This window comes from Dermacentor silvarum, chromosome 1, assembly GCF_013339745.2.
Source record: "Dermacentor silvarum isolate Dsil-2018 chromosome 1, BIME_Dsil_1.4, whole genome shotgun sequence".
NCBI classification, from domain to species: domain Eukaryota; kingdom Metazoa; phylum Arthropoda; class Arachnida; order Ixodida; family Ixodidae; genus Dermacentor; species Dermacentor silvarum.
In genome coordinates, this window is record NC_051154.1 from 361,977,216 (window position 1) to 362,121,394 (window position 144,179).

Here is a 144,179-nt window from a genome sequence, read left to right on the forward strand (position 1 = left end):
AAACAACACATGTTTTAACCAGTTGTTCCACGTGGTTATCCATTCGAGGCTACCAGTACAACTCTCTCAAACGGCTTTTCGTACGACTGATCCCCGGGTGTGCTTCGTGTGCGACTTCCATCAAACGACGAGTAAGGGTACCTGGAACTACGATCCTGTCACCACGGTAAAGCAAGTCGTGTACAATGGATAGTTCTGCACGTACATGAAAATATGGCATTAGCTCCGCTTCCAGAGATTTTTTATCCGGCCAAGAGGACAAAACAAAGTCCATGACTTTTGCGATTGTACTGTCAGATGTACTCTCCGCTTGTAATTCTGCAATGGTTAACATCGGAGAAAGAAGGCAAACAAACTCATCTTCGGCAACCTCATTGGTTTCTCCTTGCAAAGGCAGCCGAGAGAGCGCATCAGCCACCACATTATCGCTTCCCTTACGGTACTCTACGGTGTAGTTGTAACAAAGAAGTCGCGCTGACCAACGTGAAATTCGCAATGGCCGATGTCCAACACCTTTGGTTGACAGCAAGGTGACAAGAGCACTGTGGTTGGTTCGCAAGACAAAGGGGTGACCCCAAAGGTACACGTGCCAATGTTCACAGGCCCAAACACATGCTAAGACTTCACGTTCGCCTGCAGAGTACTTCCTCTCTTGTGGGCTCAAGGTACGGGAGGCAAAGGCAACCGTCTGTAGAATTCCCTTGTTATCTTGTTGCAGCACAGCACCCAGTCCATACCCGGAGGCATCGGTCGTGACGATGGCGGGTAGGTTCGGGTCAAACAAATGTAGAACCTTGCAAGTTGTCAGCAGTGATTTCAAACGAACGAAACTCTCTTCGGCAGCTGGCGTCCAAGCAAATGGCTCGTTGCCTCGAAGCAATGCCCGTAAAGGTTCCACAACATCCGAAAAATGGGGAACGAACTTGGAATAAAATCCCGCCAGGGGGACCAAGCAGGGAACGAAGTTCATTGATGTTTGAAGGCGCCGGAGCTTCTTTCATCGCTTGGATAGATGACGCTAGTGGAAAGAGTCCTTTGCCGTTCACAACATGTCCCAGAAACGTCAGTTCCGTGACGTCGAAAACGCACTTCTGGTTGAGTTTCAGGCCCGCTTTAGAAAGTCGTTGCAAAACGATGCAAAGATTTGAAAGATGGTCTTCTCGAGAACGACCATATACGATAATGTCGTCGATGTAGAAAAGTACACCTTTGCACCCTTTCAGTATGAGATGCATCATCTTTTGAAATGCTGATGGGGCTGAAGCCAAGCCGAAACATACTCTCTTAAAACGAAAAAGCCCGTCGTGCGTGATGAAGGTAGTCAGATCACGACTCTCAGGATCGAGCTCTAGTTGATGGTAGGCAGACGCCAAATCCAGTTTCGAGAATCGCTTGGTGCCAGCTAAGCTGTGCAGCAGCTCGTCTGTCTGTGGTAGTGGAAAGCTGTCAACAATTATAGCTTTATTGGGCTCTCGAAGATCAACACACATTCGTATTGAACCATCCTTCTTGTGAACAACCACTATAGGAGAAACCCACTGAGAGGCGTCAACGCGCTCGATTATGTCTTGGGCTTCAAGTTTCTGCAATTCAGCCGACACGTGTTCACGAAGGGTAAACAGCAGCCGTCGTAGCTTGCTGGCAACGGGTGGCACAGAATCACGAACCTTAACTTTGTGTTTGAATCCTTTGGCAAGTCCGAGCTGTTTGTCAAAGAGGTGTTCATACTCTGAACGTAGCTCAGCTGGCAATGTAGGAGTGCTGGAGGCCAATGCAAGACACTGAAGCGATTTACCTTCAATATTCATCTGTAGTGCCGCAATGGCGTCTAAGCCCAGTACAGTGGTGCCTTCAGATACAACATACAGAAGAATACAAGCAGTTCTGTCTTGGAACGCAGCTGAAGCGACAAAACATCCTCGAACTCTTATCTTTGACTTGGAGTAGTCGAAAAGCTGCACTGAGGTAGGTTTCAAAGGGTAAGAGCTTGCAAAAAACTGGTGATAGAGTTCTTCCGTCAGGATAGTGACAGAAGATCCCGTATCAACTAGAAACGAGATAGGGTGACCTTCCACAGCGACGGATGCGTAAATGCCATGCTTGTTTCCATTGACAACACAAACTGTTTTTCCGCTACTCTGGGAGCTAGCGTCGTCGTCGTCATCAACTTGTCGAACTTCAGCTGAATATCCAGACGACCTACACATAAAATCTAAGTGGCCAATCTTCTCGCAGCGACGACATCTGCGCTTGCGGGCCTTACATGCAGGACTGTTTGCAAGATGATCAGTCGCTCCACAACCATAGCAAGCTCGAAGGTTCGTGGTACCTTGTACGGGATGCTCAGATGCTTTGGCTTTGCACTTATTACAAGTTGTGCGTTCATTTGGTTGTTCAGAAGACCGAGAAGAGCTTTGCGCGGTTTTAACGTGATGAACTGAAGCCTCGTCGCAAAATTCCTTAGCATGACTCACGGCTTCTTCGTACTGATTAGCAATTGTTATAGCTCGTGAGAGCGTCAGTGATGAGCCCTCAAAAAGTAACCGCTCACGTAAATGATGATTCGTCGTTTTCGAGACAAACTGATCACGTAGCATCTCATCAGCGAGGCTTCCGAAATTACAGTCTGCAATGAGGATTTGTAAAGCAGAGACGTATTCTTCCGCTGTCTCACCTGCATGCTGAGTACGGCGACTGAACCATTGTCGAGCCACGATGACGTTGACTGAACGCTTGAAATGATCCGAAAGCAGGGCGATTGCAGAGTCATACGCGTCATTCGTCGACCCGGTGTCACCTGTGCTCGAAGGACTAGTAGCGGGAGCAGAGCCAGACTGCAAGTCCGCTGGCTTCAGTGTAGAGAAGATCCGCTGCTCCTCCATACCAAGGCATGTGAGCAGGATAGCTTTTCGGCGTTCGGCTGGAAGCTCTGAAGCTCCAGAAGCCACCATGTACGTCTGAAAGGCCTGCTTCCACTGGTCCCATGGGACAGCCGGATCCAGGCGAAGGCAGGAAAGGCGGTGGCGGTTGCAATCCCGGAATGCTCATTGTGGTGATGCAGCAGAAATCACCAGGACTGTTGCACTTGCATGGGTTGAAATCTCGTCGTCAATATGTTGTATTTAGAACACAGAGGAACGATGCATCTGATGCCTGAACATAATCTTCTTTATTTAGTGTCCCCGCGCCACCATCCTCATCTTCTTTCCTATACAACAACATTTAGTCGACAGTGGACTTGCATCAGGACTAGCATATCCCGTGAGGTATGCTAGCGCTCCTGTCACATAGGTACATCGATCGCACTTGGCATCGATCCAGAGTTAACTTTTCGGGCGCGGCATTGGCGAAAGTGATTGTGTAGAAGTACTCAGAAGTGTCCATTAAACAGGTGTATATCTTTCCTTTGAACCAAGCCATTGGGAGGTAGCATATGTGGGTAAAAAAGGAGCCGCCTTAAATTTGTTCACCTTTAATGTCACTGAAATAATACTTACTCTTACATGTTACATTTTGCAGGATGGTATTCCACAAAATATGGCGCTGTAAAGAATGCAAGCTCAACAAGTCATCCGGCATGCCTGCAGTGCACTGCCCTGCCAAGATTGACCTCAAAATAAAAATGGTCAATAGGAACACAAAAAGGAATGATGCCTTTCTGCATGGAAAGAAGCCACTGCCAGCTGTCATAAAACTGTTTCACCACAGCAGTCACAGCACAGCAGCTGCGGAGGCCCTTCGTCGTCTCGCACCAACGTCCCAAACTAAACAAGCCTTTTTGGAATATTTCAACAACGGCATGTCCCCAGCCGAAGCTATCAGGCTTCATGAAAGCAAGCTGGTGGTTCAAGAGAATGGGTATGCCCTCGTTGCCAACTCGGCAGTTAACCCAGTGCCTTCAGCCATATATTACTGGCACAAGCTCTGGCGTGAAGAAAACTTCGGAAGAGACATTGACCCACTCTTGAAAATAGCAGAGAAGATGCCGCTGTATGCCAAAGAAGGTGAGCCTTACAATTAACATGTTGCACTAATCAGTTAGGGCTCCAAAAAAGATTTGCCCTCATGGTTGTTTAATGCTTTTGTGGGATTTCAAGCACAACAGATTTTGATAAATGTTTTCCACGTCATGTCAGTGCCATGCTTGACACTGGGGTTTGAGCACTGATAGAACAGAAGTGTGGGTGTCATGAAGATACTGGACAGTGTGTTCTCAGTCAGTGGAGATTTTAAATAGTTATATATAATTAACAAAAGGAAAATGAGGCATCCACCCAACCATAGCAAAGTGCTACGCAGGAAACCCATGTCGGTTCCTTAAAAAAAAGCCTGACAGTTGAACAACTGCTCTACAATGTGAGCTAACCAGGCAGCTAGCAGATCGCAGAGTCAAGTCGAATAGATCAACAGCTTGAAGCAATGCCAAGTGCAGAATTCCACAAGGTGATAAAAATTAATGAAGAGAAAATGAGACCTCCTGCAATCGTAGCGAATAGCTACAAAAAAAACCCATATGGGAACCTGGAATAAAAATTTCTATATAATGTTACAAGGAGGAAGCAGCCATATATTTACACTATAAGCTCTAGGTGATATGCAGCACTAGCAAAGACGGTAAGCAGGGAGTGCTAACCAGCAACACAGTTTCGTTGTCTTTTGCAAAGGGTCATCATGTCCACACTAAAGCCTGAAGGTACTGTAACAATATGCTGTTGAAGGATGTGTCAAAATTTTGTATACAACAAATCTAAAAAATCAGTGCATGATACTTGACGAAGGCAAAGTCAACACAGTAGAAAACTGATCATATCTGTTACCTTTAGCTGCCCCCTTCTTGCATGCCATTCTGATCCACGTATCAACCTGGTTGTCAGATTCAAAATTTTAATTATCGATTATGCTTATAATTAAGAAAATACCAGTTTAATAACCAGCAATGTTTGTATGTTAAATGTATGCCAGCCATGGCAGTGTATATGTATGCCTGCTCATGAGGGTTTGAAGTGACCAATGAGTTAAGAGAAAACTGGGCTAGATTGGACTCAACTTCACATGCAGTCTCTCTTGCTCTGCCATATTCGCTTTCAACACACACACTATGAAACTTACCAAATTTTTGCTAATGCTTCGGAACATTGGCATGCACTATATTTTGAACACTATGAAACATGGCAAATGCACTGTGTCACGGCACACAAGTAGCGAATCCTGTAGCTCGTGTTCAAAGTGCAAACTAACTTTCAGTGCCAGCAAGGCTTGCTCATGTTAGCCTTTGTGGGAGTACTTCTCTGACTGGCTCCTTTGTTACTCGTCAATGCTGTACAATTAGCATTCGGTGCTATATGCGGGCTAGTCGCATAGTGCAGCACTAAACGTTTGGACCAAAAACAGCCGATGGGCACAGCACACTACAGTGGCATGCTGCAGACAAGTGATAAAATATGTATGTTCTGCTGATGGGGTAGTGCTACCTCACATTACATGCATCTTGCAAAATGACGCCACGATATCTGCCGTAAATCACAGATGTGGTTATAGTGACACTGCTGCCTTGGGGTAATGCCCCCCTTATCAAAGAAATAGGTACGAAGGTAACTCAAATGCAAACATTCTTTTTGACTGAATAATTTATTGCGCGATCGAGAAACTGTTCAGGAAAACTTGCTCTGTAACGTTCCCCATGCTTAATAACCTTTTTAAAACACTTGCAAAGTGCCTGAATGTCCGCATAAGAAAAATTATCTGCATTGGCTGCACAACCAGTCATGAACTGCTTGGAGTACCTCTTCATCCAATTGTTACTTCTCTCCCCCCAGTGCCTCTCAAGGAGGCACGGGGGGGGGAGAGAAGGTACGTCTTCGAGGTCTGGTGCCCATGGAAGAACTGGCACACTCAATGTACAGGTCAATAATATTTGCAACTGCTGTACAGGCAATATGAGGACAAGGACTGTCATGCTGCAAAATGACACTTGCGGACAGCATTCCATGTCACTTTGTTTTATGCCATGTTAAAATGGTTTTTCAGCAGACCTGAATAAAAGGTACTAGTGACTGTGGTCCCTGTAGACAAAGACAATATTCCAAAGTCTCGCGTTTTTCATCCCAGAAAAGGCAAAGTATAATCTTTTTGGAGATGGTGAACGTGTTCTGCGGAATTACGCAAGGTGGCGGAAGGTTCATGAAAGGAAAAATCGACATCCACCCATATGTAGCATGAAGGTACAAAGGAAACCCACACAGGTTTTTCAGAAACAGCCTCATAGTTGAAGAAAAATTCATCTCGGACCATGACGAATTGTTCTTCAACTATGAGACTTTGTTTGAGAAATCCGTGTGGCGTTTCCTTTGTAGCTTCATTCTACTTAGGAGTAGATGTCGATTTTTCCTTTCTTTCTGCAGATGGTTGTGTATGAAATTTTATTGCATTTGTAAATGACAAATTACGTCATTGCATGCTCACTCCCTTTGTTTGGGATGTGGTAGTGGACCCATGTTTCAACCCCAATAAGGAGCCAAGGAAGGAAATCTCGTTCAAAGTGGCCTACTAGTTTTTCACAGACATCTACAAGTTTGCTTAAGCTATTCTATAAACTATAATGGTACCCATCTTGCTGACACTTTCTAAAACTGGAGCACGTTATAAACAATGTGATTGGCTGATCTATTACTTAAATCCAGAGCTGTGGCTCATTCACAGTCACCCGGCAATCTGTCTTTAGTACCACTTTGACAGCTGCAATAGTCACTGGTGTTAAAAACTTGAGGTCCTTGACCTAGGTGAGGAGTCTCACATGTCCCACCATTGTGAATTCTCTACCTGCTGCTGCTGCTGTAACAAGCACGCATTACACATACTTAGCCTACATTCTCCAATGAATTTCAGTATGCTTTACTCCTTAAGTTGTCAAAAATCTGATAACAAAAAGTTGTTCTCTGTTACATGTCTCAAAGTACCATTCTGAGCCACCTCAAGTGAGGTGGCCATGTTTACAATGAGACAATGACGTTTGTTCACCTGCACTGCTCTGCCAGCTACTGAAAAATTTTTACAACACTAGTAGCAACAATGTTGCAAACTTACAAGGCAGTGGCACATAATTTCTGAACTTGATTACAAATTCATAATTTTCGTTTTACTGGCCCTCATATCTCTGAAGTTTGATGCTGCCTTCAACATCAGTTTCTCACCATGGGACCCAGTTCTCACGGGCACTTTAAATAAAAAGAAGAAACACCAACGCAGTTGTGAACTGTCACGTCAGTTGACTGGCGTTAAGGATTCCTGTTTGTAGAAATGATAAATTGAGCACTTTGGATCCATGAAATTAGAAACTGGGATTAATTTTCTTTTGTTCTTAACTGACAAATGTGTGACATTACTGTCTGGTTCCAGTTCACATGAACTTATGGAGCTTTTGGTTCTAGTTCCTGCTGACACCCCCATTCAAAAATTAATTGCAAACCCGCCTGCTTAAACAGGTCTATACTCTTAGTCACATTTAGTTCTAATGCAAAACACTAACATGTTATGTCCACAGAAGTCACCATCTTGCATTTCTTCACTCAATGCAGGCCCTCGATGCCTCGATGTCAAGCTGGGTCGGTCAGAGGATGGCCAGTTCTGGGTGGTCTTGGTTGTGACCCCAATAATGAAACGCAGACAGGAACTGAGTGCAGCAAGTGAAATTATTTTTATAGATTCAACATCATCCTGTGATGCCTCGCATAGCACTCTCACAGTACTGCTGACTGCCACAAATGCTGGTGCGGCTACCTGTTGCTGTGCTCATCCACAACTCCCAGTCAGCAGAATGCTACCGCACTGCATTCACACTGCTAAAGGAAAACTACCCAACCTGCTTTGGAGGGCTCAGTGTAAGTGTCTGAAAAATATGGAGTCAAAGGTGCGGCTTCCCTTGAGATTTCAAAATGGGGTGTTGTATGCTTCGGTTAAAGAGAGAGAAAGACATTTATTAATAATAAAAAAGACAGTGAATATGATATTTATCTTAATGATAAATATGACTTCTATGATCCTTTATGAAGGAGCCTTTAAGCTTAGTTAAGACAGTGAACCCGTGGTAATGTTCAGTGCTAACAGCAATAGCGTTATTCTGGTAGCATAGCTCCATAGTGGTCACAACACTATGGTTGTACTGCTATGACAGCTTACTGTAATATTCCTTCTACTAATGCTTGGCAAAGCTTAAAAATTTCCACGCGAATAATCAAAACATCTTAATCTATTTGGTTAATCGGATTTCTAGATTTATGTAGGTAAGTAAATTAGATCAAAACCAACGATTCTTATTAAAGTGCGAACACTTTACCAGAAAGAAAGCTGAAAAGCAACCCGTGTTTATTTGAATAGACACCTTTATTATTCCATCGAAACTCTGTGTAAATGCACTTTTGAGCATGCTAAGCTCTCACACACAATTATATAGGCCCAGCTGTGGAGTCAAATAAGCTTGTTAATGTTTTTTGCACGAAGCTGCTCAGATGGCAGATATTGCCAGGTGACACATCATCTGCACAACCGGCATTGTATGTCCAGCAGAAGGAAGCCCTGCGCTCAACACTGCTGCAGTGGGCCTATGTTGTCGTTAATGGCCTCTGGCATCCCTTTCAGGCACTACATACGCAATCGTGTATGCCAAGATAGTTCATCAACAGCAAAAAAAAGTTATATTTAAACTGTGTTGCATGCATCTTGAAACACTTCTGATTGCAATTGTGCTGCAAGTCTGAATGAGATGTACAAAATGTTTTAGTAAAACGAGTGCAAAGGTAGACAGTGGCAAATTTTTCCTTGGTGTGAGTATGTTGTCATATGTAGCGGGTTCACTTCTTTTATTGTTTTTCATAATGCATTGCACCTGTCATAATTTTCAAGAGGCTGGATGTGTGCTTCTTAAGCCTGCTAGACATGATAGAGTCGATGTCCTCATGTCTGATGTTCCTGTAGTGAGTTTTCGCATGGAGTCTGCATTTTATGATTCCGAGGATGTAAAAAAACAGGCAAGAAAAATAATTGTCACCTGAAAAGGATATAACTGTACTTAGATTCATGCTGCTGCTTTGTCATTTTTTGCTTATGCGAGCACTTGTGCTTATGCTACCGCAGGTCACCTTGGCTTGCATATTAGGCATGAGCCCCAGTATTAGCACTGCAGTGCAGTAAGAAGTAACATAAAAAAATGATACAAAAATTGTCATGCTGACACTTGCATCAGTGAACTGTCTGTTCACTTCTCCAAAAAAAAGAGGTGAATTATCTTTACCAAGAGCATGAATGGCTCAACGAGTGGCAATTTTGGTTAAAGTAATTTTTTAATGTTGTTTTACATGATTTTTCGCCTATGTGTCTCAGGGGCCTGTTTGTATGAGATTTGGTCAAGTAACATTGGCTACGTAGCGTGTAGTTATTTTTTAGTATTTATATACTGATTTGGAAGTAAGTTTATGTTAAAGCGCATGTTACACTGCCCTTTGTTTCAAGGGCTTTGGTATGCTGAAGTATAATTTTGCCTGAATTTTGTTTGATAAAACTGTACTTGTGCGTAGTTTGGTGTGGACTGATTAAAAAAATACAGTACAAGACAGACATAATCTGCCACTAGAAACATGAATAAAAATTACAGACAATAGAAAACAATTTCTTGGATATTTTTTATTTAAGGGTTGACATGTATGCCTTCCACAAGTTCTTAGTTGACTGTTCTAAATGCGTTGTTGCTCTATTTGTAGTATCCTCAAGCCTTCATGACGGATAATTCTGCCGCAGAGAAAGCAGCCCTGCAAGCTGTTTGGCCCCAGGGGACACAGCTGCTTTGCTTTTTTCATGTTGCACAAGCAGAGTGGAGGTGGCTCACGGCAGCTTGCAACAACATCGGAAAAGAGCAGAGAAGAAGTCTCATGTCAGCATTCCGGCAGGTGTGTGCCCCAGAAGCAGTTTTGCACTCATACGGTACTAGGAGAAGTTTTGGTAGTATGTGCTTCACCGTTGATAGTGCGCAGAGCTTTACCATTTGTCACCGATCACAGGTGATAAGTTGGCTGCTGGCATAATTGTCAAAGCATTAAAGAGCTGCAACTAATTAAAAGCAGGTGGAAGCTTCACAGAAGTATGTCTTTTACTAATGCTGGCATAAATGTCGAAGCATTAAAGAGATCCAACTAATTAAAAGCAGGTGGAAGCTTCATAAAAGTGTCTTTTACTAATACTAGTCACCGGCACTGGAGAGCTAACAATTTTTTTATGCACTCTGACTAAAAGTGCACTGAGATATTCCAGTTTTCCCTAAGCATTTTGAAACAACATGAAATGGATAATACTATAGCTTCTTGAATGAATTGCTGCATTGATTTCTTTCAGATCATGTATGCTGACAGCACTGAAAAGCTGGAGAGTGCTATCAAAAACTTCCGAGAGAGTTCCCACACATCGTATCTATCACGTGTGGAAGCCTTTTTGGACCGGAAAGAAGAGTGGGTGCTGTTGTTTCGTAGCAAGCTCACAACACGTGGCCACAACACCAATAATTTTGCAGAGGCTTCCATTCGGATTTTGAAAGATATTGTTCTTTCAAGAACAAAAGCATTTAATGCTGTGGCTCTAGTGGAATCAATATCAGAAGTATGGGAGCTCTACTTCAAGAGCAGAATTTTAAAGCACGCGCACAACCATGTCCCCACACACCAGCTGCTCTACGACAGCCGTCTGAAGAAAACACCAGAAGGAGCTCAGGCATCAGTCGTCTCACTTGGGGACAACTGCTTTTTGGTGCCAAGCTTCCAAAAGAACGGCGAAATTTATGATGTGTGCGGAGATATAGGCACGTGTACATGCCGAGCTGGTTGCACAGGTGCCTTCTGCAAGCACCAGGCGCTTGTACACAAACATTTTGGTGGTATTTTTCCGAACTGCCCAGCACTGACAATAACTGACCGCCATGAACTGGGAAGACTGGCCCTCGGAGATTTGTGCCCAGGCATAGAGTTTTTTTCAAACTTCTGTGACACCAACGAAGTGCAAAGTGAGCATGGCCCAGCACTTCAACAAGAAATGTGTCCTGCTAATGCAAACGAGAATGAAGAGAGAGCAGACCCTCCAGCTGTCCTTGGACGAGAAGTGTGTCCAACATCAGGCCTCAAGCAGCAAGACAGTCAGGTGTGCGCCACTTTCCATGCTCAGGGTAATCAAAAGTGGGTATAAAGATATATAGCAGCAAATCGTGTCAAGTAAAAAACATGTCACTGGCTGACTGAAAGTAGTCGAGCATATGACATTCTACTCATGTAGTTTGTAACATTTGGGCAGAGTTGACTGGCATGCCAGTGCCTTATTGTGTGAATCATTGGAAGCCGGTATACATTATAATGATGCAACTATACCAGGCAAACTGTATATAAAGCAGTTTGGACCGATGTGCATGATAGCTGCCGCCTTGTGTGTAAAGGGAAGTTCGAATTTTCCCACATTGTTTAAGCTTCTGCAAGCTAGAACACCCCTGTTCACTAGTGTAGATTTTTTTCATGAACTTCATGCAGTCTCTTTAACAAGTGTTGCCACTAAATTTACTAGCTGCGGCAGTTGTGCTTAAAGGGTGACTGCAACGATTTCTTGAGGTCGGCGAATCTCTATGAAATTCTATGGGCATGTTCTTCTACACACTGTCATTTCTTCAAAATGGCACGCCTGAGAGCTGCGCTGACTTAGCACAAATGAATTTAATTAATCATGTGCAACTGTCTCTTTAGGCTGGGGTTTCTTACCGGCCACATTGTGCTGTGACGTAGCTGTAGGTGCCCTTTGTATCAGCACAATGCATCAGGTGCCTGAACGGAAGCTCCGCAACTGGAGGCATCCTTCATGACCTACGAGCTGCTGCGCAAAGCGTCGTGCAGGCACTGTGCACACCATCTCGGAAACCATGCATACACGTTCGTTTTTCCTGCTCAGTGCTAGATAGCACCACAAATCAAGAATAGACTGTTTTAGGAGCATGCATTTGTACAACTGGCACATGCGCATCCTAAATAGTAAAATGTCCAGATAGTAAATGAACGTGGTCACCCCCTGGTTCCATGATATAAGTGATGTGTAACCACTGTTGCCATCTGGAGACACGGTGCCAGTGCTTTGACATGGTCACTAATCAGTGTGTTATTCGTCACTTTCGTTCCCCACGCTTGCAAGACCAGCACACCTTGCATGCAAGCCTCGTTGACCTCCCTCAATCTACATCACACAGAAAGGCTCTCGACTGCCCAATCTGGCCCTATTTCATCTACTTAAAATTATTTTCAAATTTACAGAGCAATCCAACTTTGGATTGCCTTTGCGGCCTATTGCAAAGGACATCATATGCATGCATGCCTTCAGCACAACAATATAGCACAATTTCTGTAGCACAGTTTTTGTATCACTTATTGGTTCTTTTTGTTCTTGCTTCATATAGCCTACATAGCCATCTTCGTATCTAAACAGGTTATTATGTTAGTTCCCTCAAATATTGCTGCAAGTTCATGGCCACCGACAAGTGCATAAGCACTGCCTCAATCACGCTCACAGAAGCGGAGATAGAATTAGCAGAGATAGGCAGGTGGCGGTGGTCTATGCCGTAATGGCCTATCACGTCATCACATTATGGTCTAGCTACATCCTATATCCCAGGCATATCACCATGTACATACATGTGTTCATAAACAAATACGGACAGGTGTTTGTCTGTGCTTTGTCCTTTCATTTTGCATTTCTTTGATTTAACATGTTCAGCAATGCAAAAAAAAACGAGTATACACCAACTAGCCCCATTTATTGTTTTACTGAATGCGTACAACTCTTTTTATGTTATATACTTTGACAATTTTCGATATGAAGCTTTGTGTGACTCCCTTTGTCTTTAAATTATGGTGTTGATTTTGATCTAAAAATATATCAGGGTTCATGGAAGGGTACTGCAGTTTATACTGGAGGACCCTTCCTTAGGAGATACTCTGTCGTAATTTGCTGAAAACCTAATTTTTCCAACAATATCTTACAAAATGATGATTGTTGCAGGATGTGGACAACAACCTTGAAGCTCTCTTTGAGCAGATGCGGCAGATTCATGCTGAGGAGAAAGGCAACGAAACGTACAGAAGGCACCTGCTCAGTGGCACTAAACGCCTAAAGAGATTGCAAGAGCAGAAGCGTGGTATTGGGGTCATGATGGCTATGGATGCTGCTTTAGGCCTCGAGTTAAGGCGTGGGCGTTGTATTAAAGTGCAGCCCACAGCAACTTCAAGACGACGTCCAGGAGTGACAAGAGGCTCCAAGCGAGTAGCAGCGGGACGACCACCGAGTGGCCCTTCACCTAAGCGAGCAAACAAGCGGCGTCATGTGCTGCAGCAGAGTGTAGATAACATTCCACATGTGAAGTTGCATGGCTATGGACATTGATGCAACTTGTTTCGGTTAATTTCTCATATTCACTCGCTCTTTCTTTTGAGCTCTAAATACGTGTGCAACCGATGTGTTCATCACCTGAGGCAGAGCTTGTGATAATACTTTTCTGCTGGTCACGAAACTTCAGGACAAGTTTGCTATAGGGACAGCAGCTGCTGCTCAGAGTGCCACTGAAAATGAGGAGGCTGCAATGGTGGAGGTTGTCAGCTTGATTTGGCGGTTTAGAATAGTTTAGGCCTGATAGCAATAGGCCGACATAATGTCAGTTTTGGTCTGCTGATCTGCAACAGCTGTGTTGGCAGGAGTGGAGTCATAAGCAGACAAGTCAGACGATTTTGTTGCCACACTGCAGTGACACAACGGCTCCCTGTGACGACGCGGCTGTCGTGGAATTTTTGGCGCTGAATTGCTTGCTATTTTTTGGTACTCATTTTCAAAAACATATTAGCATATTCGCGGCAAGAAACAGTTAGATGGTGCAAAAGTTTTCGCGTTTGAATACAGATTTATGCGAGCGGTGTATTTGTTCACATTGGCACACACTGGCCACAGTTGGCTGTTGTTCACTTCAAACATCACATAAGCTGCATAGCTCTGACACAAAATTGTGATGAAGAATTACAAGACATGCTAATTTGCAAATATGAGCATCATTGCATCAGACTTACAGGACGAGCTGCATGATATGAGCGACCGGCGACGTCAGAGGCCCCCTTTGAAAACAGCGAATGGGAGACAGTGGGTGCTAATGATAGCTAATTTTTGCTTTTTTTATAACTCTTCATCCTGCATGCAGTGTGCCTGATGAAGTATTGTTAAAGGAAACTGTAAATATAAGTGCTCAGTAAGAGCGCTTAGCTTCTTTTGAAAATGTTGGTGCCTGCTGTACACTCGCATGGCTCAATGAAGCACACTGCAGCATTGTGGGGGTTGTTACTTGTTGCCCATTTGGCATAAGAGGCAAACAAATGCATCAGCATAAGAATATTACAACCTCCTCTATAGGTCGTCAAAAATACATGCAGGGCTACCACTATATGGAGTCACATTTCGTTCATGAAAGCGCCGGCGAGTGCGACTGACAGCCTTCGATCGACAACGGTGATGTACTGATGTTGGCTCTGCAGTGTCCCCACTTCCTGCTTGTGTGCACACCTTACAACGCTTCAAATCACTATGGCTAGAACTTAACTACAAAAGCAGGTCTGTCGTTAGTGGGTGCATGAACTTTTCTGCTGCGTTAGGCCTAACATTCGCTGAGGAAGTTTGACACAGCCTCAAAATTGATTTGGAACAACTGGCACTTGTGCATTTCAACTTTAGAAGCTCATTTCACCACACTTTAAACACGAATGAATATATTGTGTCCCAGCTAACGGTAAGCCAAGCTGTTAAAATAAAATAAAAAACATAGCCTGACGACTGAACACCATAGGTCTGAACACAAACACACCAGCAAATACCTGAGCCGCTTGCCAAGTGTCCCCTCATCGTGGCCTCTCTGAATCTTTGGTGCCACCACACAGTCACTGTTGGCAGCGTATGAAGCTCCCCATTGCGTGATGGAGAAGTTTCGTGGCCAGTTCAATGCATTCACTCTCCCCTAAGCTTCGCCAAGACACTGCTGCTAAGGGGTCGTTATTGAGGTTACCATAGGAGTGAGGTGCGCGCTTGCCGACTGGTCAAGTTCAAATTATCCAGCAAAGTCAAATTTTAGAGTAAAAATAACGAAAGCTTGGGCCCATAAGCATGCATAGGCACAAGCCGGAACTTTCGGTTGGAACTGAATTAACTGGAGTTGAATTAATGGTAGTCTACTGTGTATTCTTCCCAACTACTTCACCTGGTGCTAGAGGCCAAAGAATATTGCTGCTGTGCCCTTGTGCGCTGTGGTTTCTGAACCACCCTACAGCCTTTACCAGTTTAAATTCATGCCATTTGGCCTGCATAACACCTCTATGTTTGAATGGATGACGGACTCTCTCCTTTTGCAGCTACAAGTGGTGCATTTGCCTTTAGCTACCTTGATGATATTGCAGTCTTTTCTCCCACATGCTGGTGCCACTTCATGTGCCTTTTTTTCTCATGCTGGCCTTCAAATGAACTCTACCAAGTGCCATTTCGGGTGTCGTCAAATAACTGTGCTTTGCCACCTCGTCAGTGCTAAAGGAATTCCACTTGACCGTGACAAGCTTCATGTTATTCAAGACTTGCTTGTGCCAGGTTTTCTAAGGAGATTCGAAGGTTTCTCAGCCTTTATTATTACTTTCAATGCTTCGTTACGAACTTTGCAGACACAGCTTGTCCCCTCTCGCACCTCCTGACGGACATTGAATTTTCATGGGGCACTGAGCAAGCTGCACCTTTTGCTACCTTTCGACACATCCATCTGCTCAATATGCGGCACTCTCAACCTCGTCCCCAAACCCAAGTGCACAGTGAAGTGTTCTCTGTGTCAAGGAAACCATCCGACGACTTCCGAATGTGTCCTCAAAGACCCTCACCACCACCCCCGTTGCCCCATCGACCCCGACAAGACCAACCTCGAAGGACTTGCTCCTGCTCTCAGTCAACGCATCAATCCAAATATGGACCTACGTCTGATACTACACCAAAAACTAGTCATCATTCTCAATCAAGTTCGAGATCAGCTATGAGACGCAGATCGGAATCTCGAATCAGACCAGCCTGCAAGATTACCACATCAAGGGAACCACAGGTGAGCTGCGCAGAATGCTGCTTCCCGCAACCCCCAAAACGTCCCACACCCCCACCACACCTCCATCAATTAATGGATATGCATACTAGCCCCACCCCGACAGAGCAGGCCCTTGCAAACATTGTACAAGAGCTTTGCACTGAGATAAGGGAATGTGAGTATGCACCTGACACTGAGATTCTGACGAGTACACACCTGACAACCATCAACCATACTTTTACGGACTCTGGCACCGACCATGTCCTTATTGAAATTGCCCCTAGAGACCGCAGTGACACCAGCGTCAACGTACTCAACATCTACACATTTTTGAAAGAGAACTTCGACCGCCTTATTCAACAGACCAAACAGCTAGAAGGCTGTAATGGACTACTCAAACTAGGTGGCTTCCACGCCACGCGTGCAGCATGGGGCTGCACCACAAATACGCCTAAAGATACAACACTATATTGTTACGAGGCATTGCGTATTAGCCTGCCATTAAAGGACCGCTGTGCTACGCGAAGAGGAAGAAGATGGGATATGCCTCGTGAGATGCTGTCAGCCATTCTCTGGTAGTAGCAGCAGCCTATAAATATTTTCTCTCCCGTGTACTTGCGAATCCCCGTGACAATTTGGTGGAGGTGCTGGGTACTAGAAGAAGTGCTGTACAACGGAGCTCCGCAGTGGTCGTCGAGTCGGGGTCATCATTATGACAGACGAGACCACGACCACGCCACCTGCGCCATCTTGGCTCTTGCCGTAAAGTGGACATGGACATGACGGAGTCGGACAAGGTTCGCCACGTACTAAAGGGATTCGCAGACGATGCGTTCAACCAATTACTGTGCCGAAATTGTGCGACCATCGACGCAATTATTGAAGAATGTCGGCGTTTTGAGCAGGCCAAAAGCCGGCGTATTGCAAGGTCATTCGCTCGGCTACCGAACACCGCCCCGACGTCATCATGCGAAGACGGACAGGCCTCTCGTCTGCAGTCATCGGCACCATCGGAAATTACACGAATCGTCCGTCGGGAAATCGAAGCTATTTCTCCTGCTCTCCCCAACAACGGCCACGGCGATTTTCACGTGCTGGCTGTTTCCATGGTCCCGTCCATTGTGCGGGAGGAACTCGGCAACTTGGGTTTCGCCGTCTGCACCGTTGCTCAGTCTCGGACAACTGACTTTCACCCTTGGTCGCCGCCTCGCCCAAGATCACCGCCCCAGAAACAACGGTTTTATCCGCGCTCTCGTAATCCGGCTGAATGGTGGACGGCAGATGATCGGCCGATTTGCTTCCACTGCCGCCGTATCGGTCACGTCGTGCGCCATTGCAACAACCGTTGGGTGTCGCCGTTAACCCGGGATGACACTGCTAGCCGCACTGACAACTACCGCCGTTTTCAGCCCGCTCAGCCATACCAGCCATACAACACTGACAGCTACCGCCGCTTCAAGCCTTTTGAGCTGTACAACGTCGATGCCACCCCTATGCCGCACAGCCGTTCCCCGTCGCCCCGAGGTCACCAGTCCCGTTCACCGCCAGCGCGTCGGTCGTCGTCTCCTTCGCCTCTACGACGACGTCCGACATCGCCGCTCAACCTTCAACAGGGAAACTAAGGGATGCAGCTCTTAGAGGTGACGCTGCATCTTCGACTTCCACATCAAATCCTCTCCTCATATTGCCGATGCAACGAAACTTGATCGACTTTGATGTTGACGGCTTAACTGTTCCCGCACTCGTCAATACTGGGGCACAAATATCAGTGATGAGTAATCACCTTCGTCGTTGCCTTAAGAAATTACTTACCCCCGCCGCTACTGGTATTATTCGTGTCGCTGATGGAAGAAGTCCCGCAGTCATCGGAATGTGCACAGCTCGCATCACCATCGCCGGTCACCATATATCTGTTTTGTTTACAGTTCTCGAGCAATGCCCCAACGAGGTCATTCTCGGACTCGATTTTTTCTCGGCCCATGCTGCTCTCATTGACTGTGCAACTGGCGTCCTTCAACTTGAGCTTCCTCAACTGGCGGCTGTTCCAGATGTACTGGCACACCGCTTATGCTCTGTCGATTATGTTCGGTTGGCACCGCAAGCCGCCACGTGTGTTGCCTTGACGACGGCATCACCAGTTCCAGACGGCGACTACATAGTGTCTCCGCTAGTTGAAGTACTGCTGACCAGAAATATTGCTGTGCCACACACCCTCGTGACTGTTGTCGACAACCACGTCCAGCTCCCACTTCTCAACTTCAGCAACTCGACCCAAGCTCTCCCGTAAGGCATCTCAGTGGCCAACGTGTCTGCGCTTGATGAATGCGACGTCGCGGCACTAGACGCGGACACTTGTTCGTCCTTTCTCGCAAGCGGTCCGGCAAGTCCAATCCCCGTGACAATATAATGTGATACAGCAACATCAGCTCACCATCCGCATGGATTCTCGACACCTTACAAGAGTGGGCAGCAGCATCGAGACATGTCTTGACTTCACACTATCCTACCGACTCCCGCTAGCCGAATGGTGAAACACAAATGAGACACTAGGTGGCGATCACTGCATACTTCATATCACAATCCATACAAGAAACTTCCTGCGTCGAAAAATCCGCACCATCAAGCTAACAGACTGGATTGCCTTCAGACAAGATCATCTGACCACTGGTTTTAGCATCATCGATAACCTTGAGGAATGGCTGAGTGGTATCCAAGTGACAATTAAACACTCCAAAAACATAGTACTCACCACGGACAACCCAACAATTGATCCACACCTCCTGCACCTTTGGGAAGCCCGACACAGCCTCGCCATGAGATGGCGCAGACAGAAATACAACAGATGCTGGAAGTCCACATTGCAGCCCTCACCGCAGCCGCTGAGAAATACGCCGATCAACTCACACGAAAGAACTGTGGTCAGATGTGCAATGCTATACAAGGTACACTTGGCACAGCCAAAACATGGCATATTCGCCGGCACTTTCTTGATGCCACCCAAAACAAGCACACCATGAAGTGAATTCTTTACAACTATCCTGGAACTAACGACCAACTCCTTCAAGATCTTAAAGTACATCAGAGATCTAGGCACACCTGTTGAAATTCCTCCTGAATGTACGGGGTCTCCAAATGAGACACTACATCAGCCAATCATTTCATCTGAACTTGTGCAAGCTCTTAACTTACTCGCAACACGACACCTAGTCGCGACTGAATCACTAATAAAATCCTCCGGAACCTAGACGACTACTCCCTGCAGGTCACACTTAACCTTGTTAACAAACATTGGAAGATGGGTAGCAGGATGGAAGAATGCCGAGATCACGTTAATTGCCCATACCGGGTAAAACGCTCTGTCTCAGCAACCTATGGCACCCCATATCACCGAGATCCTGTCCGGGAAAGCTCTTTGAGCATATTGTCCACGAAAGAGTTGAACATCACATACAGGACCAGCATCTCCTCCCAGACATGATGTTTGGTTTCCGACCCAATCTTCCCACCCAAGATATTCTACTTCAACTGAAGGAAGAAGTCCTCGACCATGTCACACCTGATAGCTCAAAAGCCATTCTTGCCTTAGAGCTCAAGGAAGTTTTTGACCATGTGGCACACCATACCATTCTAGAGAATCTGAGCAACACCAACTGCAAATCACGCACACATGACTATATCGAGGGCCTCCTTGACAACTGTAGAACCACTATCACAACATCATCGACAACTTGCGGACGCCACCTCACTGCACACTGACACGGGCCTGCGCCCATGTCATGAGTGAGTGGAGAGCAACAAAACACTGCGGAGGAGCAGCAGCTCCTAACACCATCGAGTGGCCAACAAGGAAGACGATGTTGGCGGGCGGTGGCACGAGCGGCCGGACGAGTGAGAGAGGATCAACCAATTAGTGGTGGGCACGAAACCACAGGTACGAGGAGAAAGAAGGGGACAGACTGGAACGCTCGGAGATAGGGGTTCGAAGATCGCTGGTGTCAGTGTCGTCGGTGTCCAGACTCGAACCCGAGAGCCTCGACAGAACCAGGACGACCCTGGCTGTCCCTGGAGAGATCCGCCGAGCATAGGGCTCTGCTATTCCTGCTGCTGTTGGCGTTCCTGCTCCTGGTGCTGATCCTGAGCTCCTGCTGCTGATCCTGAGCCACCGTGTGGAGAGCAGAGGTCACCTGGGGCGACCAGAGGCCTTGAGCGATGCTGGTGAGATGCGCCAGGGCAGAACCGCGAGCCAAGAAACCAGTACGTGTGCTGCTCAGCTGTAGCGGTCGCACTTCGATGGCCTTGGACCCCACCGCCCAGGACTGGCTCTACCGTGCGCCCGCGTCTCTCGTGTGCCACTGCCCATCAAGCCACTACCGCCGTCAACACAAGCACCAGTGCATGCTGTCAAACCACTGTCCGAGTAACTAAGACTTTCGATGATTTGAGTATGTCTTTCTTAGTTCTAGATCGAGAGTAGTTTGAACTTCTCACGTGGCGAGTTGTATTATTTTTTTGCACTTTCTGTGTGCTGTTTAGTGTTCTCTTATTTTCTTTTTCTTGCAATGAATATTACGTTGGTTTTGGGGAAAAATGGCTTCGTCTTTCCTGAAATGAGGCTCTGCCTAAGTGTAATGACTCACACCCAAGGAACCTGTCATCATAGCCCGAGCGCAAGCCAACCGAGCACTGCAAATTGAGACCCTGGCTGAGACTTAAATGGAGCCTTTACCACTACCCTATACTCATCTCCTACAGCACTATCGCTTGACTCACTGTACCCTACCACCCCCACACATAAGACTTGCTCCTGAAGAGGCTGTGGCCTGGTGAAGACTTCAGACTAATACTTATCCCCATCTTAGCTCTATACGATGCCACCCATCCCACTTTATACTCATATAGATGTCCTTGCTGTGATGAATGCGCCTCCTTATATCACTCAGTGTAGCCATGCGCACATACCCCACCCAACCTTCCGTCCATTCTCAGCCCAACCCCTGACCAGTGGGAAGCAGTGCTGACCAACTCGGATCCGCACGACCAGCAACTAAGGAGCCTACCTGCAGCAAGCGAAAAAGCTCAACTAGCTTCAATGCTCGTGCCGTTTTTAATAAATGTTTTGTGCTACTACTACTGCCGGAACATAGCTTTTTCGCCACTGAAATGAGTGTGCCTCGCTTTAGTGCGGGCACAAAATTTCTTATTGTGACTTCCCGTTTTAACTTTTTTCAAGTAGCTGAAATGACTTTCTGAAACCTCGTGTCGCAAGCTGTAAACTTCACAGCAGCATCAGCGCTATTGTGGCTTTTACTAGCTTGTCCAACTGATGTTTTTGTGAAGACGTTTGCATGCCTTTGTTGACATCTGTATCTCCTGTGCGTATGCAGTGAAAGCTACTCGGTAGAGTAGTTTTGAAAACTCTCCAAGCTAATATGGCACATGAATAAAAACCAAGTTTTCATATGCTGTTCCCGGTGAAAACCTCTCTTGAGCTGACAGCAAGGTCAAAGCAATGGTAAAACTTTATTTGAGAAAACAGCTGTGTAAACTGCATACACAAGTCACAGTATCATATTAAGCAGTACGAAAGTTATATTTCAACCACAGCTGCAACAGTTATACAAAATAATGAAAATGAACTGCCCACAATTATTCCAACTGCAATAATTTTGTGAACAAATAATGGTTTAGTTAGGTTAGCAACTAGCCCTCATATTTCTGGGCAATGCAATGTAGCCCGCAACATTGTATTGCCTATATAAGTTAACACCTTTTATTTTTAATGTTCAATTAAATTTCTTATAAAAAGCGTTTGCTGTTTCCACACCCCTTACAGCTCAAGTAAAGCACCACTTCGACTATGAGTAATGACACTTCGACCAAACGTGTTTCTTGTTCGGTCAGAACTGGCATAAGCTCTGCAAATAAGTCTAAGTTTAGTCTAACATACACGTACAACATGCGCGAGTTCGACGCACCCTGTAGCCTTCACGTGCGGTTTGCGTTAGCCACAAAAAAGAACTAAAGTCAGTTCATCACAGTAACACTCACGAACTTGCTGCTACGTTTCGTAGTTGGTCTCGGCTCTCCGTTATTCACCAGCTCACACATAGAAACATATGCTTATTTTTGTACTCGCGCTAAACAACCGCTCAGCAGACACACGTTGCCCTTTCTCAATCACGAAATAACTCGAAATTTGACCTGAACGTCGCCCCCGAGGGCTCCGTGGTCGCTGCGCATGCGTGAGCTGAGAGAAGGTGAGAAAGGAGAACAACTCTCCTTTGCCGAATGTGACGTCACAATGTTTGTCTTTCTTTTTTTTTCTTTTTGAAATAGCTACTCTCGAGTGCCAAACTCGGCTTGATTCGTGGTAACGCGTGAAGTTCGTAAGCTAGGAGAAGTGACTGCGGTTGTCGCTTTCTCTCAAATAACGTGTGTAATGAAGATTGCTTCATTAGACGCCGCTGATTCTGAATTCGATTGTCGATTTCATGGCTCGTAGGCCTAACGTGGATTAGCTTGGCTGGTGAAGGTACGTCAAGTTGGTTACTCAAAATTAGGCGCAATAAATCGATTGCTGCTAACAGAATAACATCTTAATTGCAATTAAACGCAAAACTACGAAAGTCAAAATTACTCTTCCTATCATGAAATGGTATAGTTTATTTTAATATTTAGAATAGTTTTTCTTTGACACCGTAGTGGCACTGCAAGCGCATGACGCTATTCGCAAACGCAAAGCCCTATTCTAAAACTCATCACTCTTGCAATCCCCAACGCTAACACCCGCAAAGCTCTTTGGGGCCCCAAACTTTTGGGGCCCCTATTCTAAAACTCTCTAATGACCTCAGGCTGCAGCGACAGTAGCAGTAGACCGCAGTGCTTCAGCATCCCAGGTAGTCATCGTAAAAAGAGTCACGTTTTCGCCCCCGGACGACACACTGCCATATTCCAGTTCACCATACTAATGCAGCATTAAAACTTCTATCATACTTTCTTTCAGGGGCGGATCCAGGTTTTTTCTGAGGGGGGGGGGGGGGGGTCAGCTTCTGTCAATGATGATGATGATAGTAGCCTTTCTTATTTACCGAAATATACCGTTTTTGCTCACAATAAACCCGCGTTTTATACGGCTAGAGTAACACCTGTAGCCCTCTGTGGTGGCTCAGTCAGCTCAGGCGTTGAGCACGCGATCGCGGGATCAAATGCCGGCCGCGGCGGCCGCATTTCGATGGAGGCGAAATGCAAAAACGCCCGTGTTCTTGCGTTGTAGTGCAGGTTAAAGAACCCCAGGTGGTCAAAATTAATCCGGAGCCTTCCACTACAGCGTGCCTCATAATCAGAATTGGTTTTGGCACGTAAAACCCCAGAAAGAGGAAGAAGACGTACCTGTAGCGAAGCCAGGTATCGGTTTCTCCGAGCTTATAGGAAAAGGACGTTACCCAATACAACCATGTGCTTGGTGGATGATGCGCCTGGTAATACAAGGTGTTCAAAACTAAGCTTTATGGTTTTCTTAACGTTAGGCACTGGGAGGCACGCGAAGACCACCTGTGCAAATAAGTTATGTGGCTAAGGGGGCACAAAGTGAGATGATAATTATCGCTGTGAGCAGCCCAATTAACTAAAATTGAACAATTATTTTTGGTTGACTGCAGTAAGTGGGTATGTTTGTATTGAAAACTTAGAGACAGTCGTATTTCTAAACAGTATCAGTCGGAAGAATTATTCTAGCGTGTCCGTGCTCCGAGATATCTGACTCCAAACTTCAATTGTCGTACTGCGCAAAATAATCGAGTCGACGCGAGAGCGGTTTATGCTTTGCGTTGCTGTGGAAGGGAGGCATTTTGGACATTTTTAGGGCATTGACATCTTGATGGGTGAAATGTTGTCATGAGATTTGTGCACGACAACACCAAACTTAAAGCGGCAGTATGAAATATTCGTTAGCATAGCTAAAAAGGTTTCTGCTGTTGATGGTGCAGTTGTTGCTCTTGATTTCAATAAAACTTACAATACATGGAAATCAGCAGTCACTTTATTTGCCTAGCCCAGACAAGGACCATGCCCGGTCGTCTAGTCACCATTACGCACGCGTACTACCCTCCGGCTTCTCCGCTCGCGCCATTATGTCGGCATGGCAGCTGCCGCCATCTTTACAGGCTGCGCGGTCGCGTGTTACGACAGCCGGTTACAGGTTCTTAGTTTTTTTTTTCATTTCGCCAGCCGTGAGGGGAAGGTGGACAGTTATTATCTTTGCCAATGCCTCCGCCCCGTTGTCAGACTAAACGCCGCACGCAACAGCTGCGTCACATCAGGGAGGAGCTTTGCGCCGATCCTCACTCTCTTGCATGCGTAATCATGCGAATGACAATTAAAATTTGGAGTTGGATATCTCGGAGCACAGACACGCTAGGAGAATTCTTCCAAGTGAAACTGTGTAGAAACACGACTGCCTCTAACTTTTGAATACAAACATACACACTGCAGTCAATAAAAAGTTAATTATTCAATTTTGGTTAATTGGACTGCTGACAGCAATAATTATCATCTCACTTTGTGTCCGCCTGGCCACATAACTGATTTGCGCAGGTGGTCTGCATGTGCCTCCCAGTGCATAATTTTAAGAAAGCCATAAAGCTTAATTTTGAACACCCGGTATATCTAGCCTGTATTAATTGTTTCTTAAAATAAAATTTGGGATGATCTTTTGCAGGTTCGTTATAAATGCGTAAGCACGGGTCCGTCTTTGGAGTTCTGTTGGGACACCTTGATTTCCTTAAGGAGATACCTTGTGTTCGGCTGAGACACCTTCGTTTGCTTTGGAGGACTAACTCCCGTATTCTCAAACAGCCCTCGACTCGAAGCTCTTACTCCACTCTACCTTGTTGAGCACAGCGCCGCTTCTCGACTGATAAAGACGCGACAATTCTCAAGAATTCCCGTGAATGATCATGAAGCTCAGTGACCACTTCTGTGGAGGGATGGCGGTGGCATCTTCTCTCTTGAGTCGTGGTGGTGTGTTGACTCGAGGAACGTTCTTGAATACGGGCGTAACGCTCCGCTCCAACGCAGCAACCACTACGCTGGTGGTTTACGATATGCCAATCACCGCGTATGAAGACTCACGACGCCACCTACCAGAATAACGATGTGGCGTAGTAGCCGAGAGCGCGAGCCAGCGTCTTCATGTTTTGTTTCCCACGCTACGTCATCCTTTTACACAAGGCGCGCATCTGCTCCCGTTTCTCTAACCACGCGACGCCATCCTAGGCCCGCGCACTGGCGTTGGCCGCTGACGTCACGCTCCCACACTTCGCAGCCGCGGCTCGAGGCTTCGCCCCGCTCCGCGAGAACGCCCACTTAGATAAACGGATCCGGCGGGCTTGAGCCTCCTATGCATAATGTACGACAATAAAACTGCGAAGTTACAATGAAAAACTTGTAGCGTACGAACGGCACTGTGCTCGTACTGGATATTGTCAACGTGTAACTGTGATCACAATGAGTGCTACAGTTAAAGAAAAGTTGCCTATGCGTAGTTCTTAGTTCAGCTGTTAGTTGTTATTATTTATATATGAACACTTCAGCGAGAGATCTCTTTCATTAATTAAGCGGGTTGGTCGCGGAACCGATGAGAGCCAATGAGGCAACCGTTGACATCCCAAGGGGAAACTAAGTTAATCAGGCGCGAAGGCGCTCGAGCGGACCTTGGCGTGCTTGGCAAAAGGGACGTCCCCTTGTTCATTCGACGCCACCGACGGGACGAGTAAGGCACGGCAGGCGCCAGGAGGTCCAAGGTGTTCATGAGAAAAAATAACTACGGCAACTTCGCGACACCAGACTCCTACGGAATACAACTAAGCTTGTGAGCGAGCTAGCGTCTACATGGTGTGAGGGCGAGGCTGGGGCAAGATACTTGAGGCTGGGCATGAAGGCAGTAACAATAGCTGATACCACTGGTACTCGCGAAAAATACTTTTGAAGAATGCTGGTGGCCATATTTCTTTTTTTTTGCGACAGGGCCATCCGCCTGTCAGCGAGGGGGCGATGCAGAAATCTGAGGGGGGGGGGGGGGTCAGGACATCCGGACATCCCCCCTGGATCCACGCCTGCTTTCTTTCTCTATGCTTCAGTCGAACTAACTTCTTGCTCGGAACTTGCGCGACGACGCTGCCGCGCGGAAGAACACGGGCACACGCACGCAGTCTCGATTTCTGTTGTTTCGGATTTGCGGGCAGTGGTGTCTTGGAATTCAACATTATATTCGTTCCGGGTTTCTTCATTTGCCCCGTTTTTCGCTGTGGCAAGGTCCAACCGTGCAGCATTGTGGATTCTCCGGCTCCTGTGAAAGTATTGCATGGTAAGTTCGAATGAACTTGAATTCTTCGTTGTGTCAGAAAGCTGTTCATCTACGAATCACTGATCCACTGCCCTCCCGTGCGCCTGCCTGTCTATATGGAGCGCTTCCTTGCTGTAGGTTAATATTCTAGACCTCCTGCGAGTGCTTTTGTGACGTTCAGCCGTCGCTATTCTTTCTGGGCACGCAACTGAACGGCGTAGCTTGCTCTATTGCCCCTAGGAATCTAAAAGTTGTCGCCGAATCCGCGGCGGTGGTTGTCACTTCGTCTAGCCGCTCACGGAGCCGATTAGTTGATGTGCCCGTGCGGTGGTGATGTTTAGTGTGTCGTTGCACGAGTTTTTATCAGCATTGACGGCGTGCTCATGTCTCCTGCGTTTACCTCACAACTGCAAATAACGCGCGAAAGCGCCGCCAGAGATGCCACCGCGTCTTGCACTGGCCATTGCACTGGCGCACCGGCGTTAGAATTACGCGCTGCTGCACGTTCGAACGCTGGTAAGAAATTCGCAGGTAAGCTGCGGTTATCACAGCACGATTATCTTTTGTTGGGGCATCGCACATCGTTTCGAACGCTGGCGGCAAACGAGGCGCTGGTAAGGCTGCGCTGCTTCGACAAAAACACCACTCGCAGCGGCGCGTCAGCCGGCACGGATCAGACATAGAGAAAGGAATTGAATTTCTTTCTCTATGGATCAGATATCTTGCTGGAAACGCCACTGCGAAGGCGACCCGGTGAATTCCTTTCGTGCGTGGGTCGAGCACGCCTTGAGCAGCGGCGCGCCCGACGCGTGTTCGCGATTACAACGCCGGCACTCCAGTAGAAAACGCGTATGGCATCTCTGGCCACTCGCTCGCATATTGTTGGGAACGGATCTGAGGTCGGTACTTATGCGTTCTAGAGAGGCTCGAGGAAGTACCAAAGTCAGGTCGTGAGACGGTTTTTTTTTATGACGGATGCAGAGAAATCGTGTATAATGGCCACAATTGACAGTAACTCCCCACTACAGATTAATAAATTAAGATTAAGAGATTATGAAATATAACAGGCTTACATTTCTACGACTATTCCTATGATGTACCAGTGCGCCCAGCTCTTGGTCCTTCCATTTGTAAGAAAGATCTGGTTACGTAACTGCAGTTTTACCCGCCGCGGTGGTTCAGTCAGCAAAGGCGTTACGCTGCTGAGCACGAGATCGCGGGATCGAATCCCGGCCGCGGCCGCCGAATTTCGTTAAAACGTTAAAGAACCCCAGGTGGTCAAAATTAATCCGGAGCCCTCCACTACGGCGTGCCTAATAATCAGAACTGGTTTTGGCACCTAAAACTTCCCCAGAAAGAAAAAAACAAAAAAAAAAACAATTGCATTTGATGCTTTGCATCACATTTTTTTCTTTCTGGAGACTGCAGGGGTGTGTTTGGATGGAAGGTTGAGAAAAATACCCAGAGATGTAGCGCTGCTGTTTACATCGTTCTTACACTTGAACACAGGGAATGATGCAGTGCTGGAGTGGAGTTAAAAAAACAGAAACGGAGACCAGGTCTTGGTGACAAGGATGCTGCTTTTGTCGGTCGCATGCCCCTAGTGGTGTCCTCCTTCAAAGATGATCTCGGCCAACTCATACAAGTGCATGAGGTAAGAGCCGGTGTTAACATGCATGCGTTAACGTGCATGCATTATATGCAAGTCACATGTTTGCAAGGTTTAGTCAGTTCTTGGGGTGTGATGTTGGCAGTGAGTGATTGGTTAGTGGTCATTCTTTGATTTCTACTGCATAAGTGAAAGATAACCTTTGCTTTTTTTACAGTTGTATGTGGCTGTACGTTCAATTTACAGGAAATTCTGCAGCCTGTAGTTACCTTTACAGTAGTTTTCAAATGTAAATTAGCTAAATAACCTAAGCATGTCTGTGCCACACTACCCCATTATATTTTTCATCCTTTTAACATGCTGCAACTAATCCCTCACAGTAGAAGCACAGTGATTCAGGCACATATTTCTACTGATGTCAAAGCAGTGGAACTGTCAGGCTAAATCTTAGACATTATTGGATCCACAAGGTTGAACGTTCAACACCGAAACTGAAAACACAGTCGAAAGATGGTTATGCAAGCAGGAAAGATGGTGTTATTACTCGTTACTTGTGATGTAATTTGCTCAGTTTGGTGTAGGCCTCTAAGGCTCTGCCATGTTTAACTTCTATCTTTGTGACTTCAGATGATTATATACATTTTACTACTGATTCCCTTGTAGTTAACCACAAAGGGCCTCTTCTTAGGCAAACTAAACAAGTCAAGCTTACAATTGTAATTATTTGAGCACACAAGCAGATCAGTTTCCTAAAACATTGCAGGCATAATGAGCATGCTGTTGTGTTTTGAACTGAGCAGGGGGACTGCTATAATATGTTCACTTTGTTCCTAAATTGTTTTGTATTTCCAGCATGCACAGGCAGGCCCAGAGACAAAATAGAGACCTAATAAGCAAGCTTCTTCTCTCGTATGCACTTCTGGGTTATAAAAACAAGACATGCATTTATAGGTTATGAAAATTAGTACAATTTTTGCCTCACTGACCAAGTTGCCTGGTCCAGACACTAACAGACCTAGAGCAAATGTGTTTCATTAGGATATAAACTACATTTCACAAATGCTAAAGTGTTTCATTCACTGACATTTTATATGTGATTACTTCAAGCTGTGGTTGTACTCTTTCTTGTTTCAGGCAACAGAGATGACAAGCGATTTTCTTGACACCCTGCCTGTTTTCCCAGTCGTAGTCGCATTCGGTGAGCTTTCTCAGCCTGTTTTTTACTACCAAAAGCCCAAAATGCACTGTTCATCATGAAGAAAAACAAGGAACTGCTACGGCCATGAGGCATTTTCTGAATGACATGGTGCATGTCACTAAATGCGACTTGACAAAGTCAACGTAATCTATCTAATGCCTATTGCCACAGCTGTGGCTGCGTGATGGCCCCATTACAGGTGTTGACTTATTTGAAAGCTGCTTACCAGCCCGACCGTTGATAACAGACTAAAAATAGACATATTTGCAACAAAGCATATAAAAACGGCACCTAGAAAAAAGTAAAACTTGAGGCTGTGATGAATTTCTTCAACAGAAAGCTAGACCAGCTTATCGTATTAACATCAATCAGTACAAATGACTAGGTATGTTTGTGGCTTGCTTGTCACGCTCTTTGGTCTATGCCATGTTCTTAAAACAAATTGTTTTCATCATGCAGGCTTTATGCAGGTAATAATGTTGAAGCACCTGTAGCTGTACTCGTATATGTTTCAGCTGAATATGTTGAAACAAATCGTGAGCTGGGGGGGGGGTTTCTTTTCTCAAGTGCCATTCCATCAGAGTTTGTGACATGTTTGTGACTAATTATGACAATGTGCAGCCAGTAGTAGAGCGATGTGATGCAGACGTTGCTGCAGCAGTTGTGCGCACTTGGAATGGAGACCCTTGTTAGGATGAGGATCTCCATCATCCGGAGCTGCCGGCATTGTTTGCCACCAGTGACTTACCAAGACCTATTCGACTCATTCGTCAATGCTGCAGCAAGGTGGAGGGCACAGGGGTCTCACACCTAGGTACTCTTGACATAGCTGTGACTTGAGTGATCTCCTTCATGGTTACAAAAAAAGAAGCTGCGTGATGGACTTCGTTCTTATCATATAAACGGTCTGTAACGTAACACTGCATTTCTGAATCTGGTGGTTGTTTAATGCAGCAGTTAACTTTAACGTCATTGCAGTTAAGCACGATTGCTACAAAGTGACCTGAATAATGAAAAGAGCAGCAAGGCTTAGCCAGTCTTTTATTGTATACATATATGCATTGTGAATTTTAGTAGACAAGAACAATTTGCAGTGATTCTAAAAAAATAACGTGTACATTCTTTATCACGTAACGGGATTCAGGACAAACCTGAGAACACTCATATGCCCTCCTTGTTTTAACTTTGCATTGTCAGTGAACAACCCAAGTGAGTGCGCCAGACACGATGAAAACGCATCAATTTCACCTAGCGAAACACATTCCCAAAATTATAACCTAATGCTCCAACAAGCTCAAAAATTTTAATATTTTTGTATGTTTGCTCTAAAGTGCTCTAAAATTCCAAGTTTTTTATTCCAAAGATTCCTCCAAACTAGTTTTTCAGTGGAAACCTTGGTAATCGTTATGCAACCACCTGCGTTATAACATCTGGAAGAGGCAAAAATCTGTAGTCCGAGGGTTGGCCTCGCACAATAGAACCTTTAAAGATAAACTGTGGTTTCTCATTTAGTTTCTGGCCCTAATGTTGTCAGTACATTGCTCAAGACCGAATTGCCATAAAAGTTTATAAAAGGAAACGTGAAATGTCTTCAAACTAATGGAATATTGTTAGATGAATAGGGGGCGTCGAAGAGACGGTTGCAGCTTGGGGACGGTGAGCGAACGAAATCAATGCAGCACAGGTGTATCAGGGGATCACGAACAATGTTGGGTTTAGATGGGAGCTCCAGTTGTATAGCATCGTTCGTGCAGTCGATAAGTGCAGAGCGGGCAGACATGAAGTCCTGGCCAAGGATCACATCACTGGGACACCGCTTTAGAGCAACAAATAAAACAGTAGTCTCATGACTACTGTTACTGACAGGAGCAGGGCACAATCCTACAACAGGCGTACTTTCATATGTGATTCTTGTGGTGCACTGTGTAACAAGCATGAGCGCTTTGCTCAACTGTCTGTGAAGGTTAGCGTTCTTGGCTGGTAGCCGAGCGCCAGTGTTGATGAGGGCAGATAAGGGGGGGAAAATGTTCAGTGTTCCGAGACCTCTTAGCTGAACATTTCTACTCAATTCTTTTTATTTGTATGCCCCCACTTCCAGATTAACTATTTTATCTGCCTGTCATGGATAGAAAGAGATTATACTGAAGTAGCCTGGTTCAGGTCAACTCCTTTCTTATTAATGTCTGGAGAATCGATGAATAATACTGCTGTATCAACATAAAACTGCATGTTTCGCACTGTAAATCTGCTTTTTTTCAGGTCAGTCTATCTTTCAATGCACCTTCCATCTGTTTGTGGATGGGAGCCTATAGTAATACTAAACATCGACTTGAAGCTGGCTGTTGAGTACCTGTTTGCTTTCCACTACTGCTTGAACATCAAATATGCCGCACTTGTTGGGGCGACCCCTAAATTTCTTCACAGGTAAGTACCTCTTGCTTCTTCGAACATTTGGAGAAAATAATGTTCCAGTAACAAAGCAACTCTCTTCAATACACCACACAACCTTAGTCTAGAAAAGCAGATGAAGAGATTGTCATTGATCAGTGAGAAACACTTCCATGAGTGGTATAAACTGATACGTATAAATCAAAGCTGAGCCTTTTGAGCAAAAAACAAAAATGTGCGTCTACTTTGGACTGTACGGTAGTCAATATTAGCAGAATTCAGTGCAAGTAGTGAAAATTGAATTTCAAACACTGCATATTTGTATATATGTATAAAACTGGCTGATGGTGATAGTTAATTTGCTTTGTCTGTTGTTGTGCGGTGTCCACTTATAAAAATATTGATTCAAACTATTCCTGAGCTCTCAGTGGTCGCCGAGCTCGAAGTGGGCATTGATTACCGCACGGCTGCCATTGCTTCACTTCACGAGTCCAGACGACACCAGCACTCTTCAAGTACACCTCGGTTCCAGCGAACTTGAAGCACGCTGGCATCATCTGGGCTCGTGAAGTGAAGCAGTGGCAGCCGTGAGATTGTCACACTTAGAGCTGGGTGACCACTGAGGTCTCAGACATAGTCATGACGACACAAACTGAAGGAAGGCAGCCTCGTGGATCTTATCGGTGAGCTCAGCCAGGCGGTTTAGCAGCGGCAAGGGCGAGGCGAAACAGGTTGGCGAAGGCACTGCAGGAAAAGTTCCTTGAGCAGAGCGCTGTGGCTGTTCACAATGCCTTCGCCCAAGAGCTGCTGCATCCGGTGCAGCTATTGGGAAGGGCGTCTATGGCCAAGTTCTTCACTGGTCAAGAGCTGTTGCAGGCAAGTGCATTCCAAAGGTATGGTATGCGTCAGGATCTTTTCCTTGAGGCGATCATACAGGTTTTCACCCAAAGGCTGGACGAGGACATCAGTGAGGTCATTGGCTACTTTGGGTGATAGTGACGAGATCGCCTTGTAGTACTGTGTCTGCGTAGTGATTCGGTGCAGGTGGAATTGCGCTTCGACCTGTAGAAACCACGCCTGGGGATTCTGCGACCAAAAGGGTGATAGCTGAAATCGCACGTCTGCACTATTGGGGAAGAAAGGGCTTGATGTACAGCGTTATTGCTAGATCTGGTCAGGTCCACGTCTGGGGCACCACTGTGGAGTGCAAAAGGAAAAACGGTCGTCATGTAAGCTGCTCAGGTGATCACTGGAGCTTACGCCCCACTACCAGCTTTATTTCCTTCGTTCTTGCTTTGAAAGCCCCCTGGCATTGTAGCAAATGCAGGCACTACAATTCCATCATTATGGCCGAATATTGTTATATGTGGACTAGCCATTAAAAAGGCTCCCCTCCCAGTGAGAATTATACAGTTCATAGGTCAGCAGGTTGTGTGATGCAGTGCCAACAAACTGTCTTTTAGTCCTGTGTAAATTTTATTGCTTTCTGGCATAATCAATCTGTGCAAAAGGCGTTCTTCAACATTGAATAACAGGCTGTGCGGACAAGCGGTTTCAAACAAATTTACATTTCTTTGCAATACTGCTGGTCCCTACGTTTATCGCTATGCCTCCTTTAAACTACCTTATGTCATTGACATTGATCATTGACTACTTGAAGACTCTGCTACAAATTTCACTAGACCTGTTTCACTTCCAGGAGAATAGATTAGAAATTTTAGAAGGTGCTTTTCAGGATATGCTTACCTTACCAAATTATATTGTGGTGCATCGTCTATAGTTTTTCATTGAAGGCTTCTTGGTCTGCCATAATATGCACTCTTGGAATACTTGGCAGGCATGTATCAGTTAACTGTGTGATGAAACTCTGGTGACCTTTGCGATGTTACATTTGATTTTCCGACAGTATTTTGTTAAGCAACTCGGGGAATGAGTGAGGTTTTCAACATAAAAAACAGAAGTGTAGGTTTCAAGATTAATGCAGTGGTGGAAGTGCTGCTGCAATTGCTCCAAAAGAGAAATTCTGATACATGCTGCTCCAAACTGTCATTTTTGTAACCTGCTCCAAAACACTGCTGGGAAAATGAAGACGAGGAACTTCAACCGTGTGACCAACCGGTTAGCCACAAAGAAGCCGTAAACAAGCTGTATACTATCATTTTCTAAAACATAGTGAAACCACTCGTAGCCTCAGCAGCAGCTGAGCCCGCTGCGGCATTTTTGGTGAAATGTGAAAGTGATTAAGATTACTTTGATCTCATACCAATTATCAACTGGTGCTTTGGCAATGGTTATATGCTATTGTGGTTACTTTTATGATGTGGTGCTCAGTTTTACCGATTTGATCTCATATCTGCCACAAGTACTGGTATTTGAAATGTATTGTTGCGTAAAACGACACAAGGCGGGACTATTACCACTGTATTTACACTGAGATACAGAGTAGCCAAGATGGTGAACAGCCCCTAGCACCAGACAGACCTGTCTTCTTTGTCGTCTGCTCCAGGCAGAATGTCTCTCTCGGATTGTGGTAATTGCATAGGAATATAGCCCATTTTACTGCGCGTTCGATAACCATTCATCTTGTGAATCATTTGTTTCTTGCAATTTGCGTTGAATATTGTATGTGCAATGTTTCAAAATATGTTTCAACTGCTTCGAAAACACTTATGGCTGCTCCAAAAAGTAAAATGTTGCTTCCATCACTGTTGATGTGACAAGAACTAATGTTCATAGCCTTGCGAAGTAAGCCCAATTCATGATAGGCCAGGAGATATGGGAAGTAGTTAGTACATTTACCTTGGCCATCTAGTGACTGCAGAACCATTTGGCAAAAAAGAAATTAGTGGGAGAATAAGTATAGGTTGGGGTGCAGTTGGCCTGCACAGCCAAAGTGATGAAGAGCAGCTTGCTAATTTCTCTAGAAACAAAGGTACCTAATCCATGTATTATGCCACTACTGGCCCATGGTTTGAAAGCTTTGAAGGTAATGAAGAAAGTTGAAACAAAACTGAGGAATGTGCAACGAGTAATGGAATGAAAAAAATCATAGGGCATAGAAGAGAGCTGGTTGGGTTAGAGAACAGTTGGAAGTTGGTGACATTCTTTTGTGCGTCAATCAAAACAAATGCAGGTGGGCAGATCATGCAATGCACCAGACTGACAAACACTGGCCTTTAAGGTCGTAACAGAATGGATACCAAGGCAAGTGAAGCACAATAGGGGCTGCCAGTGACTGAGATGGGATCATGAGATTAAGAAATTCACAGGAGTAATTAGTGTAGGCACTCATAGCACCAAGGGAACGCTGTGGATGGACCTAGTTGGGCAAGGCTTTTGTCTGGCAGATGTAGAACTGGATGATGATGAATCTCTGCCTGCTATCGGCACTGAGTCTTAGTACAATTTTCTCGCATTAGTTCATTTTATGCCCATTGCTCGAGAAAGACACCATGCAAATGTGTAGTATGTATACACTTCACTGCAATAGCAATAACTTTAGCACTAACTTGACAGACACAACAAAGGTGACAGGTCGAACGCTATATGTTCATTCTGCCATAACTCTTGTGCCTGTCATGTTAACACTAAGTATGAACCGAGTAGCCCAAGAACAAGTTCGAGTTGTACTGTTGAACGGACCACTTGTGCTTGTTTCTCACAGACTGACAGCATGATCAAGCGATTCAATTGCGAATTGGGTCATATGCAATCCACGTACGTTGCGTCCGATCACACCAACTGCCGTGTTCTACGTTTCGTGACCTACGCCTACACCACCTACCCACGGGCCACGAAAGCTTTCTCACAGCTGAGGCCACATTTGTAGAGGGGGCTACTTTCGCTATTTTGCGGGCACGACATAGATGGTGGCACCCCTTCACTGTGCTTTTAAATTATGCGCTTGTGAACATTCTGTATTGTATAGTGCAAGAAAAGCCAGAAAAAGGGCAGAAATCAAGGGAAGAGTTGCAAACGAATGTTTTGCAGCTTTGTGCACCTAACACTTATCCATTCATGTTTCAGAATATGGCTGAACCATCTTGTTTAATGACTGGGTTCTCAGCAAAGTGTTTCCTACAAAGATTACTAAAGGGAGCTCTTGCTCTAGTGTCTACGGGAGCTGCAAGTATGAGAATAATTGTTAGTACATGCATTTGCCTAAAGTAAGTAAGGCACTGAAAGATAAGCATGGTAATATCATCAGCAATTTCGATGACATAGTAAAAGCAGAGGAAGAATTCTATACTGACCTGTACAGTGCCCAAAACAGCCAAGCTACTTTCATTCAAAATAGTGATGAACCGGATACAGAGGCTCCTTCTATAACTAGCGCTGAAGTTAGAAGGGCCTTGAAAGACATGACCAGGGGAAAAGCTGCTGGAGAAGATGGAATAACAGTAGATTTAATCAAAGATGGAGGAGATATGCTTGAAAAGCTTGCGGCCCTTTATACGCAATGCCTCACAACTTCATGTGTACCAGAGAGCTGGAAGAACGCCAACATTATTCTAATCCATAAGAAGGGAGACGTTAAAGAACTGAAGAATTATAGACCCATTAGCTTGCTTTCAGTATTGTATAAAATATTCACCAAGATAATTTCCAATAGAATCAGGGCATCACATGACTTCAGCCAACCAAGAGAACAGGCTGGCTTCAGGAAGGGATATTCTATGATGGATCATATCCATGTCATAAATCAGGTAATCGAGAAATCTGCAGAGTACAATCAACCTCTCTACATGGCTTTCATAGATTATGAAAAGGCATTTGATTCAGTAGAGATACCAGCAGTCATAGAGGCATTGCGGAGTCAAGGAGTACAGGAGGCATACGTGAATATCTTAGCAAACATCTACAAGGATTCCACAGCTACCTTGGTTCTCCACTAGAAAAGTAGAAAGTTACCTATCAAGAAAGGGGTCAGGCAAGGAGACACAATCTCTCCAATGCTATTCACTGCATGCTTAGAAGTATTCAAGCTCTTAGACTGGGAAGGCTTAGGAGTAAGGATCAACGGCGAATATCTCAGCAACCTTCGGTTTGCAGATGACATTGTCCTGTTCAGCAACAATGGAGACGAACAACAACAAATGATTGAGGACCTTAATCGAGAAAGTGTAACAATTGGGTTGAAGATGAATATGCAGAAGACAAAGATAATGTTCAATAGCCTGGCACGGCAGCAAGAATTCAGGATCGCCAGTCAGCCTCTAGAGTCTGTAAAGGAGTACGTTTATCTAGGTCAATTACTCACAGGGGACCCTGATCACGAGAAATTTACAGAATAAAATTGGGTTGGAGTGCATACGGCAGGCATTACCAAATCCTGACTGGGAGCTTACCACTGTCGTTGAAAAGAAAAGTGTACAATCATTGCATTCTACCGCTGCTAACATATGGGGCAGAAACTTGGAGGTTAACAAAGAAGCTCGAGAACAAGTTGAGGACCGCACAAAGAGCGATGGAACGAAAAATCTTAGGACTAACGTTAAGAGACAGGAAGAGAGCGGTGTGGATCAGAGAACAAACGGGGATAGCCGATATTCTAGTTGACATTAAGCGGAAGAAATGGAGCTGGGCAGGCCATGTTATGCGTAGGATAGATAACCGGTGGACCATTAGGGTTACAGAATGGATACCAAGAGAAGGGAAGCGCAGTCGAGGTCGGCAGAAAACCAGATGGGATGATGAAGTGAGGAAATTTGCAGGCACAAGTTGGAATACGCTAGCGCAAGACAGGGGTAATTGGAGATCGCAGGGAGAGGCCTTCGTCCTGCAGTGGACATAAAAATATAGGCTGATGATGATGATGATGATGATGAAGTTCATAAGGCTTCAAACGGCTCTGCGACTTTGCGAGCTGATCACTTGCATCAACATATAATGTCATAAATGCAACAATTTGCAAAGGTCTCACAAAAGCCTTGAGACCAAAGTCTCAAGCCGCGAGCACGAACATAAGCCAAATTCATGCACTAAACATAATTTTCGTGGTATACCTGGGCGACTGCAGCATCGGAGCTCCTTCTAGTAGTTTTAGTGGGAAACTATGTGGCCTCATGATTTTAACTCCTGTCTTGTCCTCTCTTTTCGTTGATCTGTCAGTACTGCCATGTGTATGCGAGCACAGAAGACGAACGGATGTCAGCTGTTCGAGCGAACTCTGTGCACGGATGCTGTACACTGGTTCAAGGGCAGCAACAAGCCCTGCCACTACAAAGTGCACAACCTCTACGGGAAGGCCATGAGCCAAGCCACAGTCAAGTAAGTCAAGTTTATTTACAACATGTACAAATTACAGTGTTGAAGGCCACCCTGGCAAGAAAGCTGAAAATATACAGCTTGACGAGGCCAGGGGGCGACTACCAGGCTACAGCAGCATCGCACGTATCCGTACTACAAACAATAAGCTTTCGTAAGTAGTTTCATTAATGCAACACATGGTATATATCCACTTCCTTGGGCATGAATACATTACATCATGTATACTCATTATGAACACATTGAAATTCGAATAAATAACATTAGCGCCAGGGGAATATATACTGTTACACTTTTAAAAATGAACATTAATCAGAGCAATAATTAAAAGGAAGTTAAGTAACAGTAAAGAATGTGCACGTGGAACTTACAAGAAATGAAATGATTATACATGTGATGAGTACATTCTGAACAGGTATGGACACAAACTAATTTACAAATTTCAAACAGTCGGGTGAAATTTATCAAAAACAAAGATATCGCGCAATAGCGTGCTTGATAAAACCGTATCTCCATTTGCGCACTTCTGAAATTGATTTAATTGCACGGGTACATTGTAGGTCAGCGTTTGCCTAAAGTAATTTGTTCGATGGTGCTTTTTCATCCATTTTTCCGATCCTCGTGTTACACGGGTGCTGGGTCGTTCTACGAGGGCTGACACAATTTTTAGGAATTGTATGGTTTTTATCTGCAAATTGTAATTGGTGTAGGAGACGGTAGAATAATGGTTTTGTAGGATGTAAATAGTGAACGTTGTGAATACAACGAATAGCTTTCTTTTCAAGCAGCAACAGCCTGTTAATGTTACGTTGTTTAGCCATAGCCCATACTAAGAAAAGGCGTGCACAATATGCATCAAAATGAGTGTGTGTCTGTCTAGTTTTAGCATAATATAAAACTAATGTTCTATATAATACCGCACAACACCGCTAGGGGGCCAAAACAAAAATGGCAGCACCCATCGGGAAAGTTGAAGCACGTGCAGTGATCCGCTTTCGGTATTTTAAGGGACAAGATGCCTAGACGATTCACGCCGAGCTGGTGGTGGTGTATGGTGACAATGCCCCAGCCTATGACACTGTTGTCAAATGGCGCAGACGATTTCAGTGTGGTCAAACAAGCGTGGACGACGCAGAACGAAGTGGGCGCCCTTCGCTCGATGGGGAAAAACAAATTGCTGTGCAAGTGGAGGCTCTCGTGCTCGCTGACCGGTGGATAACTGTTGAAGAATTTGCAGGACAGATTACCATAACCGCAGGCTCTGTGCACAACATACTTCACTATAACCTGCATATGACAAAAAGTTGCTGCGCGCTGGGTTCCGCGTTTGCTGACGCCAGTGCAAAAAGACTTGCGGAAGGAAGCAGCCGCAAAAATGTTGAAGCTTTGCAAGAGCGACGCTGACGACTTTTTTGAACGCCTGATAACCATGGATGAGTGTTGGGTGCATAATTATGACCTTGAAACTAAACTTCAAAGCAAACAATGGAAGCACGGAAACTCACCCGCGCCAAAAAAGGCCAAGGTTGTGCCGTCATCAGGCAAGGTCATGTTGAATGTCTTCTGGGACTGCCGTGGTGCTCTTCTCACTGATTATGCCAGCAAAGGCCAAACTATTACAGCAAAGTACTATTGCGAGCTTCTCACCAAATTGCTAGGTGCTATTAAGGAGAAGCGTAGAGGAAAGCTCACGAAAGGCATCCATCTGCTTCATGACAATGGACCGGCTCACTCACAAGATGTGACGGCAACACACTCAGCCTCCTTAGGCTCCAAATTTTCCCTCACTCGCCATATTCGCCTGACCTCGCACCGAGTGACTTCTTCCTCTTCCCTCGCATGAAGACCACACTGCGCGAGAAACATTTTCGGGACGACGAAGAAGTCATCGCTCGAGTCGAGCTCTTCCCGAACTCTCAGAATGAAGAGTTCTACAGCACTGGACTGCGGCAGCTCATGTATTGTTGGCAGAAGTGCGTGTCTTTGGGAGGAGATTGTGTAGAGAAGGAAAAAACTTCCAATGAAATTTCGTTTCTTTGTCTCTCATTTTCATGCCAATAATAGGAACTTTATGAACGCCCACGTAATCAATGAAGATTCCAAGAGTTAACTTTCCCGCTTCAATGTTTTTAAGAATTTCTTTTTGTACCCAGAGCGCAGACTCAGTCGACTTGGCTTTTGTGAAACCATGCTGGCATTCAGACATAATTTCGTGCTTCAAAAGAAAACTATGTAGTTGACATGAAATTATCTTTTCAAGGCTCTTGGAAAATATAGGCAAAAAAGATATTGGTCTGTAGTTTCCGATGTTGTTTCTTTCCCCCCCTTTGAATATAACACTTTGGCTCGTTTCATTTTAGCAGGAAAAACGCCCCTGAACCAATCGCAAGGTTGAAGATATGGACCAAGCACGGGCAGATAATGTCGTTCACATATTTTACGGGTGTTATCTGGATATTATTGATATCAGTGGCTTTACTGTTTTTTAATGCAGTGAAGGTTTTATATACCTCGGAAGAATCTGTGGGTTGAAAAAATGCCGTTTCCCAAACATTTCGTTCCAGTCTGTACATGTCTCTGGGAGGTGCATGGCTGATTGTTGCTGACGCATAATATTCGCTAAAGTGTTCTGATAGAGCCGTCCCTGACAGCGATTTGTTATTAATGACAATTTCGTGTATTTCATTGGCCACTGAACTTGTGCCCAGTACGGAATTATTTTCCACATATGATGAGGTGGGCAATTCGATCCTGTTTGGAAAAGGTTCTCATAGTATTCCTTTTTAGCTTTCTGTAGTAAAGCATATAAACGGCTCCGTAGCTTTTTAAAGGTCGCCAAAGTATTGACGTTACGCATTCTCAAAAAGGAATCATGAATTTTATGCTTTTCTGTGATCATACGCTTCAGTTCTGGATTAATCCAAGGCTTTCGTGTGCGTTTTCTCGTCTTAAATGATTTCATTGGAAGGCAGCTGCTGTAATGGCAACTGAAAAGCTTTATGAATGCGTCATACGCGGCTTCTACAGTCGTTTTACCAAAAACAGGCTGCCAGTCAGTATTTTCAATTTTGGATCGAAATATATCTAATGATGACTGCGTTATAGCCTGGTAGACAAACTTTGGGCTGCAAGCAGTTTTCTTTCCTTTTGCAGAACTTACGAAGTCCATGAATATCGGGCAGTGATCACTTATATCGCTGCTGATTGTACCTGCAGTGATGTGCCTATCTATGTTAGTGATTAAAAGGTCCAAAATAGTTGAACTTGTTGTCGATACTTCAGTGGGCGTAGTGATGATATTAATGAAACCGCACGAAGCTATGGTATTTGAAAGACCTTCGGAGGATTTGTTTTCCGGGGAAATGTTAATATTGAAATCACCTCTAATAATGAGGCGGCACCTGATAAATGACGCATATTCCAAAAGTGCATCAATAAAACCTAACGACTGTGCGATATTTGCTGATGGAAGACGATAAATTACAAAAAAATAGCACCATCGCCTTGCAAGCTCAGAGCCTCAAAATCTGATGTGAATACCGTGAATTCGTTTAATGTCGGGGTGCAACTTTCTGTATTGTGAACATATATGGTCTTTCCTCCGCCGCGTTGATCTGTTCTGTTAAGTGAATGTTGTCTGTAGTCATTTAATGTGGGCATGCTATTAAGTGCATTGCACCATGTCTCAGTCATCATAGTTACACTGAATCTAAAGTGAAAACTGTCAATCAAGTTGGGTTTCCTGTTTTGTGAACGCACATTTAAGTGTAGCACCGTAACAGCGTTCTGAGCATATTGGCTGCAGATCTTGATACATTCAGGCTTGACAAATTCCTGGTAAAACATGGTAAAGTACCTTTTCTTCCCATAACCGTACACTTGTTTATGTGGCCATTAACAGTAATTGAATTACTCATTCAACGTACTGCAAATATTGCATCTGTTGCACTACACCCTTGTTTTATAACTTTGTTTTATAGCACTGCCCGTGCGAATTAGCCTCCCTTATAAACTTAGGTGAGAAAGTTTCATCTTGATCCAGCAAACAATACTTGAGGGCACCTTGTGGCATCTGTTTGCTGCACAACTTGCAGCAGTGCCCTTTCTTGAGTCGTTTTGTGCACTGCTGCTGCAATAATGTATTTGGCGTTTTAGGAATCTTCCTTTAAATTGGCGATGTGTACAGAGCTATAAAAATAATAAATGTTATTAAAGTTCAATAAATGTTTCTGCATTACCAGTTGTCGATTAATTAGCCCCGACACTTGCTAGCCTCTTTAGTCTGAACGAGTAGAGAGACTTAGTGGGAAAGACGGTGGTATCGGTTTCGCTTCTCGGACCAGAACAAATTTTTCTTCAGCCCTGGCCTACACGCACATCAGTGCGAGCGTCTATAAATGCGCTGCTGTGTTAATTGAAAGAAACAAAGATTGTGCGACAAATTGCGACGTTGAATGTCAGGCTGCACACTGTCTGTGACGATGTAGCGCCTTGACAGACTGTGATAGCGCTCACACAGTCTATTGTCCACTCGTACCTTTTCTCACTTTTCATTCGTTATTCAACCTCTCTTCTTCTCCTCCAGTACAGGGTAGCCAACTGAAGATATCACCTAGTTAACCTCCCTGTCTTTACTTTTATTTCTCTTTTTCTTCAGCTGCAAAGGTTTTTTCTTTCTTTTTTTTTCCCGAGAAAGCCCCTGCAGTGCTGCTGCTTTTGTATACAAGGTGTCACTTTTTTTTCATGTGGGTTGCCACGTAGCATAACGTCTTAATGGAGTTAAATATAAACATGCAGGCCCGTTTCATAAAGATACTGCAACCTATAAAGTGCGTTGTCTATAATACATTTTTCACAGTCTTCTACTTGATTACTGTTCAATTTCACACCTTTAAGAACATTTTGCGAATTTTCTTTGTCCCAGGACACATCCAAAGTGTAATCCACTGCAGTGGCATCCATTGCAGATGCAGGAGCAAAGCACTTCGGACACTGGATAATGTCTTCGTACGGTTGACCCCGAGCACAAGTGACAGCTGGTGTAAGGGTTGCCCCAGCCCAAAGTCTCAGGTCAAAAGCAGGGCCATAGCTCTGCTGAAGGAATCTAACCTGGGGAAATTGGAAAAACAGGTGTCGAGCAGTAAGTTGAATACACTTTCCATCTTTTTTACGGTCAAGACCCACAAAGAGTCTTGTCCACTCTGAGCTATTGTAACAGAAAGAGGAACATGACAAGAACATATCAGCAAGTTTCTACAGACACATTTGAGGACACCGATGCCAGGTCATCCCTACAAGATTAGCGGCTCCAACATTTTGGTTGAAGAGCTAAAGGCTGGCATTCCAGGAGCCAACACCGCTTTGTCCATTGAAGTGGAAGATCTGTTCTAATCGGTGCCACATGACAAACCTTTTAGTGCTGTTAGGGAGCTCATTGACCTTGCAGGTGCCGTCAATTTCCAGAACTCTTGTGGTGCGGCTTCACATACCTTTGTGGAGCTGCTGAGTTTTTACTTCAATTTGACAATTGTGTCCTTTATTGATAAATTATATGTCCAGAAGAAAGGCACATGCATTGGGTACAGCATCGTGCCAGGGCTTTGTAAATTTTCCTTGCTACTTTTGACCGTGCGTTGAAGCTTAGGCTGACTCGTCCTTCGGTTTTGAGAATCTTTAGATACGTAGATGATTTTTTAATCATACTAAAACTTTCACCGGATGACGACTTTGCAGTAGTGGCTCTTGAGATTTTGGCAGTCTTTTCCAGTTGCTCAAGCCAGCTGAAATTCACTAACAAGCTTCTGCATAATGGGTCAATCCCAAATTTTAGATTCAAAGTTAGGGTTTCCTTCTGCTGACCATGCTTTATGGGCGTTTGTGCCTAAGTTGAAGAAAGCATTGCTGCCTTTCGATTCATCCCATTCAAAGCTTATAAAATGGGGCATAGCTTCATTACGTTTCAGATTGGAGCTTTTAAAATCGTATCACCACAAGCAGCTTTCCAGTATTCAACTTCAAGTGGGGCGTCTGAAAAAGGCAGCCTTTCCGAGCTCTCTTGCTTTCAGTTGCCAAATCACTGCTTGCTAAGCTTTGGAAAAAGGACAAAGAGCGATCAATTTCTAATGAGCAGGCTAGTAGGAAGAATTTTGCAGTACTTCCCTACATAAGGTTTCCCATAATCTTAAGAAGATTTCTGGTAAATATGGGGTTGATGTTGGTCCTTTCAGCACCTTGTAAACTTTCGAAGTTGTGCAGCTTGGTGGTGGCAAGGGGAACCACAGGCATTTAGTGGTGAAGTTGAAGCATACAAATCCGCTTGTGCCTTGCACGACATGTGTCATACATAACATTCCACTTAAGCGTGGCAGATTGGACAAACCGGTAGGTGCATCAGCATTCGCCTGCATGGGGCATGAGCATTCCCTGGGGGCTGCTGGAGGGTCGAACTTGGCCGTTATTTATTGCCGTAGCTGCATGGGCTTCTTTCCTATGTTATCAAACAGTGAGATTATCGACAGAAAAAATGGCCAGCTGGAAAGAGAGATTGGAGAGGCAGTGGCCATGCGACGCTTTAAAGATGGTGATTTCGTTAGTTCATCGTCGGTTGCTGTTACTCGAAGAGAACTTTTCTTTCCATGTGATACACGTGTGTTTGGTGCCTAAGTGATCTATCAGCTGTAGTGGGGAAGAGGGTCGCAAACTATTGAGAGAGGATGACGAGGTCCGGCAGCCTGTAGAGCGCGAGACAGCGACCGACGCTCTTTGGCCAAGGCTGTTGCATAGCCCCTGCTTGTAAATAAACTCTCTTACAGTTTGGTGGAAAGGTGCTGGGTAGTCTCCTAGTCTCCCAACCTGGAACTACGAAGCCGTACCCTGCCTCCAGCGGCAGCGATGGCTGAAGAAACCACCACCCAAGGCCCCTCTCAGACTCGACCCACTGTCTGTCCCGGCATGCTGCCTCAGTCACCCGCCGATATTTGGCGGGACTGACGACCAAGACGTCGAGGACTGGTTGGCAACTTACCAGAGGGTGAGTGCAGTCAACAAATGGGACGATGCGACTAGGCCGACCAATGTCATATTTTACTTGACCGGCATCGCCAGTCTCTGGTTCCGCAATCACGAAGCGGAGATTCATAACTGGGCCTCGTTCAAGACCACTTTTTCAGAAATCTTCGGCCACCCTGCGGTACACAAGCTTATACCTGCCAAACTCTCCAGAATTGTTGTCGAATCTCCCGATTGTACGGACGCGGCCTCAAATCTCCCGAAAAGTAGCCACCACAGCACCGCGTTTTTTTTCTTGTTTTCTTTTTACAACCTGGATTTACTGGATTGGCTCGTCTCAGGCCGGGTCGCGCATTTTTAGCAATCCAGTCGTTATATAACTGTGAGTGTGTTAGGCTTCAATTGGCTTTGTCAAATTGTCGAATGAAGTGCGAATGCCGAACTACGCTTTGTTTTCCTGAGTTTACCGTATTTTCTGGTCTATAACTTGCACCTTTGTATAAGACGCATCCCCCTCAAAACAGCAGTTTTTCCAAAAACAAAACGTATATAAGTTGCACCGATGTATAAGATGTGTCTCTTCGTTCGGTAAGCGATTAAAAAAAATTACAGTGACGTTTCACTCTGTATTTCCACTCCAGGCACATTTCTGCCGTCGTGGTTGCCGCGATGTTCTGTATAAAGTCCAAGGGGGATAACATCACCCCCGTGCGCCGTATGCTGTGTGTGCGAGTGAAAGCGTCAGACAGTGAGCCGAGTCGCGCACAAGAGAAGAAAGTGGGAAGGCAGCGCGGGAGTGAGGGGGGGCGGCTTGTACTCTGGTAGCAACTGCGTAGTTTGCGCAGCGGTGCGCGCCTTATCTTGACAGCGATCTGCATGTGCGACGAATTCGGGGTCGGCAACAGCTAACATTGGATAAGTAGGAATGACATTGTGTTGTACCTAATCCTTGTACCTGTGACCACTACCCTCTGTAACAAAAAAAACCCTAATGGTATAGTGTCCCAGCTGTTATGTAACAAGCTTTAAAAATACACAGGTAATTTTACACAAATAAAACCAAGTGCATGTTATTCAGAGTCCAGTTGAGAAATGGCCAGTAAGTTATTAGCCCTTGGCACCTAATTAGTTATAGCTAACACTTTTAATTTAGTCATCTATCTGTTAGGGTGTTGATCAGGAAGTTGTATGATATATTAGAGTGACATGCTTCTAGCAAGGTCCACAATGTTTTTTTTTTCTCGTGGAGAGAAGCCTGCAAGTATGAAAACTGCCATGCGTCAATGCACTCGTGTGCAAAAGGTTGCTGTGCCATCCAACAGTCTCAGCGGGGAAAGTTAATTGTCCTTTCTGGGGTTTTACGTGCCAAAACCAGTTCCGAGGAGCTGTTGGGGAGCTGTTGGTGCATTGTGTAAAGAATATTTATGTTATTGTCAATGACAGGGCCAGCTTGCTTACCCACTAAGACAGTTTCAGGGCCCTGCAATTCCATGCAGGGCCCTGAAACTGCAATTCCATGCACATGATCTTTTTCAAATTTCATGGGGTGGGGGGGGGTTCATTGCCGGAAAAAAATAAGCACACAATGTGTTCCTCACTGGAAACGGTTTGTTTTGGTGTCACTTATGATGCTCATCTCCCAAATTAACATCTTGACAATTAGAACAAATAAAAAGTTGGCTCATTGCTTTGCTACTTGGATGACGTGCATCATGAATACTAGCACTTTTTCAACCAAACTCCAAAGAACATGCACTTTGTTTTGTTTGTGTAGACTTAACAGTAATTTACTGATGCAGAAGTACTTTTCTCTTTAGTGTCCCTTTAAGACCACGGTGGTCAGGACCAACACAGTTCGTTTGCCTCCCCCCCCTTTTTCTTTAAAGTTTGTGTATGATGCACTCTGGTATAGCTGTTGAAAATGTTGCAATTATTGTTGACAAGCACCATTGTTGCACATACAGGAAAGTAATCAAGCCTTCGCTGTTTATTATTATGCATAATTTTTCCCCGCCTAGCTTGCAATGCCTACATCTGTAAAATTAGCAATAGCTTGAATATTAACAGCACTCTTGCCATTTTATGGCTGATATCTTGCAGGTGTAAACCTGCCTTAGAAGGTTGCATAGTTTGTTAAACATCTATCTTTAAAAACTGTGCATCAAGAGGCTTGCACCTTTTGGCCAGTTTGAATGTTGCCATCCCAAGTTATACCAAATGCAATCTGCATTTTTGCATTGAAAGGGGTTTGTAATAATAAATGATTCATTGTTTATTGCGATTTGCCGGTTCTTGACTGTCTCCGATATGTCATAACATTGACTGTTGGTGGCGGTGGGTGCAACTGAAAACTTGCAAAGAATATAAAAACAATGACAAACTAATTCTTTAGTGGCATTCTACAGTTCCTGAGTTATGTTAACTTGTACCACTGATACTTTGACGTCATCAAAGCTGTGCCAGCTTGTTCAGAATGTCTGTGCAGTTTGCTTTGGGCATTCACAGAGGTCACAAATATCTTATTCGTGACATTTGTCTGTTGAATGTAGCCTGCACAGCTTAACAGGTTGCTTGTCGTTCTAGTGTGTATTATAATCTGTTTTGAATATTTTTACTTTGTTCAAAGGCACTTATGACAAGGCAAAGAGGAGGGCCAAGAAGGCGGAATGCGAGTTGGCTGTGGACACCACGGAGCTGTCGGGTAATTGCTAGTGTTTTTTGTTTTTTTTTATGCTCATGCTTATGTGAAAGGGGAAGGCAAACTTGGAGCAGGGTTACATTTACAGAGCAGTCGCTCTGCCAACTGGGCTGACCAGGAAGCTAGAGGTGACAGCTTCAGGCTAAAGTGGCAAGTCGAAGTGCATGCAACAAAAGTTTTTTTCTGGAAAAGCAGCCGGTTTGAGGGGTTGAGTCTTATAAAAGATGTGACTTATAGACCAGAAAATATGGTACTCCCCATTAGGACACAATAGAATGGTTCCACCTCTCCTTCTATTGCTGGAGGTACCCTTGAAAGTCTTTAAATACCTATGAATTTTTGTCACCGAGACCTGTACAAATCCTGATACTTTGCATTTACCAGAGTGCTCTGAAACAACCAAATATGCCATAAATCTACCGCTTCTGCTGTGAAGTAAATATTTTTGTGTTTCAGCGATGCTGCTGCGGGTACAGCTGAGGCATGAAGTATGGGTCGTGTCTGAGAGGCTGGATGAAACTGAGCCTCTTAACAAGACCCGTGCAGTGTCTCAGCCTGCCTTGTGGACGGTGCCTCCAGTTCTTCCTCGGCTACCTGCCGACAATATTAAAGAATTAGAGGCAGCCGTGCGGGATGAGGCTGTGGCTGCCACCTTGGTTTGTACTGCCCTTTCATTTGTAATTATGAGGCTATGTAACATGTGGAAGTTCTGTGCTGTTTCATGAAACATGGTGTGGGTTCTATGTGAAGGAACTTTGCATCGCACACACTAAAGAGTTCATGGAAATAACTTGTTCCCTGCTGTATAGTTTCTAATGACATATTTGGACTGGACCTTAGTTTCTTTAACATACATCTAAGCGTACACTAGTGTTCTTGCAATGAGACCTCATCGAAATGTGACCCTGACTGCCAGAATCAAATCTTTCACCTCGAGCTCAGCACCGCAACGCCATAGGCACTGAGCTGCCATAGTGGCTTGCTGAATCGGTGATTTCCAACAGCTCTCCGTAGAGATACATTCATGAAGCAGGAGTAAATCGTTAAGTTAATAAAAATCTATTGCTGATATAAAATGCAAACTGTGGCAGCTTTCTATAGAAGGACACAATGTAGAGCACTTGTGAATAAATTCTTTTTGTTAGACGAGTTGGCACATCGTGAATGATAAATAGCAGTGCTAACAAGTGGGACGCATTACAGGAAAAGGGGTGCAATGATGTTCTGTATATACTGTATTTACCTCATTTTAATCTACAGTTTTGTTTTCTAAATATTAGAGTTTGAAAATTGCATTGCAGTCGGATATGTAATGAAAACCACATTTGCAGCTAGTCTAGTGTACCTGTTGTCGAACTGCCTGATTGCACTAACATTTTTTTTCTTGTGCTACAAGCCCATGAAACAAACTACTAAACTATCCAGTTTCATGCAATGGTTCAAAGCATTTTCTAGAGCACTAGCACTTACTTTAGGAATGTAAACCCACATACCCTGTGGCCCCTGTTACTTTTTATTCCACTACTCTGATTTTTCTGTGCTTTGTTTTATCTACCACTATTCTACATTATGTAAGAGAATTTATGCCCTTCATATTGAATAAGTGAAATACCCTATTTACTTTTGTAATGGACACGCTCGCATAATGAACGCACCCCCAACCTTCGTCGTCAAAATTTCAAAATTTTTTTTCTCCCGCGAAATAAACACACCCTGAACTTGCTGCCGTGAAGTAGGAGAGACACAGTACGATGCGGCGTCCGATATGGCATTCAGGGGGTACGATTGTATCAGACGCTGAATTGTACGTGTGTCTCCTACTTTTATAGCGGTAGCATCATATGGACACTCCAGGTGCATTTTTGAAGTCGGCGCCAATGATCGCGGCTTTATCCCGCATTGGAGGGAAGAAAGCGGGTAAGAAACGCGCCGTATTTCGTCGTGTGCATGGCGCCGTTGGGAGGGGAGGGAGGCGGCACAGCAACTGCACATTGCACGGCCGGGCGTGCCCTATCTTGAAAACGATCTGCGTCGGAGGCTGAGTCTAGGTGCGACGGCAGCTTATACTTTTGAGCGTACTCCGTTATCGCCGCTCAGTTTGCGTTGAAGTGATACATGGCATGAAGGTCACTTCGCTCGCTGTTGCTGCAGCGCTTCCTCACACCAGCATTTCGACTGTGAGTGTCCGCGGTCATCGAGTGTGATTGGTTCATGTTTGCCTGTGCGCGCTGACAACATGCTGGTTAAATTACTTTGGAAGTTTATACGGGCGATAGAACTACTATCCTTACTTTGTATAGCTCTCTGCGCATTTGCTATCGCAATCGATGGTTCGCCTTGCGGACGAAATTGCGGCTTTCTTTCAAACAAATCATTCAAAACAAATCATTCAAAATTTTACCCTGCATAATAAACGCACCCCCCCCCAACTTGCGCATATTTTCAAAGGAAAAAAGTGCGTTCATTATGCGAGTAAATACGGTATTGTAAGGGGCTCTTGCGTTGCCCAGGGGGCGCTGCAAAAATGGTGTTAAAAAGCGCCCTCAATCCGAAACTGGGTAGTACCAAGCTCGGTCGTCTGCTTCGGGAAGCACGTTTACAATATGGACCCGCCACTTTCGGTTGTGTTGTACCACGGCTTGCAGCGAATATCGGGCGCCGAAGATTTTTCCATGGTTGGCATGCTGCGTAAAGGCAAGAAATTATGCAACGCCGAATACGTGTACGCCGTTCAAGAAATAAGCGGCGAAGTTTTAGCGCGGTGTCAATCGCAAGTCAAGCGAGTCACGCCCGTGCGAAGTTGAACTTCAGGTAAGGTTTGCACGCTGCTAGATTCAGGCGCACAAACGCGAGGAAATGCTTTCTATAAATGAATTCACAGCAGCGATAAGCAGACATGTGTACGGAACTGCTCGAGCACACGACGGTACGCGCCGCGACGGCAGCGGTCTTTCAGCATGCCGCGGTGTACGAACTGCTCGAGCGCACGATCGTACGCGCCGCGACGGCAGCGGTCTTTCAGCATGCCGCGGTGTACGAACTGCTCGAGCGCACGATCGTACGCGCCGCGACGGCAGCGGTCTTTCAGCATGCCGCGGTGTACGAACTGCTCGAGCGCACGATCGTACGCGCCGCGACGGCAGCGGTCTTTCAGCATGCCGCGGTGTACGAACTGCTCGAGCGCACGATCGTACGCGCCGCGACGGCAGCGGTCTTTCAGCATGCCGCGGTGTACGAACTGCTCGAGCGCACGATCGTACGCGCCGCGACGGCAGCGGTCTTTCAGCATGCCGCGGTGTACGAACTGCTCGAGCGCACGATCGCACGCGCCGCGACGGCAGCGGTCTTTCAGCATGCCGCGGTGTACGAACTGCTCGAGCGCACGATCGTACGCGCCGCGACGGCAGCGGTCTTTCGACATGCCGCTATATATACAAGTAGTTATGCCTGCGCTGTAGTAGCGGCCATCTGTCTAGCAATTGATAAATAACTGATGCAATGCATATAAGCTCGCAGTAACGTACGTACGTGCGAATCGCGCTGCAGCGCGCGCTCGTGCACTGTTCACTTGATGTAGCTTTTAATGACAGCGCTCGAACATCGATGTGCTGTAATCAATACTACCTTGCTGTGCTGCCTCAACGTGCTGGCTTGTGGTCAAGCATGAGCACATTCAACTCTCTAACCTGTGCTGATCGTAGTGGGGTAGTGAATTGTCACCGAATCAGCCCGACCATTTGTGGTCATTTGCACACACCTGGTCACTTTACCACTTCGCACCGGTCGAATTGTTAATTTTCGCTGTGGCCGGGTCTCGAATCGAGAATCACCAGCCATGCCTGCTGCTATTTCGGTCCTCCATTTCGCTTACCCAGCGCGACGAACTGCAGTTATTCAGCGCGCCCGACGCTCCACTTCGTGAGGCCTTGAAGGAAAACGGTAGAATCTGATGTTGGGATTCAGGCCTTATGGGGTGCCCCATTTTCCATGCCGTAATGACAAGGGTTGGGAAAGTTGGTCAAATTGCGAACAGCTCGAACCATTGCATTGAACATTCATGGCAAAAACAGATGCTGGCCATAGAAAGAACATGGCCCCCGTGAAGGGGAAATAGCATTGTTTAATGTTTTTTCACCTTGGTTGCCATCCGTTTTGTTTTTTGACAGGCTTTTTCCCACCCAGTTTAAACCCACAATGAATGTAATGCAGACCAAAATAGTGTTGTTGAAGGGGTTATATGCACAGCATGGGCCTTGCCCATGAAGCCTTGTTCACTGACATAGTCGTTGGCCATATTTATTTATTTATTTATTTATTTTATTTATTTTTACATACTGCAGCTCTGTTAGGGCTATGGCAGGAGTGGGGAATTATACAGTTGTAGAGCGTACACATATTGCAAATATAAGCAGCACGAAGCAAGAACAAACAACACAAAAGATAAATCAATAACAGTCAAGCTTGAGCAAGAAATCGTCCAGAGGAAGGGAGCGAATGGCACCAGGCAGAGAGTTCCAATAATCAATGGTTAAAGGAAAAAAGCTATATTTAAACGCATCTGTTCGTGACCGATAAGGTACAATATTAAGAAGGTGATATCTCCTAGATGAGGAAGGTTCCGCAAATTTTATGTATTTGCTAAGGCAAGAATTGTTCGATGAGTTAATTAGTGAATGCAATAGCTTTAGGGATTCTATGTTGCGACGGGTGCTGAGAGTTGTTAGATTTAATTCTGAAAGTTTAGAAGACGGAGAAAAGTTGCTGTCGTAACGACGGTAGATAAACCGGATAGCTTTTTTCTGGAGCATTTCCAATTTCATGGTGTCTGATTTCTTATGCGGATTCCATGCCTGTTGTAGCTAAATGAAATCAATAATAGTCAGTGAACAAGGCTTCTGTGTAGAAGCCAAAACATCCTTTCGACAAGCAAGTCGAAGCAAGTGTCAAACCTTCCGATGTCTTACGTGGTTGCCTTCTGTGCCATGATGTTATGAGAGGGAGAAAGCTAAACGAAACCTGGCTGTAGAAAAACTAGTATAAATGAGGTATTTAGTGCACTCTGGGGTTTGCTAGTATATTTCTGGGGTTTTAGAGTCCGGAACCTTCACGTAAAGGGACAAACAACTGCTCGGAACATGAATTGAGAAAACCGCTTCTGCAAAAATGACCTATCCTACTGGTTAAAATAAGCCATGTTTTTCTCAATAAATGGGGATTTATATTTTTAATTCTTCCCCAAAAGTTGCGAAAAATGACCCTTGGCGCGCCACATGGCAAAAACATGAAGATGCATAAGTGGCCTGAAGAGGAGGGCAAACTGGAACAACTTGGTATTGATTCATGGTAAATAAGGAACAGCGCACTGAAAACGTAGACGAAGGGAGACTTGACACACCACAAGTGCTGACTTTCAACTGGAAAACTTATTGAATGAACGAGTTTATTAACACTTGAGCTGTGCATGCACTTGCAAGGCAGTGAACAATTCATGACATGCACTCGTGGTTAGATCAGGTGATACTAAACAAGAATGAATTAAAAAAAACATCACACTGCTCGGCTGTCAACGATTTGCGGGGTCTAAAAAGGAAATTTCTCTTTCTTGGAAGACTATTGTAGGCTGACTAATGCAACCTGGTCCTGCTTTCTGTATTTTATAGGCATCGCAAATTTCATGAGTCAATTGGTCTGTGTGGCGAAAAAGATTCTCGGTCTGAGAGAATTCGGCAGTGCACCCGAATTGCCAAAAACGAGGCGCAAACAGTGCATTTTGGTGCTCCCTGAGGCGCACGTTTACACACCGCCCTGATTGTCCCACGTACACTCGGCCACAGGTGAGGGGGTTGCTGTACACGATTGCAGTGGCGCAAGGCACACGCATATTAGTGTGCCTTACAGGGCAGACTTTTTTTGCATTTGCACCTTTCTCTACACATTTTGTAACTGCTGTGCAGATGCTACCCACTTTCTGGCTGAAAAAAAATCTATGCCATGCCACGATCCCCTCCGCCCCCCCCCCCTTTTTTTGTTTCAACCTGTGCGAACGCTAGTGCCCATAGCATGCTTCAATTCTTGCACGAACTTTCCACAAGACAGCATGCTATTGGCGTCTTAAGGAAAGCTTGTGCGAAGAGTAAAGTTTGGAGAGTAAAGATGCGGCACCAAGAAGCAAGCCGTTAGCCATACATGCACTAGCGTTCGCACAGGTTGAAGGGGGGGGGGGGTCGTGGCATGGCATAGATTTGTTTTGTTCTTTTCAGCCAGAAAGAAAATAGGTAGCGTCTGCCCTGTAAGGCACACTAACATGTGTGTTTGCCTTGCGCCACTGCAATCGTGTACAGGATCCCCCTCACCTGTGGCCGAGTGTACGTGGGACAATCGGGGCAGTGTGTAAACGTGGGCCTCAGGGAGCACCAAAATGCACTGTTTGCGCCTTGCATTTCGCAATGCATTGCCATGACTGAGAGTGCACTGCAAAATTCTGTCGGACCGAGATTCTTTTTCGCCTCACAGACCAATTGACGCATGAAATTTGCGAGGCCTATAGAATACAGAAAGCAGGACCAGGTTGCATTAGTCAGCCTGCAATAGTCTTCTTAGAAGAAATTTCCTTTTTAGACCACGCAAATCGTTGACAGCGGAGCAGCGCGATGGTTTTTATTTTTGTTAATTCATTATTGTTTATTATCACCTGATCTAACCACGAGTGCATGTCATAAATTGTTCACTGCCTTCCAGGTGTATGTGCAGTTCAACTGTTCATGAACTCCTTCATTCAATAAACTTACCAGTTGAAAGTCCGCACTTGGGGTGTGTCTACGTCTTCCTACGCTTTCAGGACACTGTTCCTTATTTACCATGAATAAGAGGCCTATCACATGGCTTTCTATTATTGTATGGGTTTTATGGTATTCTTATTAGTATTGAAATGCAGTCCACATTTTTCTGTTATTTTTTTTACCTTACAATATGCTGATAAGCCTTCGTTTGTAGTGAAAGTGGCACTGCCTTTGTTTTTGATGAGTTGGCTTGGTAAGTCTGTCGACAGAATAATGATAACGGGGGCCAGGCAGCCATGATGTAGGTGTGTATTTGGGGGAAAAACGCTGTACAAATGTAAGAAGGTCTGTACGACAATGCAAACTTATTGTACCAGCTTTATATCTTCAAAAGTGGTTGAAAAGGCCAAAATGTAGGCAGTTAACTGCAGTTGCACTCACTCCTGTGAAGCAGAATGATAGGCTGCTTTCACAATTTGCGAAGCTGCAGGTGCAAACATTGCTGAGGGTTAACTTTTGGTTACCACAAAACTACGTCTTTAAAAACTGGTTGTCAGTCGCTTTAACGCAAAATGTGAAGGTCTGAATATATCATGTCGGTATGCCTTTAAGCTGTTTTGTGCCACACGTATGTAGATCTGGCTTTCCTGCACTCTAATGTCACATCCCCTAATTATGCATTGGGAATTTGCATGGGAATTGAGTTGGTGCGCTTACAAGTGATAGTGAAAGCTTGGAGAGGTAGTTACTATGAAACATAGTTACTGTGCTAAGGGTTATGAAACACAAACATGAAATGCACAGAACAGACAAGACCTGATGCACTTCGTGTTTGTGTTTATTCCAGTAACGCTAAGGTGTTGTTGAGCACATTTACAATTAAAGGGCATTGCGTCACAAACCTCTTCCAGCAAAAATGTTTTGCTTTGCACTCAGCTAAAAATTCACTTCACTTGGCAATAAATTATATTCTGCTAGTATTGGGTAGATTTTTCAACTTGAAAACATTGCCGCATACAATGCTCATTTCCACATCTCTGGCAATTTTTGTCTTTTGCAGCGCAAGCACCTCCTGCAAATAGGAGGGAAGTCACTGCGCGAGGTCGCATCGTATGCCATGACGGCTGTAATGGCGCACCCCGTCCAAGTGCTTTACAGCCTTCATAGCAGGAAGGGGAAGAGGGCATTCATCAATTTGAAGTTATGCCGGATAGTCACAAGTAAAGCTTCCTCAGTCATCCATTTGCATTGTTGAAGTATTGTGTGTACAGCCGAACTCCTCTACAGCGAAATGGCTTGCATAACAAGAGGTTGTCCTTGCCAAAATCGTGTCTTTCATATAAATTGTCAACTTCTACAACGAAGAAATTTGGGCGTCCCTGTTGGCTGATTTCATTTTTTACAATGAAAGCCACATACTCAGTCACCACTGCCCTTGCAGAAATTGCGAAAGTGTGCTCTGCACTAGCACCAATGGCAGCTTAGGTGAATTGCTTGACGAGCATGCCGATGAATTGCATCACACCAGGCAGCTTACACGTTTAGCATCAGCGGGTGAGACAGTTGAATATGTCTCGGTTAGTAAAGACATGGTGTGATCATCACTGATGACGTTAACGCTATGTTAGGGTGAAAAAACAAGAATGTCAACGAAGGCAACAGGGATGAAGATCATGTAAATGGATCAAGAATTTTCATGGCGGGGAAGGCCATAGCATTTAATTATCCGCAGCATTACTTTGCGTATCCTGCATTTCGCCGCTGAGCATGCTGTGAACCTCGGATTCAATAAGGTTGGCTGCGGTTGCAAATTCTGTGAGATAAACTGTGTGCTAAAGACTTAGCAACTTATTTCACTAAGTCTCTTGAAGGTTTTCTTTGGTTGAATGTGTTTGCCTGCTCTATTGTGGGTGATCTTTACTGTGCATGCTGTATGTACTAATTGTGGTCTTTGCATGTTTGTGTGCAGATGTCATCTGTGCGAAAGGGGGGGGGGCGACCTGACACAAGCACAGGACTTCATTAAGTGGTTGCCAGGGTCTGTGGACAGTGGTGGTGGCAGGAAGAGGCGTTTCACAGAAACGTTTGCAGCAGAGCAGCCCGATGATCCCTCCCTTCAGGGCAGGAATCATTGCCTGCCCACTGCTGTCCTCTCCCTGCCCCACCCTTGCCCTCAGGTCCCTGGCAAGTCCACCGTCGGCCCCTCCTGTCCGGCTGCTGCTGCCCCTGCTCCTTCCCCTGCTGCAGCCCCTGCCGCCCCTGCCCCTCCTCCTGCTGCTGCCCCTGGAGCTGAGCACCCCTACTGATGCCTGCATCAGTTCAAGAATTGTATTGTAAATAGTAAAATAGTACTGTAAATAGTATACTAAATAAATTATATTTTCGTTTACGCTTTGCGTGTGTCTGCAGGAAGTTTCCTTCCCGCACTTATTTCCATCACATTTTCTTCGCTACTAATTGTATAGGCAGTAAGCTAGCATACAAGCAACAGAATGGCTAAGTACAGGCTATGCTTGAAACACACTGGATGCAAAATGGCTGAGCACCGGATATTCTTGAAACTCATTGGGTACAAAATGGCTAAGCACTGGGTATTGAAACACGTTGGATACAGAATGGCTGAGCACTGGGTATTCTTGAAACACGTTGGATACAGAATGGCTGAGCACTGGGTATTCTTGGAACACATTGGATACAGAATGGCTGAGCACTGGATGTTCTTGAAACATGTTGGATACAGAATGGCTGAGCACTGGACGTTCTTGAAAGGCTGGATACAGGATGGCTGTGTACTGGCTCTATGCTTGAACTACATTGGATTCTACAATGGCAAACTGTACGGCCAATCTTGGCTCAAACAGTGGGTGAACCTTGGATCGGGTTGCACTTTGCCATGATGCCAGGATTGGGCCAAAGTTCGTACCAATTTCTGCGAGCATTGGACCATGCTTGGCCCAGTGCTGTCGTGCTGCCTGGGTAGTGATCTGCCAGCTAGCTCTTGGCCATCGTGAATAACTTTCTCAGGCAAGGCATTGCATCGTCGTCGACATAAAACTTCGTTAGTCGTTTTCCATGCAGCATCTGGATGTCTCATATTATTGTGGGCGAAAATTTCGTGATAGTAGGATGACTTTGCCCGTCTAAGTTCAGCATTTAGTTTATTCCTTATTTTCTTAAAATCGTTGAGCACCTCGAGTACTCGAGTGCGCAGGAACTTGTGGTAAAGATAATTTTTTTTCTTTTATCATGCCAATATGGCAGCGTGTTACCCATGGTTTTCTCGCTTTCTTTGATCGCGTGACCTTGCAGAATGGAAAATGCTTTGTATAGATTTGCACAAATGCCGTGATGAATTCAGAGTACGCGTCGTCCGCGTTGGTTTTATCTAATACGCAAGACCAGTCGTACGGGTAGACGTCCAGCCAAAATGTTTCTAACGCTTCGTTCGATAAATGCTGATAAATGAAACCCTCCTGCGGTGAGCACTTGAAGTCGTCGGTCCCAGATGCGTAAAACATGAAAACCGGAGATTGGTAACTAATGTCGGAAAAAATAGTACCGACATGTGAAATAACTGTTTTTGAATTTGTAATGATGAGATATAATGCAGACATAGTAGACACAGTGATGCGTGTTGGTGTTGTGACATGGTTTACGAAGCCACAAGAAAGGATTGTGTTTGTAAATGTAATGGCCGCGCTATTATATTCTGAGATGTTAATGTTCATGTCACCAGCACATATAAAACGATAGTTGTTTGTACGAATATACTCTAGAAACTGTTCGAAAAAATCTAGAAATTACGATAAATTTCCGTTTGCTGGGCGATAGACTCCACATATTATTTCAAGCTGGCTTCGCAACACTAGTATTTCAAAGTCATTCGTTATTTTGCTGTATTCATGGACGAGTTCGTGATTGCGATGGTTTTGTACATGTATTGCGACACCACGCCGACTGGGACGATTTATGGAATAATTATTGTAGCCGTTAAGTTGAAGCACAGTGCAATCATCAGAATACCACGTTTCAGTCAAGATAATTGAATTAAACCTGAAAGAAAATGCGTTTAGGAATTCAGTGATGGCATCGTTTTTATAAGAGGCGGAACGAGCGTTTAGGTGTAGAACTGACCTGTATGATGGCTCGTGAAACTGAAGGGATTCGGGGAGAGCAACTGTGTGGTACTGTATGCTAGAGGCCTACCGCTATTCGCTGCTGTTAAACTTTGTTAAGTCGTGCTCTCGGTTGATGGGTATTGGAGCAGAAGTGTCTGTCTTCCTGGCGAAAATTCGACCATTTTGTGTCCATACTGACTTCCAGTGATGTTCGTGCCTTGTCCTAACGGCCATTCCAAGCAGTCTTTTTGAGCAGGACAGAGGTGTTGATACATAAAATTGGTGCTTGACTGTTGAATCCGATGTCCGAGTTATTCAAACGTGCTATTCTTGCCATTTTACTGCAAGATCCCGCTAGCAGAGATTTAAACTGCATGACAATGTTAGTTTTGTTAGAGTCACGGGTAGGTACACGATGGAAAATCTCGATATCTGACTCAGAAATTGGTTCAGTGATTGCATCCCCTATCTTTGAGAGGATGTCTATGACGTTCTCGTTTTCCTTTCTTTCAGCACCCTGAATTTCAACGTTTTCGTTCCTGGGTCGCTATTACGTAAAATGATTTCAAACTGTTTTGATTCAAATTTCTGCAATCCGCCTCCACAATTGGTCAAAACATTTTCGGGCCCCTCCCAACTTCGCCTTTCTGTCACGCCATGTCACAAAAACCGCGATAGCTCCCCATCTGATATAACGTGTAAACACTGATTATGCACGTTGAAACCGCACAAAAGAAAAATTGACGCTTTTTCACTATTAGCCCTCTGCTATTGGTCCCTTGTTTTCTGGCTACACTTACTTCGCCAGTCTGTCACACGACCTCACAAAACCGTGAAAACTCACCACGTTAAAGTGAAGTGTACGCGAAAAAAAAGCAATTAATATGCCGAACAAAACTGAACCTTAATGAAACTGAAAGAGAAATGAAATGAACTGAAACTAATGAAATGAAACTGAAACTGAAACTTAATAGCCACAGACTGCCCCGTTCCGAAAAGAATAGAAGATGCTTGCCCTAGATCGCTCACTCCCTCACTACTCGCACCTTCCGGTAAGCATCTATTTATTTGCGCATTATAAACCTTTTTGCGTGGCAGGAACACGTCATCGAGCCCTTTCGGGAGGCATACCACATCGCTCTGCCAACTCTTCCTTGCTGAGGACCTGTTTTAGCGGCATTGTTATCCTGCCGTTGCACGCCGCCGCGATTTTCGACCAGCCACCGCAAGCTAAGAAAAACGAAGCGGAATAATCGGAGAAGTCGACACCAACCTCTTCATGCAGTTATTTTCACTGTGTTGGCTCGGCCCCATCGAAACCCTCTCCACGAGAGCGTGCTCCTCGCCTCCTGTCAGCCATTTAGATAATAAAAACCGCAGAGTGTAGACAATGTTATTGGTTTTGAAAGCGACAAAGGTGGCCTCCTATAAACGAGGAGATTGTTTGATTAGGTTGTTCAGATAACGCTGCGCGTCACTGCCCAATGCTTGCGTCGGTGGTTACGTAAATTTTATGTCAGGAGTTTGGAGTCAAAACTGTTTAAAATAATTTTACGTTAGAGCGCCCCTTGTTCCGCTACGGAAACGCCCGGTCAAAGGCCAGCTATGTGTAAGTGAGAAATTGCGCGCGAGCGCATTTCCCTTGATACAGCGAGCCATTAGGCAATTTTCATTGCTATGCAAAGAGTGCGGTTACGCGGACTGAGCATCGGCGTCGGTGGTTCAGCTGATAGAATACTCGCCTGCCACGCGGGTGGCCCGGTTTCGATTCCCGGCCGACGCAATTTTTCAAAATGTTTGTCCTCTTCTTGGCGTTTGACGAAATGGAGTGTTCCCATTAATAAAGAGAAACGTGAAGAAGCACTTCGGCGCTATTACGTAAAATGATTCCAAAGTGTTTTGATTTCAAGTTCTGCCATCTGCCTCCACGATTGGTCAAAACATTTTCCTGCCCCTCCCAACTTCGCCTGTCTGTCACAGGACGTCTCAAAAAACCGCGATAGCTCCCAATCTGATATAACGTGTACACACTGATTATGCATTATGAAACCGCACAAAAGAAAAATAAACATTCCTTATTTGACGCCTTTTCACCATTAGCCCATTAGCCCTCTGCTATTGGTCCCATGTTTTCTGGCTACGTCCACTTCGCCTGTCTGTCACGCGACCTCACAAAACCGCGAAAACTTACCACGTCAAAGTGACGTCCACGCGACAAAAAATTCATTAATATGCCGAACAAAACAGAATTTTTTCTGAATAGCCCCAGACTGCCCCGTTCCGAACGGAACAGAAGATGGCTGCCCGCCGATCGCTCAGTCCCTCGCTACTCGCACCTGCCAGTGAGCATCTATTTATTTGACCATGATAAACATTTTTGCGTGGCAGTAGCTCTAGCGCTCTAGTAGGCTCTAGCGCCGTACGGCGAAGTTAAAGTTTATCGAGAGCGCTGGCGTGCACAGGGCGTCACAAACAAGTTCTCCACAACGCGTCTGGTGAACCTCAAGTTGAAGCCGGGCGTTACAAGTGATGATATCCCGCCTCAGCTTCGAGTCGCGGAACATCCTGCTTTATTAGTGGTGTCTGGAAGGCCACCACTTTGCTTGCGCTGCCAAGGAAAAGGCCACGTTCGCCGGGAGTGCCAGGTGCCTGTTGCTCGCGTTGCAGGCGTTTTGGCCATGACGAAAGTCAGTGCACGCCTGCATATGCGAACGTCACAGGGCCGTTGAAGAATCCAGATTCCTCTGAGCTTGTTATGGACGAGGCGGAGGCTGATGACGCGGAAGCCGCTGAAAGCGAGAAGGTTAAACCGCAAGTAACGCCCACAGCACCCGCCCCCTTGCAGCTGGCCGTGAATTCCGTACCATGCGAGCAGCCGGCACCGCAAGAAAAGCAGTCTGACCCGGCAAAGGATGGGCTGCGCCTGTCAAAAGAAGCCAAGGAAGACTCAGCTGCAGCGACTAATTCCAACGCTCCGAGCGCAATGGAGACAGGTGTGACTACGTCGTCGAGTAAGCGGGCGCATATCGAGACGGTGAAACTTGACGACCCGAATGGTGGCCTGAATGCCGAGGAGCCGCCTGCGAAAGCGGCACTGGGCCGACGGCCGTCATTCAGGCCGAAGCTGAACATTCCCCCAGACAAACATGTTGCAGACACAACGCCGAAGTAGGCGCCAGGGTCTGCGCTTTTCGGGTGCCAGCACAGCAAGCTGCGAACAACTTTCACGCGCACGGACGGCGTCGGAGAGCGGAGACACCAAGCCTGTGTTGCAGAAGGTGCAAGCGTGTCAGAAAGAATTCTGCAAGGACTGGCCCAACCCGGTGAACTGTCTGCCGTGCGGTCGCGCACAGAGGTGAGCGTCTTGCGACCCATTTGCTCCTCACAAAATATGCACGACAAAACTGGGGAGACACTACGAGTATCATCATCAATACTTCTTTTTGGGCGAGTTGGTACATCTTGAAACTTTGGGTAACAGCGCAAACAGACGACCACAAGAAGGGAGACACGGACACACAGGCGCTGACTAACACGGACACACAGGCACTGACTAACTGGTTTTATTGTGAAGGATTGCACACCTTATATATGCCAGAGTGAAGCAAGGGAAAGGGGAAAACATAAGGGTAACATCGTGCGAACAACACAAGCGCAAAACAGCCAACCAAGCGCAACAAGACGCAAACAATTATTTTTCTTTCTAATCTGAACCCCCGATAGCCGCATCCAGAAGATAAAATTCAGCGTCAAAGAGAGCAAGGGAAGGGGTGCTGAAGAACTTGCTACCGAACTTCCTGATGTGGTAGGCTTCCAAACTGATGCGCGCTGTCTTGTCACTACTCTTTCCTAGAATCGTCGTCTCCTTTAACCGGGCCACACAATCAGTGCACATGCTAACGTGCGCAACTATATGTGCGTATTTGTCATCTCGTTTTTTCAGTTTTAGAGCGTGTTCCCCTAAACGGTCATTGACACAGCGACCAGTTTTGCCGACGTAAAACATCCCACAAGACATGGGAATGCAATACACCACTCCAGTGGAACATTTAACGAACGGCGGTTGGTGGTTCTTCTAGCATCTACGTTTACTGGTGTTGCAGATACCTGGACACAACTTTCCCAGCTTGTTAGGGGCAGAAAAACATATTGGCACGCCGTGCGTACTTGCCACCTTCTTCAGATTGTGGGAGAGTTTATGGATGTAGGGGACCACCTCAGGTCTATGTGCCTTCCGGTGATCCTCCGCCGTTGTACTTCCCGTTCCACGCTTGAATTTTTGAAGGAGGGTTTCAGAAAGAGCAATCAAGACCGAGACGGGAAACCCTGCAGAGCCAAAAGACGGCTTACCTGATTGTTAAAACTGAGCGTCATCTGATGTGGGCACGATTTCTGCAGAGCCGATTCCATACACATCACCGCTATTCCTCTCTTAATTGTCTTGGAATGTGCCGAGTCATAGGGCAGTAGCTCCTTCTTAGCCCGTGGGTAGTATCCCCAGCAAACGTGTCCATCACAGAACGTGATTTTAAGGTCTAAAAACTGTAAAATTGAAGAGTCCGGAAGTTCATGGGTGAAACGCAACCCACGTCCATGTTTGCTAAAAAAAGATAAAACTTCACCTACAGTAGAGGAGTAGGTGGAGGCAGGCTGCTTTTTTAAAAGCACTAAAAAATCGTCAACATACCTAAAAGTTTTTAAAACCGGCCCCCCATTAAACACCTGTTCTAGTGTGTCGTCCACCTTGGCCAGAAAAATGTCACAAAGAATAGGGGCTACGCAAGACCCTATGCAGATGCCATCACGCTGCAAAAAAGGCTGATCGTCAAATACAATAAAAGTAGAATTCAAGTAAAACTGCAATAAAGACAGAAAATTATCAACGGACACGCCGGCGGTGTTCTGGAAGGATACGTCGCCGTTAGCTTCAATGCACTCTTTGACACACGCTAACAGTTGATTTTGCGGGACAGAATAAAACAAGTCCTGCACGTCAACAGAAAAACCAAAACCAACATGATCATTTCCCTCTAGAAACTGTGCTACTGCGGCTGAATTTTTGACCAGAAATGGGTCGTTCACAACAAGCGTCTTGAGTTTCTTTAACAAAAACTGGCTGACACACTTCTGCCACGATCCCTCTTCACTAACAATAGTCCTAAACGGAACTTCGGGCTTATGTGTCTTGGTTGTGAAAAAAACGCTCAAGCTGTTTCCCCTACTGTTGGAAATGTCCCTGGCAAGCCTGCCGAGGTCTAACTGCTTACAAAACTGGACAAACTTGGTTTTAACGCGCACTTCACATTTCTTCATGGGGACAAAGTTCTTATTAACCGCCGCCAACGCTGTTTCATTGTAAAGTCCCTTGGGTAAAACGGCGAACCCCCCCTCTTTATCAGCTTGCGTAAGCGTCAGGTTGTTGCGCTTGAAAAAAGATACTACGTCGTTCAACAAAATACTACGCTGCGAGTCCGTGGTTTTAGGAGCAAACTTTCGCAGGCAGTCAACACCTTCAAGAAGGCAGCGGTCCCGATTATCATCTGTAGCCTTATCGGCCACTTTTCGATTCATAGCAATGAGATCATGCGCGGGAACACCAGGTTGGACACCGAATTTAGGTCCTTTCTGCAGAAGACGCATAATCTTCTCTGGTATGTTGACGTCCCCCATGACACTGACATTGCTTCCATGTGGCGCTAATTTCTTGTCTTCGGTACACCGGAGCAAGTCATTCAAGATGCACTTCCACCTGCACTCCGTGCTCAGAACTTTGGCGTCAAGTCCGACTTTTTCAGGACTGGTTGCGTCTTCTGTGTTTGAAGGACCATCCTGAGTGGCTCGCGCTTAAGAAGCTCGCATCTTTGAAGCGCCTAGCGGCACAGCTCACGGAGTGCAGGTGGAAGTGCATCTTGAATGACTTGCTCCGGTGTACCGAAGACAAGAAATTAGCGCCACATGGAAGCAATGTCAGTGTCATGGGGGACGTCCACATACCAGAGAAGATTATGCGTCTTCTGCAGAAAGGACCTAAATTCGGTGTCCAACCTGGTGTTCCCGCGCATGATCTCATTGCTATGAATCGAAAAGTGGCCGATAAGGCTACAGATGATAATCGGGACCGCTGCCTTCTTGAAGGTGTTGACTGCCTGCGAAAGTTTGCTGCTAAAACCATGGACTCGCAGCATAGTATTTTGTTGAACGACGTAGTATCTTTTTTCAAGCGCAACAACCTGATGCTTACGCAAGCTGATAAAGAGGGGGGGGGGGTTCGCCGTTTTACACAAGGGACTTTACAATGAAAAAGCGTTGGCGGCGGTTAATAAGAACTTTGTCCCCATGAAGAAATGTGAAGTGCGCGTTAAAACCAAGTTTGTCCAGTTTTGTAAGCAGTTAGACCTCGGCAGGCTTGCCAGGGACATTTCCAAGAGTAGGGGAAACAGCTTGAGGGTTTTTTTCACAACCAAGACACATAAGCCCGAAGTTCCGTTTAGGACTATTGTTAGTGAAGAGGGATCGCGGCAGAAGTGTGTCAGCCAGTTTTTGTTAAAGAAACTCAAGATGCTTGTTGTGAACGACCCATTTCTGGTCAAAAATTCAGCCGCAGTAGCACAGTTTCTAGAGGGAAATGATCATGTTGGTTTTGGTTTTTCTGTTGACGTGCAGGACTTGTTTTATTCTGTCCCGCAGAATCAACTGTTAGCGTGTGTCAAAGAGTGCATTGAAGCTAACGGCGACGTATCCTTCCAGAACACCGCCGGCGTGTCCGTTGATAATTTTCTGTCTTTATTGCAGTTTTACTTGAATTCTACTTTTATTGTATTTGACGATCAGCCTTTTTTGCAGCGTGATGGCATCTGCATAGCGTCTTGCGCAGCCCCTATTCTTTGTGACATTTTTCTGGCCATGGTGGACGACACACTAGAACAGGTGTTTAATGGGGGGCCGGTTTTAAAAACTTTTAGGTATGTTGACGATTTTTTAGTGCTTTTAAAAAAGCAGCCTGCCTCCACCTACTCCTCTACTGTAGGTGAAGTTTTATCTTTTTTTAGCAAACATGGACGTGGGTTGCGTTTCACCCATGAACTTCCGGACTCTTATATTTTACAGTTTTTAGACCTTAAAATCACGTTCTTCTTCTTTCTGGGGTTTTACGTGCCAAAACCAGTTCTGATTATGAGGCACGCCGTAGTGGAGGGCTCCCGATTAATTTTGACCACCTGGGGTTCTTTAACGTGCACTACAACGCAAGCACACGGGCGTTTTTGCATTTCGCCTCCATCGAAATGCGGCCGCCGCGGCCGGGATTCGATCCCGCGATCTCGAGCTCAGCAGCGCAACGCCTTAGCTGACTGAGCTACCGCGGCGGGTAATTAAAATCACGTTCTGTGATGGACACGTTTGCTGGGGATACTACCCACGGGCTAAGAAGGAGCTACTGCCCTATGACTCGGCACATTCCAAGACAATTAAGACAGGAATAGCGGTGATGTGTATGGAATCGGCTCTCCAGAAATCGTGCCCACATCAGATGACGCTCAATTTTAACAATCAGGTAAGCCGTCTTTTGGCTGCAGGGTTTCCCGTCTCGGTCTTGACTGCTGTTTCTGAAACCCTCCTTCAAAAATTCAAGCGTGGAACGGGAAGTACAACGGCGGAGGATCACCGGAAGGCACATAGACCTGAGGTGGTCCCCTACATCCATAAACTCTCCCACAATCTGAAGAAGGTGGCAAGTAGGCACGGCGTGCCAATATGTTTTTCTGCCCCTAACAAGCTGGGAAAGTTGTGCCCACGTATCTGCAACACCAGTAAACGTGGATGCCAGAAGAACCACCAACCGCCGTTCGTTAAATGTTCCACTGGAGTGGTGTATTGCATTCCCATGTCTTGTGGGATATTTTACGTCGGCGAAACTGGTCGCTGTGTCAATGACCGTTTAGGGGAACACGCTCTAAAACTGAAAAAACGAGATGACAAATACGCACATATAGTTGCGCACGTTAGCAAGTGCACTGATTGTGTGGCCCGGTTAAAGGAGACGACGATTCTAGGAAAGAGTAGTGACAAGACAGCGCGCATCAGTTTGGAAGCCTACCACATCAGGAAGTTCGGTAGCAAGTGCTTCAGCACCCCTTCCCTTGCTCTCTTTGACGCTGAATTTTATCTTCTGGATGCGGCTATCGGGGGTTCAGATTAGAAAGAAAAATAATTGTTTGCGTCTTGTTGCGCTTGGTTGGCTGTTTTGCGCTTGCGTTGTTGGCACGATGTTAGCCTTGTTATGTTTTCCCCTTTCCCTTGCTTCACTCTGGCATATATAAGGTGTGCTATCCTTCACAATAAAACCAGTTGTTAGTCAGCGCCTGTGTGTCCGTGTCTCCCTTCTTGTGGTCGTCTGTTTGCGCTGTTACCCAAAGTTTCAACACTACGAGTAGCGACACTAAATGTAAGGGGCTTAGCAGCCCGGAGAAGGCAGCACCAACTTAGCCGGCTATTTTTAGAAAATGAGTTGGATCTAGTCGCAGTGCAAGAAACTAAAATCGAAATAGAGGAGCAGACGGACCGCATGGTGGAAACCTTTCGAACGCGCTACGATGTTTGTATTTTTCATGGTGTGGGAACATCCGGTGGATGCGCGAGCTTCATCCGCAATAACCTTCGCATCTCGTATGTGAGCATTGTTGTTTCTGAAGCAGGACGATTGCTAATTATTGACTTTTCTTTTTCTGGCCAGCCTTGGATGGTGATATGTGTTTATGCACCTAATAACGAGAACGAACGAGTAGCCTTTTTCGGAAAAATCGAGAATTACTTGAAGTGTTTGAAACGTATGATTATGCTTGGCGATTTCAATTGTGTTTTGATGGCCGAGGACAGAGCTAAGAATGTGTCTGGCCGCGATAAATGTGCAAATGTACTGCAGGCGTTATACCACAAAAATGATTTGGACGACCTGGGATGGCTTCTTTCGAATGGAAATCGGCCCGTGTTCACGCACTTCCAGCGCGTAAGTAGCGCGCGGCTCGACAGAGTGTATGCCACGGTTGACTTTGTGAACATGTGCACGAATTATGAAGTAAAACATGTCTCTTTTAATGACCACAGCCTTGTAATGGTCACACTCGGTGGCTAGAAAAAGAAAACGCAATTCAGCTGGCACTTGTGGAAGTTCAATGTAAAACTACTCAACGACGAAATGTTTAATGGAAAAATTGAAAGCATGCCCGCACAGCAGCAAAGTCACGCGCGGCTGAATGCGACCATTTTAAGAACGAAGTAAAGCTGATGGCGATCGAGTGGGGAACACTGCTCAGTCATAAAGAAAAAGAAAAAAAAACAAACGGATTGCAATACCAGCTTGCTTTTATGATCAGCGTGGAAACAGCGAATCCCGGGAAATTCTGCAAGGAAATCCGTGAAGTTAAGGGTCAGCTCGAGGCTCTCGATGTTGAAAAGTATCGATCAGCAGTACTAAGGTCGCGAGCTGAAAAGCTTTCAATGGGGGAAACTCCCAATAAGCGCGCATTGTGCGACGAAATGAGATATGCAACACAAAATGAAATCCGAGAGATTAGGTATCAGAACAATATTACCAGTGACATTAAAAATTTGACGAGCATTTGTTGAGCCCTATCAGAACCTAATAGGTGAAAAAAGAAGCGGGAGCTCTCCGCTAGAGCCGGAAACCCTTGATTTAATGCCAAGGTTAGATGAAGATACTCGAACGCTTTTGGAGCAACCCATTAGCGTAGATGAAATCAAACATGCGGTCACCGAACTAACTTTGGGGAAAACGCCTGGCCCAGAAGGCCTCGGTGCCGCGTTCTCCAAAGCTTACGCCGGTGATTTGGCACCCATTTTTCATGCAGTAATCACAGAAGCGTTCGAAACGAAAGAAATGCCGCTTTCTTTCCGCACCACTCGCGTAGTGCTGATTCCGGTATCTGACGACCGTACTAAGCTGCCATCTGTGGGGGCGTATGGCCCGATAACGCTCACAAACATTGACTACAAAGTTTAGACAAAAGTGTTGGCAAAGCGACAGCAGAGTGTCACCAAACTTCTTGTTGGACCACACCAGACATGTGGCATAAAAGGCCGCTCTATCTGTACCAATGTGCATGTAGCCCGTAGTATTCTCGAGTGTTGTGACATTTTTGGCGATCGAGTAGCTGTGTTGCAGCTCGACTTAGCAAAAGCATTTGACCGTAAGTCACATGAAGCTCTTTTTAGCATTCTTGAGCATGCAAACATAGCACTGTGATACTTGATGGTTTAAAAATGCTGTACAGTGACTGTATTATAAACATTGGGGTGAATAAGAAACTAACTGATAGTATTAAGATCAGATCATCACTAAGGCAAGGTTGCCCATTGTCCCCTTTGCTCTTTGCAATTTACTTAGAGCCATTCTGCTTATCTCTAATAAGCAATGAAAGTATTAATGGTTATAAGCTTGAATCGTCGCAAGTTAAAGTGCTTGCTTATGCTGACGATGTGGCAATATTTTGTACAGATAGTTAAAGTGTGCAGGAGGCAATAAGCGAGACTCATAGATTTTGCAGACAAACCGGCTGCGAGATCAACGGGGTCAAGCGTATCGGCTTTTGGCATGGAAGCTGGGATATCGTGCCGAATGTCTTTGCAAATTTACAGTGGACTGTGTCTCCTTCGAAATATCTGGGTGTGCCTCTTGAGAACTGCAATGGCACCGCGCAATACTGGGAGGATGAGACGTCGCGTCTAAAAGAGAAAACCGGAGGATGGCAAGGTCGCTATTTATCGATGTTTGCAAGGGCAACTGTTTGGAATTTTTTTTAATTGCCAATGTGTGGTATGTTCTCCAATTTTTGTCTATGACACGCGTGAACGTACAGAAAATTCACAGAGTGTTTGCTGTTTTTATCTAGGGTTCCACTTGGGAGAGGGTCAGCCGAACACACTTGTTTCTTCCTGTTCGAGATGGTGGCCTTGGATTGTCGCATTTGTTCTTACGACAGATTGTTTATAGTTTTGTCTTCTTGCGTGACCAAAGTGATTTATTTTTGCGTACGATGCTTCAGATTTGCTTGAAAGATGTTTTGCCTACAATTATTGTGTCTAGTGCAACGCCTGTAAACTGTGAGGTTAAAGGCTATATGCGGGAGGTAGCAGCTTCCTTCCGAATACTAAAAGCTCGGTTTTCAATGCAATATCTCAGCACAGTGACAAGAAAGAAAGTTTACAAAAATTTAGTTGTAGTTATGCTGCCAGTGCCTATGTACAGAATGAAATACTATGGAAGCCCAGGGCAAGATCTGTTAAAAAGAGTTAAAAGGATGCCAGTGAGAGCAAATGCAAAATCGTTTTTCTTCAAGTTGCATACATCTACCCTTCCTGTGAAAACATGGTTGGCCGACAAAGGAACATTTGTACCCTGGACGTCAAACTGTGTACTTTTTAAGAAACCGGAGCCCATTGAGCACTCATTTATTGAGTGCTGGGATGCCGTATTTTACTGTGACGTCTTGCAAAGAACGCTTAAAAAGGAACTGCCGATAACACCGCAGGGAATACGCTTCCTGCCGGTAGATAGCGATCAAGAGTTCCCATAATAATGCTCTTAGGCCTCCATAGTCTTTGGAAGACATGGCGGTAACGCATGCTGATGTCAACCTGCGGTCAACACGAGAAAATTTTGGTTAAAGTATTGTTTTCGTACGTGAAATATTTCGTGTACAGGCGGAACCGCCGGATTGGTTGAATGTTCTTGATGAATTGGTGACGTTCAAAGAATTTTAGCTTGCTACGGTCGCCCAAGTAGGCAAGCGTACTTTTATATGTGTATGTGTATCTGTGTGTGTGAATAAAACCAGGTTCATAAATAAAGAAAGCGTCGGTGGTTAAGCGGTAGAATACTCGCCTGCCATGGGGGTGGCCGGGGTTCGATTCGCGGCCGACGCAATTTTTCAAAATTTTTGACCGCTTCTTGGTGTTTGACAAAGTGGAGTGCTCCCATTAATAAAGAGAAACATGAAGAAGCACTTGGGCGCTATTACGTAAAATGATTCCAAACTGTTTTGATTCCAATTTCTGCAATCCGCCTCCACGATTAGTCAAAACATGTTCGGGCCCCTCCCAACTTCGCCTGTCTGTCACGCGACGTCACAATAACCGCGATAGCTGCCAATCTGATATAAGGTGTAAACACCGATTACGCATGATGAAACCGCACTAAAGAAAAATAGTCATTCCTGATTTGACGCCTTTCCACCATTAGCCCTGCGATATTGGGGCCATGTTTTCTGGCTACGCCCACTTCGCCTGTCTGTCACGCGACCACACAAAACCGCGAAAACTCACCACGCCAAAGTGACGTGTACGCGGGAAAAAAAGCAACATTATGCCAAACAAAACTGATTTTTTTTCTGAATAGCCACAGACTGCCCGTTCCGAAAAGAATAGAAGAGGGCTGCCCGCCGATCTATCAGTCCCTCGCTACTCGCACCTGCCGGTGATTAAGACTTAGAGATTGACTCCAACCAAATAAGCAAATTTACTAGCCCGACGTTTCGGAACCAATTCGGCTCCTTCTTCAGGGGGTATTCTTCGGAGGTGGCGGTGTGCCGCTTTTAAAAGGTCCGTCGTAACAAAGGAGAGGAAGGGGGAGAGAGCGTAAGGTGCGGAGACACTTGGCAGGGCACCTGCTCTAGACGACAAAATAGGTGGTGGGGGTGGGGTGGGGGGCTTCGGCGTCGCTGGTCGGCTGGGCTGACCGATGCTGGGCGCCCTTTAGTCGCGGGAATGCGTTGACGAGGGACAGGGGGGGGGGGGGGACGAGTTGTTTTGGTGTTGCTGACCTAGAGCGGGGGGGGGGGGGGGTCCTTTCTTCCCTTCGTCGCGTCTGCAAGGCCATGAACATACAAAAAAGGAAGAATGCCCTTCACGCGGTTTATATTACCCGCCGTGTTCTGAATGCGCCAAGACTCGAGTAGTAGCCTTTTTCGCCAGTTTGTCTCTGTGTGAAGGATTTGGGGTTCTTGGAAAGAAATCTTGTGGTCGGCGTCTTCGGAATGTTCGGCGACGGCGCTGCGTATTCGGTTGAATGTTCTGACGTCGTTTTCATGTTGTCTGATTCTTTCTTTTAGATTTTTGGTTTCCCCGATGTACGACGCCGGACAGTCGGCACAGCTGATTTTATAGACGACGCCTTGAGCTTTTTCTTTTGGTGGACGGTCTTTTGGTTTAGGAATGAGGATATTCAAAGTGTTCATCGGTTTATGCGCGACTTTGAGGCCTTCTTTTTTCAACATTCGGCTGAGAGCTTCGCTGGTATTTTTGACGTATGGGATGGACACTCGTTTCTGTGGTCGAGGGGGAGTCAACGGTTGGAAGTCTCGTAGTTTGTTTTTTCTTTTTTGTTGTCGGGTTGTTTTTCGAATGAATTCCGTTGTATAGCCGTTCCTTTTGAGTTCGTTGAGAACCGTTCTCCTTTCTTTCTTTTGATCTGATTCCAATGTGCAATGAGTTTCCACTCTTTTCAATAAAGAATTTACGACCATGCTTTGTGGTTTGCCGGATGGTTGGATGCGAAGTGTAGGTAGCGGCCTGTGTGGGTTGGTTTTCGGTACACTGAGAATGGACCTTTTTCCAGTAAGCGACCCCTCTAGCGGCCGCCACATGAACTAAACTTGACGGGCAGAATGCTCCCGCCCACGCCCCTTCTCCCCTTTTCGCCATTAGCTCGCGCAGTGGCTGCATTTCCCCAAGCAGGCTCCCGCGGCGTTCTTGCGTTTGATTTTTTTTGTGTCGTTTGTCTGTTTGGATAGCTTCGCATCGTCCCTGCTCTAGCGCGCGTGTAGCAATCGTGTAGTAGTCGTGTAGCCTTCGCGAAGGCAACATGCCGAATGCGACGTGCAGGTCGTTCTTCTCCGTCTATGATGACAAGGATACATGGAATGAAGATTTTAGAGATGCGCCAGCATTTACTCTTGAACATCTTCGCCAGTACTTTGACCCTGCTAGTGAAGACCGCTGTGACGGTCAAACGCGCCGCGGCTGGAACTCTCTGCAAGATAAGCTCGTCCGTCGTTTGGAATGGCTCGACATACACAGTGGTCTACATACGCAGCACGTGTTTGCCCTCAATGAAGAGCGGGCATTACAAGCAGCTCATTATGATGGACAAGCAAACTGCAAGCGTTCAGCACGCGTACTGCGAGTGCACTGCAGGGTAAGTGTTGTTCTCTCGTCATGTAGGGTGTGGCATGGTACGTGGGGACAGTAGGATAGCGGACGCAACACGTTTTGTCACGCTTTATGCCTGCCGGACGCAACACGCTTTCTGCCTGGCAAAAGACATTTTTGTCAAATGCAATATCGCGAGTGCGTCGCTTTCGTTTCGTGCGATGCATACCGTTGGGCTGGCGACATTTTTCTTCGGCCACCCGAAATCGTACTAGTCCAGGATGCATGCTGTAACACGTTCGTCAGCCCATGGCAAGAACCCTGCGATATATATATATGTGTGTGTATACCGGTCGATTAAAGCAGCGCTGAGACTGCCAAATAAGTCATAGGGTGGCAAGTGCGATTCAAATGTTTACAGCGCTAGTGTCGTGTTTATAAATAGGGCTTACCTCGCTAAGCAAGAATCGCGTGATGGCTAGCGTATTTTCGGGGAACTTGAGCGTATGCGCCGCAACAGTTCAGCGCGCCCAACATTCTATGTTGCAAACGCAGACATGCCCGCTGTTCTGACAAGTTTTATTGCTTCACTTTTCCGCAGGTTAAGTGAAACATGCCAGCACATTGCTGGTGTACTGTATACAGTGGCAGACTTGAAGAAGCCGTCCAGCACAGACCAGCCCTGCTCTTGGGTCGTACCATATCAAGGTGAGCATTTTTATTGCATTTAGCAAAACTTCCAAGATCTTCCAAGAACTTCCAAGTCTCGGCATGTCCTTACGTAATGGGCGACGTCGGCAGAGAGGCGAGGCCAGTAGTATTTTTCTTCTATCCTCGCGAGCGTGCGGGAAAAACCGAGGTGTCCAGCCGTTGGGTCGTCATGGAGAGCTTGCAGAACCTCTGGACGCAATGCTGAGGGTACCACGAGGTGGTAGTTGGCTCGGAGAGGCGAGAAGTTCTTCTTTAGGAGAATGTCGTTTTGCAAGAAAAACGACGCCAATCCTCGCCTGAACACCTTCGGCACAATGACGGTCTTGCCTTCCAGGTAGTCTACAAGGCTCCTTAGTTCCGGGTCGGCTCGCTGTTGTTCGGCGAATTCGTGGGCACTGACGGGTCCCAAGAAAGTGTCGTCATCCTGGTCGTCCTGTGGCGGCGGTTCCACGGGGGCGCGAGACAAGCAGTCGGCGTCAGAGTGCTTTCGCCCGGACTTGTAAACGACGGTGATGTCGAATGCTTGAAGTCTCAGACTCCATCGTGCGAGGCGACCTGAAGGATCCTTCAAGTTAGCTAGCCAACACAAGGTGTGGTGGTCGCTCACAACTTTAAAGGGCCTGCCATAAAGGTAGGGTCGAAACTTTGATGTAGCCCGATTCTTCGTTGAGAACATCCTCCTGCGTCACGGTGCCCCAGAAGTCCTCATCACTGACAGAGGTACGGCCTTCACGGCTGCACTATCTCAAGTCATCCTGCGCTACAGCAAGACAAGCCATCGCCGGACCACCGCCTACCACCCGCAGATGAATGGCCTCACCGAGCGCCTGAATAAGACCATCGCCGACATGTTGGCAATGTACGTCGACGTCGAACACAAGACGTGGGATGCCATCCTTCCGTACGTGACCTTCGCATACAACACGGCCATGCAAGAAACGACGCACATGGCCCCGTTCAACCTGGTCTACGGAAGGAACCCGGCAACGACGCTTGACGCCATGCTACCGGACGTCACCGACGAAGAAAATCTCGACGTTGCCACCTATTTGCAGCGTGCCGAAGAAGGCCGACAGCTCGCCCGCTTGCGCATCAAGAACCAGCAGAGGACCGACATCCGACACTACAATCTTCGACGACGCTACGTCGAGTACCAGCCCGGCGACCGGGTTTGGGTCTGGACTCCGATACGCCGACGAGGACTTAGCGAGAAACTGTTACGTGGCTATTTCGGCCCCTATAAGATCATCCGACGTATTGGCGCACTGGACTATGAGGTCGTGCCAGACGGCATTTTGCAATCCCAGCGACGCCGCGCACGTCCTGAAGTCATCAACGTGGTGCGTCTTAAGCCTTTCTACGCCCGCTGACGAGCTTATAGGTACTTTGTTACTTTGTTATTTTCTTTCTTTATTGCGCGTCGTTTCGCTTTCGCGTTTGTTTGTAGCATCGGGACGATGCTTTTTAAGGGGAGGGTATTGACACGTATACATGTTTATCTTTCGCCGATGGCCGCTTTCCACCGGCTAAGAAATGTTAAACGTTATCGCTCGGCGTAGGACGCGCCTGTATCGGAAGTTTCTAGAACGTTAACGATGCTTCTTTCCGTTGCCTGTTTTCACCGACGCTTATGTTATCTGATTGTATGAGCGACGGGAATTGTCTAGAGCTTTCTGGAAGACGCGTGCGTACCAGGGATTATTCTGGAACCTTCGATGACTCAGGTATAAAAGCCGACGCGTTTCGCCGCTGATCAGATTTCCGACGATCGTCGACTGTGTTCGCCGCTATCGTTGTGCTTTGAGTGTAGCTTGCTTTTGTGGGCACAGGTTCGCCCAATAAACAACCAGTTTCGTCATACACAGTGTTACGACTGTTTTCTTCACTGTCACTGCTACGTGACAATATTTTGTGCACAGTCACTAGGGTAACCATGTGGGATAGAAACTAAGCCACCATTTTTTGGAAACGAAACGGGGCCCCAACATTAAATCTCTTTTATCTTCTGTAACCCAAACTGAGCGCGAAAGAGGTTTGGTTCAACACTTGCTGTTTGAACAGTTTGTTAGTTTTGTATCGACCAATATTGTGCTATGCCTGTTTAGTTGAAAGTAAGTATGGTAAACAGGTCATATTCAGGGAACACAGTCTGCTTCTGTGCAAGGTGTGGACATGAGTACATTTTGCCTGTGGCAGACCAGACACGTTCACAGCAGTTCCATTTGTTTGCAAGCGAGAACCTTATGTTACTCTCCTTGTTGAGGGCAGTAGCTACTTTCTGTACACATCTGCACAGTGATTTTTAATATACAGCTCTATTTGTTATATGTTCCTTTCTAAACAAGATTTTCGAAATCTTTTCTGTGCAGGACACAGCCGACCACCTCCAGTACCGTTGCGTCAGATCCCCTTCTGGAAGGTCAAGACTGGGAAACGGAAAGCAGAAAGGCAACAACGGAAGTCTGGAGCATCGCCAAAAATGATCGATGTTGATGCTCTAGTGGCGCATCTACAGGATGAGCCACAAATTGTGTGGCTTCGATATGCACTGCCCGACTTGGCTGAGGACAGCTACTATGAGCATGAGCAAGATGCCTGCACATTTACCCCGGCTGTGGAAGACTCCGCAGACGTCAAGTCGTCTGAAAGCAGAAGTGTTTTTAGTGCATACTTGAGCACAATACCAGTCCTAACGCCAGACGAGAGAGAAATTATTCGCAAGCAGACAATGGGGCAGGCAGAAAACAACAGCTGGTTTCACGAGAGGAAAGGACGGCTGACTGCATCAATTTTCAAGACGGCCATTCACTGCCAGAAACCAGAAGGCTTACTAAGCGATATCCTGCAGTATAGGCACCGGCGACCACACGGCAAGCATGACCCCGTTTGTACGTAAAGCAGATGGAACCACTCGCCATCCGCAAGTATGTGGAGCAACAGGAGCGACTGGACATTGCCGTCACTGTTAAGGCAACCGGTCTCCATATTCACCAGCACTACCCTTTCCTAGCAGCGTCGCCTGATGGTATTGTGTGTAGTGCAAGTGGAGAAGGGCTGCTGGAGGTGAAGTGTCCATTTTCTAAAAGAGGCATGACGGCAGAGGAGGCCTGTTTAGACAGAACATTCTGTTGCAAGCTTGTGGATGGGGAGCCGCAGCTGAAGGTGTCCCACGCCTATTACTACCAGGTACAGGGCCTGCTGGCAGTCACAGGACACAAGTGGTGCGACTTCGTCATTTATACAGAGCACACCACCCCAGGACATGACCTGCATGTTCACAGGATCGACTTCGATGAAGAGTTTTGGAAAACCTTTATGCTCCCGGGACTGCTTTATTTTTATGAGAGGGCTCTCATCCCAGAGGTCCTGACAGAAAGAATAAAGCGCACCGGGAAGCTACACTTGGTAGGAGCAGGTCATGTCCCATATCGGCTCTTTAAACAGGGCTTTCATTTCAGTGAGCTCACTGGTGACCTGAGAATGACAATTCGCCGCCTGACATGAAGACAGCAGCTGCTTGAGGTGTCATTGCTGTTCCTCTAAATACTGAAGATTGTACGCCATTGCAGCGATGGTGGATTTGGACAACTTCGAGACTGAGTGAATAGCCAGAACCTGCACATCCAACGAGCTCCTAGTTGGCGCGAGCATTAGTGTACAGCGACAACTGCTACATTGATGGCACCCGCTGTTGAATTTTTCTTTGTTTATAAACGGCTCTTTTCAGAGCCACCTCAGCGATGCATTGGCAGAGTTTCGCAAGTCTGATACTCCGTCCTTGACCCTCTCCATCTGAGAAATAAAAGGGTGCATTTTTTGCCTGCATTTGAAGCCAGACAACTGAAGTGCAGGTTTATGCAGATCACTTAGCAAGCACCTACTGGATAAGAGCATGTGAGGGAGCAGCAAACTCTTTGCACGAGAAACATCCATGGACATTATTTAGGAACACTTCTGGGTCAACCAGTGAAAAACGTTTATTTAGCAGAAACACAACTAATCAACGCACAAATGAAAGGCGAACTTTCATAACACATAGCTGGCCATTTCATTTATATAACAGTAAGAGAGAATTTCCAATACAATCAGGGCAACACTTGACTTCAGTCAACCAAGAGAACAGGCTGGCTTCAGAAAGGAATATTCTACGATGGATCACATCCATGTCATCCATCAGGTAATCGAGAAATCTGCAGAGTACAATCAACCTCTCTCTATAGCTTTCATAGATTATGAAAATGCATTTGATTCAGTAGAGATACCAGCAGTCATAGAGGCACTGCGTAATCAAGGAGTAGGGGAGGCATACGTGAATATCTTGGCAAATATCTACAAGGATTCCACAGCTACCTTGGTTCTCCACATGAAAAGTAGAAAGTCGCCTATCAAGAAAGGGGTCCATGCATAGAGACACAATTTCTCCAATGCTATAGGTGACCCGTAAAATAGCAAGAAATTGTGGGATGCGCAGTCTGCTAGCTGCTCCTGGTTCGAGTCGGCGCAACCGCCGCCACCATTTCGCCGTTGAATTGGAATGATGCGCTTGCAGTCCGTTCTTCTTTCTGGGTTTTTACGTGCCAAAACCAGAGGGCTCCGGATTAATTTTGACCACCTGGGGTTCTTTAACGTGCACTACAACGCAAGCACATGGGTGTTTTCGCATTTCACCTCCATCGAAATGCGGATCCCGCGAGCTCGTGCTCAGCAGCGCAAACGCCTTAGCTGACTGAGCCACTTGAGCTTGCAGTCCCGCTTTGTCCGACTCAAAGATTACCCGGTTGCAGGTGCCTAGCAAAACCATCGTCGGCTGTTCAGCTGTTGACTACTCAAATTCAAGTGTTAAAGGTGAACACATGTAACTACTGCCTTGCAGCAACCCTTGCGGAGTCCCCTGTGCACAAGCATCAGAGGAATGGCTGCCACTTCCAAAAACGTAACAAGGCACAGACCATCCGCGAACAAAAAGAAATTGAACGCACAGTGACACTTATCAGGCGGCACGGAATGATTCCCCCAAGATATTTCTTTCTCTAACATTGACTCAGGCAACCAGAACTATTTCAGTACTCGCATGCACATATAAATGTATTATGAAACGAGGTTTTACGGCACGAATTTAAGCGAGACACTGCGAAATACATACATAATACTCGTAACCAACTAGCCCTCCTTAGCTCCTTCAGCACATATAGAGATAATGCGCAGCCGTAATATGACGGCGATACGACCATTGTAGAAAAAGCGAGAACGTCCAACTACGTACTATTTCAAATGAACCTATAGTTTCGACCGAGAAATGCCGTTGACAGCGCACAATGTTATCATTTTCAGCGCTAGCTACGCCGTTATACCGACAATATCGGTTTTTAGCTACAATCACAGAACAGCATCCATCGCTGTAGCCATCGCCTCAGGAGCCGATTTTCTAAGTAATTCTTCTATACGCTTGATAAATTACCGGATAACGATATGTTTCACCTGTGTGACTGACCCACAGGCAGAGCAGTCAGTGACGGTGTGTCCAAGCAACAGCAAATGTCGTAGAGCTAAACCTGGCAGAAACAAAAAAGGCCGCCGAAACGAAAACCAGAGTTCCTTTATGAATAAAAGCGTATCCTTGCCTTTCTTGGATCGGCATCGTCGTGCCCAGAGTGAACTGAAACCTAGAAATCAGCTGCCTGAATGGCACGACATTGCTGGTCGAGAAAGCGGACGGAAAGCTTCGCATGACTGACAGTTGAAACTACTTTGGAAACTGTGTGCCAGAGGGGTAGGAAGCTCCGTGCGTAATAAGGAGCGTCAGGCGACCGTGGAATCTGTCAAAATGATAGGCAGGTGTGGGGTGTTTGGGGGATACAAGCAGCTACTATCGCATGTAGTTCAGCAAGTGCAGGATCTGTAATCGAGAGGACTTCTCTATAGGAGAATAGCATAGCTGCCCGAAAGAACTACTATGGCAGAGCCGAGTGAGGAGACGCTAGCGTCCGTGTAGTAGAAATGACGGTTTAGATGAGTGCGGATGAAATGCTGAAAATAGCGGATTCTAGCCGCGTGGCGTTGTGCGTGCATACACGGATTCATGTTGCGAGGTAATGGCGCGATGCGTAGAAGTGCCGCGCACGATGACGAAAGTGCTGTAGAGGTGGTGGAGGGGGACCTGGAGACAGAAGCCGACATAGGCCAGGATGTGGCATCCCCAAGTGGTGGTGCTCAGGCGCAGTTCCCGATTGCGACGGTGAGCGAAGAGCTGAGCTAGGCACTGATTGGGAGGCCCAAACCGATTTTTGTTGCTTTGCGTACGAGTGCATCAAGGCGATTAAGGTCCTGTTGGCGAAGAGTTGAGCAAGGGAGCTGGTAGCGATAGCGAGATAGAAGGAGTGCGTCACGAAGACGAAAAGTTCAGATTCGCGTAGGCCACTAACACGGTTAGTGACGCGACGCATTAGGTGTAGAATTTGTTCCCCTTGCTGGAGAATGTGCCGGATTGCGGAAGAGGCTCCACCATCGGCATGGATGTGGAGGCCGAGAATTTTTATGGATTTTACTAAAGGAACGGGATGACGATCCAGTAGTAGTGCTAGGGGAGGGGGTTGCCATCGCGGATGGTAGACAAGGAGGAGAGCAGATTTAGCGGGTGAGCAAGAAAGCCCGATTGTTTTGGCGGCAGCCAAAGCGATAGCAAGGGCGTCCGTCTTGTATGTATCCCGGCAAACCTAGATAAGACCAGATGGTTATGTCATCTGCATAGATAGTATAGCGGATGGAGGTTAACGGTTCGAGGGCGGGGTGAACGATGCACATGGCGAGGTTGAAGAGCAGAGGAGAAAGAACTGAGCCTTGCGGTATACCGCGCTAAGGGTGCGAATATACGGATGATGTCGGGGCATCGGCGAATTGTAGGGAGTAGAAGCGACCGCGTAGGAACGAGCGAACGTAATGTACATGTGAGCGCCGCAGCCCGTGCGAGCAAGTTCCTGCAACATTGGATTGTGTGTCACATTGTCGAAGGCTTTTGAAAGGGCCAGAGAGAATGTCATGTTGGATTTGTAAAAGTGCATCTTCGCGATAGCCAATGAGAGTAGGAGGTAAGTAAGATGTATTCTCTAAGAAACGCTGAAGATGGCGAAGTACTAAGCGCTCCATGAGCTTACCGATGCAGGAGGTGAGGGAGATAGGTCAAAGGGATGCAAGTGTGGTGCCAAGAGAAAGGAAGCTCAGTCAACGATGGCAAGAAAAACTAGGTGGGGTGATGAAATTGGGAAATTTGCAGGAAGAAATTGGAATCAGCTAGCGCAAGACAGGGGTAACTGGAGATCGCAGGGAGAGCACTTTGTCCTGCAGTGGACATAAAAATAGGCTGATGATGAATTAGGTTGGAATGTACACCCGTGAGCAAAAGTATACGGAACACGTGGCAAACTGCATGGACACTCCTTCTGGTGTCGGACTACTACTGTCGAGAGTCGCGCCTAAGCAGGGTGTGCATGCGCGTCCCGTCATATCTTCCGGCGTGCCATATTGCATTTCCTTGAGGGATTGCGGTGCTTGTCGACTTCGCTTTCTTTGCTTCGTCACATCTGCGCCGCTGTTTCAGTGCATGGCTGCGGCAGAAATGGCTAGCACGTCTATCGCACATTGGATTCATTCGAATGTCATGTGGCTAACAGCTTCCACTGGCGCCTTTTGATGACTCAAGCAGAATACCTTACTCCCTACGGCGGCGCTATTAATAGGAAACGCTTCCAACATTCGCTGCCACATAATTAATAAAGGTTTTGCAATTGACGGTGTTTGTCGCCCAAATAGAGAGCGACTGAGTATCAATGGTGCCTGTATCTGCCACTTAAAGTCTAAGGGAATGGAGCCACAGTACAACTATTAGGTTCGAAAACTTTAACGAAGCCGAGAGGAAGTAATGCATGTGCAAGTCTCCCAAGACCACTTCGGAAACACTGCCATGGCCAAAAATAACAGTGCAGCATGCCACATGCTGCTGTAGAGTTTAATTCACATCTTACCCTAGAAAGTAGATTAATTTGTGTAAATGGCAAAGGAGACAACCGGCAGATTTGGAACTTCAGAATTAGCTAACGTGCTATGGTTGCATTAAGATACTATAATGTTGCTACTCTGTCACACTTCACCTGCGCGACAAAGGACACTGATTGAAAACCATGCTTCCATACGTGGCAGAAAATATTGGAAGCGTTTCCAATTATATACTGCCACAATAAGAAACAAGGCATTGTGCACGATTCATCAAAAGGCACGAGAAAAGTCAGCAGTCCGCGCGATAACAGAATTGAAATGGGCTATGGTCAGACGATCCAGCTCTGCCGCATGCACTCAGCAGTGAAACAGAGGCGAGGATATGACGGAGCAGAATAAGTGGCACCCCACTGAAGTTTAGTCGACGAGCAGCATAACCTCACCAGGAAAGCAATACAACACTCCGACAGATATGACGGGATGCGCATGCCAACCACCGATTTGGCGCGACTATCAACAGTAGGTGCACCAGAAGGCACGTCGACGCAGTCTGGCACATGCTTCCGTGGTCCGTATACTTTTGCTCACGAGTGTACTATCAGATTTGACCAATCCATGCATATCACAGTATTCCAACTATCTAGCCATGCTTGTACTAATGATCTTGGTGAGAGGCCACATTTGAAGCTTAAAATTCCATTTACCACAGATGCTTCTTACAAGAGGGGATTCTTGAAGTTGCTTAAATAGGCATATGTGTGAAAGATAGCATCTGCTATGTCTGCCATGGTAATTGGATAGCCAGAACCAAGCAACTGAAATTCGTTTATGCGCCTTATGACACGTTCAATGTGCACACGTGCTCTGGCTATTTTCCTTGTTTTGAACACATTATCAGCACTCATCTGTCCCTGTGAGGCATTGTTAAAAGGGGGTATGCGTAATTTTACACCCTCGGGAAGAAGATCAGCTACCTTGAAACCCTTGTCAACCATAATGGCGTCACCAGGCTCAAGGAGGCTCAGGAGATTGCTTTTAATAACCATTTCCCGGTCTGATACGGACCCGCCCCAGGTTTTCGAAACAAAGGACACATAGCCATCAGGTGTTGAACAGACCAGGACCTTGAGGGTGTTACCATGCTTGTATGTGGAAAATGTTTGTTTTTGTGCATCCATGGAAGACGGTGTTTGAAGCCTGATTTCCGTACAGTCAATAACAATACGCGTGTCATCAAATTCTGAGAAATGTCTCGGAATATAACGTCGAACCTCGGACAGAGATGGGAACCGAGTAATCTTCCGCAAGGCTTTCTGTAAAAACAGAATCCACTTAGAAAGTATCTTGCTAAAGCTAGAGACAGTGATGCCAAAGTTCCGTGCAACTTCTTTCACAAGCATTCCCGTGCGAAGTCTCACAAGGACCATCAAGAACTCTTCTGCTCCTCTTAGTGCCCGAGAAGGTCCTCTGGTGACTTGTGGCATTGCAGAGCTAAAGGCCTTGTATAGTCCTTCGAAGAGAACGTACGATGGCAGACCAGTGTAGTACTGGCACTCACTTGGTTGCCATATCAGATTAACCGAAAGGAACCTCTCTCGGCTGCTTTCATAGCGCTCCTTCCAGTAGTGAGCCAGCTTCTGCGACTCTGCTAGGGCTGTCCGTGTTTGCTCCAGGTCCTTCTGTAGCGCGTTGGCCTGACACCACTGGAATGTCTATCAGGGCCTCTGCAGCCTCTGGAAGAAAACAAGTGAACAGAAAAATGAAGGTGTGCCTTCTTAATGCTTCTTTAGTAAATGCCTACATTATGCAGAAGGCGGAATGTGCATGATGTAGCACTCAGTTAAGGCAAATGTAGTTCAGGCGAGGTATATTAAGGGAAAGAAGCATCTAGTGGCAAACAACTACATAACGCAAATTATGGGTTTTCTTGCACACAGCAAGCACACCTTTCCACGCATTCAGGCTGGTTAATGTGCAAATGGCATGAGACACTGCAACTATGTGTGTCGCCTTCCAGTATGAAAATGGAATACTTTATGGGATTTCTCCAAATGTAAACATGGAAGTTACATCTCATGCATTGTAACAAGAATTTCAAGAGTGCTATATTAACACAGCTTTAAACATTTCCCTGCTCTCAACAGAGTCGCAGTGCCTGTGTCTCTTTACAGAGGCAAGCATATAAGCAGGATTAAGTTGTAACTACATGTCATATTCAAATTAAGCACACTTACCATATTCTGCTTTTGAGTACCGTGGACGGTGTGCACCTGTTGAGGGGTCCAAGAAAGAAAAAAAAACAAATGGCTTTACATGTCCTCATTCACACATGCATTGTGACATCTCACCGGAGTCTCCAGCTTCTAGACTGCTGTCCTCTGGTTCGCCAGGAACTGGATCATCCTCGCAAACTGCTGTTCCCACACCCCCCAAAAATTGTTACATGGATATCGTAAGGATCAACATGTAAACCTTTTAGAGCACCACCTTGTTTAGGCATGCCATACGGTTTCCCGTTCAGAAGTAGCTTGTGATAAAGGTAAATGTAACAGTTGGAAAGCAAATGAAATATAGTACAGCGGATCTCTTATGATGAAGTTGAAGTGAATAAGAAATTCCTTCACCGGCGCTTTTTTTTGTTATATCTAGATTGAAAATATACTTTATAGTAGCAAGAAATCTGTACCACTACAATACTTTAACCTATTGTTTTTTTACTATGAGTGGGCCCATCTGTAATGATAGGGCTTTCAATGCTTCCACGACTGTTATTGTGGTATGATCATGATATGTACTGGAGATAGTCTCCTGCGTTTTCACTTCACGCTTAGTTGCACCATGCAAAGAGCTACATTCTAGGTCATTTATTGAAGCTCGCTGTTCTTTCTTTTAAAGGCAGTCGACGAAGCCAAACCAAGGGCTGGATAGCGCACGGATCCTCATAGCCCCGAACCTCTACACTACACAAATCAAATGTAGCATAAAAGTATCGAGCTGTTCTTGTTAAAAAAGCATGCATACGTGGCTTGTAATGAACAAAACGTGAGAAGCCTTTTGTAAAGTCTACAGCAGATCTTACGACAAAGGCACAGAAAGCCAGGGTACATGACTACTCAAAGTACTTGGAAGCCGCTGCTGTTTAACAGTCTTGCATATCCTTTTGTTAAAGTGCCGGCAAGTAAAACTTCTCATAGCTTTAGATTGTCTTCTAATAATAACTACAGAAACAACTGTGTCGAATAGTAACTTATTTACTGAAACATCAATTAGTGCTTATCCGACACTGTCAGGCTCTGCTGAAGCAATACCTGCCAAGGGCAAGATGTGCATTTATGTTGTAGGTTTGGAGAATGTAACTGTAACTTACTTGCAGCATGCAATGGCACTGACTCGGCACTGTTGGGTACTGCTTTGGCAGCGCCTGTAAAGGACAAGACGCAGATAAACTTTGCAGATTTGTACAGAGTAATTTTGATGGCAACTTGCTGCTGCGTTTATCGATACCTAGGCACTGCCAGGTGTCAGTATGGTGGAAGATACATAAACTAGACAGTCATTCATTGGTTATATATACAATGTGGGCTTCCTTACTCATCTGAAGCTAATGCTGTGCACATTTTAATCATTACTTAGAAAATCTCAAGCACGTACAACTGCAATCAGTAATGATGATTCACACACATTTACGCTTCCATCCTGGCAAAGACGACCAGATATACATGATGCTACTTCCTGCTTGAACCCCGTAGCGCAATAACAAAGTTCAGACATTTAACCTAACAGCCCCTCATTGAAACCAAGCGCTTCTGCTTGATTTAAATTTTTTTGTATGCTACACAGCATTGATCTTAACATGGTGCGAATAAGACACAAATCTCAAGACAAAACACTCCTCACCAGCAGCACCTACATTGGGGGCCGTTGCTGCAAGATTGGCAGCATCTGCACGAGAAAAAAAAGTATACTCAGCGACGATGCACTTTAAATCAGGGCCTCACATTTATTTTTTGATAACCTCAAACTCGGCATCATACATGCAGTTACACTTACGATTTATATCACCGTAATGAAAAAGGTCCCGTACCTTGTCTTCTCGAGGCCCGTTGCTGCCGAGGAAGAACGCCGCTGCGCGCCGGCCGGTACGTGAATATACTCGGCACATAGTCCGGATCCGATGGCACTCGCGACGGCTCCCCTGTGGTAAAAAAATTAATCTCCTCGTCCACATTGCTCTACAGTGGAGTACCTTCCTTGAAACCCTGGCGAATACAGGCAAGCAACTTGTCAGAGCGAAAAACACCTGCTACCGCCGGCGTGTTGCGGAACAAACCGACAGCCATTTGAAGTTTCAGCAACGGCCTCGGAGCGTTCAGTGTTAGCTAGAAACTTGTCGCTTATGCCAGCGTTATCGAAATCGCACAAATGTGATATAGCCTTGGAGAAAAACAAAAAAAAAAAGATTTGCCGCACATCAGTGCTGTCACAATGAAGAGCATTACGCAACAGTTCGCGTGCGAAAACAACGTCGATGAAGCAAGGACAAACATACGTACCTTTGTAGAAGTGGTTGCTGCAGATTCGTGCGTTCTTCGACGGCTTCCACGGTTTCCCATCATGGTTGACACGGCGTACTGCAGCGATCCATCTGTTTCGAAGTTGTTTGTGGAACTTCTCCGTAGGGAACCGAAAAAATCGAACATCGTTTTCAGCACTACGCCGGTTTGTGCAACCTACAGCAGAGCAACTGTCCGGCATGAGGCTCGTCGCAAACGCTGAGCCTCTCGCTTCAGCACTCGTTCACGGAGATGATTTCGTCGACAAAACGGCTTCGAATCTACCCCACGAACTGGTTAAGTGCCCCGTACACGCTGAAAATGTTCCTCAAGCTCAGCGCCTTTGTCAGATGGTAGCAGCACAACATGGAGGATCATACACTCGCCTCGCACGCCTGCCCTGCGAAAATGGCATTGCAGCTTGGCGGCACCTGGGAACGAGGGTACGCGCATGCGCATAGCTGAATAGGAAAAAGGTCCATTTTAGATTGCCGTTGGTTCGTGTAACTTGTACATCTAGCAATGGTAACGATCCGTTTTTTTTTGTTCGCGCTCCGACGTGAACTGTAGATTCGGGTCTATGGAATTTAAATGGCTCTGCAGGTTTTCGACTTGCGACTCCTTCACGATACAGAAGCAATCATCCATGTACCTGAGGAAAACTTTTGGCTTCGGGGAAAAAGTACTCAGAGCTCTGTCTTCTATATTTTCCATAGTTAGGTTAGCCATGGTGACGGAAATTGAGTCCCCTATGGGAGTTCCTTTCACCTGCTTGTAGTAGCTGCCTCGGAAGGTGAAGTAGGTATTTGATAGGCATAGCTCGAGAAGGTGGCAGATCTCGTCTACACTCAAGGGGGTCCTCTCGTCGAGTGTGTCGTCGCGTTCCTGGGCATCCCTTGTTACCGATATGGCTAACTGAATGGGTACTCTGGTGAACAAAGAGATCACATCAAAAGAGACCAGGCATTCATCATCTTCGAGGCGTACATTTGATATGAGCTTGATGAAGTTTTCGGGGTTGCGCACGTGGAATGCTGTCCTTTCGGTGAGTGGTGATATAATCTGGTGCAAGTATGAGGATAGTGATCGAAGTGGGGAGCATGAAAAGTCTACGATTGGCCGTAAGGTGATTCCGGGTTTATGGAGTTTTGGCAAGCCGTAAAAGGCTGGTGCGGACCCGTTCCTGCACATTAATTTTAGATAAAGATTTCGAGAATTTGGGTGGTTTCGGAAAATTTCGACCACAGTCTTATTCAGTACTGATTGGGTCCTTGTGGTGGGGTCCTTTTTTAATTTTTCGTAGTCTAGGCTGTTAAGGAGGGTGGACGCCTTTTCCTCGTAGTCCTGCATGTTTAACATGATGGTTGAGGTTGAGTTGCCCTTGTCCGCTGGTAGAATTACAATGTCCCCATCTTCCCTCAGTAATCGCAGCGCTCTTGTTTCGTCAGACGACAAGTTTCTTTCTCTTCAGCGGTTGTTATTGCATCTTATTATGCCTATTGCTTTTATTCTGAGTGGTTCCCGGACTTTAGGGTCCAGCTGCTGGATGCCGCTCTCGAGGGCGGCGACAATCTTGGGCAGGGGGAGGTTATCTGGGGTGACGTTGAATTTATGACCGTTTGCCGGGACTGAAGTCTCTTTTTTTGTGAGTTTTCGCGAAGATAAATTCGTTATTGTGTGCCTGTCCAACACTCCTGGTTTTTCGGTTTGCTTGATTAAAGAAGAGAGTTTTTTTCTTCTGCGTTTCACGGTGTTTCTTTTCCTCTGAGGACGCAATGGTCTTCGCAAACGAATCAATTGATGAAAAAAGATGGGGTACCTTGTGTTCGAGCTGTCTTCTGGCGAAGAACGCGTCGACTTCTTTCTTCCTAATCACTGTGTGGCACTCGTGTATCCGCGCTGTCACCAGTCTTTGCTGAGCCTTGTTGATGATGTCCCGGCCTTCCGCTGTGTTGATAGGTTGGCGCAGCTGGAGACTTCGTGGAACGATATTTTGGTCTTCGCATTTCCGGTTGAAGTCTAAGTGGGGCTTGAAGGTGGAGATGCCTTTCAGGGCTTTGATATAGTTCTTTCCAAGTTGCACTGCCTCTTGTGCGAAGTCTGCAGGTATAGACTTGAAGCTAAACATTTCGACAGAATTACCTGTCTGGTTGGGAAAATTGATTACGACTTAGAGATTGACTCCAACCAAATAAGGAAATTTACTAGCCCGACGTTTCGGAACCAATTCGGCTCCTTCTTCAGATCAAAAGAAAGAAAGGAGAACGGTTCTCAACGAACTCAAAAGGAACGGCTATACAACGGAATTCATTCGAAAAACAACCCGACAACAAAAAAGAAAAAAAAAAACAAACTACGAGACTTCCAACCGTTGACTCCCCCTCGACCACAGAAACGAGTGTCCATCCCATACGTCAAAAATACCAGCGAAGCTCTCAGCCGAATATTGAAAAAAGAAGGCCTCAAAGTCGCGCATAAACCGATGAACACTTTGAATATCCTCATTCCTAAACCAAAAGACCGCCCACCAGAAGAAAAAGCTCAAGGCGTCGTCTATAAAATCAGCTGTGCCGACTGTCCGGCGTCGTACATCGGGGAAACCAAAAATCTAAAAGAAAGAATCAGACAACATGAAAACGACGTCAGAACATTCAACCGAATACGCAGCGCCGTCGGCGAACATTCCGAAGACGCCGACCACAAGATTTCTTTCCAAGAAACCCAAATCCTTCACACAGAGACAAACTGGCGAAAAAGGCTACTACTCGAGTCTTGGTACATTCAGAACACGGCGGGTAATATAAACCGCGTGAAGGGCATTCTTCCTTCTTTGTATGTTCATGGCCTTGCAGACGCGACGAAGGGAAGAAAGGACCCCCCCCCCCCCCCGCTCGAGGTCAGCAACACCAAAACAACTCGTCTCCCCCACCCCCCTGTCCCTCGTCAACGCATTCCCGCGACTAAAGGGCGCCCAGCATCGGTCAACCCAGCCGACCAGCGACGCCAAAGCCCCCCCCCCCCCCCCCCACCCCACCTCCACCACCTATTTTGTCTGTCTAGAGCAGGTGCCCTGCCAAGTGTCTCCGCACCTTACGCTCTCTCCCCCTTTCTCTCCTTTGTTACGACGGACTTTTTAAAAGCGGCACACCGCCACCTCCGAAGAATACCCCCTGAAGAAGGAGCCAAATTGGTTCCGCAACGTCGGGCTAGTAAATTTCCTTATTTGGTTGGAGTCAATCTCTAAGTCTTAATCAATTTTCGCAACCAGACAGGTAATTCTGTCGAAATGTTTAGCTTCAAACCTGCCGGTGAGCATCCATTTATTTGCGAATGATAAACCTTTATGCGTGGCAGTAACACGTTATCGAGCCCTTTCGGCAGGCATACCACATCGGTCTGCCAACTCTTCCTTGTTGAAGGTCCGTTTTAGCGACATTGTTATCTTCCCGCTGCACGCCGCCGCGATTTTGGACCAGCCACCGCAAGCTAAGAAAGGCGAAGCGGAACAATTGAGAGAACAATCGGCTTCCGAGCTAAACGGATCGCGGGAGCATGGGCTCCAGCGGAGCGGCAAATGCGGCTGTCAGCCGCGGCAACGGGCTTTGGCCGAGGTAGATAAGGGCTACCAGATTATTTTGCCACGACTACCAACAGAACCCATCGTATCAAATACGGTGTTTTTGCACGGCGACGCTGGTGTTCGCCCGTTCCATGTGGAAGATTTTTCGGGACGCGCTTCAAGCTGTTGGTATGCTCTGGAGTGTCGTCGCCCTTGGAGCGTACCAAATCAACCATGTGTGGGCGGTGACGATGAACACAGGCGAAGCTTCCAAAAAGTTGGCTGCGCTAAAAGAGATGCAGGTGAAGGGGCGTCGCTGCCTGGTCATCGACCCGAAGGAATAACAGGTGAAGCTGCGCCTCCACTGGCTTCTGCATAGAGTTAAAGACCAGAACGTGAAGACGGCACTGGCTTCCTTCGGCAAAGTGACCGAGGGGACCCGTGAGCGCTGGTAAGTGGTTGGTGTCTCCGACAAGGGCTCGACGACTCGAGCAGTGCTACTGCAGCTGAAGACTGGGATGAAGGTCGACGACTTGCCCCACCAGATCCGCGTCGCCGGGAACTCGCACTTGTGGTCGCCCCGGGTCGCCCTATGCAATGTCTGCGCTGTAAGGGTTCTGGCCACGTTAGACGAGAATGTAAGGTTCCTCGTTGCTCCAGATGCAGGCTTTTCGGCCGCGTCGACGCAGACTGTGCACGCTCTTACGCAGCAGCCGCTGGTTTGGCGGAGAGCGAACCGTTGACATCAGAACACATGATGGACGTCATCGAGGCGGAGGACGCGGCCAAGGGAGCCGGAAGCGGCAACGCGGCGGCAGAAGCGAGCGGGACGACCACCCCGACGAAAGGAGGACGGGATGATGTCCCTCCCCCGAGGAGCCAGCAGCAACTCTCGGGAGCGTGAAGGAGACCCCGGCAGAAAACGAGAGCCCCCAGCAGGCTACTGACGCTATGCAGGCAGCGGAAGACAGCACAACCCCCACCAACGCCACGTGGAAGGCGTCTCGGCATCGGTCAAGAGGTCCCTGCAGGAGGACGAGAAAGTCGACGGAGAGGCCGGCGGTGACTCTGAGGCTCCGCCCGCTAAGACGTTGTCCGGAAGGCGCTCGACCATCAAGCCTAAGACGAACCTGGAGGCCGACCGTAGGCCCGCCGCGAAGCCGACCCCAGACGAACTCGACCGACGGCCCCCGGATGGCCACGGAGGCGTCTAGCGGACTGCTAGACGTAGAGTGCCTCGATGCCAGCACCGCCGTTTAGGGTGGAGACAACCCCGCTGGCGCCGCCATATTGAATCACACGAGCTCAGACTCAGCTACGCTTGCGTTCATAAATAGTGTTACTCGCGGCGCACTTCCAAGTGGTTTGCCTTGATGAGGATTTTTTTATCGGTATCGCATCTGCACATCTTTATAACCAATAGCCGTTCACTCGTCGAAGGTCGAAGACGTAAATGTATGGCGCCGGGAACATGCCCCAAGTTGCCTAATTCAATCACATTTAATGTGCCGTGTGTGTGTTTGAGATACGCTCTATTTTTTGCGCTTCGATGCTTGGTATATAAGGTTTGCGACCCCTGTGTGTGGAAGTTTTTCTTTTTCGCTGTTGTATTTTGGTTTACACGTCAGGCCTCCTTTACCGTAGCCAGCCACTCGCGCACGACGGTTAGTTTCCCTTGCGTTGCGCGTGCTCTTCGCGTTCGTTGCAATTATTTGACGATATCTACGTGTAATTTTGCTTTCTTTTGCCCACAAAACTGTGTGCTGACAGGATTAAGCTGGTGTAAAAATAACTGCGATGTGAAAATAAGGTTTAGTTAGTGCTGTAGAGAAAAATGTAACGTAACTTGTCTGTGTCAATCTTGCGTACTACTCACAAGAAACGAAACCTTGCACAAAATACATTTACTTAGTAATGTCTAGTACAGTCAATCATGAAAGAGATATTTACATGAAAAAATATGTACTGTGTGGCGCCTGAAGGTTATGTTGAAAGACTAGATCAAAAAAATTCGCAAGGTAGACTCGACACACACAATTTGGGATAGGGAGAGTTTTTTTAAAATTTATTCATTACATAGGGGGGGGGGGAGGTTCAAGTGAGTACATCATCCTTATTACACACAATATAAATCGAAAACAAGAAAACGCAACCGCAGGTAATATTAATCAAGATATCCAGCCAGAATACATCAACTACCATCGAATACGTCGCATCAGCCAAACACATCGATGACGAGTACAGAACATTTTATAAATAACCATTAGAACACTGATAACTACTTTGAAAAAATAAACAACACTCCATACATATCGCGTAAGAAAACCGTAAATGAAACTAAGACAGTCAAATACAGATTAGCAATGTTTTTCACTTCGAAAATATAGTCCATGAGATGTAGGGCTGTTCACTTTAACAAACGGCGCCAATCCTGTCGATTTCCCTCGTACTGGTCCTCTTCAAAGTGTTTTTAAGTACAAGTAAAACAACAAAAGTGATTATTGATATGGAAAATTGCCTTGTAAATACAGAGAACCCATTACAGTGCTTAAAAATAAATTTTCGCAGAAGTAATGCTGTATTACCTCGCTTCACATGTTTCGAAGAAATGCACAGGCTACAACAGACACCATGCCAGAAAGCGCTGAAACATTTTGGTCCCATGATGCCCCTTAACTCTACTACACCTGGGCATACCGTCCACAGGCATTTAAAGACCGTCACAGTACCCACTACGATCAGGAATGAGCACGAATGACCATCGGCTTACGAGCACCACGCTACAAATATATTCGTCTAAAAAATCAGCTATATAACGTAACAACCTGAGATCCGCAAGATATCTGCTTTGAAATCAGAGAAAGTCACAATGCTTCGCTAGCCACGTACACAACAGCCGCTCTCCCCAGAAGAAGCACTGCATTCTTTAGTCCCAAATAACCAGTAGCGAAAAAATAAACTAAGGAAAAAAAAAAGAAACAAGATACACACGATGTGTGCTTCCCGTGAAAAAGTAAAATAGGTGGTTTACATGACGATTTGTAGCTAATGTAAGACTATTTCGCGGCGAAGAATTTTCGTCAGTCCTTAAAATAAGGGTACTCCTCTCATAGACTGTGCCGATAAAAACGGCAAAAGCCTATTGTGATGATTATGTTGTGGGCGCAGGTCAGCCAGACGCACAAGAAAGCAACCAGAGACACAAAGAGACGTATTTATGACACGAACGGCACATGGGACGAATACGGGAACACGAACTATACAGATAAGCTGGATAAGTGTCACGCTCGAGCACTCACAACTCTAAACAGGAGTCCGGCCTCGGGGCGACGGCTCGGCGGACTTGGCTCTGACGGCGGTGGGTATACGGGCGGCGGTTGAAGCTCAGGATGGCTCCAGGACGTAGCCTGGTTCCGGAGCGTTAGCTCTGGGTCATAGCCCGAGCTCGGCAGCACAGCGCTGGGTTACCAGCCAGGACGAAGTCCAGCACAGCCGTGGGGTGAAGGCCGGGATGACGCCCGGTTCGGAGAACAGGACCAGGGTCTGGGTCGTAGCCCGAGCCTGGAAACACGGCAGCGGTCGTGCGAGCGGGGACGAGGCCCAGCTCCGCAGGACCCGCGTCGATGGTAGAAGCCGGGGCAGCGCCCGGTTTGTGGAACAGGACCAGGGCTCTGGGTCGTGGCCCGAGCCCGGCAGCACGGCAGCGGTCTTGCGAGCGGGGACGAGGCCCAGCTCAACAGGACCCGCGACGATGGTAGAAGCCGGGGCAGCGCCCGGTTCGCAGTGCAGTACCGGGATGCCGGGACGTGGGCCGGCGTTCGGTCCGCTCCATCTCGCTGCACTGCCCGTTCTGTCCGCCTGGCTGCCCCGTCGTTCCAGATGGTCTCTCCCGGCACGCGCACCGACCACGCGCACCAGCGACGCTCACTCCCGCGCTTTTCGGCCCCGCACGCCGAGCACAAGCACAGAAAAGCCCGCGCATTTCAAATATCGGTTCCGCACACCGATCACAAATATTAAGTTGTCGTCCTCCTACCACACCATGCGACGCGCGCTCGCGAACCATAGGCTACTCAGACAGCATCGGTGCAATGCTTAGTTCGTGAGCGAACGTAGGTACGTGAGCGAGGATCAGAGAATACTTTCTTATTTAAATGAAAAACACGGTGCGATAGTCTAAACTTTCTTGACAATTACCTCGCAAATGTAGGAGCTATCCGTTGCCTTCCAGTGATACCGCTTTACTTGGGCTTCCTATCTCTTCCTTTGCTTTGCGTCCCGGGGGAAGCGTAAACAACGAAGCCCTTTACGCGTTGATCCGGTGCCCTTGGGAACACAACAGCCCGTCATGTCGACTCGATGCACTTGACAAGCTTGCCATTCATGCGGCTGAACACTGTCCAGCAAGTAGAAGCGTCAGCGAAGCATCCGCGCGCACTGTGTCTCGAACTAAGCACCGGCACCAAGCAATCGCAACCGCCCGCTGTAATTCAAGATGGCGTCGCAGCGAGAAAGCGGCGGTGCGGGGGCGGTCAAAGGATGGCACCACCCTAAACGGCGGCGCTGGCATCGAGGCACCCTAGCTAGACGTTAAGGTGAGCACCATGCTCCGGGCCTTCTCCCCTCCTTTTTGTATCCGTAATGGCTTCCAACCCGTCGCTTAGCCTCGGCACGCTAAACGTTCGAGGTCTGGCCGCCAAAAGGAAACAGAGCCAGGTGTACCGACTACAAGTGGACCAAGACCTCGACGTTTTCGCCGTGCAAGAAACCATGGTAGACGGCGAGGAGGAGACCGGGAGCATGGTGCAAAGGTTCACGTATAAGTACTATGCCGCAGTGAGCCACGCTTTAGGGACATCGGCTGGGTGTGTATTGTTTGTGAAGAAGCTACCAGGGCTTGTCATAGAAGGTTACTTTTCATGCACTTCTGGTAGACTTGTCGTTTGTGACTTCAGCTATTGCGATGCCCACTGGCGCGTATTGTGCGTTTATGCGCCTAATACCCTAATACCGTAGAGGAGAGGGCAAATTTCTTTTGTAACCTAAGGCAACACCTCAGTGCAAACAAAATAATAGCCTGTGTGGGTGGTTTCAATTGCGCATTGAATTCCCAGGATAGGTCTACGCGACGCGTTGTTTATGACAAAAGCAGTGACATCCTGGCGCAGATTATAAGCGAATTTGAACTAGAAGACATCGCTGAGTGTTTTAGTGGTGACAGAGACATGAGGTACACTCACTTTCAGGGTGCAAGTCACGCACGATTGGACCGTGTGTATCTATCATACGATTTAGTAGATAAATGCCAGAGTTACGCAGTGACTGCAATATCGTTTTCTGACCACTGCCTGGTAAAATGCAGGGTGGGCCATAAGAAAGATCGAAAGAAATTTGTCCGGGAATTGTGGAAAATGAACGCTCAGCTTCTACGTGATGACACGTTTAACGAATTGGTAGTGACTGTTCTGAACAGTTTTGGAACAGACAATTCTATCAAGTTTGGCGAGGAATGGGAGTTGCTGAATCAAAGTATTAAAATGAAGGCTATCGAAAGGAGTAGTGTACTGCGATATGAAGAAAAGGCAAGAGAACAGGCTTTAAAAACACTTTTGAAAAAATTAGCGACGCTCGAATGCATGCAACCGGGTGCTTATAAAGAATATGTGCGCTCTGTTAAGAAAAAATTGCCCGCCAATCCACCCTGTGAAGGTGGTTGGAAAGCGAAGCATTTTTACGCCACCCTCACGGTGACTGCGGCGCACTTGATATTTCACACACTACAACGTAACTTTAACCACGGCCTTTATTATTATTTACTTCACAACAATGTTCACTACTGCTTTATGATCGGTGTGATATACACTACTAGACTACCCCATAGTGGGGTAGTCTAGAAAATGAACCGAAGCAGTTACTAGGCTGGAAAGGTTTCGAATGCCGTCAACCCTCTTTTAAGCAGCTGCATAAGCTTTGCAACAGCTGCAATCTAATCTTACGGACCGCGCCGAGCCTGTTTCCGTTGTTTGCTCGCAGCCCTTATCATCCATCATGTTGGCTCATCACTTTGAAGCTTGTTTTTGTGGTTTTTCTTGCGAAAACGAGTGCTTAGTTGTACGCTGAATGCCTGAATTCAAGTAAGCTATACTGCTATACCTGCAATTGCTAGCGGTTCACAACGACAGACACGACAGAACCCTTGGATGGTAGAGGTACAAAGCTTCGCTTTAAAAAACGCGAGGCGTTCGACGAAGAGTGCTATCGGGGTGCGCTCGTGCGCGCGAGAGCAGAAAGACTAGCGTGCAGGGAAATGCCTATGAAAAGAGCGCTGGGACTAGAAAAATGTGGTTGATCCCTCTTATATAGGAATCGGTATAGAACACGAAAGTGAAACGTGTCTTCACAGAAGTAGTGCAATGTTTATTGCACATTGATATATAATGTCTATTGGTGTTTTGTGGCTAAAGCGCCCTTAGGCGTTGATGCACCCACGCTGACGCCTGGTGGCACGTCTCCTCCATCACGACTACCAACGTCGATGACCATGAGCAACCGTCGTGCATATGGAAGCTGCACTACGCTGCACACGCTAGCACAACGCGAAAGACAAAGCACGTAACTGACACACTAATACAACGCGCAAGACAAAGCACGTAACTGAATCGTCACCGAGTCAAATCAGCGCGTACAGCACGTCGTAATTGCAGCCTCCGCGATCAACTTCAGAAACATTTTCAGAGCTAATTGCGGAGGCCACGCTCCGCTGTGCTGAGTACGGTGAACGCCACCTAGTAGTGCTTCTGCGAGAACGCGTTGGTAGTGCTTCTTGATGCCAGCGTCCCTTCGAATGCTGGCATCGAGGCGTCGTAGTGCTGAGACCACCGAAGCGTTCACTGTCGGTGCGCGTTAGTGTCATAATGCAGTACTTCTCTTTTCTGCTCGTAGGCGGCGGCACCGCCCCGAGCAAGAGCGCGGGTACACGGAGGAGTGTTAGATATATAAGGCGCGTCTGTGTAGCTCTCTGCAAATGCGTTTGTGGCGCAATGGGTTAAACGCTCGGCGATCTATCGTCGCGGACCGAGAGGTCGTGGGTTCGATTTCCAAATTTTGCATGTTTGTGGAACTTTTTCTTCTGGTTTCTTTCTTTGTATTATGTTCGTGTATGTTCGTGTGACGTATTTCCGTGACGGAAATACGTCAGTGAAGTCTTGGTGGACCCCCGCATAAAACACTTTCGTGTTAAAAAAGCACTTAAGACGCAAGCAGATTGAGGCTATCGAACACGACCCGGTGGTAGTAACCGATAACAATAATATAGGGAGAGCTTTTTTTGACCATTTTCAAAAGCTTTTCGCATTGAGGCCCGTCAATATGCAATGTTTCAAACACTTATTTTTGGAGCGAATGCCGCAACTGTCCAGTGAAGTTAAAGAGACGTTAGAACGGCCAATAACAGAACTTGAAGTGATGAAGGCTATCGAAGACCTGAACCCTGGTAAGTGACCAGGTCCAGACGGTCTTTGTGCCGCTTGGTACAAAACATTCAAAGACCACCTAGCCCCTAGACTAACCGCAGTTTTCAATGAAGCATACGAACTGAAAATGCTTCCACCATCCTCTGGCCAGTCCCATACAGTACTAATACCGAAAACAGGAAGAGACCGAAAAGCTCAAGCAACTTTCATCCTACAGACTCATAGCGCTGACCCACTGCGACTGCAAAATATTGATGAAGGTACTGGCACGTCGGGTGTAGTCAGTTATTAAGGAAGTAGTCGGCCCGCACCAGACGTGCGGAATCCGCGGTAGAACCATTTTGACTAACATTCATAAGATGTATTGTCTGCTTGAGTGTTGTGACGCCATGTAGGATGCAGTAGCGATCCTCCAGCTGGACTTGGAGAAAGCGTTCGATTGAGTTTCGCATGAGCTCTTACTTACAATCCTGAAACATGCTAATTTTGGCCGCATAATCACTGAAGGGGTGACCATGGCGTACCGGAGCTGCTATACGGGACTTATAATTAATCGGACGTTGAGAGCCCCCATTATTGTGAAGCGCTCCGTTCGCCAGGGTTGTCCACTCAGCCCACTCTTGTTTTGTGGTTACATAGAAACTCTATGTCAGGCTATAATCCAAAATGATTACATTAACGGATTTCAACAGCAAGCAGGCAGAAGTCAAGTTATTGGCTTATGCTGACGATGTTGCAGTATGCTGGAAAGATACGCAGAGTGTGTTGAATACTGTTGCTATCGCCAGAAGGTTTGGTGAAGTCACTAATGGCTTCGTGAACTGGCAGAAATTTTCGGGTTTTTGGCATGGAAGGTGGGCGTCTACCCCCAGACCACTTTTCGAACGTAAGCTGGGTTACGACACCAGTTAAGTACCTTTGCGCACCCTTTGATGCCTACAATGACACAAGCGAGTACTGGAAGGAGCGGACAAAAGAGATAAAAGAAAAAGCGGACAGATGGAAAGCCTGCCACTTGTCAATATTTGGGAGAGCTACTGCGTGCAATATGTTCCTCGTGACAAAAATCTGGCAGGTAATGCAGGTACAACAGTGCTCTCGGATTAATGTGCAGAAACTGCACCGCGTCTTCGCTGTTTTCGTGTGGGCATCAAGCTGGGAGCGATGGAGCCGAGATAATCTTTTCCGTTGTGTTAAGTATGGCGGTCTTGGGTTGGCGCACCTCTTCTTGCGTCAACTTGTTAACAGGTTCTTTTTCTTTCGCGATACAAATGACCAATTTTTGCGCACCGTGATGCAAATGAGACTATAAAGATCACTTCCCGAGCTTGTTGTCGGTACCGAAACCATCACAGGTTCAGTACGTGGATTCTTCCGGGAAATTGTTGATAGTGTTTCCTCCTTGCGTGTTTGTTTTTCGAATGCATATTTGTGGACTGTAAAACGCAAAAATTTCTATAGTGATTTGTGTGATAGTATTTTGCTTGTACCCATGTACCGATCCGTGTACAGTGGAGGCCCAGGCGTTTTAAAAAGGGTTCGAAAGATGCCAGTGCAACCAGGCACCAAATAGTTCTTTAAATTACATACCGGTACTTTACACGTTAAAACATTTCTAGAACAACGTAAGCTCTACTTGCTACGGGGAAACAACTGCCTCATTTGTAAAAAACCGGAAAACATAGACCATGTCTTCATCCACTGTTGGGAGGGGGTATATTTCTGGGACGTATTGCAAAGGACTTTAAAAAAAGGAGCTACCGATAGATCCCCAAGGAATCAGGTTTTTGCCAATAGATGACGACGAAGAATTCCCGTATGATCTAACCATGCTTATGGGCCTCCACTGTCTATGGCACTCGAGAATGGCGGCGTACCACTGTGACCCTGATGCCCGACCAGCGCGTGTATACTTCCGAGAATGCATGCATCGGTATGTAGAACTGTTGAAGTCACAACAGACTGTTCCCGAGTGGCTGTCTAGGGTTGAACCCCTGGCAGCACTCAAGTAATTTTAACACGACAACGTCATGCCGCAGTACCGGATGGCAACAAATGTGTATGTATTGCTGTTTTGAATAGTGTTCATGGAATTTTGTGTTCTTTGTCGAGGACTGGCAATAAAGAAGAGAAAAAGCGTCGGTGGATCAGTGGTGGAATACTCGCCTGCCACGCGGGTGGCCCGGGTTCGATTCTCCGCCGACGCAATTTTTCAAATTTTTTCTCCGCTTCTTGGTGTTTGACAAAGTGGAGTGCTCCTATTAATAAAGAACAACATGAAGAAGCAATTCGGTGCTACTACATAAAATATTTCCAAACTGTTTTGATTCCAAATTCTGCAATCCGCCTCCACGATTACTCGAAACATTTTCGGGCCCCTTCGAACTTCGCCTGTCTGTCAGGCTACGTCACAATAACCGCGATAGCTCCCAATCTGATATAACGTGTAAACAGTGATCACGCATGATCAAACCGCACTAAAGAAAAATAATAATTTCTGATTTGACGCCTTTTCACCATTAGGCCTCTAATATTGGTCCCATGTTTTCTGGCTACGCCCACTTCGCCAGTCTGTCACGCGACCTCACAAAACCGTGAAAACTCACCACGCCAAAGTGACGTTTAAACGGGAAAAAATGCTACATTATGCCAAAGAAAACAGATTTTTTTTCTGAATAGCCAAAGAACGCCCCGTTCCGAAAAGAACAGAAGATGGCTGCCCGCCGATCGCTCAGTCCTTCGCTACTCGCACCTGCCGGTGAGCATCTACTTATTTGCGCATGATAAACCTTTTTCGTAGCAGTAATACGTTATCGAGCCCTTTCGGCAGGCATACCACATCGCTCTGCCAACTCTTCCTTGCTGAGGATACGTTTTACCGGCATTGTTAGCCTTCCGTTGCACGCCGCCGCGATTTTCGATCAGCCACCGCAAGCTAAGAAAGGCGAAGAGGAACAATCGGAGAAGCCGGCACCAACCTCTTCATGCGGTTATATATTTTCACTGTGCTGACTCGGCCCCATCGAAACCCTCTCCACGAGAGCGTGCTCCTCGCCTCTTGTCAGCCAATTAGATAAGGAAAACCGCTGAGTGTAGTCAATGGTATTGGTTTTGAAAACGACAAAGGTGACCTCCTATAAACGAGGAGAGTGTTTGATTGGGTTGTTCAGACAACGCTGCGCGTCATTTCCCGATGCTTGCGTCGGTGGTTACGTAAATTTGTTGAGAGGAGTTTGCAATCAAAAGTGTTTGGAATCATTTTACGTTATAGCGCGCCTTGTTCCGCTAAGGAAACGCCCAGTCAAAGGCCAGCTATGTGTAAGTGAGAAATTGCGCGCGAGCGCATTGCTGGATACAGCGAGACGTTAAGCAATTTTCATTGGTATGCAAAGAGTGCGGTTCCACGGACTGAGCCTCGGCGTCGGTGGTTCAGTGGTGGAATACTCGCCTGCCACGCGGGTGGCCCGGGTTCGATTCTCGGCCGACGTAATTTTTCAAATTTTTTCTCCGCTTCTTGGTGTTTGACAAAGTGGAGTGCTCCTATTAATAAAGAGCAACATGAAGAAGCAGTTGGGTGCTATTACATAAAATAATTCCAAACTGTTTTGATTCCAATTTCTGCAATCCGCCTCCACGATTAGTCAAAACATTTTCGGGCCCCTCCCAACTTCGCCTGTCTGTCACGCGACGTCACAACAACCGCAATAGCTCCCAATCTGATATAACGTGTAAACACTGATTACGCATGATGAAACCGCACTAAAGAAAAATAATCATTCCTGATTTGGCGCTCTTCACAATTAGCCCTGTGATATTGGTCCCATGTTTTCTGGCTACGCCCACTTCGCCTGTCAGTCACGTGACCTCACAAAACCGCGAAAACTCATCACGCCAAAGTGACGTGTACACGGAAAAAATGCAACATTATGCCAAACAAAACTGAATTTTTTTCTGAATAGCCACAGACTGCCCCGTTCCGAAAAGAATGGAAGATGGCTGCCCGCCGATAGCTGAGTTCTTTGCTACTCGCACCTGCTGGTGAGCATCGATTTATTTGCGCATGATAAACCTTTTTGCGTGGAAGTAACACGTTATCGAGCCCTTTCGGCAGGCATACCACATCCCTCTGCCAACTCTTCCTTGCTGAGGATCCGTTTTAGCGGCATTGTTATCCTTCCGTTGCACGCCGCCGCGATTTTCGACCAGCCACCGCAAGCTAAGAAAGGCGAAGCGGAACAATCGCAGAAGCCGGCACCAACCTCTTCATGCGGTTATCTATTTTCACTGTGCTGGCTCGGCCCCATCGAATCCCTCTCCAAGAGAGCGTGCTCCTCGCCTCTTGTCTGCCAATTAGATAAGGAAAACCGCTTTTGAAAACGACAAAGGTGACCTCCTATAAACGAGGAGAGTGTTTGATTGGGTTGTTCATACAACGCTGCGCGTCACTTCCCGATGCTTGCGTCGGTGATTACGTAAATTTGTTCACAGGAGTGTGTAATCAAAAGTGTTTGCAATCATTTTACCTTATAGCGCGCCTTGTTCCGCTACGGAAACGCCCAGTCAAAGGCCAGCTATGTGTTAGTGAGAAATTGCGCGCGAGCGCAGTGCTGGATACAGCGAGACGTTAAGCAATTTTCATTGGTATGCAAAGAGTGCGGTTCCACGGACTGAGCATCGGCGTCGGTGGTTCAGTGGGGAGAAAGAAGACGGCATTCCGAACGGTCGCGTTTCTCATGTGTCCGCTCCAAAGGATTTATCGGCCCCTGGCCGAGGTGCTGCTCAGGCTTCAGCCAGCAGCAATGACTACCGTATTATGCTACCTCGTCTTCCTATCGGTACGCTGGTTGTGGACTCCGTTTTCCTGCATGCTGACTTAGCTGGTCTACCGTATAGAGCCCAAGACTTCAGAGACGCCCTTCGGAATGTTATTGACCTAAAGGAAATATGTTCCATTGGCCAATTTCAGATGTCGCACGTGTGGATGGTGACGTGCAAGTGAGCATTGACAAAATCAAATCTAGTCACGTGCGCGATTTATCAGTGAAAGGAAGACGCTGCATCGTCATGGACCCTGAGCCCACGGAAGTAAAAATGGAGCTTTTATGGCTACCTGAGCGTTTGGAAGACGCCTACATTCGAGATTCACTCCAGGCTTACGGGAAAGTGAAATCTATAGCAGCAGAAAGCTGGAGAGTATCGGAGATTGAAGAAATGCGTACTCTAAATCGTGATGTGGTGTTGTCTCTTGCTGACGCAGTAGGCGTGGGTGACGTTCCACATCTCCTACCTGTCTGTGGACTGCAGAGCCTTGTACTGATTCCAGGCAGACCCCCGCTTTGTCTCCGCTGTAACAAGGTTGGCCACATTCGTCGCAACTGCAAAACTCCAGGTTGTGCAGACTGCCGGCGCTTTGGCCACACAGCTGAAGAATGTGTGGTAACATACGCCGACAAGTTACGACATAGGACACGACCTCCTGATGAATGCGTGCAAGAACACATAATGATTGCCATTGAGGTTCTCCACGCGACTGGCGATGTTCCATCTGCCGCGGAGACCAGTTGTGCCAGCAAGTCTCGTCTAGATGTTAAAGACAATGTCATCGCAGAGCCACCCAATGACAAGGAATGTAGCAAAGCCACAGATGAGCAGTCCAAGCAACAGTGCAATGAGACACCCGTAATCACACAGCCAGTTCCTGCCCAGCAAGCTAAAGAGGCAGCCGATAATGAATCATCTGCTACACCCAAGCTTCTCGACACGTGCCCTGTGCTGGTAGAGGACAGACGAAGTAACGCGGATACATCAATTCCGAAGCGCCGCGCGACAAACACATCAGAAACAAGCACGGACAGCGACACTACCAGTACCACAAGAAAAGCACGTCGCCGCAAGACATCGAAACACTCAGGAAAGTGCCGGCGATCACGGTCCAGGAGGCCTGGGGGGGGGGGGGGTTCGGAGGGAGCCTCACCATTGCCCTCAAGGACCGACCACATAGATTAGATCCGTATAGTGGTTAGTCACCATGGCGCTGACACAGCAACTTCTCTTCGTAACTTTGAATGTACGGGGCCTTAGGTCTTTGCAGAAACAGGCACAGCTTCGCCGGCTTTTATGTAGGCATCGCCTCGACTTCGTCGCCGTGCAGGAGACGAAGATTGAGAGTGATGACGAAACAGACAGGGCCTTATTACCTTTTCTGTCTGACTATAATGTCTGCGTTTCACACGCCCTTGGTTTATCCGCGGGCTGCTTCCTGTTTATAAAAGAGAGCCTACTTTGTTCAGCATATAGTTGCCATGTGGACGCTGAAGGCCGATACATATACTGCGATTTTGTGTTGCAGGGTGTGCCATGACGAATAGTTAACCTCTACGCATTTAATGACGCTGCGAAAAAAATTCTTTTATATGATACTGTGTCTAATCTACTGGACTGTGAACGCCGCATTGTGTTAATGGGAGATTTCAATTGTGTATGTGATCCGAGTGATAGAAGTGGGATTAACATTCAGCGAGACAGGAGTGGTGAAGTTTTGTCGAACGTGATAGAGAATGCAGGGCTCATAGATATAGGAGCGTCGGGACAGGGTTCTTGCACTTATACACGAATTCAAGGTCACTCTTACGCCCGCCTTGATCGAATTTATGTCTCTTGATCACTCCTCTCCCGAGGACTGTATTGTAGTACTATCCCAGTTTCGTTCTCTGATCATTGTATGGTTATCGCAAAGATTGGTGAGAAATCTGTAAACAATTTCCGACCACAGTGGGCACTCTGGAAACTTAACTCTGAGCTCCTAAATGATCAGAAAGCTATCAATCGTGTCCAACAACTTGTTTTTCTACAGACTTGCCATTATTTGCTGCTTGGGAACTCTTTAAGCAAGAGGTTCACACAGTGACTACAGAAATTGGGTCGGTGAAATCATTTTATAGAAAGAATGAAGAAAAATGCTTCTGAAGAGCCTAAGTAGCATTTACGAGATGGAATGCGAAATGCCAGGCACTTACATAGAAGATATGGAAAATATTAAATGTGAGTTACAAAAGTATGACGCACTGCGTTACCGTGGTGCGCGAGTTCGATCTCGAAACAGCCGTGCTTTGCACTCTGAACAGCCTACACGTCAAGCTTTACTTGATGAGCGACGTCGTGGTATTTCAAAAGTAATTTCGGAAATCTACTCCAAAGGTAGTGTTGTAACAAATACGAAGGACGTAATTTCACAATTTGAAAGTTACTGCAATGCTTTGTTTAGTGCATTTCCCGAAGATCATGATGCAAAATTCTTAGAGAGTTTTGTGTCTCTAGTAAAACCTTTACAGAATGAGGAGTGTGCATTCATCAGTGGTACTGTTACCATTCAAGAAATTGAGCTAGCTATTGATCAGCTGCCTTTATAGAAAACCCCCGGCCCTGATGGACTTTCAAGTTAATTTTACAAAGCGTTCAAAGGGATTATCAGTTCCATATTATTGGATATATTTATGACAAGTTTAGAGGTGGACGCCCTTCCACAATCGTTTTGCAAAAACCACACAGTTTTAATCCCAAAAAGCTCAGATAATGAAAAACTACGTTCTGTTGAAAGCTACAGACCAATCACATTGTCAAACGTTGATTATAAAATCTTTGTAAAAGTCTTATCTAATAGATTACAATTTGCGATGTCGATTCTCATTGGTTCCCATCAGACGTGCGGAATTAGAGGTCGATCAATTCAGACCAACATACATATCGCCCGTACACTTCTTGAGCACTGTTACGGTTCCACTGAGCAGCTTGCAATGCTCCAAGTAGACCTTGCTAAAGCTTTTGATCGAGTCAGTCATTCATATTTATTTTCTCTTCTGGAACACGCCAATGTTGGCTCCATTGTGCTTAAAGGCGTTAGGCTTTGCTACACCCATTGTTCTACTCGCTTAGTTATTAATGGCCATCTCTCCACACCCGTTGCTATCTGCTCTTTGGTAAAACAAGGATGCCCGATGTCCCCACTACTCTTCGCCCTTTACCTGGAACCACTATGCTTAAGCGTAATTCAGTCAAGTTCCATCCATGGCTTCAACATACTGGGTAATGAGGTAAGGTGTTAGCTTACACAGATGATCTAGCGTTTTTATGCACATAAGCCCAGTGTTGAAAAAGTTGTAGCTACAATAGAGAAATTTGGCAGCGTATCAGGAGCACAAATGAACTCTTCGAAAAGCTTAGGCTTATGGTTCGGCTCCTGGTGTTATAAGCCAAAACAGTTTGCAGGCATTAAGTGGACTCGTGTTCTGCCAACGTATCTTGGCGTGCCGCTAGACGCATATAAATTAAGCACGCACTATTGGAAAGAACGAGTTTCAGCCTTGCAAAGTTACGCTCAGACATTCGTTCCATACCGACTTTCTATTTTCGGAATGGCTGAAGCCTGCAATAAGTTTTTGACAACTAAAATTTACTACGTATTGCAAGTTATTCACTGTGCCAGGCTCTACATCCCACGCTTTCACCGAATTTTTGCAACTTTCATATGGGCTTCAAATTTCGAGCCCATGAGGCGAGACAATGTTTTTAGACCAGTTAGTGAGGGTGGGCTCGGCTTAGTGCACCTTTACGTGCGGCAAATAGTGTCTCGTTTCTTCTTTTTTCGCGATACTTCGCATGCTATAATTCGGTCATTCATGCAAGTCACACTTGTTTATGCTTTACGTGATTTAGTTGTTTCTTCAAAATATTCTTCGCCTTTATGCTTGTTGGGGTTCATGCAGGAGGTTTATTTGCCAGTTCGTTTCCTGACAGTTCGGTTTTCCACTGAATACTTGTACTCCGTGTCGCGTAAAAGGTTATACAAAGATTTACTGTCCATGCTATTTCCGCCTCCATTTTACCGATCACTATACATTGAATGGCCAGGCCACGATGTACTAAAGCGAGTTCGTAAAATCTATATGTCCCCATGCCGCAAAACATTTTTTACAAACTTCAAAGTGAAACTTTACCGGTAAAAACATGGCTACAGAAGAAGGGTATATTTGTGACTTCTGTTAATTGTCGTCTTTGTGATGTGCCAGAGACAATTGAACACTGTTTTATTGGCTGCAAAGATGCCATTCTATTTTGGGACATCCTCCAACGGACTCTAAAGAAAGACTTTGAAATCAACCCCCATACAGTGCGATATCTGCATGCTGCCGACCTCTGATGACAGTGTACCTTTCGACGTGTTCTTTCTCATGGGAATGCACAGTCTGTGGAAGACGCGAATGATGGACCGCAATGCCGAACCGGTTGTTCCTACAGGAGTAAATTTAATCCAGATGACTCTGCATCTAAAGCATGTTTATGATACACTTGGTGTTCAACTGGACTGGTACCCCATTTTGGTGAGGTGCTTAGCCTTACCACCCTTTTAAAGCGGAACAGTGCCTCTTCTGTTTTTCTGTGTGTGACTCATTGTACCCACCATTCTATGACTATGCACAATTAGTGAATGTTTTATTGGATGACATGTTAATGTATTAAATAGCATAAAAGGAAAAAAAGTCGGTGGTTCAGTGGTAGAATACACGCCTGCCACGCGGGTGGCCCGCGTTCGATTCCCGGCCGACGCAATTTTTCAAATTTTTTGTCCGCTTCTTGGTGTTTGACAAAGTGGAGTGCTCCCATCAATAAAGAGAAACATGAACAAGAACTTGGGTCCTCTTACGTAAAATGATTCAAAACTGTTTTGATTCCAATTTCTGCAATCCGCCTCCACGATTAGTCAAAACATTTTCGGCCCCCTCCCAACTTCGCCTGTCTGTCACGCGACGTCACAATAACAGCGATAGCTCTCAATCTCATATAAGGTGTAAACACTGATTACGCATGATGAAACAGCACTAATGATAAATAATCATTCTTGATTTCACGCCTTTTCACCATTAGCCCTGTGATATTGGTCCCATGTTTTCTGGCTACGCCCACTTCGCCTGTCGGTCACGCGACCTCTCAAAACCGCGAAAACTCACCACGCCAAAGTGACGTGTATACGCGGAAAAAAAGCAACATTATTCCAAACAAAACTGTTTTTTTAATAGCCACAGACTGCCCCGTTCCGAAAAGAATAGAAGATGGCTTCCCGCCAATCGCTCAGTCCTTCGCTACTTGCACCTGCCGGTGAGCATCTATTTATTTGCGCATGATAAACCTTTTTGCGTGGCAGTAACACGTTATCGAGCCCTTTCGGCAGGCATACCACATCGCTCTGCCAACTCTACCTTGCTGAGGATCCGTTTTAGCGGCATTGTTATCCTTCCGTTGCAGGCCGCCGCGATTTTCCACCAGCCACCGCAAGCTAAGAAAGGCGAAGCGGAACAATCGTAGAAGCCGGCACCAACCTCTTCATGCGGTTATCTATTTTCACTGTGCTGGCTCAGCCCCATCTAAACGCTCTCCACGAGAGCGTGCTCCTCGTCTCTTGCCAGCCAATCAGATAAGGAAAACCGCTGAGTAGTGACAATGTTATTGGTTTTGAAAACGACAAAGGTGACCTCCTATAAACGAGGAGAGTGTTTGATTGGGTTGTTCAGACAACGCTGCGCGTCACTGCCCGATGCTTGCGTCGGTGGTTACGTAAATTTGTTGACAGGAGTTTGGAATCAAAATGTTTGGAATAATTTTACGTTATAGCGCGCCTTGTTCCGCTAAGGAAACGCCCAGTGATAGGCCAGCTATGTGTGAGAAATTGCGCGCGAGCGTTTTGCCCTGGACACAGCGAGACGTTAAGCAATTTTCATTGCTATGCAAAGAGTGAGGTTCCACGGACTGAGCATCGGCGTAGGTGGTTCAGGATTCCACTTACGGCTTCCGAAGCGAACGGTTGTGAAAGCATATGCTCCCTCGGAACGGATACAGCGGCCAATGGCCGCGGAATCAGGTCTTCTGACAACCCGGCTGAAGATTATCAGGTTGTTTTGCCGCATCAGCCCACAGGTGAATCTGTTTTGAATACATTTTTTTTGCACGGTTGCCTTTGGGCAAGGCTGTTTCGATGCGAGCATTTCCGCGATTAACTCGACCGTCTTTCGCTGCTGCCGGAGGTGGTTGCCCTCGGGGCATACCAAATGAATCACCTGTGGGCAGTAACGTTTAAAGACGAAGAAGGTAAGAAGTGGATACTGGCTGCAGACGCCTTCAATGTCAAGAACGAACGATGTATGGTTATAGACCCCTGCGACCGAGGCCTTCGTCTGAAACTTTACAGGCTACTTCATGGGGTACCAGACGACGATGTTCGAACTGCACTTGCCGCCTTCGGAAAGGTGACAGAAATCAACAGAGAAAAATGGAAGGTTAAAGGCTGCTTCGATGAAGGATCGACAACGCGGTCCGTAACATTGAAGTTGAAGGTGGGCGTTACCATCGACGACCTGCCTCATCAGCTGCGTGTCGGTGAAGACTTGGCACTCGTTCACGTCCCAGGCTGAGCTCCGCTCTGCCTGGGACGACGTATGTGGCCGATGCCGTGGCATCGGTCACATACGTCGCGAATTCCGTGTTCCACGTTGCGGGCTCTGTCGTCGTTACGGCCACGACGAGACCCAGTGCGTGCGCTCCTATGCCAGCGTAACAGGCCCGGCCCGGAGGGATTTGGTTTCCGAGCACATGATGGACGCAGCAGATGCAGAAGATGCCACGCGAGGTCACGGCGACGATGCGAAGGCGGAGGCCCCAAAGCCTCTACAAGCACCATGTGAAAACGTCAAGGAATTGAGTCGCGAGAAAGACCCTGTGCGTGTTGCTACCGCAGCAAGCCCAGAAGCCCTAAAAGAAGACGCAATAAAGACCCAAGGCACCGACGGCACTCTACCTGAGAACGCGAAAGCCACAGAGGATGCCATCACCGAGGTCGACATGGCAGCGACTGGCAGCGGTCCTGTAAAGAGGACGCGAGGGGAGACTGGGGACACCATTGCGAGTGGTGTTTCAGCGTCAACCGGGGAACCTCCCACAAAGGCTGCAACTTCCAGACAGCAGTCTTTCAAGCCAGTGCCAAACCTTACTACAGACCGACGGACTAATTCCACGCCGCCGGCTTCTTAGCGGCGGCTACAACTTTTTTTTCGTTGTACAACCCCGCTCACGGAAAGGGGGCGTTCTCGTGCTTAGTTCTCTGGAAGTGCAGCGATCATGGAGCCTACTCTCACCGCGGGTGGCCCTGCATGTTTGACGCGAATATGTGAGTAGGATATTGGCAATATTTCTTAATAGAGATGGCAGCTAAATTCAAATATGCCCTGCGTGTCTCGACCTTCAATAGGAGAGGACTTTCTGCGCGAAGAAGACAGTGTCAACTAAATCGAATTCATTTAGAAAAGATATTGATTTGTTAGCGGTCCAAGAGACCAAAATCGAGAGTGAAGAACTAACTGATCGAATGGTTGAAGTGTTTCGCAACAGATATAATGTGTGTGTGAGTCATGCATTTGGTAGGGCTGGTGGCTGTGCTATCTTTATTCGAAAGAGCCTTGGGATCATTGAATCTGTGTCTTCTTGTGACAATCGCCGACTAGTATTTTGTGATTTTCTTTATGCTGAAATTCCCTGGCGTGTAGTTTGTGTCTATGCACCGAATAGAACCTTTGAGCAAGAAGTTTTTTTTAGTACAATGCGACCCTGTCTAGAATGCGAGAGAAGTGTGTTATTGCTTGGTGACTTCAATTGCGTATGCAGACCCGAAGATAGATGCAATAGTAAAACTTATAGCGATAAAAGTGCAGAATTATTGCATCGAATGATTGAGGATAATGAACTCGAAGATATAGCTTTAGTGTTGACGCATGAAGACCAAGTAAAATACACCTATTTTCAAAATGTATCTCATGCCAGATTAGACCGAATTTATGCCCCTTTTGAGTTAGTGTCTTTATGTTCCCATTATGGTACACAGCATGTGAGCGTTAGTGATCACTCTTTAGTGATCACTCTTTAGTCATACTTACCATTGGTACAAAGAAAAAAGTGTCAAAGTTTAACTGGGAATTGTGGAAATTCAACAACAAATTACTACAGGATGACTTTTTTGTTGCAAAGATCAAGGAATACATAGATAGCATGCGGTTGAATTAAACATGCAACTTTATGCTGGTGTGGGAACAGTTTAAATGCGAATTGAAGGTCGCCGCATCGGAAAGAGCAAGTGTTTCAAGGCAGAAAGAAAGGCAGCAAGAAAAAGAGCTGCATAGCGAGTTAGATTACATGGTTAGCATAGAAAATGCTAAGCCTGGGCAGTTCTCGAAAGAAATAAAATAAGTAAAGGCTAAGCTCGAGACCATAGAAGCAGAAAAGTATCGTGGCGCAGTGAAAGGGCGAGGTCCGAGCGGCTTTGGCTGGGTGAAACGCCCACCAAACGCGCGCTATGCGACGAAAAGAAACATGCAGTATCAAAAGAAATTAACGAAATCGGATTTCGCAATGACGTTACTCAAGATGGTGAACTGATACAGCTTGCCTTTGTTGAATATTATAGAAGATTATTTAGTCATAAAACATGTGATACTGAACGGTTTCTAAGCGAATTTCTGCCGCTTGTGCCTAAGCTTTGTGGCGAAACAAAACAGTCACTGGAAAGGCCAATAACAGTCGCGGAAGTTGAGCAGGTGATAGACGATCTCAGTCCTGGCAAATCTCCTGGTCCAGATGGTCTCGGTGCAGCCGTGCACAAGTTCTTCAAAAGGGACATGGCAGAGTCCCTACATCGAGTTATAGAAGAATGCTACGAAGAAAAACAAACACCACCGTCCTTTCGAACATCCCATGTGATCCTGATTCCGAAAACTAATGACCCGGTGAAACTGCTTTCTGTGGAAGCATACCGACCAATAAGCTTAACGAATACTGATTACAAGATCTTTATGAAAGTTCTGGCTCACCGTTTCCAAAGTGTTATCAAGTCCCTTGTAGGTCCACATCAGATTTGCGGAAGTAAAGGAAGATCAATTCTTACAAATATTCACGTAGCAAGAACTGTTCTCGAATGTTGCGACGCTATGCAGGATCGAGTTGCAATGGTACAACTGGATTTGAACAAGGCTTTTGATAGAGTTGTGCATGAAATTCTGTTCCTCATCCTGAAGCACGTCAATGTAGGATCTGTAATTCTAGATGGTGTGAAAATGGTCTATGATAAATGTACAGCGAGACTTGTCATCACTAAGAAACTAAGGCCCAAATTCTGAAACGTTCCTTTCCTTCGACCTTTTCCTACCCTTACTCAAGGAGCCCTTCGTGCTTCCTAGCATCAAAGGGTGCGCGAAGGGCGGCAGCGCATTCTGAAAGCCCCCTTCACCAGTCCTAAGGAGAGGACCACCTCAACGAGGAGAGAAACGAATGTCGCCCGTCTGGGTCCGAGGGTTCTTGTGAACAATTGCAACCAAACGCCTTTATTAAGCCAAATAAATGAATGCTGGCATTATTATTTTAGCACAAAATATCTACGGAGACGTATAGATGCTTTCTTTGCTACTTTGCTTATTTCATCTAAACATTTTCAACGAAAAAACACGAAAACGGATGACGTCTGGCAACAGCGCCCGCATCATCGTTGCCTGCGTCATCGTTGCGTCATCGTTGCCGTCATCGTTGCCGTCATCGAAGCCGCTATCTTCGTCCGAACACGCAGTACTCCGCGCCCTCGCTACTAGCCACCGTACCCTCGCCTGCTCGCGTCAACAGAAGGCGACACTGCGCTTGCGCACGCGGACATCACGTGGGAAAGCATTGCGGGGGAGCGCTCGTTCAGGGACAGTAGTGAGCAAAGGAGACACAACGGTACTGTATGCGTTTCCTTACGGCGATGACTAACCAAGGAACCCTTCATTGATGGCGCCTCAATAAGGAAGCTTTGAGAATTGACGTAGGGCGTCCTAGAATCAATGAAGTATTCCTTGTTAAGGTGAGGAACGTTTCAGAATTTGGGCCTATGTGAAATGATTCGTGTTGAAACATCTGTAAAACAAGGCTGTTGTTTGTCATCCCTCCTCTTTGATCTTTACCTAGAACCCTTTTGTTTAAGAGTACTTGCAAATCCGAGTATTCGAGGCTACACTTTCTTCAACAGTGAAGTTAAAATCCTCGCTTATGCGGATGATATAGCTGCATTTTGCGCAAATGAAGAAAGCGTGTACGAAGTTGTAAAAGAGGCTAATAATTTTTGTAGAGCAACAGGAAGCATGATAAGCTGGAATAAATGTCTTGGGTTCTGGCATGGCAGCTGGGAGAGTGCTCCAGACATGATGTGCAACATAAAATGGAGCACAACTCCCGATAGCTATCTAGGAGTTCAACTAAAACACTATAAGGACAGCAAAGACTATTGGACAGATGAAGAAAGACGAGTTAAATTACAAACAGAAAAATGGCGGGGGGTCATAATTTTTCTATGTTCTCATGAGCAGCCGTTTGTAATGGGTTTTGATAGCTAAGGTGTACTATGTGCTCCAGGTGTTAAGCATGACTAGGGTTTCTGTACATAAACTGCACAGAGTGTTTGCAGTCTTTATCTGGGGATCGACTTGGGAGCGCATGAGTCGTTGCAACCTTTTTCATAAAGTTAAAGACGGAGGGCTTGGGGCTATCGCACCTGTTTTTTAAGCAGATTGTGACGAGTTTTTTCTTCTTGCGTGATCAAGGTGACGTATTTCTTCGAACTGTAATCCAAGTGCGATTACGAGATGCCTTGCCAGACTACGTTGTATCAGCGTATTTTTTAGGCCAGTGTTCTTATCTGGCTACCTACGCGAAGTTGTAGCGGCTATGCAGATTCTTAGGTCCAGATTTTCCTACGAATACTTATCGACTGTGACACGTAAGCGATTGTACAAAGACTTAGTTGATGTTTTTTTGCCAATTTCTGTGTACCGCGGGCTGTACCAGCTGGGCTCAGAGCGTGACGTCCTCAAGCGTGTTAAGCGAATGCCAGTGAAAGCCTCAATGAAATCCTTTTTTTTTTCAATTGCATACCGATACCCTCCCTGTAAAACAATGGCTGCAGAGCAAAGGCCTCTTCGTTCCATGGTCTGTAAACTGCCTAATATGTAGAAAACCGGAATCAATTGAACATATTTTTCTTGATTGCGATGACGCGATGTTCCCATGGGATGTGCTTCAAAGGACTTTAAAAAAGGAGCTACCTTTAAGCGCTTTCGGAATTCGTTACTTACCTTGTGTGGAACCAGAGGGTGTACCAAGTGATATGTTCATGGTGATGTGTATGCGCAGTGTCTGGCGAACAAGAATGGACGTCAGACATGCGCATTTGAGTCCAAGATCGGCAAGAGATTATTTCATTGAAACTGTTGTCTACATGCGAGATGTATACAAGGCACTAGATGATCCTCCAGAATGGATTACTGTTTTGGATCGTTTGGCCAAAATCAAGCCATTTTAAAACACACGAACTAGCCGAGTGGCTAGGGATTTTCCTGTACATTTTGTTTGCAATTGCTGTATCTGTGAAATGTTTAACACAAGGTAATAAAAGAAAGCGTAGGTGGTTCAGTTGTAGAATACTCGCCTGCCATGCGGGTGGCCCGGGTTCGATTCCCGGCCGACGCAATTTTTCAAATTTTTTCTCCGCTTCTTGGTGTTTGACAAAGTGGAGTGCTCCTATTAATAAAGAGCAACATGAAGAAGCACTTGGGTGCTATTACATAAAATAATTCCAAACTGTTTTGATTCCAATTTCTGCAATCCGCCTCCACGATTAGTCAAAACATTTTCGGGCCCCTCCCAACTGTCACGCGACGTCACAACAACCGCAATAGCTCCCAATCTGATATAACGTGTAAACACTGATTACGCATGATGAAACCGCACTAAAGAAAAATAATCATTCCTGATTTGGCGCTCTTCACAATTAGCCCTGTGATATTGGTCCCATGTTTTCTGGCTACGTCCACTTCGCCTGTCAGTCACGTGACCTCACAAAACCGCGAAAACTCATCACGCCAAAGTGACGTGTACACGGAAAAAAATGCAACATTATGCGAAACAAAACTGAATTTTTTTCTGAATAGCCACAGACTGCCCCGTTCCGAAAAGAATGGAAGATGGCTGCCCGCCGATAGCTGAGTCCTTTGCTACTCGCACCTGCTGGTGAGCATCTATTTATTTGCGCATGATAAACCTTCTTGCGTGGCAGTAACACGTTATCGAGCCCTTTCGGCAGGCATACTACATCGCTCTGCCAAGTCTTCCTTGCTGAGGATCCGTTTTAGCGGCATTGTTATCCTTCCGTTGCACGCCGCCGCGATTTTCGACCAGCCACCGCAAGCTAAGAAAGGCGAAGCGGAACAATCGCAGAAGCCGGCACCAACCTCTTCATGCGGTTATTTATTTTCACTGTGCTGGCTCGGCCCCATTGAAACCATCTCCACGAGAGCCTGCTCCTCACTTCTTGTCAGCCAATTAGATAACAAACACCTCTCAGTGCAGGCAATGTTATTCGTTTTGAAAGCGAACAAAGGTGACCTTCTATAAACGAGGAGAGTGTTTGATTGGGTTGTTCAGACAACGCTGTGCGTCACTGCCCGATGCTTGCGTCGGTGGTTACGTAAATGTGTTGACAGGAGTTTGTAATCAAAAGTGTTTGGAATCATTTTACGTTATAGAGCGCCTCGTTCCGCTAAGGAAACGCCCAGTCAAATGCCAGCTATGTGTAAGTGAGAAATTGCGCGCGAGCGCATTGCTGGAGATAGCGAGACGTTAAGAAATTTTCATTGCTATGCAAAGAGTGCGGTTCCACGGACTGAGCGTCGGCGTCGGTGGTTGAGTGGTAGAATACTCGCCTGCCACGCGGGTGGCCCGGGTTCGATTCCCGGCCAACGCAATTTTTGAAAATTTGTGTCCGCTTCTTGGTGTTTGACAAGGCCTAGAGTTCCCATTAATAAAGAGAAACATGAAGAAGTCCATGTTTAGCTACGGAAACGTCCGGTAAAAGGCCAGCGTTGTATGTGTGAGAAAGTGCTCGCATGCGCATTGCCCCAGATACAGCAATTTTCATTGCTATGCAAGGAGGGCTGTTCCGCGGATTGGCGACGGTGGTTGAGGGGGATTGGATCCACTCCGGCCACCACAGCCTGCGGACGTGGAATGTCGGCTCCCGGACGGGCAGTTCTTGCGGCCCCAAATGGCCGCGGCAGCAGGTTTATGGATGCTGCCACACAGGATTACCAGATTATTTTGCCGTTGACCGCTTTGCTGAACTCTCCCGCTTTTGGGTTATAATATTCGCGCGTGACGCGTTTTCTGCCTCAGAAAGTTCCTAAAAATTGTCGCGAATTCCATGGCAGGAAGGTGTGTTTGATCAGATGGCATGTGTGACGCGGACACCATTGTACACGCTTGAATATACGTGAGCAACAAGTGATTGCGCTCCTATTTATTACATGAGATTCGAATTGCCGACGACCGTGTTCACCACTATCATTGTCATTTGAATGCTGCTTTTCTATCTGAGCTCATGGTCGCACATAATCAACAGCCTATTTTTATGTCCACTGCAGGGCGAAGACCTCTCCCAGAAATCTCCCGTTACTCTTGTCTTGCGCTAGCTGATTCCAATTTGCGCCTAAAATTTCTCAATTTCATGAGATCACCTAATTTTCTGCCGTCCTCGATTGCACTTCCCTTCCCTTGGCACCCATCTTGTAACTCTAATGATTCATCGGTTATCTATCCTACGCATTACATGTCCTGCCCAGCTCCATTTTTTCCTCTTAATGTCATTTAGAATATCGCCTATCCCCGTTTGCTCTCTGATCCACACTGCTTTCTTCGTGTCTCTTAGCGTTTCTCCTAAGATTTTTCGTTCCATCGCTCTTTTTTCGGTCCTTAACTTGTTCTCGAGATTCTTTGTTAAACTCCAAGTTTCTGCCCCATATGTTTCCACCGGTATAACGCAATGATTGTATTTTTTTTTCAATGACAGTGGGAAGCTTCCATTCTCTATTTGGTAATGCCTGCCGTATACACCCCAGCCCAATTTTATTCTTCTATAAATTTCCTACTCATGATCAGTGTCCCCGGTGAGTAATTGACCTAGATAAACGCACTCGTGCACAAACTTAGAGGCCGACTGGCGATCATGAACTCTTGTTCCCTTGCCACCCTATTCAACATTAGCTTTGTCTTCTCAATATTAATAGTCAGCCCCACTCTTAGACTTTCTCGGTTAAGGCCCTGAATTGTTTTTTGCAATTCATCCTCAGTGTTGCTGAACAGAACAATCTCATCTGTAATCCGAAGGTTGTTTAGATAGTCGTCGTTGATCATACAATAAAGAGTCATATTCATCATTCGAATTTTCTGGTACTATAGTTCTCTTTTTTCGCCTTCATTACACGGTGACGGCTTGTATATCAATTCGTCGCTATCGGATAGCTATGACTAGTGCCGCGTCAAGAAAAAAGCGCTAATGCTGAGCACATTTTTAGCTTCTGAAAGCATTTATAAACTGCAAGTTGTTGGTAATAAGTTGCACGACATCTGAGCACAAATGGGAAATTTTCACACTTTTGCATCATGTTTCGAATTTTCCAAGTGAGTAATTATGGAGCACTGTAAGCAATGGTTGGTGTCAGCAGGTGCTACCACGTGTGTACGGAGGGGACGAAGGGATGAAGGACGAACCACGTGCTGTTCTAAATCTTTTAAAATGAAATTGTTAAGGCTTACGTGCAAAAACTGTGATATATGTTTATGAGGCACACCGTAGTGGGAAACTCGGATGAATTTTGACCACCGGAGGTTCTTGTCGTGCATCCAATGCACGTACACGTCTTTTTTTTCATTTCGCTTCCATCGAAATACGACCGCCGTAGCTGGCAGGTTTTAAATATGGAAGCTTTACGTTCCCGTCCTAAAACAGTTGCACTCGACTTAACTGGTTCCGCTCTGATTTAAGAGCAATCTTTACCTCGGGACTCCTATCTAAACAAATGAGAAAGGAGAAATAGTTTTTCTCGGCAACCGCTGCACCAAATTTGATTAGGCATGTTGCATTTGAAAGCAAAAGTTACCATCTAGTGTCTGTCGGAAGCGAATTTTTTATTTAGGTTATGGATTTTTAAAAATATGGCTGCAATTAGCAATTTTTCAAAAATACTAAATGTTCAAGCTTATAACCATCTAACTGAGCAATAAATAATGATATCGCGATTCTGTAAATTGTATCTAATAGTACGTCTGAACCAGAAAAATTGAATGTACTGTACGTGACTCTCAAATATAACACTAATGTGTGATTAGGGCTCTTGCACAACCTTTGTAAACATGGCAACGAGTTAACGTAAGATGTAAAGTGGTATATCAAGTTTGTCTGCTTTGGATGCTAAAAAAATAGTAATATGGGTAAACAAAAGAAAAGCGCACAGTAAACAATTGCGTAACTCTGCTGACCTACACCTCTTAGAGAATCTAAAGTAGCCAAATTATATATATATATATATATATATATATATATATATATATATATATTGTCACGAGCAATGGCAAAGACAAAGGCATTGTAGTGGGGCTGGGTCAGAGGCTCTCTTGTCGGACTGAAAACCTGCTGGAACCTGTGCGCTCTGTGCAGTCTTGACTAGGCAAGCGCTAGCCGTTCACGGTTCATTAAATACTCCCCGTAACATCTTTTTGGTGGAGGTGCGGGCTCTATTCCACCCGGCCCTGGATCTTCGGAGCGGACGCCACGTTTCTCCAGCCTCCATGGCCGAAGACAGTACGCAGTCATCGCAGCCGGCGCCCGCGGCGCCGGCAACCGTGGTCCTTTCGCAGCCCCTCGACGCCGGCACGTTTTGCGGCACGGACAACAAAGACCTGGACGATTGGCTCCTATTGTACGAGCGCGTCAGCAAGCACCACAGGTGGGATGAGACTCTAATGCTTGCCAACGTCATTTTCTACCTACGAGGCACGGCTCGGGTGTGGTTTAACACGCACGAAGAAGAACTTACAAGTTGGGACCTATGCAAGGAGAAGATGCGTGCATTGTTTGGCCGATCGGCCGCGCGCCAAAATGACAGCCCGGCACGAGCTGGCGGCCAGAGCTCAGACGTCCACGGAGTCGTACGTCGCATACATTCAAGACGTACTAGCCTTGTGCCATACCATTGACAAAGACATGCCAGAGACGGACAAGGTTGGCCACGTGTTGAAAGGCATCGCTGACGATGCCTGCAACATCCTCATGTGTAAGAACTGCACCACGGTTGACTCCATTATCACAGAATGCCGGCGGTTTGAACAAGCAAAAAGCAGGCGGATTACTCAGCGCTTTAACAGACTCCCGAATACAGCTGCGACCTCCTCGTGCGATGATCCCGTGACGCCCCCTCCGTTCTCGCCGCCTAACAACTTGGCCAGGATTGTTCGCCAGGAGCTCGAAGCCATGGCTCCAGCCGCTTATCAGGCACCTGCTCACGACCATTTGGCGACAATATCTCCCATTCAGGCCGTCGTACGTCAGGTGGTTGCAAATATGGGCGTAGTATTTCCACAAGCCCCCAGTTACGCCCCTCCGCCCATGTGCGCTTCCGGTCCTCCCACTGAACACCACACCGCCCCAATTGTTGCTGCTGCCGCTTCCGCTCCCCGGTTCACACCCCGATACCGCAACGCTTCTGAGTGGAGGACGGCTGACGATCGACCAATCTGTTTTTCTTGCTCTCGCGTCGGCCACATTTCACGCCACTGCCGCAATCGTCGGAATTACCGACCAAGTTTCCCTGGTGACCGCCGCCAAGATCGTGGCCCGTACTACAGCACATCTTTTCTTGACGACCAACTCCCGGCCCGTGATCCTCACCGTCTTTCTTCGCGCTCAGAATCGACCTACGCCGATATTGCCGCACAAGGACACTGGTCCAGCCGATCGCCGTCACCTCAGAGTCGCCAGTCGCGCTCCCCTCAACGCCATCGCTCTCCTTCTCCGGCTTCCTCTGGAAACCACCCGGGAAACTAGCCAGTGCAGCTCCGGGAGGTGAGGCTGCATTGACGACAAGGACCGCTAAACCTCTATCGACCCCTACTTCAAGACGCAATTTGCTCGGTGTTCTCGTCGACGGCGTGCCCGTTACTGCTCGCATCGATACTGGCGCCCACATATCTGTTATGAGTTCTACGCTCTGACGCCGCCTACGCAAAGTGCTGACACCTGCCGTCTCTCCTACTGTGCGAGTAGCTGACGGCACCCGAACACCTGTTCTTGATATGTGCACTGCCCGCGTTACTGTTGCCGGCCACCACACTTCAGTTCTCTTCGCCGTTCTCGACGCTTGCCCACATGATGTTATTCTTGGCATTGACTTCTTGAGCGCCCACTCTGCCCTCATCGATTGTTCTTCTGGCATTTTGCGGCTTGAACTGCCATTGTGTCCTGATGACACCGCATCAAGTAACGCTCGCCTACGTTCCCTGGAGTTTCTACGACTACCCGCGCTGGCTGCTACCTACGTCCTTATGTCACCGTTTCCCCCAGTCCCTGATGGTGAATATGTGGTCGCTCCCCTCACAGATCTGATCCTCTCGCGGAACATCGCACTTCCCCATACCGTAGTGCTTATTGCCAACAACAAAACGTTGCTTCCAGTACTCAACTTTTCTACTTCGACCCATGTTCTTCCTCAAGGAATTTCACTAGCCGAACTGTCACCTTTGGAAGAATGTATTGTTTCTGCATTCGCTGCTGACGCTGAGACCGCGACGCAACCTGCCATACCGGCGCCAACCCAGGCACTTCTGGACAAAATGATATCCCCCGACCTCCTACCTTCCCAAAGTGAAGCACTCCGTGGTGTCCTATTTTCGTACTTTGACGTATTTGATGTTGCGAACAGTCCACTAGGACGTACACATGTAGTGGCCCACCGCATCGACACTGGAGACGCCAGCCCCCTTCACAAGCACCCTTACCGAGTATCTCACTCTGAGCGCGAAGTCATCAAAAAGGAGGTAGAGAAAATGCTTGATAAAGATGTTATACAGCCTTCCTCTAGCCCTTGGGCATCCCCTGTAGTGCTTGTGAAAAAGAAGGACAACAGCTGGCGGTTTTGCGTCGATTATCGCCATCTCAATTGGGTAACGAAGAAGGATGTGTATCCTCTCCCACGAATTGATGATGCGCTCGACTGCCTCCATGGTGCCAAATATTTCTCGTCGCTAGATCTCCGCTCGGGATACTGGCAAATTGCCGTCGATGACCGCGACCGCGAGAAGACCGCATTCATCACACCCGACGGCCTCTACCAATTTAAGGTTATGCCTTTTGGGTTGTGTAATGCTCCTGCAACTTTTGAACGCATGATGGACACTCTTCTACGCGGTCTGAAATGGTCCACCTGTCTTTGTTATCTGGACGACGTCATCGTTTTCTCGCCCAGCTTTGACTGCCACCTCCCTCGTCTGTCGGCCATTCTCTACATCTTTCGCCGGGCTGCCCTCCAGCTCAATTTGTCTAAGTGTACCTTTGGGCGCCGCCAGATCAAATTACTTGGACACTTAGTCGACGCTACTGGTGTCCAACCGGACCCTGACAAGGTCCGTGCCGTCCGCGAGTTCCCAGTTCCACGGTCCACGAAAGAAGTACGCAGCTTTCTTGGGCTCTGCTCCTAGTTTCGCTGCTTTATTCTCAACTTCGCGGACATTGCTCGACCCCTCATGGACCTACTCAAAAATGATGCGGCCTTTTCTTGGGGCACGGACCAAGCGCCTTCCTTTGCGTCGTTGATTTCTGCCCTCACTACACCACCTGTGCTGGCACTGGCTCATTTTGACCCGGCTGCTAGAACAGAACTTCGCACTGACTCAAGCGGCCATGGCATTGGTGCTATCCTCGCCCAAACACAGAACGGAGCCAACCGTGTGATAGCGTATGCTAGTCGTCTTCTGTCACAGTCGGAGAAGAATTACACCATTACTGAGCGGGAGTGCTTAGCTCTCGTCTGGGCTGTCGCGAAATTCCGTCCGTACCTATATGGACGGCCGTTCGTGGTCATAACAGACCATCATGCGCTCTGCTGGCTTTCAACACTCAAAGACCCCACAGGGAGGCTCGGCCGTTGGGCATTACGATTACAGGAGTACACGTTCTCGGTAGTGTACAAATCTGGCAAGTTACACAATGACGCCGATTGCCTCTCCCGCCATCCCGTTGAACCATCCGACTCCACTGAAACGGACCCCGACACCTATGTCTTGGCGATAACAGACTTCACCCATGTGGCCGACGAACAACGTCGAGATCCATCTTTGCTCTCTCTTATTGACCGTCGGCAATCCGGCACCCTCGACCCTTCCCTCAACATGTTCATGCTTCAGGATAACGTTCTTTACCGCCGCAACATGCACCCCGACGGCGCAGAACTCCTGCTCGTTGTCCCGCATCATCTGCGCAGGGATGTCCTCATCCAGTTTCATGACGCCCCCACTTCCGGGCACTTAGGCGTCTCCAGAACTTATGATCGCATACGAAGACGCTTTTTCTGGCAGGGCCTTTATCGGTCCGTTCGCCGCTACGTAAGTTCTTGTGACCTGTGTCAGCGTCGGAAGAAACCTGCGACTCTACCCGCTGGTCTCCTTCAGCCAATTGACGTTCCAGCCGAGCCATTTTATCGAGTGGGCCTGGACTTACTGGGTCCCTTTCCAATTTCCGCGAAAGGCAACAAATGGATTGCAGTCGCTACGGATTATGCCACTCGATTTGCAATTACTCGAGCGTTGCCAACCAGCTTCGCCACAGACGTAGCCGACTTCCTACTGTACGACGTCATCCTCCAACATGGTGCTCCACGTCACCTACTCACAAATCGCGGTCGCTGCTTCCTGTCTCGTGTGGTTGACGATCTACTTCGATCATGTGCTACTCATCACAACTTCACGACCTCATATCACCCTCAAACTAATGGACTCACCGAACGCTTAAACCGTACACTGACCGACATGCTTTCCATGTACGTTTCCGATGACCACCACGATTGGGACGTTGCGCTCCCGTTCGTCATATTTGCATACAACTCATCGCGTCATGAAACTGCCGGCTACTCACCCTTCTATCTTCTCTTTGGACGCGATCCCTTACTACCCTTTGACACCTTGCTCCCTTCTGATCCGGCCTCTCCGTCCACGACTTCCTATGCGCAAGATGTCATCACGCGTGCGCTCGTCGCGCGCACAGTAGCCCGCGCTCGGCTCACGTCATCGCAGACCGCTCAAAAGGCCATCTACGATCAGTCGACACCGGGATACTGATTTTCCACCGGGCTCTCTCGTCCTTCTCTGGCTCCCATCTCGTCCTGTCGGCCTGTGTGAAAAGTTAATGTCGCGGTACGTCGGACCCTACCGCGTGCTGCGCCGGGTGACTCCTGTCACCTATGAGATATCTCCCATGGCATCCACCTCATCGACTGCCGCACCTCGAACTGACATCGTACATGTTTCCCGTCTCAAACTTTACAACTGTGATAATCCATTTTGATCACAACAAGCACCGGGACGGTGCTTCATCGGCCGGGGATAATGTCACGAGCAATGGCAAAGACAAAGACATTGTAGTGGGGCTGGGTCAGAGGCTCTCTTGTCGGACTGAAAACCTGCTGGCACCTGTGCGCTGTGTACAGTCTTGACTAGGCAAGCGCTAGCCGTTCACGGTTAATTAAATATTCCCCGTAACTATATATATAGATATATAGTTCAAAAAATAGAAGAACGTGGGGAAAACATAACTGTACTGACGTTTCGGCCGGGGGTCCGTCTTTCAGCGAGAGTGTTTGTTATGATTTTGCTACGTGCTTCTATTTTTTTAACTATTTATGTACCGGCTCCTGTGATTCTTCGCTCCACTGATATATATATATATATATATATATATATATATATATAAGGTTTACGCTTGCGCTTACGTGATATTGTTACAATGTTAACGAGTGTATTGCAAATGTCCTACTCGCATAAGAATGATGCACTTCATAGCGATGATTATTACACAAATTCTGTTCGCTTAAATTTCTTTTAAGGCGTGTTTTACAAAATTGTGATATCATTGTTCCTTGCTGAGTTACAGGATTGTAAAGGTGACAGTTTTGTTTTTTGAAAAAGCCTGAATCGAAATTCCACTTGAACATTCACCAGATTTTAACTTTTCCTTTTAAATGCAACAAGCCTCATAAAATTCGGTGTAGTACTTGCTGAGAAAAACGGTTTCTCTGTTCTCAGAAATTTGGATAGGACCCCTCGAACTGAAGCTTAAAGCGACATCTTTTTGGTACATTGCGTAGAGACTAAGTGATCATAGCACATTTCTTACAGGCCCCTTTTTTGCAAACTTCATACATGCCGGCTTAAAAATAAACGATGTCTTTACTTTTAATGACCTTTCTTATCGAATTAACAAGCTCGACAGTGACGTAATACACACCCACGTTGCGGTTACGAGCAATAATTAAGTCGCACGCCTGTTTATTCGCCTCATTCCATCAATGGGGGCGTTTCTCTCTTGGAAACTACGGAGGGATATGGCCAGGCAGAGCGGGCAGTGGAGAACACGTAATTGACTGCAAACAAGAATCACTTTGTTCGCCTTCGCGTGTAGAGAAAAATTTCCCCCGTGCAGAGATCCACCACGCGAGCATGACGCGCCTGTAGCGTCCAAGAGCGTGCGTCGCGTGTCAGTGTCGACATTTACGGGCGCTGCCCCCATAACCGGATCCACGTGCAAAGCGCTCTGCTCTTTCTTTAACCTTCGACCAATTAGCCTTCAACAGACCTTTGCCTGCAGCGAACAACGTGATATCAAGTATTTCCCAACCGATTTAGTAACTAAGTTACGTCGCATTATGCGAGGTCACCCCATCGGTGACTATATATGATGTAACACTGCATCACAGAACAACATCTACTTGACGTTGATATTGCAGTCTTTATTTGTACGTTAAGAGGAAGCTTTAGCGCGGGGGCTCCTATTTAACTACATGGGAAAGGTGAAACAGTTTTTGTCGACGACAGCACCGAATTGGATCAAATTCGTTGCATTTAATATAAACAGTTAAACTCCAGTGACTGCTGCAAGTGAATCCTTTATTGCGGCTCTCAAGTTCTTAATAAAAATTGTTGAAAATCGCAAATCTTCAGCAAACAAAACTACGGGTTTATAATTTTTTAACTCGGCAACTAAAAGTGATACAATCATTCAGTAAATTACATCGCATAGTACATCTAAAGCGGACAAAATAAATTTATTTTGCACGGCTCTCATTTACACCACTATTATATAAATTGTACGTTTGCAATACCTGTGTAAACATCGTAACGAATTCGCATAATATATAAATTAATAGACAACATTTGACCGCTTCGAACGTTCTGACGGACGCAATTTACGTAACTGCGATATGTGTTCTTGGTGTAGAGTTAGGAATTTGTAAACTTCGTGCTTCTATTATTTTCCAACTTCCCGATTTTCGGCAGTTTTCCGAAAATAATTCGAGCCATAAATCAAGATTTCGTTTCCCACAGTCACTTGAATTTAACTTTCTCTCCCACATGCAACGCATTTCGATAAAATCGGCCAGGGCTTAACCATGAAAAGGATTTCTGCGTTTTACGTGTACTTTAGTAGGCGACGTCGGAGTTGGGTGGGTCCGATCTAAATTACGTGTGAGATTTTAAGCTGCATGAGTGCTCAAATCAAAGCGCACAATAACGCAGACAAGAGAGCGACGGCGATAAGTGGTGCACCAGGCATGTCAAACTATTTAAAACTGGCACAGTTCACACCGAAGACCTGTCCGAGAAAAAAATGCATTCTAGTTATGGCATGACAAACTGCGACCGTGCCCACATGGCTCTTCTCAAATTGTTCATTCTTCGCTTCACCGTTTTATTGTGATAGCAATTATAGGGACACTTCAAGCGGATTTCTGCCATTGTCGTCGCCGTCGCTGTGAGGTTCTGTATTAAGTCCAACCGCGATGAAATCGTCGCCGCGCGCCGTATGCTGTATGTGCGACTGAAATCGCGCGACTGACGCGCGCTTTCACGGGGAGCGGACGCACGGCGGAGAGCAAACGCGACTTCTTCCGTCGCGCGAAAGGTCGTGGGGGGAAGGGAGGGCGCGAGGGGAGGCGATGTTTAGCTGCGTCACTAAATGCGTATTTATATAAAAACGTTGCGAGGCGAGAAGGTGGTAAAGACTTCCGACGCTGCTCGACGAGTGTCCCATTCTGATCTCGTCGAAAACCTCCGAGCTGCCGCCAGAGGCACCAGCCACAGTCACCAACGCCGTGCGTGTTCGGTGCGAACGCGGGAAAAACGCCGACGGCGTCGACAACAGTTCTGCGCGTTGGTGGTGCTGCTGCACGTCCAAGTTTATACAGCTGATCAAACTACCGTTCTTACTCCGTATAGCTCTCTACTAATGTGCTATCGCAATTGATGCTTCGCCTGTCGGGTAAAACTGCAACAATTTTTTTCTTCCGCAGAGCAGGGTAGCCAACGGGAGACATTCTCTGGTTGGGCTCCCTGTCTTTCCTTTACGTATATATATATATATATATATATATATATATATATAATTACACAGATTTATTGATACACAGCTGTTCAATTTCCCTGTTCGCGCTGTTTTTTCATACACTAATTCTTCGTTGTGAGTTCAATTTATTTCGTGTGTGGTAAGGAGGGAGTGCGGCTTCGGTTGACCTTTGCGAGCATTCGGCTGCACCGTAGCTTAGCGTAACGTCCGCTCAGCGAGGAAGTTATTTTTGCGAAGACGTGGAAGCTCCCCAAAATAAATTGAAAGTTGTGTGTAAAAGACGCACAAAGCAGAAAAAAAAATTAACAATAAATTCTGAGTTTTATCGTGCCAGAACCACAATCTGATTATGTGGCACGCCGTAGTGGGGAGTTCTGGATTAATTTTGACCACCTGGGGTTCTTTAACATGCCCCCAATGCACGGGACACGGCCGTTTTTGCATTTGGCCCCAATTGAAATGCGGTCCTGCGACCTCGTGCTTAGCAGCGCAACAACATAGCCGCAAAGCCACCGCGGCGGATCAGCATAAGACACGGTTGAGCGCTCTTGATACTATGAATCTTAACCAACTATCCCGAGTGAACACTTCAAAGTATCAAGAAGACACACCGCCTCTCTTTATTTGTATCGCGCACACATGCCGGGTGCATTTTCTGGCAAATAGCACAGCTCCAATATTTGAAATCAATTGCTCGATTGGCTGGGCATTATTTTATTTACACAAAAATCTACATGCATCACTGACTACGTATCGATGTTTTTCTAATAACCTTTGAACTAATTACTTCTCGGCGCATATTGCAATATAGAAATAGTAGCTGGTGACTTTTCAAGGCACATTCATACGGAATGAATTCAGATTATAGCACTGGTTGCGCTGTCCAACTTGCGGCTAAAATCCTGTTTCATTGCCTTTACGTTTTTTAAGAAAAGGGCGTTTTCAAGCATTAGAGCGCAAAATCAAGTGGAATGACCTTGTATTTCGTCGCAGAACTTAAAAAAAGAATGTCTCGGAACATTTGTCATCCTGAGAATTTGCTCCAATTGAATACGCCTTGCGAGCTCACTGGCATCAATTGGTACATTGCCATATGTGCTGTAAAATAATTAGTTAGAGGCCTGATTGGTAAAATTTTGCTTTTTAGTAGAATATGCATTTAAATTTGTCCTGAAAGTAACGTCCGCCTTTTTTAGCAACGTAGCTCAAAGACTAGAATTGACCTATCAGCTACAGGCACTTAAAAACCGTTTCACTGAAATAATGCAAGAAAAGACGTTTCGGCTCCCCTTACAGGAGCCTTGTACACAATGAAATCAAGGACGTACGATACAATGTCTATAAGGCTATAAAATATGACGTAAGCAGCGCGTGTTGATGGGGGGGGGGGAGGGTTCCGTCATTCCGGTTGAGGGTGCTATCTGTCATTTGGATTAAGAGGGATTCCAAGTACAGTCTTGAAGTGACATTTCTTTTTTTTTCTAATATCTTGGCATTATCCCTAGTCGCAGTTTCGCCCGAAAGGCGAAGCATGGATTGCCAAAGCAAATTAGTAGACAGCTGTGCGAAATAAAGATAGTAGTTTTTTCCGCCGTATAAGCTGGTAAATATTTGCTTACTCACTAATTTAACAAGGATGGTGTCACGCACGCACAGGCAAAGATAAACACACCTGATTCGATGAGTGCGGATGCTCCTTGTGGAAACACTGGCGTGAAGAACAGTAGCAGCAGCATCGAGCGAATTGACCTTCGTGCTGGCTCTCGCTTCATCGCGAACTAAGGGGCAAGAACACAGCGTACACAAAGCTCAGTCCTCGGCGCACTTATATGCCCTCTACTCATCGCAGATCGCTTTCAGGATAGGGCCCGCGCGGCTACGCTCATCCGCGCCATACGCATCAGCCGCCGGAGTAGACCCCCCCCCCCCCCGCCGTGCCTTGCGCGCGGTGGAAGAAGGTGCGATTACTCCCCGCCTTCCTCTTCTGCGCGCGCGTAGATCAATACCCCATCCTCTGCTCACCCTCGCACGCTTTCAGTCGCACCTACAGCATACAGCGCGCAGCTACGGTGTTATCGCACTTGGACTTTACGAGGAACGTCACGGCGATGCCGACGGCGGCTGACAGTGGTGGCGCCGGGAAGGTCCCATTAATTGTCATCGCTATAATACAATAGCTTTATAGTCTCATAAAAATACATGTATATACTTTGTGTCCCAGCTAACGTTAACCAAACTGTTCAATTAAATAAGATTTAGCAAACATGGTGCAAGGTACAATGATAAAAACTACGGTGTTTAGTTGCGACCGTACGTCGCAGCTTTTGAAATTGTATCTTGCACCGTGTTTTCTCAATCTTTTTTTTCCTTGATGGCTTCGGATAACGCTAGTTGGGACAGCTCTACCTATATACTAGGTCGCAGCAGACAAAAGGAAAGGGCAATCAAGTACCAAAAAACAAGCGCAAAAGCTGAAAACAAAAGTCGAGGAAACAAGATTTGCGCAAGCACTTGTAGAGGGGGATAAGTGACACATAGTCACAAATTATGATTGTAATTATGAGTATCATGATTATCTAGAAAGAGATGCCAGCTGGTTATGAGTGAGACGTACTGACGCCATGCTTAAGCACAAATAGCTCTGTGTCTGCAAATCATTTTATTGTTGTTGTGGTTAACGCGGTTTCTGTCCTAACTTGTCATGATGGTTTCACTATTCCCATTTCGCGATATAAACACCACTCCCCGGTTCAGTTTTTCTCGCACTGTCTTTTTCTTGCCTGCTCACTATAGTGGTTCTTTTCCACGCAGTCATGAGCCAACCAGCCCGTCAGTCAATCCAGTTGCGTGTTGTCAGACACTTGAATCCAGCCCTCCTCTCATGTCCTCTGAATAGACGTCAACTGTGCGCCGTCAAATACCATGAATTGCCTTTGATATGGAAGCAATCTTTTTTAATGCTACAACCTAATGGAAGAAGGGTAAAAGGAAGGACATCGACCACTGAAATAATGCAAGAAAAGACGTTTCGGCTCCCCTTACAGGAGCCTTGTACACAATGAAATCAAGGACGTACGATACCATGTCTATAAGGCTATAATATATTGACACGTATACATGTTTATCTTTCACCGGTGGCCGCATTCCACCGGCTAACAAGTGTTAAACGTTATCGCTCGGCGCAGGACGCGCCTGCATCGGAAGCTTCTCGAACGTTATCGATGCTTCTATCCTTCGTCTGTGATCACCGACACTCATGTAATCTGATCGTATGAGCGACGCGAATTGTCTAGAACTTTCTGGAAGACACGCGGGCATCAGGGATTAATCTGGAACCTTCGGTGACTCAGGTATAAAAGCCGACGCGTTTCGCCGCTGATCAGATTTTCGACGATCGCCGACTGCGTTCGCCGCTATCGTTGTGCTTTGAGTGTACCTTGCTTTTGTGGGCACAGGTTCGCCCAATAAACAACCAGTTCCGTCGTCCACCGCCGCCGCCGCCGCCAGCACGCCCACCCATCGCCCAGCGCAGCTACCAGAGGAAGATGGACATTTGGCGCACCCCCGACCACCGCCCGCTCTGCTATCACTGCGGGGAAGCCTGCCATGTCTACCGCCGATGCCCATACCGCATGATGGGCCTACGAGGGTTCGCCGTCAACGCGCCACGTCCACAGGTTGGCGAGCGACCACGCGACATCGCTGACTACCTCGTCGGAGCCCAGTGGCAACCACGACGACCCTCACGCTCGCCGTCACCAGGACGTTACCTGTCGCCGCAGCGTCGACCATACACTGGCCCAGCCCGGGGCCGGTCCGTGAGCCCCTATCCGGGAAACTAAAGGCAGCAACCGATGGAGGTGCGGTTGCTGTACGACGCAATTCCGAAGATCCTCCGCCGCCGACGAAGAAGATTCGCGAATCTTCACGACGAGATATCAGCACGCCGCCTAGCAACAGCCTTGACAGCCCTTCGCCGCCTAAAGGAGACCTTCCGACGCGACGTAGCAGCAGCAGAGCAAGCCGACGCAGCCGTGATCCGACGCCACGAATTAACCGCAACGCCAGACGCCGGTCTACCGATCTAGACGTGCTCATCGATGCCCGTAACATCACCGCTCTCGTCGACACTGGAGCCGACTATTCCGTCTTCAGTGCCCCGTTCGCCGCCAAGTTGAAGAAGGTGAAAACATCCTGGCAAGGACCCGATATCCGGACAGTGGGAGGCCACCTAATAACGTCGACTGGAATCTGCACAGCGCGAGTCACGGTAAACAACCGCACTTACCCGGCGAGCATCGTAATCCTGCAGCACTGCTCCAGGGATGTCATCCTAGGCATGGACTTTCTAAATCAACACGGTGCAGTCATCGACTTAAGGTCCAAGTCGATAACGCTTTCAACGCACAACGCGATACCACCGGATACAAGCATAAGTTACCATGCCTTGAATGTGCTTGAAGAACAAGTCACCGTTCCGCCTCGCTCCAGCGTAATGATTTCCGTCGGTACCGAAGTGCCTGCAGACATGGAGGGCGTCATCGAGGGCGATCATCACTTACTGCTCGACCGTGAAATTTGCGTCGCTAGAGGCATAGCTGAGCTACGTGCAGGGAAAGCAAGGGTGATGCTCACGAACTTCAGCCACGAATATAAGCACATTAACAAAGGCACCACGGTCGCCTACATCGACGAAATAGTACAAGCCAGCAGTGCTTTCGCCTTCACGGATTCCAGTGCACCTGCAACGACGACTATAGTACCTGAACCAGCCCGCAGGGGCGTCTGCGTCAGCAGGAGTTTGGTGTGTTGCGACACCACGGACCCGAGCACACGGGGGTTGGACCCTCCCACGCGTAGCCGTGCGTGGCTTAGCCGTGTCTGGGGAAAGGGGGATCCTGGAGGTTGAGCTAATGCCGGATGTATGGACCTTTAAGGCCCCCCGGCGGAGGCAACACACCTCTTTGGCCTCTGCTTCACATAGACGGCACCCCCGGGCTGACCCTCCGGGGGAAATCGGTAGTCGCCTTTTCCTGTCCTTCTCTTCAATCTTGGTCTTTCTCTCTCACTTTTAATCTATCCTGTCTTCTTTTCTCTTCCATTTACTTCCAGCATTCCTAGCGGCGAGGGTTAACCTTGTGTGTTATAACCACCCTTGGTTATACGTATTTGGTTATAGCGGGTACGTACAGCTGGCGTTTGTAGGACTTGTGTTTACAGGTCCTACATCGTCCCCTTGTTGGGCTCCATGGCGGGTGGCTGGCGTTCCTGCCGAAAAATTATTATTTTTATGGCTTTTTCTTTCCCCGCATTACCCGATCGCCCCCTTAAGCGGGGGCGCACCGAAGATGTATTCAAATTTTTTGGCCGGCAAACTGAAAATTTCCCTCGATTCCACGTAATCCATTGTGAAAAACCCGAAAAGGCGGTGAGAACGATCTCACCTTTTCTTGTTTCAAAATGCCTGACAGAGACAATAGGGGCCGGCTACAAAGCTACGAAATTGGCTAGCGGCGACCTTCTTCTTGAACTCCGAGATATCAAACAACATGAGAAACTGCAGAACCTCGTATCAATTGGAGACTTTCCGGTCACTGTGACCCCACACCGCACCATGAACACCAGTCGTGGTGTTGTTTCAGATGATGATTTGATGAAGCTAAGTGAGACAGAACTATTAAAGGGATGGAGTGACCAAAATGTGATCAATGTCAGAAGAATCAAGATGAGGCGTGACGGAAAAGAAATCCTGACCAAGCATCTCATTCTAACCTTCGGCTCAAGTGTACTGCCCGAGACTATCGAGGCAGGCTACGTAAAGATCAGAGTCAGGCCGTATATCCCTAATCCCCTGCGATGTATGAAATGCCAGAGGTTTGGCCATAGCTCACAGAGCTGTCGAGGTCGAACTACTTGTGCCAAATGCAGTGCTTCTGAACACACATCTGAGTCGTGCAACAATACTCCACATTGTGTAAACTGTGATGGCGAGCATGCCGCATACTCGCGGTCCTGCCCATCCTGGAAAAAAGAAAAAGAAATTGTCACGATTAAAGTCAAACAAAACATTTCGTTTAAAGAGGCACGAAGGTAGGTGTCCTACCTCCCAAAAACCAGCTTTGCCGATGTGACGCGTCAGGGGGCAGCGTCGCAGCGGCTTCCGGCTGCTGTCCGGCCCACACGTAGTGAGCCGGCGGTGAAGCCATCTGCCCCCTCGGCGGCTGCAGCTAGCACTGCTCCGCCATCCCAGAAGGGGCCATCGACCTCCGGGCTGGTGGCCTCCAAGGTCTCGTCCCTCGAGACGAGGCCTTCACCGCGAACAAACCGTTCTCGAGAGCGGGTGTCCAGCGCTCCGCAAGAGCCGATGGACACATCTTCCAGCCAGACGGCGCAGCCAGCGCCAAAGGAGCGGCGAGAATCTCTCGACCGCTCCAAAAAAGAAAAAGCCCGCATCACAGGGCCCGACAAGGGCTCTGTAAGTTAAGTTAGTGTTTTCACACGAGACACACAGCACAAACATTATCTGCAACATGAACACACAGATACTACAGTGGAACGTCAGAGGATTACTTCGTAACCTCGACGACATCACAGAACTCATACATAAATTTAATCCGAAGGTGCTGTGTGTCTAAGAAACACACTTAAAGCCTACACAGTCCAACTTTCTGAAGCAATGTGCCATTTTTCGTAAAGATCGTGACAACGCTTCTGCCTCGTCCGGAGGTGTAGCCATAGTTGTAAATAAGTCTATTGCCTGCCAACAGTTTGCCCTACACACGCCTCTCGAGGCTGTATCCGTGCGAGCAATTTTATTCAACAAGCTTATAACCATTTGCTCCATTTACATACCACCCAACCATCACCTGAGTAAAACGGAATTTTACAGCCTCATCGACCAGCTCCCAGAACCATACATTATCACTGGTGATTTTAATGCTCATCATACTCTTTGGGGAGACTCGCGATGCGACGCGAGATGTCGGCTCATCGAAAACTTCCTTGTTAACTCCGGTGCGTGCCTGTTCAATAAGAAGGAACCAACATATTACAATATCCATCATAGTTCATATTCATCAATAGACCTGTCAATTGGCTCTGCCTCACTTTTCCCTTATTTAGATTGGCCTGTAATTAAAAACCCATTCGGAAGTGATCATTTCCCAGTAACCCTAAACTTAGTAACCGAACATGACTCTCTTCCCCATGTCCCTCGCTGGAAACTGGCCTCAGCTGACTGGGAATGCTTTAGGGAATCCACGTACTTATCACGAGATTTTATAAATAATTTTACTATAGATCATGCCGTATCATATTTTACTGCTTTTATCATTGACGCCGCTGAGAAGTTCATTCCTCAAACAAGTGGCACTTCATTCAAAAGACGGGTCCCTTGGTGGAATAACGATTGTAGACAGGCACGAAGGAAACAAAATAAAGCTTGGGGCAAACTACGTGAATGTCCTACGGCTGAAAACCTAACAGAATTTAAACATGTTAAGTCCCAGGGAAGAAGGACGCGAAGACAGGCTAAGAGGGCAAGTTGGGAGAGGTTTCTCTCAGGTATCAATTCGTATACTCAAGAGGCAAAAGTATGGGACAGGCTAATGAGGCTAAAGGGAAAAGAAATCCATCCATTGCCGCTAGTGAACGACGAAGCGAACAGCTTGGAAGACCAAGCTGACGCTCTTGGCGAACACTTCGAGCGCGTGTCCAGTTTGAATAATTATTCTGACGCATTCCTTAAAGGGACAGGCAACCGCTCAGAACATGAATTGAGATAACCCCGCGGATGGAAAGATCGTCCATCGTATTGGCTAGAACGGGCCCCGTTTTTCTCATTAAACGTGGATTTATATTTTTAATTCTTCACTAAAAGTCGTGATAAATGACCTTTGGCGCCCCATGCGGCAAAAACATGAACCTATTTAAGAGGTCTACCACGTGACCTTCTACCAGTGTATGCTGTTCCTGGTCTTTTTATTAACATTGAAATGCAGTAACATTCTTTCTATTATAAGTTTTTTCGAACTTACAATGTGCAGATAAGCCTTCGTTTGTAGTGAGTAGAAAAGTGGCGCTGCCTTCGCCTTCGTTTTTGATGACTTGGCTTGGCTCGTCTATCGACCGAATAACACCGACGGGGGCCAGCCAGCCATGACGTAGGCGTGTACTTGGGAAAAGAACGGTGCAGCTGTAAGAAAGGTCTGTACAGCAACGCAAACTTATTGTACAAGTCTATTTACCTTTAAAAGTGGCTGGAAAGGTGACAATATAGGTGGTTAACCACAGTTGCACGTCCTCCAGTGAAAGCAGGACGATGGGCGGCTTTCACAATTTGCGACGCGGGCTATCGGCATCGCTATCACTTCTCAGCGTTGCTGGAGGAGGGACTCTTATTTTTTTTAAGGCTGCTCAGATCGAAAAATTCTGCTTACAAAATATCTACGCACTTTTGGAAGTAACCGCTGCAGGTGTAAACACTACCGAGGGTGAGCTTTTCGTTGCGCCATAAAAAACTGGATCCATAAATATCGGTTGTCAGTCCCTTTAAGCACAAACAAATCGCAGAACGCAAGGCTATTGGCCGTAAATGCATACAGAATGAACCCTATAACATGCCATTTAACATCGCCGAATTGAGAGCCTCCTTGACTGCCTGTCGGAGCTCTGCACCTGGACCCGACAGGATCATGTACGACATGATTAAACACATTCACAGTGATACTCAAATAACACTACTCGCACTTTTCAATGCTATATGGGCTATGACCTACCTACTGCATGGAAAGAATCCCTTGTCGTTCCGATTTTAAAACAAGGTAAAGACCCCACATTAGTAACAAGTTACCGCCCAATAGCCGTCACAAGTTGTATCTGCAAACTCTTTGAAAAAATGATAAACCGTCGCCTTTTACACTTCCTTGAGTCAAACAAAATTCTTGATCCATATCAGTGCGGCTTCAGAGAAGGACGGTCTACAACCGACCATCTCGTGCGCATCGAAGCAAACATTCGTGATGCTTTCATACATAAACAATACTTCTTATCCGTGTTCCTCGATATGGAAAAGGCGTACGATACGACCTGGCGTTACGGAATCCTACGCGATCTGTCGGCAGTGGGCATCCGCGGTAATATGTTAACCATTATTGAAAGCTACCTACACAACCGCACATTCCGGGTTAAAATAGGTTATGTACTGTCGCGTCATACAGGAAACAGGTGAACCCCAGGGAGGCGTGCTCAGCTGCACACTGTTTATCGTGAAGATGAACACACTTCGTGCCTCATTACCACCGGCTATTTTTTATTCTGTCTACGTGGACGATATACAAATGGGCTTCAAGTCCTGTAACCTGACCGTGTGCGAGAGACAGGTACAGCAGGGGTTGAACAAAGTGTCTAAGTGGGCAGACGAAAACGGTTTCAAAGTTAACTCCCACAAAAGTTCCTGTGTTCTTTTCACAAGAAAGAGAGGCCTGATTCCAGATCCTTGTGTAGGACTGTGTGGACAGCAAATACCTGTGAACAAAGACCACAAGTTTTTAGGCATTATACTTGACTCTAAGCTAACTTTCATCCCGTACATCAAATATCTCAAAGCAAAATGCCTAAAAACAATGAACCTAATGAAGATTATATCTCACACAACATGGGGCAGCGACAGGAAGTGTCTATTGAACCTTTATAAGAGTCTGATTCGTTCACGACTAGATTATGGGGCTGTAGTATATCACTCTGCCGCCCCAAGCGTACTAAAGATGCTAGATCGCGTTCACCATCTAGGTATCCGACTGGCCACAGGCGCTTTCAGAACAAGCCCTATTGAAAGCTTATATGTAGAATCGAATGAATGGTCACTCCATCTGCAGAGATCATACACCAGTTTCACATATTTCCTCAAAGTACACTCTAATCATGAACATCCGTGTTCTAAGACCGTTAACGATTTGACGTGTACTACACTTTTTCATAATCGACCCTCTGTGAGACGGCCTTTTTCACTGCGTGTGAGGGAGCTTAGCGTTGAAATGGATGTCCCACTCCTCGAACATCGCATAATGCCTCCAGCTAAACTGCCACCTCCTTGGGAGTGGCAGGTGATAGAATGCGATATATCTTTTGTAAAAGTTACAAAGTACGCAGCAGACTTCGAAATTGGAATGCATTTCCGTGAACTCCAATCTAAGTATTCGTGTGCTGAATTATACACTGACGCATCAAAGTCGCACGCTGGCGTATCTTACGCGGCAATTGGTCCCTCTTTCTCTGAATCGGACGTATTGAACCCTTATACAAGCATATTTACTGCAGAAGCCTATGCGGTGCTGTCTGCGGTTAAACACATTAAGAAGTTAAAACCACAGAATGCAATAATATTTACGGACTCCTTAAGTGTCGTAAAGGCACTAATGTCTATAAGAATACACAAAAATCCTGTTTTTATTGAGCTTTACACATACCTGTGCAATATTTATTCATCTGGCAGACATGTCACACTATGCTGGGTTCCTGGCCATAGAGGCATTGAGGGTAATGAACTGGCAGACAAAGTGGCCACATCAATTACATCTCAAGCAATTAATCTTACCGCTGCTATTCCTGCCATAGACCTCAATGCTTTTTTGGGAGCGAAACTGCGAAACCACTGGCAACGCTTGTGGGATGCCGCAACAAATAATAAGCTCCACTTGATTAAACCACAGCTAGGCTTCTGGCCCTGTACAACAAAAACACGACGAACTGATGTCCTATTCTGTCGTCTCAGAATAGGACACACATATGGTACTCACATGTTTATCTTTCCCCGGTGGCCGCTTTCCACCGGCTAACAAGTGTTAAACGTTATCGCTCGGCGCAGGACGCGCCTGCATCGGAAGCTTCTCGAACGTTATCGATGCTTCTATCCTTCGTCTGTGGTCACCGACACTCATGTAATCTGATCGTATGAGCGACGCGAATTGTCTAGAACTTTCTGGAAGACACGCGGGCATCAGGGATTAATCTGGAACCTTCGGTGACTCAGGTGTAAAAGCCGACGCGTTTCGCCGCTGATCAGATTTTCGACGATCGCCGACTGTGTTCGCCGCTATCGTTGTGCTTTGAGTGTACCTTGCTTTTGTGGGCACAGGTTCGCCCAATAAACAACCAGTTTCGTCGTACACAGTTTTACGACTGTTTTCTTCAGCGTCACTACTACGTGACAATATGACGTAAGCAGCGCGTGTAGATAGGGGGGGGAGGGTTACCGTCATTCCGGTTGAGGGTGCTATATGTCATTTGGATTAAGAGGGATTCCAAGTACTGTCTTGAAGTGACATTTCTTTTTTTTTTCTAATATCTTGGCATTATCCCTATCAATCCTGTGGCCCAAGTCACATGCATGTTTTGCAAAGGCGTTTGATGGAACTTTTTTTCTTTTTGACATCGTTGACATGCTGCTTCAACTATTGTTCGAAATTGCCTGTAGAAATTGCTTCAACCGCTTTCGAAATATACGCAGTCGCAGTCTTCACATGGAATCCCGTAGACGATGCCAGAAGAAGCTTGTCTTTTACGTTTACCAGCCCATGGCGTAATTTTGGGATGGCACGTGAGCTACCCGGACGTCGTAGCCACGTAGATCTTGGGCTAAGCCCTCACTCACACCGGCCACATACGGTATGGGGGCGCGTATTCTTGGGAGCACAGAGTCAGGTCTTGGGGGCTGAGACAGATGGCGTTCCACCGAGTTCACAAACGACCTCGGGTAGCTACATGCCGAGAGATTTTGGCGCACTTCTTGTAGGTCAGCAGCCCTGCTTTGTGCCGTTGTGCAGCTTCGCCAAAACCTCGACTTGAGTACCTAATAGGGGCCTCATTTTTTTCTATTAGAGAAGACAATTTTTACTGCCAATGTATGAATTAGTACTAGTACGTTCCCCCTTTTGTTACCCTTAAGAGCCAATGCATGCTTTTTGCTTTTCTAATCCTTGCTGCTTAAAGCTTTGTGCTTACAGAATTTTACCTAAAAGATTTGTGCTGCACATTCTTATCCTGTAACACCGCGCAAATGTCTATTCTGGTTCTGATTTAAATATAAAAATGATGTTCGCCAAGCCATGCACTCAGATTCTTTTTTAAGGGTACCTAAAAATGTACGATCAACTTTCTCAGAGATTTGCTGGTATCAGGAATGCAATAAAACATTTGAGGAATCACCCAGCGTTTGTTAAACCACTGGAAAACACACGAATATAAGTGTCATGAGTACGATGTGATTTACCGCTATGGCCGGTCGAACGTTTGGCCGTTGTCCACCTACTTTCAAAGAATTGCATTATTATTAGCGTTTCCCATATCCTCAGCACATTATATGGGTTGCCACTATGTATGGTACTCAGCTAATTTTTACAATCTCTTCTTAACTCAAGCTGATATATAATTACAACTTTCAAATAAAGCCCCTGCCAAGCATTACAGGGTGAGCTTTTTGACACACTTACAATCCGAGAGATTGATTTTATTGAAGGAAAGGCAGAGATGTCGGCCTGAGTTAGTATGCTCTAGCCTGATGATGATTATTGTGGTTTATTGGCGCAAGGGCCAGATGTGGCCAAAGAGCGCCAAGACAATGGTAGTGGTTTGATAGTGGTACATGAATAGTGAACTATATGAACACTAGATGTGACATGGCTGTAAAGGGGCCTAAAAACAGTCGCTGTAAAGTGCGTAAAATATATACGTAATAAGATTATGACAATGACTGATTATGTGTACTATGGACATGAACAGTGCGTTGCGAAGGAATGATGCGATTTACAAAATAATAAAGATGCTAGACTTGGCCAGAAGCACAAGTGCCTAAACAGAGCCCTTGAAACACAAGGGCCTGGAGGTATGTGCTATAAAAAGAAAAGAACTATCACATCAATATCCTCTGGAGAGAGGATGTGCTATGAACTTATTGGGCTAATAACATGTAGCACAACATCTTTCAAGAATGCGAGGACTGCATTGGTGCTAAAAAGCGGTTCTTTACCGAGAAACATAGCGGGATGGAGAGGGACACAATAGCGATATGCTAGCGGAAAATGTTTCTTTCTTTCTCTTTCGGCTTCCCGACACTCCAAGAGGACGTGGAGGACGGTGAGCCTCTCGCCACATCTACCGCAGGTAGGAGGATTATTGCCATTCAATAGAAAATTGTGAGTACCATATGTGTGTCCTATTCTGAGACGACAGAATAGGACATCAGTTCGTCGTGTTTTAGTTGTACAGGGCCAGAACCCTACCTGTGGCTTAATCAAGTGGAGCTTATTATTTGCTTCGGCGTCCCACAAGCGTTGCCAGTGGCTTCGCAGTTTGTTTCGTAGGAAAGGCTTCAGATCTGTGGAGGGAATAGTAGCGGCAGGATTAATAGCTTGCGATGTAGTTGATGTGGCCAACTGGTCTGCTAGCACATTGCCCTCGATGCCTCTATGACCAGGCACCCAGCATATCATTACATGTCTATGAGATTGGTAAATGTCACACAAGAGTAAGTAAAGCTCGATAACAACAGGATTCTTATGCTTTTGTAATGTTAGCGCTTTTACAAGACTCAACGAGTCCGTGAATATCATTGCCTTTTGTAGTTTCAATCTGTCTATATGTTTCACTGCAGAAAGTACTGCGTAGGCTTCTGCTGTGAAGATACTTGTTAGGGGGTTCAATACGTCAGATTTAGAAAAAGAGGGGCCAACAGCCGCATAAGATACGCCAGCATGGGACTTGGATGCGTCGGTGTAGAATTCTGAGCACGAGTACTTCGATTGAAGTTCGCGGAAATGCATTGCAATTTCGAGCTCGGGTGCGTGCTTTGCGACCTCTACAAAGGATAGATCACACTCTATCACCTGCCACTCCCAGGGCGGTGACATCTTAGCTGGAGGCATTAGGCTATGTTCTAGAAGTGGGACATCCATCTCTTCGCTGAGTTCTCTTACACGCAGTGAGAAAGGCCGCCTCACAGAGGGGCGATTATAGAAAAGCGTTGCACACTTCAAATCATTAATGGTTACAGAACAAGGATGTTGCCAATCGGAGTGCACTTTGAGAAAATAAGTGAAGCTGATGTATGTTCTCTGGAGATGGAGTGACCACTCATTGGATTCTACGTATAAGCTTTCGACGGGGCTTGTTCTGAATGCGCCAGTGGCCAGGCGGATGCCTAGGTGGTGGACAGGATCTAGCATTTTTAGCGCGCTCGGGGCGGCAGAGTGATATACTGCGGCACCATAGTCCAATCGTGACCGAATGAGGCTCTTGTAAAGATTCATTAGACACTTCCTGTCGCTGCCCCAGGACGTGCGAGATAAAAGTTTCAGTGAGTTCATTGTTTTCAGGCATTTCACCTTGAGATGTTTTATGTGGTGGGTGAAAGTAAGCTTAGAGTCAAGTATGATGCCTAAAAACTTGTGTTCTTTGTTCATAGGTATTTGTTGTCCATACATTTCGATAGTAGGATCTGCAACGAGACCGCTCTTCCTAGTGAAAAGAACACAAGAACTTTTGTGGGGGTTTACTTTGAACCCGTTTTCGTCTGCCCACTTAGACACTTTGTTGAACCCCTGCTGTACTTGTCTCTCGCAAACTGCGAGGTTACAGGACTTGAACCCTATTTGTATATCGTCCACATAGATGGAATAAAAAATAGCGGGTGGTAACGAAGCACGGATTGTGTTCATTTTAACGATAAAGAGTGTGCAGCTGAGCACACCTCCCTGGGGTACACCAGTTTCCTGCACAAGAGGTCGTGATAACACATTGCCAATTCGCACACGGAATGTGCGATTCAGCAGATAACTTTCAATCACATTTAACCTATTACCACGTACACCAAAGTGGGAGAGGTCTCTCAGTATTCCAAACCGCCATGTGGTGTCGTAGGCCTTTTCCATGTCTAGAAATACAGACAGAAAGAACTGTTTGTGAATAAAAGTTTCGCGTATCTGCGCCTCAATACGTATCAAATGGTCAGTGGTGGATCGACCCTCGCGAAAACCGCACTGGTATGGGTCAAGCAGTTTGTTTGATTCTAGGAAATGTAGTAGGCGGCGGTTTATCATTTTTTCGAAGACTTTGCAGAGACAGCTAGTTAGTGCTATAGGCCGGTAACTCGAAACAGACGATGGATCCTTGCCCTGTTTCAGGATAGGAATTATAATGGCCTCTTTCCAGGCAGACGGTATCTCGCCGGAAGACCATACAGCGTTGTAGAGGGAAAGGAGGGTTTTCTGTGTTTCATGGGGAAGGTGCTTCAGCATTTCATATATGACACGGTCAGCACCTGGTGCAGAATTATTGCAGCAGTTTAGTGATGCCTGTAGCTCAGCTAATCTTAATGGTTCGTTATATGCTTCGTGTTTTTTGCATTTTCGTTCCAGCTTCTGTCCTTCTATTCTGGCTTTGTATCGTTTAAATGTTTCCGAGTAGTGCGATGAGCTGGACACATGTTCAAAATGTGCGCCCAGGAAGTTCGCTTGGTCTTCCAAGCTGTCGCCCTGTGTGCTTACCAAAGGGAGTGAATATGTTTGTCGTCCTCTTACCTTATTTACCCTGTTCCAGACTTTGGATTCATCTGTATACGAGTTTATACCTGATAAAAACTTCTGCCAGCTCTCTCTTCTGGCCTGTCGGCGCGTTCTCCTGCCTTGGGACTTTACCTTCTTAAAATTGACAAGATTCTCCGCAGTAGGATACTCACGTAGCAGCCCCACGCTTTGTTCTGTTTCCTACGAGCGCTCCTACATTCGTCGTTCCACCATGGGACACGGCGTTTGCATGCCACACTACTGATTTGCGATATGCATTTAGAAGCGGCATCAATTATGAAGGTAGTGAAATACTCCACAGCAGCATCAATTCCTAACGAAGACATGTCAGCCCAGGAGATACTACTAGTAAGAGTTCGAAATTTCTCCCAATCCGCTGTATCAACCTTCCATCGAGGGGCTTGTGGTGAGGACTCATTTTCTTTGGTTGTTCTCAGTAGTATTGGGAAGTGATCGCTCCCGTAAGGATTTTTGGTAACTTCCCATTTAAGTTCAGAAAATAGAGACGCCGAAGCTATGCTCAGATCAATAGAAGAAAATGTTCTGTTTGCAATACAGTAAAATGTAGGTTCCTTTTTATTCAGGAGGCACGCACCAGACGAGAAAAGAAATTGTTCAACAAGACGACCTCGCGCATCGATACGAGAGTCGCCCCACAGACTGCTGTGCGCATTGAAATCGCCAAGAACAAGATAAGGTTCTGGCAATTCGTCTATAAAGGACTGAAATTCATGTTTGTGTAAGTGGTAATGTGGGGGTATGTAAAGCGAGCAAATGGTGATGAGTTTGTTTAGAAGAACAAGTCGAACTGCCACTGCTTCAAGGGGCGTTTGTAGCTGCAAACGTTGGCATGCTATGCTTTTAGGTATTATGATGGCAACACCGCCTGATTATGCGAGAGCATCATCGCGATCTTTACGAAACGTAACATACTGTCGGAGAAAGTTTGTATGTTTTGATTTTAAGTGTGTTTCTTGTACACACAGCACTTTTGGATTGTGTTGGTAAAGGAGTTCTTGGATATCGTCGAGGTTCCTAAGAAGGCCTCTGACGTTCCACTGCATAATTTGCGTGTCCATAGTGAAGGTAAGTTGGTGCTGTGTGTACGAAGAACGTGTTTTAGCCTACAGAGCCGTTTGCGGCCCTGTAATTTTGGTTCTGTCTTTTCTAGAGCGGTCCAAAGAATTTGGCCGCTCTTTAGGTGCTGACTGCACCACCTTGCTTGGAGTAGTGTCCATAGCCTCTTCCGAAGCGCTGGACACTCGCTCTAACGAGCGATGTGTACGTCGTGTAGCCTTCGCCTCGAGGGACGAAGGCTGTGGCTTCACCAGCCCGGAGGCCGATGGGTCCTCCTTAGCCTCTGAGCTGCGATGGCTGCTGCCAGCGCTAGTGGAGGCCTCTGGTGTGGCCGATTTCGAGAAGGGCAGGGCAGCCTTTGCTGCTCCCACCATGGGGGCGGGTGGCAGTCGCCTCAGTACGCTGCGCGTACCTTGGGCGATCGCCGGGGTCCGTCGTGATGCTGCCCCCTGTTGCACCACTTAGGAAAAAGAAGTTTTCATGGAAAATGAAGGCGAAAGACGCTGTCGTGCTTCCCGGAAAGTGATATTCTCTTTGACTTTGATCGTAATTATCTCTTTTTCTTTCTTCCAGGCTGCGCAAGATCTGGAATATGCAGGGTGGCTGCCATCGCAGTTTGCGCAATGGGCCTCAGCAGTAAATTCATCAGCAGAGTGATCTTTTGCAGCGCATTTCGCACAAGTTAGTTGTCCTCGGCAGCGTTGAGAGGCATGGCCAAACCTCTGACACTTGTAGCAACGTCGTGGATTTGGAATGTAAGGTCTTACACGCAGTTTAAGGTAGCCTGTTTCTATTGCATCTGGGAGTGTGCTAGAACCAAAAGTAAGTACTATGTGTTTGGTTGGTAGTTCTTTGTTGTCGCGCCTGATTTTTATGCGTTGTACATTTATAACGTTTTCTTCTTTGCATCCATTCAGGAGTTCTTCGTCAGTCAAATCCATGAGGTCGCCGTCTGAAACCACACCCTTGACGGTGTTTATTGTTCGGTGTGCAGCCACAGATATGGTTTTATCGCCAAAAGCCACCAGGTTTGTCAGTTTCTCGTACTGCATTTTGTCTTTTACCTCAATCAGAAGGTCACCACTTGCCATCTTGGTGCATTTGTAGCCACTTCCAATGACCTCCGTGAGACATTTTGACACTAAGAAGGGTGAAATGTTTGTCGCTTTTTTGTCGGCGTTTTCACAGTGAATCACGTGGAAACGTGGAAAAATTTCGGTGGCCTTTGTGAAGAAGTTGAATGATTCATCGGTGCGCCCTCTTTTTATGAGAGGGCGATCAGGGAGTTTGGGGCATGAGGAAGCCATACAAATTAAAGTGACTTCGGCAGCGGTGCCAGCCGCCCACCGCGGAGCCCAACAAGGGGACGCGACAGGGTTGTTATGAACAAGACCTGCCAACGCCAGCTGTACACAACCACTATAACCAAATATGATATAACCAAGGTTGGCTATCTCACACAAGGTTAACTCTAGCTGCCTGGAAAATCAGAATATAAGAAGTAAGAAGGAGACAGGAAAGATTGAAAGTGAGAGAGAAAGACGAAGATTTAAGAGGAGGATAGGAAAAGGCAACTGCCGATTTCCCCTGGGTGAGTCAGCCCAGGGGTGCCGTCTATGTGAAGCAGAGGCCGAAGAGGTGTGTTGCCTCCGCCGGGGGGCCTTAAAGGTCCAAACACCCGGCCTCGGCTCAACCCCCAGGATCCCCCTTTCCCCAGACACGGCTAAGCCGCGCAAGGCTACACGCGGGAGGGTCCAACCCCCATGTGCTCGGGTCCGTGGTGTCGCAACACACCAAACGCCTGCTTTCGCAGACGCCCCTGCGGGCAGTATGCTCTAGCCTGTTACTTTGCACATAGAGAAGAAGAGAAGGGGAAGACGACATAAATGATGATGACAAAATAGAGGCATGCTAGATGTTCGATCTTGCAGCACTACTAATTGCATGGGCCCACAT

General features: G+C 46.5%; 4 protein-coding genes, 1 long non-coding RNA gene and 4 other non-coding genes across 9 annotated transcripts; 7 read left to right on the top strand and 2 right to left on the bottom strand.

The window, feature by feature from the left end:
- Nucleotides 1–3,520: 3,520 nt before the first annotated feature.
- Nucleotides 3,521–4,021, top strand: LOC119445143 (uncharacterized). The gene has a single exon (XM_037709470.2). It carries the CDS (start codon nt 3,521–3,523, stop codon nt 4,019–4,021), a length of 501 nt encoding a protein of 166 aa, XP_037565398.1.
- A 5,746-nt stretch (nt 4,022–9,767) lies between these two features.
- On the top strand, nt 9,768–43,348 carry LOC119445154 (uncharacterized). The gene is made up of 6 exons (XM_037709480.2): nt 9,768–9,938; nt 10,381–11,175; nt 13,069–13,142; nt 37,802–37,960; nt 42,925–43,097; nt 43,242–43,348. Exons 1-6 carry the CDS (start codon nt 9,768–9,770, stop codon nt 43,346–43,348), a joined length of 1,479 nt encoding a protein of 492 aa, XP_037565408.1.
- Nucleotides 43,349–47,541: 4,193 nt separating this feature from the next.
- Nucleotides 47,542–56,970, top strand: LOC125942386 (uncharacterized). The gene is made up of 4 exons (XM_049660552.1): nt 47,542–47,666; nt 48,120–48,319; nt 55,503–55,662; nt 56,412–56,970. The coding sequence occupies exons 2-4, from the start codon at nt 48,122–48,124 to the stop codon at nt 56,444–56,446; spliced, it is 393 nt and encodes a 130-aa protein (XP_049516509.1). The 5' UTR covers nt 47,542–47,666; nt 48,120–48,121; the 3' UTR covers nt 56,447–56,970.
- A 3,301-nt stretch (nt 56,971–60,271) lies between these two features.
- On the top strand, nt 60,272–60,343 carry Trnag-gcc (transfer RNA glycine (anticodon GCC)). Its single transcript has one exon. It is a non-coding gene; the product is annotated as a tRNA-Gly (tRNA).
- A 12,158-nt stretch (nt 60,344–72,501) lies between these two features.
- LOC125942390 (THAP domain-containing protein 1-like) lies at nt 72,502–86,379 on the bottom strand. Its single transcript, XM_049660553.1, has 5 exons — nt 85,977–86,379; nt 85,508–85,618; nt 85,321–85,365; nt 84,791–84,844; nt 72,502–72,637 (listed from the first exon to the last, which is right to left on the bottom strand). The coding sequence occupies exons 1-5, from the start codon at nt 86,176–86,178 to the stop codon at nt 72,558–72,560; spliced, it is 492 nt and encodes a 163-aa protein (XP_049516510.1). The 5' UTR covers nt 86,179–86,379; the 3' UTR covers nt 72,502–72,557.
- On the bottom strand, nt 83,086–83,812 carry LOC125942393 (uncharacterized). The gene is made up of 3 exons (XR_007465066.1): nt 83,772–83,812; nt 83,658–83,693; nt 83,086–83,156 (listed from the first exon to the last, which is right to left on the bottom strand). It is a non-coding gene; the product is annotated as an uncharacterized LOC125942393 (long non-coding RNA).
- A 14,046-nt stretch (nt 86,380–100,425) lies between the features above and the next one.
- On the top strand, nt 100,426–100,496 carry Trnag-gcc (transfer RNA glycine (anticodon GCC)). Its single transcript has one exon. It is a non-coding gene; the product is annotated as a tRNA-Gly (tRNA).
- Nucleotides 100,497–113,526: 13,030 nt separating this feature from the next.
- Trnag-gcc (transfer RNA glycine (anticodon GCC)) lies at nt 113,527–113,597 on the top strand. The gene has a single exon. It is a non-coding gene; the product is annotated as a tRNA-Gly (tRNA).
- A 1,202-nt stretch (nt 113,598–114,799) lies between these two features.
- Nucleotides 114,800–114,870, top strand: Trnag-gcc (transfer RNA glycine (anticodon GCC)). The gene has a single exon. It is a non-coding gene; the product is annotated as a tRNA-Gly (tRNA).
- Nucleotides 114,871–144,179: the final 29,309 nt, after the last annotated feature.

Excerpts from the sequence above, each read along its gene's own strand:
- LOC125942386 (XM_049660552.1), top strand. The coding sequence starts at position 48,122 with ATGCTGCTGCGGGTACAGCTGAGGCATGAAGTATGGGTCGTGTCTGAG. Across the intron at positions 48,320-55,502 it reads AGGCTGTGGCTGCCACCTTG|CGCAAGCACCTCCTGCAAAT; the intron begins GTTTGTACTGCC and ends TGTCTTTTGCAG. Across the intron at positions 55,663-56,411 it reads GTTATGCCGGATAGTCACAA|ATGTCATCTGTGCGAAAGGG; the intron begins GTAAAGCTTCCT and ends GTTTGTGTGCAG.
- LOC125942390 (XM_049660553.1), bottom strand. The coding sequence starts at position 86,178 with ATGCCGGACAGTTGCTCTGCTGTAGGTTGCACAAACCGGCGTAGTGCT. Across the intron at positions 85,366-85,507 it reads ACGGGCCTCGAGAAGACAAG|ATGCTGCCAATCTTGCAGCA; the intron begins GTACGGGACCTT and ends TTTCTCGTGCAG. Across the intron at positions 72,638-84,790 it reads AGTGCCATTGCATGCTGCAA|CCATTCCAAACGACGGACGA; the intron begins GTAAGTTACAGT and ends GTGTATGTCGAG.
- LOC119445154 (XM_037709480.2), top strand. The coding sequence starts at position 9,768 with ATGACGGATAATTCTGCCGCAGAGAAAGCAGCCCTGCAAGCTGTTTGG. Across the intron at positions 37,961-42,924 it reads ATGAGCCAAGCCACAGTCAA|ATGCAGGAGCAAAGCACTTC; the intron begins GTAAGTCAAGTT and ends CATCCATTGCAG. Across the intron at positions 43,098-43,241 it reads GGAAAAACAGGTGTCGAGCA|GTCATCCCTACAAGATTAGC; the intron begins GTAAGTTGAATA and ends CACCGATGCCAG.
- LOC119445143 (XM_037709470.2), top strand. The coding sequence starts at position 3,521 with ATGGTATTCCACAAAATATGGCGCTGTAAAGAATGCAAGCTCAACAAG.